Genomic DNA, 125,000 nt, shown 5'->3' with positions numbered 1-125,000 from the left:
GCTGAGCGCCCGGTGCAGCGCTCAGAGCTCACTGTGGGCAGCGCACACACACACGCATACGCACACACAGTGCACACGCACACAGCACACACACAGTGCACACACACACACACACACACACACAGTGCACATGCACACACACACACACACACACAGTGCACATGCACACACACACACACACACACACACACACACACTCACACACAGCGCACACACACACACACAGTGCACACACACACGCAGCGCACACACACACACACACAGTGCACATGCACACACACGCACACACACGCACACACAGTGCACACGCACACAGCACACACACAGTGCACACACACAGCGCACACACACACGCACACACAGTGCACAAGCACACACAGTGCACACGCACACACACACACAGTGCACACACACACACACACACAGTGCACACACACAGCGCACACACACACACACACAGCGCACACACACACACGCACACACAGTGCACACACACACACTCTGAATCAAAGCCAGTTCAAAGCACCCTAACATGTTTTTTACTCGGCCCACCTCTTTCTGAAGTGGCTGCAAATGTTTTCTTTTTTTTCCAGGAACAGGCATCTCTGGGAGAATAGTGAGCCTCCGTTCCAATCAATGCGGATTGTTTCGGTGAGGTCAGGTGGGAGAAGCATTTGTTGAGTTGTTGGCAGGGTCATCACCTGCTGCAGCTGTGAAATCCTATCAGAATTCATCAGGAGAGCCATTTCATTCCTCTTAACTCACTTTCACTCTTTGCTGTCTTTCTTCTTTAGCATGATGCCAACACCAGGGAGGTTTCCAACACGTCCATTCAGCTCAGTGGATTACCATCCAGAATATACTCTGATATATCATCTAGTTCCTCGAAGGGAAGGCAGTAAAACAGTAAAACAAGACCTGGAAGCAAGAGCTGAGATACCATTCAAATCAACAAGTCATGAATTAGATTCATATTGTAGCATTGTCTGATTGAGGTCTGCATGTGTTCCTCTCTCCCTGTCTTTTGTGGCCTCCACCAGCTTTCTGTCTCTTATGTGGGAGCGAATGCCTGGTGATGTATTGTCTGTCCAGCAGCCCAAACAGAGTGCAACACCTCATTGTAAAACAGGGCTGCTTTAGGACAAGTCTGAGAGGCTGTTTAGGACCACAGTCACTCTGGTGTGCAGCTGAGGTCAGCGATTACAAACGCAACAACCTCCGCCAGCACTGTCAGGAGAAAATGATCAAGTGGAAAGCTGTAGAGGGAAAATCAATGTTCTGCTGGGTGCAGCTGGGAGGTGGCAATGGTGCACAGGACAATAAAAGTGGGAGCTGCAAAGTGCAGCAAGGGGGGTGAGAAAAAGAGTAAAAGGATTGTGGGTGGGGGCGGGGTGAAGAGACACAGCGTTCCTGTGCCAAATGGTTGGTGGTGTTGAAACAAAAGTGTGTGTTCCAGCAGGAGATGTTACACCTAGCATCAACAAAGACTGCAGTCCCTTCTGGCTGACCGGCTGAGCGTTTGGACAGCTGGCCTCATAAGCGATAGCATGCTAGCACCCAACCATAGGAAGACTCCTACACATAGGGTTGCCATCCCGTATACGGGACGATTCCGTTTTTCAACAGACGGTTGGCAACCCTACCTCCACATCTGAGAGAGAGTGGGCACTGCTGAGTGGTGGAGGTGGTGAGCTTACTTATTCATAGGTTGCAGTGTGAACACCTGAGAAAATACCAGGTTTCCTCCAAACTTCCCAATCCCCACAAAAGGAAACTTTCTGTGGATATGGCTCAAACGGAATATCTCCAGAACACAACATGATTTGATTAGAATTCACATGATAAGCTGTGTTGTACACCTCCCCATGCTGCGGCTGACAGTAAGTGGACCCCTCATTAATAACTCGACTGAAATCAAATCCAGTTGTCCCAGTCTCCCATGTGAGCCACTCTTAAAGAAGCCTGCCGGAGTGACAGGGCTGGGCTGTGAGAGACACCTGCCAGGCTTTGTCAATCAGCAGCACAGGAAGGGGTCAGTGGCCGGGTGGGTCCCAGAACAGTTCCAGGGTTACTCTGTTGGAGAGGATCAGCAGCACAGGAATGGGTCAGTGGCTGGGTGGGTCCCAGAACAGTTCCAGGGTTACTCTGTTGGAGAGGATCAGCAGCACAGGAATGGGTCAGTGGCTGGGTGGGTCCCAGAACAGTTCCAGGGTTACTCTGTTGGAGAGGATCAGCAGCACAGGAATGGGTCAGTGGCTGGGTGGGTCCCAGAACAGTTCCAGGGTTACTCTGTTGGAGAGGATCAGCAGCACAGGAATGGGTCAGTGGCTGGGTGGGTCCCAGAACAGTTCCAGGGTTACTCCGTTGGAGGGGATCAGCAGCACAGGAATGGGTCAGTGGCTGGATGGGTCCCAGAACAGTTCCAGGGTTACTCCGTTGGAGGGGATCAGCAGCACAGGAATGGGTCAGTGGCCGGGTGGGTCCCAGAACAGTTCCAGGGTTACTCCGTTGGAGGGGATCAGCAGCACAGGAATGGGTCAGTGGCTGGATGGGTCCCAGAACAGTTCCAGGGTTACTCCGTTGGAGGGGATCAGCAGCACAGGAATGGGTCAGTGGCACACAGAGCTGGAAGAGTGCTCCTTAATGCAGGACCGTGTTGTGGATTCTGCCAGTCCTCTCATTGTGTGAACACTGTTAATTCAGACTGTTTCACTTGATCCTGGTCTGACTGATGAATCATTTCAAGAATTTAGAAATCAGTGCAGAGGAGGACTCAGACAACAGCAGATTGGTCAGTTTGTGTTTTCCTACTCTGACACATGCCAGATAGGAATGGCAATATCTCAGCCTCAGTGGGAGGAAACTATCTGTGTGCTTTGAGGCCCTCGAGGCGTGAGTGACTGGCTTAATAAGAGCGATTTAGATTTGGACACAGAGAAACATATATAGTGTGTGAATAAATACATTAGTGTCTGAAGTAGGCCTTTCCCTTGATTCATTATGTATGAGGAGATGTGTAAGAACCCCAAACCTATACCTGTTATACTCAGGCCCCTTTGCAGAAAGTGAGGGAGGCATGTCTGGAATGTCCAACTAAAACACTTCTCCAACACAGTGTTTGGCTGTCAGAGACACAGATCAAAGGCTGTGCTCTCTCCCTGCTACTAATTTCAGCCAACTGACTCGTATTGTGAGCTCCGCTGTTGTTTTGCTTGTGATTTGACACATTGACTCATCACCAGCGACAGCAATTCTTTGTTTGTCCTTTTACCTCTTCTGTCTCTATATTTAGCCATGGTACAGGCTCCCTCATTGAGGTATACCACTCGTCTCACTGAGTTCAGGGCCAGGCAGAAACTACCACAGGCATCCTCAGAGAGGGCAGGCTCTGCCGTCACAGAGTCTGCCCTTGTGGCTCTGCAATGCCACTTTCTCAGGGAAGCCATCCACTACAAAAAAAACCAACTCAAACCAAACTAAAACAAAGCTGTGCTATTCACAACCTCAAGTATGCCGTCTCAAGGTGAGGCGCCTCATTCAGTGCTGAGGTAAACGCTGCTGGTTTTGTTAAAACAACAGCCTTCCTCCCACAGAGTCAGGAAGGTCAACCCAAGTGCCGAGAACAAAACAAAGGAATTGGAGATTTTCATCGTTAGCTCGTCATAGGCTGCTGAACGGCTTGCCGAGCCTTCGGTAGTGAGACTGCTGTCTGCTTGTAGTCACTGGAGATAGAACTGTCAGCAGTTTCCTTTAACAAAAGTCCGGTAGTTTTATCGAGCACTAGAGGTCCAAAGAGATTGTTTCCTGGTCAGCTTAGCATGGTCACAGCCAGGACCACTTCTGGTCTGTTTCTTCTTAAATATATACAACATTATACACAGCAGCAGAATCTCCCCAAGCAACATCAGGGGACTCTGACTCATGTGTCTGAAGAACCAAAAAGCAGAAGCACTGGTAAAAATAGCCCCTGCAGTCCTGACAATCATTTTCTGCACTCCTCTATCACAACTTCAGGACTCTGGATATACTATATGCATGTGTGTGTGTGTGTGTGTGTGTGTGTATCTGATATAATAATACAAACTATACTGTTGATATTTTTAGATAGAAAGTTCAACTGGGCAAATATTAGTAGACAAACGAGTGGCTAAGATTATGCTGCTGAACAGCCTGTGGAGCAGAGCTTGAAGATCATGATAATATCCAGGTTTTAGCATGTGAGCTAATGAGCCCTGTGGGTCACCCATCAACCATCTGATGTGCACCTTTCATGATAGCACCAATGGAGGCGAGTGTTCCCTGAATATGCACGATGTTATTGGAAGTGCAGAGGAAGTCAGAGGGTGTCAATAAGGGAGGGGAAAAAGTGAAAAAGTAATCAACTGTTTTAGAGAAAGAAGAAAAAACTAAGCCTGCTAATCCTGGTCTGTCATGTGCTCTGCTTGTTTGGCCATGTGCTTTTAGTGCTCAGCCTCAGTACCAATGTGCTCTGGCTGTTGCTCTGGCTGTTGCTCTGGCTGTTGCTCTGACTGTTGCTCCGGCTGTTGCTCTGACTGTTGCTCTGGCTGTTGCTGCGGCTGTTGCTCTGGCTGTTGCTGCGGCTGTTGCTGCGGCTTTTGCTCTGGCTGTTGCTGCGGCTGTTGCTGTTGCTGCGGCTGTTGCTCTGGCTGTTGCTCTGGCTGTTACTGCAGCTGTTGCTCTGGCTGTTGCTCTGGCTGTTGCTGCGGCTGTTGCTCTGGCTGTTGCTGCGGCTTTTGCTCTGGCTGTTGCTCTGGCTGTTGCTCTGGCTGTTGCTGCGGCTGTTGCTGCGGCTGTTGCTCTGGCTGTTGCTCTGGCTGTTGCTGCGGCTGTTGCTCTGGCTGTTGCTGCGGCTGTTCCTGCGGCTTTTGCTGTGGCTGTTGCTGTGGCTGTTGCTCTGACTGTTGCTCAGGCTGTTGCTGTGGCTGTTGCTCTGGCTGTTGCTGCGGCTGTTCCTGCGGCTTTTGCTCTGGCTGTTGCTGCGGCTGTTGCTCTGGCTGTTGCTCTGGCTGTTGCTGCGGCTTTTGCTCTGACTGTTGCTCTGGCTGTTGCTGCGGCTTTTGCTGTTGCTCTGGCTGTTGCTGCGGCTGTTGCTGCGGCTGTTGCTCTGGCTGTTGCTCTGGCTGTTGCTGCGGCTGTTGCTGCGGCTGTTCCTGCGGCTTTTGCTCTGGCTGTTGCTGTGGCTGTTGCTGTGGCTGTTGCTCTGGCTGTTGCTGCGGCTGTTGCTCTGACTGTTGCTGCGGCTGTTGCTCTGGCTGTTGCTCTGACTGTTGCTGCGGCTGTTGCTCTGGCTGTTGCTCTGGCTGTTGCTCTGGCTGTTGCTCTGGCTGTTGCTGCGGCTGTTGCTCTGGCTGTTGCTCTGACTGTTGCTGCGGCTGTTGCTCTGGCTGTTGCTGCGGTTGTTGCTGCAGCTGTTGCTCTGGCTGTTGCTCTGGCTGTTGCTCTGGCTGCTGTGGGTGGTGGTATTTCTCTCTGGGGCTGATGAATAATGCTGATGAGCCACACACACTGGCTAGTTCCTCTTAGCTCTTCTAAATAAGGCCAGGTAGGCTGGTAGGGAGCGGAGGGTGTCTTCCCACCACACACACACTGTCCACAGCCATAACCAGCCCGAGTTTACGCTCCTCTTTGAGCCTGGTTTATGTTGGAGGTGAGACAGCCTCATCCAGGGTCGGAACACGGGTCCACCTCAGGGAGAGTGTGTGGTGTGTATGTTAAACTTTTGTCGGGAGATTGGACTGAAGACAAGTTTCGGTGCAATCTGTTGGTTCCCTTAGCTCGGAAAGTGTTTTTGAATTGGTTCAGTATGTATGAATTGGACTCATTTCTAATTTAATTAATTGGATTTGATTGGATTATGATGACAATGAATTGTACTCTCTTTGGCTTTAATTTAACAACAAATGTCATCTCAAGGTACTGCAATGATACAATTTAAGTGCCTTGAGATGACATTTGTTGTAATTTGGCGCTATATAAATAACATTTTATTGAATTGAACTATTAGTTTAAAATATGAGCCTCGAATGAGCTCAAATATGAGCATTCAGCCCTGTCGGCCCGCTGTCGGCCCGCATTCAGCCCGCTGTCGGCCCGCATTCGGCCCGCATTCAGCCCACTGTCGGCCCGCATTCGGAACACGGAGGTAGCAGGTAGCAGAAACATGGCTGCAACAAAAACCCAGAACTAAAAACAGGAATCAGTCACATTAACAGAACATAATTCTAGTTTCCACACTGTAGGACTGAGGCTGAACAGCCAAGCCGCACCACAGGGAGGGGCATGTTTAAATATATGCAATGAGCAATCACTTTGTTATCCAACCAGCTTGCATAGTGCACATCTATATTAGGTTAGTGTAGCACAGGCCTGTTGCATTTTAGGAGCAGGTGACTGGACATTCCTGCCTGTATTAGGTCTGACAATTTACTGTGGGGGAGTAGCGAGCAGGCAGAATAGTCTATGAAGGGGGAGGGAGGGGGAGGTACATGGCCAAACAATTCTCCAGTTGGAAAATCTCATTAAATCTTGCTTACCTGTACTCAAACTGTACTGTATTGATTCTCACTATCATCAGTAAGTCCACGTTTAGCTCACAGAGAGGCTGAGCATCAGTGTATAGCACTGTCACAAATTCACCATCTTCACTCTGGTCAAGAATGAGAGTGTGATTTAGTTTGATACAGAGACTGCAGTGAGATCTGTGCACACACCGACACAAAAAGAGATAAATGGTGAAGAGGTGGGAGGAGAGGAGCTGCTAATGGCTTAAAAACGACAAAGCTGGCCCGTCACGTACGATGCTCATCTGACCTGACGGCTGCCCCGGAGAGGTGCTGTCACAGAGTGTCAGGGAGACCCAGGGAAACACAGAGAGAGCATAGCTGATGAAATGAAACACTGAGGGCCAGAAAGAGGGAAATTAAAGGAACAGAGTGTGACAGGAGGGAAAAAGGGAGAAACTTAAGAGTGTGCAAACAAGGGTGAACATTCATGTTGGTGTGTGAGAGCCTCAGAAAAGGTCAGGTGTTCTGACCCTGTGGGGACAGGTATGTAGGCCAACAAACAGCACACTCACATCCATGGACAGCTGGAAGAGCAGAATTTACTTCTTTTTTTGTAAACTGGTTGCCTCTAATTTTACGCAATTGGAAGTTCCTGTTTAATAGTAATGAGCAGGACAACACACCTCAGTGAAGTCATGGTCAAGATCCACACTGACTGGCTTCACCGCTCCACTTCTCCTTCTCATTGAGAATCCTTTTCTTTCTAGCGTTTGGACGACACCAGATCCCTCTCCAGTTTCCAGACTGGGCCAGACGTCCTGCAAACACGCTGCCCGAGGCTGGGCTAGCGCTCGCTTGGTCACAGTGGCTGCTTGTTGTTTGTGTGAAACAGGCGAGAAAGGAGCGAACACAGACAACTGACATCAACAAAAGCTTCTTTGTCACCTCAGTCCTCCACCAACACTCCCCTTGGTGTCCTTTCCTTTTCCCCCTGGCTAAATGGCCTTTCCCCGTGTGATCGGGAACAGTTAGCCCCCCTTTTCCCACATCATCACCCTCCAGGACGACTCCAGCTGACGAGCAGTCAACCGGTGCTGCTCACACCATTACCCTGCTGTTAAATGAGCGTGAGGGCGGACAGCCGACAGGATGGACAGCTCTGAAAATCTGTCCTGCTAAACCAGCCGAGAAACAGTTTGTGTGTGTATCCATATAAAGATGCTACATACTGCTCCCATCACTGTGGCGGCGCTCCATCACTGTGGCTGCGCTCCATCCCTGTGGCTGCGCTCCATCCCTGTGGCTGCGCTCCATCCCTGTGGCTGCGCTCCATCACTGTGGCTGCTCCCATCACTGTGGCTGCGCTCCATCGCTGTGGCTGCGCTCCATCGCTGTGGCTGCGCTCCAGTGGCTGTGGCTGCGCTCCCATCCCTGTGGCTGCTCCCATCACTGTGGCTGCGCTCAATCACTGTGGCTGCGCTCCATCGCTGTGGCTGCTCCCATCACTGTGGCTGCGCTCCATCCCTGTGGCTGCGCTCCATCCCTGTGGCTGCGCTCCATCGCTGTGGCTGCGCTCCATCCCTGTGGCTGCGCTCCATCGCTGTGGCTGCGCTCAATCACTGTGGCTGCGCTCCATCGCTGTGGCTGCTCCCATCACTGTGGCTGCGCTCCATCCCTGTGGCTGCGCTCCATCGCTGTGGCTGCGCTCCATCCCTGTGGCTGCGCTCCATCGCTGTGGCTGCGCTCCATCGCTGTGGCTGCGCTCCATCGCTGTGGCTGCGCTCCATCCCTGTGGCTGCGCTCCATCGCTGTGGCTGCGCTCCATCGCTGTGGCTGCGCTCCCATCCCTGTGGCTGCGCTCCCATCCCTGTGGCTGCGCTCCCATCCCTGTGGCTGCGCTCCATCACTGTGGCTGCGCTCCATCACTGTGGCTGCTCCCATCACTGTGGCTGCGCTCCCATCACTGTGGCTGCGCTCCATCACTGTGGCTGCGCTCCCATCGCTGTGGCTGCGCTCCAGTGGCTGTGGCTGCGCTCCCATCCCTGTGGCTGCGCTCCCATCCCTGTGGCTGCGCTCCATTGCTGTGGCTGCGCTCCAGTGGCTCTGGCTGCGCTCCCATCCCTGTGGCTGCTCCCATCACTGTGGCTGCGCTCCATCACTGTGGCTGCACTCCATCACTGTGGCTGCACTCCATCACTGTGGCTGCGCTCCATCACTGTGGCTGCTCCCATCACTGTGGCTGCGCTCCCATCGCTGTGGCTGCGCTCCCATCACTGTGGCTGCGCTCCCATCCCTGTGGCTGCGCTCCAGTGGCTGTGGCTGCGCTCCATCGCTGTGGCTGCGCTCCAGTGGCTGTGGCTGCGCTCCCATCCCTGTGGCTGCTCCCATCACTGTGGCTGCGCTCAATCACTGTGGCTGAGCTCCATCACTGTGGCTGCGCTCCCATCACTGTGGCTGCTCCCATCACTGTGGCTGCGCTCCATCACTGTGGCTGCGCTCCATCACTGTGGCTGCTCCCATCACTGTGGCTGCGCTCCATCCCTGTGGCTGCGCTCCATCGCTGTGGCTGCGCTCCATCACTGTGGCTGCGCTCCATCACTGTGGCTGCTCCCATCACTGTGGCTACGCTCCCATCACTGTGGCTGCGCTCCATCACTGTGGCTGCGCTCCCATCCCTGTGGCTGCGCTCCCATCCCTGTGGCTGCGCTCCAGTGGCTGTGGCTGCGCTCCCATCCCTGTGGCTGCGCTCCCATCCCTGTGGCTGCGCTCCCATCCCTGTGGCTGCGCTCCATTGCTGTGGCTGCGCTCCAGTGGCTCTGGCTGCGCTCCCATCCCTGTGGCTGCTCCCATCACTGTGGCTGCGCTCCATCACTGTGGCTGCGCTCCATCACTGTGGCTGCACTCCATCACTGTGGCTGCGCTCCATCACTGTGGCTGCTCCCATCACTGTGGCTGCGCTCCCATCGCTGTGGCTGCGCTCCCATCACTGTGGCTGCGCTCCCATCCCTGTGGCTGCGCTCCAGTGGCTGTGGCTGCGCTCCATCGCTGTGGCTGCGCTCCAGTGGCTGTGGCTGCGCTCCCATCCCTGTGGCTGCTCCCATCACTGTGGCTGCGCTCAATCACTGTGGCTGAGCTCCATCACTGTGGCTGCGCTCCCATCACTGTGGCTGCTCCCATCACTGTGGCTGCTCTCCATCACTGTGGCTGCGCTCCATCACTGTGGCTGCACTCCATCGCTGTGGCTGCGCTCCATCACTGTGGCTGCTCCCATCACTGTGGCTGCGCTCCATCCCTGTGGCTGCGCTCCATCGCTGTGGCTGCGCTCCATCGCTGTGGCTGCGCTCCATCACTGTGGCTGCTCCCATCACTGTGGCTGCGCTCCAGTGGCTGTGGCTGCGCTCCCATCCCTGTGGCTGCTCCCATCACTGTGGCTGCGCTCCATCGCTGTGGCTGCGCTCCATCGCTGTGGCTGCGCTCCATCGCTGTGGCTGCTCCCATCACTGTGGCTGCTCCCATCACTGTGGCTGCGCTCCAGTGGCTGTGGCTGCGCTCCAGTGGCTGTGGCTGCGCTCCATCGCTGTGGCTGCGCTCCAGTGGCTGTGGCTGCGCTCCCATCCCTGTGGCTGCGCTCCAGTGGCTGTGGCTGCGCTCCAATCCCTGTGGCTGCGCTCCCATCCCTGTGGCTGTGCTCCAGTGGCTGTGGCTGCGCTCCATCGCTGTGGCTGCGCTCCAGTGGCTGTGGCTGCGCTCCATCGCTGTGGCTGCGCTCCAGTGGCTGTGGCTGCGCTCCATCTTCTACCTCAACACGCAAAGAGAGAAACGGCTGCTTCTGACAGCAGAAAGGAGCAGCAAGTCAGATGGACGAGATGATACTGATTGATCTCATTTGCGATGTTACTGCTACCCTTAAAATGTTGTTTCCCCTCTGCTCAGCTCAGTCCTGTTCCGTCCTGCTCCAATCAGATGCTGCATTCTGCTCCCTGAGGCCCCAGGATGGAGGCCAGAGTGAGGTCTCTGCACACAGCAGCCAACAGGGTGGGACCTCGATTACCCAAGCACACTGCAATCGTTGGACTAGACTCTCAGAACTATCCCATGTGATGTCACCCACAAGTCAAGTCACTCAGCAGAGAAACACCCAGATATTTTCTAGGATGATGGTTTGGTTCTGGGGCAAAAGATGATGATGCAATTCAGTGTGGGGAGTGTAAAACATCTTGGTAAAAACAAACTCTTGTTCCATTCTGCTAACATTTTCTGGTGAATAAAGGACTCGTAATCCAAGTTTCCCACCAGTGATCCCTGTGGCAAAATGTTCCTTTTTCAGTCTGAGCTCTTAGCTCCCCATCAGTGCTCAACAGTTCAGTAACTCTGACTGGTTCTCCACGTGTGTGCCCATCACACAGCTTTCACAGCTCCACAGCTTGTAGTGCGTGGGCTAAGATTTAGCAGGAGTTAAGGTGAGTTTTGTATAGCCAAAGATGGATGGAAGAGGAGCCCACTCTGTGCATACGGAGGCCATCCTGGGTCACACAGAGCCATGCTGTTCCAGTACGAGTTCCCTGCCGTTCACGGGGAATTCCACCAGGCCACACATGACCCTGAGCCCTGGCCTTCCTGTTCCACTGGGGCCACCCTGCAGCTGAAAGGGAAGAAAGACAGTTCTGTCCAGGGACCGACTCGTCTTATCACAGAGAGTTCCTTATTTTTTACAACCTACACACACGCATGTGTATCTATACACACACACACACATATAAATATATGAGTGTGTATATATCTAAGGTAATGGCATTGTAGTGGTGTAAGTTGTTGGGATGGTGGTATGCAGATGTTGTCAGACAGGTCAGTGATAACATCTGCCTTTTTGTGTGTGTGTGTGTGTGTGCGTGCTTGTGCGCGCATGTGTCTGCGTGCATGTGTGTGTGTGCGTGTGTGTGTGTGTGTGTGCACCTTGCACACAGATCCTGTGTGTGTGTGTGTGCGCGCGTGTGTGTGTGTGTGTGCACCTTGCACACAGATCCTGTGTGTGTGTGTGTGTGTGTGCGTGTGTGTGCGTGCTTGTGCGCGCATGTGTCTGCGCATGTGTGTGTGCGCGAATGTGTGCGCACACACACACAGATCATGTGTGTGCACCTTGCACACAGATCCTGTGTGTGTGTGTGTGTGTGTGTGTGTGTGTGTGCGCGTGTGTGCACCTTGCACACAGATCCTGTGTGTGTGTGTGTGTGTGTGTGTGTGTGTGTGTGCACTTTGCACACAGATCCTGTGTGTGATGGATGGAGGGTTTGGCACAGTAAAGCCTCTCCACAGAGGGGTGATCATATGCGGTAATGTTCAGCTAACATTATTCATCTTGTGTTGATGTGGCAGAGCTGAGGCCTCCATACTAATGAGCCAGGCCGTCACTTTACACACACACACACACATTAATGCATACATCCATGAAACACGCCGTAACACACCAGGCTTCTTTTGTCTTCGCTTATTTACACGCTGAAGTGACTGAAGGTAAAGGAGGCTGGATGAGGCCAATGAGAGAATGGAGAGGAAAGGAGATTCTTTTGGAGTCGGAACTGAAGTGCTCACAGCACTCCACCCACATCTCCTTTTCCCCCAGCTGTTGGAACTGGACCTCCACAGAGAGGGAGAATGTGGAGAGGTGAGGACACAGAGAAGCTGCCTCTGAGGAGCTATGAGAGACAGTTTGGGATTCCATCCTAGGACCATGCAGAGATGATCAGGACTCTCTGTTAGTCCAGCAGCTCCCTTACTCCATCCTAGGACCATGCAGAGATGATCTGGGCTCTCTGTTAGTCCAGCAGCTCCCTTACTCCATCCTAGGACCATGCAGAGATGATCAGGGCTCTCTGTTAATCCAGCAGCTCCCTTACTCCATCCTAGGACCATGCAGAGATGATCAGGGCTCTCTGTTAGTCCAGCAGCTCCCTTACTCCATCCTAGGACCATGCAGAGATGATCAGGGCTCTCTGTTAGTCCAGCAGCTCCCTTACTCCATCCTAGGACCATGCAGAGATGATCTGGGCTCTCTGTTAGTCCAGCAGCTCCCTTACTCCATCCTAGGACCATGCAGAGATGATCAGGGCTCTCTGTTAGTCCAGCAGCTCCCTTACTCCATCCTAGGACCATGCAGAGATGATCTGGGCTCTCTGTTAGTCCAGCAGCTCCCTTACTCCATCCTAGGACCATGCAGAGATGATCAGGGCTCTCTGTTAATCCAGCAGCTCCCTTACTCCATCCTAGGACCATGCAGAGATGATCTGGGCTCTCTGTTAGTCCAGCAGCTCCCTTACTCCATCCTAGGACCATGCAGAGATGATCTGGGCTCTCTGTTAGTCCAGCAGCTCCCTTACTCCATCCTAGGACCATGCAGAGATGATTTGGGCTCTCTGTTAGTCCAGCAGCTCCCTTACTCCATCCTAGGACCATGCAGAGATGATCTGGGCTCTCTGTTAGTCCAGCAGCTCCCTTACTCCATCCTAGGACCATGCAGAGATGATCAGGGCTCTCTGTTAGTCCAGCAGCTCCCTTACTCCATCCTAGGACCATGCAGAGATGATCAGGGCTCTCTGTTAATCCAGCAGCTCCCTTACTCCATCCTAGGACCATGCAGAGATGATCTGGGCTCTCTGTTAGTCCAGCAGCTCCCTTACTCCATCCTAGGACCATGCAGAGATGATCTGGGCTCTCTTTGGAAATGACCACCTTGTTGTCCAAGTGAAATGAGTTCAGTGAGAAGGACACAGCAAAAAGCTCAGCTCTGGTCCTCATATGATGGAGTTCAAATCATCAACTTCAGCTTGCCATAACATGAAATCTACATGTTCAGTTATTTCACTCAAAGTAATGATTAACACTGAGGAACGCTTCACTAAAGCCAACAGGGCTGGACTCACAAACACAACATGTGCAGCACATGCGCAGTCCTTCTCCCAGGATGCATGTTTCAGAGCAGCTGCACCCACCCACAGTCAGAGGGAGGCCACATCACACACAGCTTCAGAGAACCATAGCAACTCTTCCACCTTTCTGCGTCACCACACTTCAAATCAAAGCCTTCCATATGGACGGGTGTGGGTGCATCCCTTAAGTCATCCATGGCAGCCTTCCATTATTGTCCAATAAAAGCAGCTGGCGCCATGTCACCGCCAACACCTCCGCCGTCTGCTGCGTTTCCACTGTTAGCTGCACATGGTGACCCAGCAACAGATTTCAGTTAACATGGCACTTCAGTGAAAACGTTCATGTGTCCCTTAAAGCAAGCTTTTTTTCATGTGCCACACCCTGAAGTCTCCAACAAGTCAGCTGAAGGAAATACCCAGACGCTCACACTGGAATGTCTGTCCACAGATTCATAGCTGATGAAAAGCAGAAATAAAAACAGAGCAGAGCTGTGCTGAAACAAGCAAAGGTTAAGTGTACAGCATTGTCATCCTGTTAAAAACAGCCTGGCCAAACAAAAGGTGAGTGATAAGCACGGCGCTGCATCAAAGCCTTCCAGATTAGGGATTATCATCAAATCAGCCGCTGCTCCACAGCCATGGACAGACACCTGCTACTTTACTGTCCCTGATCCGTGGCATGTGTGTGTTTGGGGGGGTTTCATCAATGAGAAAGGTCTCCATGAAACAATGGATGTGATATGTGAACATGTTGGGCAGATTGGTAGTTGCTTTGACTGAAGCCCATGGCCTGTTAATGTCTGTGCAGCTCTGTAGACCATGTGACCCCAGCACATCCACAGAGCTCCACAGGGCCAGCCTCCCCCACCCAAAACCCACTGCCCCAGCAGCCTGCTGCCTCTCTGCCCTCATCACTCTCCTCTGCCAGCAGCGGTGTGAGGATTAAAGAGAAATCCTGACCTGTTCATCCACCTCACTTTAATGCCTGCACTCACTTTAAATGGATCCTCAGAAAGTATCGGGCTGCATTACTGCACAGGTGCTCACCTCACCCCCACCCAGCTCTGCAACAAACAGAACGTTCCAAGTGGGCTCAAACTGTGGGAGGGTTCAGAGAGGATGGTGTGCCCTGCACACACACACTCTCCCTGCTGGAGTCAATGGTGGAGCACTTTCTTTCTCATCTTCATCACCATCTTCATCTAAACCATTAGCAACCTCCTCTCCTGCCATTGTCTGTTCAACTGTTGTCAGAGTGCTCACAGGGAAACAGGGCTGATACTGCTGAGCTGGTGGGAGGGTGAGGCTCTAACCTTGACCTTAACCTTAAGCCTAAGCCTAAGCCTAAGCCTAAGCCTAAGCCTAACCCTAACCCTGGTGGGAGGGTGAGGCACTAACCCTAACCCTAACCCTAAACGTAACCCTGGTGAGAGGGTGAGGCTCTAACCCTAACCCTAAGCCTAACCCTAAACGTAACCCTGGTGGGAGGGTGAGACTCTAACCTTGACCCTAACCCTAAGCCTAACCCTAACCCTAAACGTAACCCTGGTGGGAGGGTGAGGCACTAATCCTAACCCTAAGCCTAACCCTAAACGTAACCCTGGTGGGAGGGTGAGACTCTAACCTTGACCCTAACCCTAAGCCTAACCCTAACCCTAAACGTAACCCTGGTGGGAGGGTGAGGCTCTAACCTTGACCCTAACCCTAAGCCTAAGCCTAACCCTAAACGTAACCCTGGTGGGAGGGTGAGGCTCTAACCTTGACCCTAACCGTAACCCTGGTGGGAGGGTGAGGCTCTAACCTTGACCCTAACCGTAACCCTGGTGGGAGGGTGAGGCTCTAACCTTGACCCTAACCCTAAGCCTAACCCTAACCGTAACCCTGGTGGGAGGGTGAGGCTCTAACCTGGACTCTAACCCTAGGCCTAAGCCTAAGCCTAACCCTAAACGTAACCCTGGTGGGAGGGTGAGGCTCTAAACTTGACCCTAACCCTAAACGTAACCCTGGTGGGAGGGTGAGGCTCTAACCTTGACCATAAGCCTAAACCTAAGCCTAACCGTAATCCCAACCATCCAGAGCAGGTTCATCTACGCTGGATACACCAGAGAGGCCAGCTTCATGGCAGTGATGAGGTTAGGGGTGCGCGATCTGACGATATAAAATCGTGACTGGCGAGGAAGAGTGGAGAATCGCAGGCGATCTACCAAATTAGAGAAACCGTATAGATCGCCTTTGCCAATCAGCGCAATGATTTTTTATTTTTTTTTTTTAATGCTGGTTCCCGCAGATGCGGCAGACGTAGGGCGTCCTTAACCTAACCGACCAATCATAGCGAACTGTGCGTCGTGACACTTTCTTACACGCCTCCATGTTGTGTTTGTAAAAACTTAGAATACACATGGACAGCCATGGCTGAAAGCCAAGCCGACGAGCTGGTGAAGAAGAGGGAATCCACCTCTGTAATTTGAAATTGGTTCGGGGTTTCTTCTACCCTAACCCACTGCTGCTGGTCCACATCAGGAATGGGAACAGCAGCAGCGGCACCATCCACAGCACATCCATAGCGGCGCACGGGAGAAACTCACGGCCAGCAGCAGCACTCTCGGGTCGGATGAGGAAACCGCTAGCTCGTAAGCTAACTACGGTGCACCGCGACCGTGACAAACATTACACAGTTGAAAAGTATTCCTTTAGGGCGCTCTGGTGATGGCAGTGCGTGACTGTGGCTGCAGTAAATGAACATGCAGCGTTGCTCATCTGTTGCTAAATGGCATCATGAGGTGGAGTCAAGTCGTCATCAGTGGTTCGTTTTTCTATTTCCGGTTGCTTCACTCACTGTGTCAGATGTCATCAATTAGATCATTATTTTTCATCTTGAATTGGGTTACAGTTGAATTACAATGTGTTGATTGCCAAATTCTTTCTTTTACTCCTTAGCTCTTCTGTGGTTCAGCATGTCGACTTAACTCTACTGTAATTGGTCTTTTTTTTTTTTTTTAGATGGAAGATCGTGATAAAAAAATCGAAATCGTGATTTTATGCAAAAAAATCGTGATACAACATTTTTTCCATATCGCCCACCCCTAGATGAGGTGTTTGTGGGCAGAAGAAACGTTTCATTAAGTCTCCTCAAATGAGATGTGATGTAATCATCAGAAGACAACTACAAATGGAGACCCATCAGCACCCAGATTCCCCCTAATTTACCATCAATTATGATCCACACTGTTAACCTTAAAAAGGCTTTTTGGCACCACTTCCACCCTGGTTTTGTATTTGCTTCTTCCAACATTATGGCCGTAAAGTCTGTCTTGTCACAAAGTGGACTCAGGTGTGAGGCGAACCTTGCATGCATATTTCATTTATGCCCACCCGCTGGTTATAGGGAGGACTGTCGAGGCGCACTCGCACAGCAGCCATTTATCTCTCTGATGGAGGAGGAAGCAGCAGAAGCTACATGCAGAGAACAACTCTCATGCTCCTTTAATGGGAATGAATAAAGGATGAGTAGAGCCTCAGACACCAGGTTAAAATGCTGTTTAGCACCTCTGGCTCAGTGCCCAGTGTTGGAGGCAGGGAGGGCCCAATTATAGAAGGGGGCAAAGGGGGGGATTAGAAGAAGACATCAGGAAGAATATCAACATCGGTGATGAGCTGCTCTTGGCTTCAGTGTAAAATTATGTCAGAAAAGACATCCAGTGACCGCTCTAACAGTACATGTATGTAGAATGTAATGGGAACAGCAAAGAAAGCAAGTTGTTGACACTGATTCTGGTTCCATACGCCTCCACAGACCTCTTCTCTTTGATCCACACGAGAAAAGAGGAAAAAAGCTAAACCATGGAGGATCAGCCAGCTGGGAAGAGGCAGCTGAAGCACAGCCTTTAGAGAGAAAGTGTTTGAGCCATCTGTCTCGGGAGAAGGTGGAGGAAAGGGTGGTTGTGGGACACTGAGTCCAGCTTCTCAGATTAGTCAGGTACTATGTGGATGGTTGTCCATCAGAAGCCATTGGGACAGACTCGTGGCAGCCGGCGAGAGCATACAGTCCATTTCCCATTTCACTGGGAATACAGACAGGTAGCAGCTGAGTGTACTCCAGAGTGAAGGCAGAGTCATGAGAGCGCAGCTACCTGCCCTCTCCAACTCTCAAAGGCTGTGGGGTATTTGAGGAGCTGCGGGTGATGGCTGGTGCCATGTGACATGGTGTGAGTGCATCTTATTTTAGAGTGAGAGCTGGAGATAAGGTGTTAAAAGGAGGGTAGGGACAGGAATGCTGAGCTGTTCTTGCAAGCCTCCATGCACAGAAGATGTCAGCTCCCCTCCCAGGTTACAGCCAGCTAATCCCCGTCGCTGCATTTGTTCTGACCCAGACCAGGCCTTTTGTTTACAGGGTGCACTCACTGGTCGTCTCTCCTGGTCTTCTCCTGAGTCGCTGTGCCCCACACAGCAGTTTATTCAGCTGCCATGTTTACATTCCTGCTCAGTCAGCCTCTCCCAGGGGAGAGCTGTGCAGCAGAGCCTTTCTCTCATGGTTCTGGTCACTTACACCAGGGTTACCACACAGCCGTGGCTGTCACGCTGTAACTGTAACACTGCACTGTAATACTGTAACTGTCACGCTGTAACTGTCACGCTGTAACTGTCACGCTGTAACTGTAACACTGCACTGTAATACTGTAACTGTCACACTGTAACTGTCACGCTGTAACAGTCACGCTGTAACTATAACACTGCACTGTAATACTGTAACTGTCACGCTGTAACAGTCACGCTGTAACTGTCACGCTGTAACTGTAACACTGCACTCTAATACTGTAACTGTCACGCTGTAACACTGCACTGTAATACTGTAACTGTCACGCTGTAACTGTAACACTGCACTGTAATACTGTAACTGTCACACTGTAACTGTCACGCTGTAACAGCCACACTGTAACTGTCACGCTGTAACTGTCACACTGTAACTGTCACGCTGTAACTGTCACGCTGTAACTGTCACACTGTAACTGTCACGCTGTAACAGTCACGCTGTAGCTGTCACGCTGTAACTGTAATACTGTAACTGTCACGCTGTAACTGTCACAGGAACCCTCTGGCTAACGGACAAACATGTGGATACAATCATTTTAGGGTTGGGTCTTAATAATCAGGACATACTCCAGCAGCAGCCGGCACAGAGCAGCTCTGGTGCAGCTTTCTCCCTCTAACAGCGAGCATGGGCGGGGTCTGGGTGGAGCCAGAAGATGTCCTAAACACTCAGGTCCCCAGCACTCCGCTGGCCTCATCATTAGACTGACTGGCTCCTGTGGCCTCCGGCAGAGTGCTGTCTGCACGCCCTAATGACCGCTGACTCACTCAGCACGCAGCACCGCCGCCACATTAGCCCGGCCCAGAATAGCCCCAAATAAAGAGAGATGAGAGCAGAGCGGACATGTTCGGCGCCCCTACAGTCTTGTAAGACATTACTCTGCACCATATACAATATGTGTACTGTTGGCTTTGTTTCATTAGAAACTCTGTGCTGTATCAACCTCAGTGAAGGCGCACCAGGTCCAGTCTCAGGGGAAATGTTGGGCCCATGACCCCCTCAGAAAGGAAAACACTGCTAACACAGACATTAGACATCACACATTTCCCTGTCACAGCTCGGCATATTACAGATTCCTTTAGGCGCTTTTTTTTTATTGTGGACAAAGACTTGACGTGAACTAACTGCTTACATGCTGCATATTCCCAATCCAACAACAGCACCGATCCCCAAACTGCTCCTTTAAGTGCCCGAATGAGAAGGGCTGCCATCACAGGACAGCGGCTGCTTCAGGGGTTAACAGGGCTGTGCAGCCCACATGATGGCAGGACACAGGCTGCTCTGTGCTCAGCTGACCATGGGAGGTAGGAGGAAGTAACAGCAGTGGGACGACACAGGGAGAGTTTTGTGCTGTCGTCCTTTAAAAAAACAAGACAACAATGATAAGGAGAGCCCATCTCAATGAGGGTTCAGGTTGTGTTGCTGCTGGAGACACCACCCTCACATGGGTTAGACAGAAGCAAAGAAAGTGAGAGCTGGACCAGCCTCCTCCAACAGGTCAATACTGAGCATTGATTACTTCTGTGCAGAGCTTATGCAACACTCCACTTCAGTGTACAGTGATAGTGTGATCACAGTGAGCAGTCCTGCAGAGGAGGAAAAGGAAATTCTTCATGTGCCATGGGGTCTTTAAATCAAACTGCACTATGGGAACCAACAGCGTGGAAACAGAGAGCTGTGCTCACACAGAGCCGTATACTCAGCACAACCAAGGCAGGCGGCTCTGAGGAGGCCTGAAACAGCAACACGTGTGGTGCAGCTGAGCTGGCAGAGTGCAGCCAAATGACTGAGGGGCTCAGTCGGTGGTCCTCATGGCCTTCCTTCCATCAGCTGCCGCTCCTTTTCCTCCGGCTCACAGTCCACCATTGACTTCTCCCATTCCTCCTCATCCTTCTTCTCTCCTGAAACCCAACGCGCTCCATTTCCACCGGGACCGTGATGCGAGCTCACAGACGGCCGTGCTTAATCGATGGTGCCAGGTTGCCAAGACAACGTTGATTTCCTGTCGCTGTTTTCGCTGAGCACTGGTGATTGCGCGGGGTGTCCGTTGCACCTGCCGCCTTCTCCCCCATCTCCTCCTCCTCCTCCTCCTCCTCCAGGCTCATCAGGCTCTCCTCACCCACTGTAGCCATCGCACACAAAAGAGGAAGGCGGACGCACAAAGGCCCCGCAGAGTGAGCACGGAGGCTGGCTCGGAACAATCCAAACCCTGGCCGAGAGGGGCCACATGTACACACACCCCCATGTGCACGCAGACACCTTTTAAAGGAATACCCCGTCACCCCGAACAAAGGCACTGAGTGACAGCTATCATATCTCCCTAAGAGGGTGAAGTCAGTTCACCCGGGGGCGTTTACTGCCCGCCCCCCCCACAGGCCAGACAGCACCACCGCTTTTTTCCATTAATGGAGAGCTCATTAATCGTGTGTGATAACGAGGACATGGGACAGAGACATGATTAAGGGGCTCGCTCTCCTTTAGCCGGGCGTCCTTGGAGATAAACACCACTGTGTGTGTGTGTGTGTGTGTGTGTGGGGGGGGGGGGGCTGCATGTTAAAACAGGTAAAGGACACACACCCACTGCTATCTCTAGGACATCTGTGGAATAGAATACTACACATGTTTTCACTTTTTAGTGATTACAGCCAAGGTCGGTTGATCCTCCGCCATCCCACTGCGCCTTTAGCCATCTCCCCTCAGAGCTGAGCGTGGTCCCCTGAGGACCACAGCTTCATGCTGGGGTAGCTGAAACATGGAGTCTCTGAGGACCTGTCCTCCTCTTGGGTGAGCTTTCCTACATATTCTCAAGGAGAGAGCATCAGTTTATAGTGTTGGCATTTTTGACATGGTCTCAGCCACTCAAAGTCTTTTAGTAGTGCAATAGATTAGCACTATTTTCTTCATGTCAGGCATGCTGTCAGATATACCGACTGACTGAATTCAAACAGAAATCTAAGGCTCTTGGTTAAGATAGCAAAGAGATGACACATCAAATGCACACTGGAACTAGGTGCTACGATACAAAATACAGAACACAATCATGTTTGGCTTTAACCAGTCCAAGCTGAGCCACACATGTAGTGGATGTAAGCGATCCACAAACACAACAGGATGTGACAGCGTCTGAACCAGCAAGCAGAGATCAGCCTGATCATACATGAGGCAATGGTTTAGTCTGACACACACACATTAAATCCAATCTGTCTGGACCACTACCCTAATCCCCTCTCCACAGCCATGTAGACAGTAATCCCCACTATTTTTGTATATTAATAAAACAGCCTCCAAGGGGATTGTCTATACGTTGGGATGTATGTTTTATTAGTTGGTTAATCTGCTCGTTGCTGACCCGAAGCTTCTCCGTTTAAACCTGGCTTTTATTAAAACACAGCCCGTCCTGCTGGGAGGATAAGCTCCCCAAGGACAGGCCAAAGAGCATGTCTCTGTTCAATACAGTCATCACCAACAATAAACAGATTTACATCAACATTATCTGTCATGGGACAATACCATTATTGGGTGGAATTCAGCCCCAAGCCTCTGCCCTTTACAAGAGGAGGCCCAGATAAGCTTAACCCAGATATCAGCCTGCTACCGTGTTATCACGCTGAAGCACAACTCTTGCGGTATTTCTGACGGCACACTTTGGAGTCATTGTGCATCCATAGCAATCCTGATTGCCTTGAGAATCTGTCCCTGTCCTCCTGAGCACTCGTGGTTCAAATGGCAGCACGGCCACGCAGCCGAGTGAAAGACAGACAGAGGAGAGATTCCTTTGGATCTGAATCACACTGGAGTCACCTGCTCACCTCTCAGCCCGTCCAGACGCTGTGTCACTGCCACACCCTGCGGGACATCTGTCCTGATTCAACAGATGCATCAGATTAGGAGGGCGCTGCTTTGAATGAGCTGCTGAGTGGGGCAGTGGTAGAGGTGGGCTGGACAGGAGGGACATGGTCTCTGCTGTTGCCCACAAACACACGACTGCAATGATCAATGTACAAGCTCTCTTTTAAACATTTTGCTCTGGAAGGGAGGCATATGGCATCAGCTTGAAGACACTGTTCTACGGTATGCATCAATCAAAGCGACCTCCATAGGAAGAGCAAACAAACAGCTCTTAAACATCTGGTCAGGGGGGGTGGAGGGGAGGGCATAAAATCAAAGAGAAAGTTCACATTCTGGTCAGAATCCAGGTGAAGATCAGGAGTGGACATTTCACACACTGAGGCACACACACCCCCAGAAAAAACAAAAAGATCTTTAAATGCAATGCAGCCAGACCATGTGACTCTCACGGGGTAATCTCATGGGAGCATCCCCCACCCCGAGCTCCCCTGATGGACTATAACAACAGGAAGTCAGCCTGCCCTGCATCATCACACCACACCCACAGATAACTGCTCCCACACACACACAGAGACCCTCAGCCTCTACAGTTAAGTTTAATCCATCTAAAAGTGCCCAGTGTGGGGCACAAGCGCTGCTGGCACAGTGCCCGCTGCTGTCGGCGTCGGGGGTGCACTGCAGCCTGGCACTGAAACAAGGAGAGGCCGAGGCAGGCAGGGGATGAATAGTCCTTGTTTATCTAGGTCTCTCTGGGACGTCAGGACACTGCAGTGAATGGGAGCCAGTTAGCAGCAAAGAGACCAGGGGGAGGACGGGGTTATTGAAATGCAACGCAGGCTACTGTCCAGACAAACCACCCTCCCAGCTGGGGCAGCAACTTCAACAAGCACAGGAGCCTTTTCTGATGCTGACACACAACATGATGGCCGCTCTCTGTTGCTCTAATTACATGCAACAGCATTATTAAACGAGGAAAGAGGCATGTTGAATTACTGGAAGCATCATATTTATCAGCCCTGTTTCCAGAGAGAACCTGTGCACAGAGCAAATAAAGAGCTGGTGGAAGCTGGGGCCTTTTCTTCGGCCCGAGCCGAGTGAAGCTGGGAGGCCTACCTTAGGAGAGGGACAAAGTCTTTTTCCAGGCTTTCATGGTTTGTGGTCTCCCTGGCTCTCCCTGATGAGGATCCTTAAATAGGCTGCCACAGGTGCTGGGGGCCAGCTGGGTGGTGGAGGGAAGGGGGGGTGGCCTGGACGGGAGCAGGGCTGCAGGAAGCCTCTTGTTTTCACAGAGATAAAGGGCTCTCAGGTTGCATCCTGGGCCGTAATCTCTCACACACTTCCGGGTTTTGTTCATGGTGAGGTAAGAGAAAATGACAAACTAACCTTCGGCCTGAGAGGCTGATCGATAGCTTGTGATGGGACAGGATGTGTGTGTCATGTTGGTGCGTTAGAGGAGCACAAAGTGACAAAGACGCAGTGCACGTTTCATTCTGAGCGCTGCTCATTAATGCTCTTTGATCAGAGTGATTTACGGCTTCATTTATTCTGAGTGCTGGGTCATTACTGATGATGGGGATTGGAAAGGTGTGCATGGGAATTCTTGTGTGACCTCTTCATCTGCTTTTAGGGCACAGTTAACATTGCTCAAAGCTCTTACATCCTAATTGTAGAAAAGATAACACTCTCTTCCTTCAAATTCAAGTTCCTACTTAAGCAGTCACTTAGAGCTGGCCTGCTCTTTAAAAACATCCATTTACTAGAAATTTGCATGAAAGGGCTTTATTGAAAAGTTGGCAGTGAGGATGGGTGTAAAATCAGGCAGGACACTGACACTTTGCAGGGGAAAGTCAGTGCTCCTCTACTCCTCTCTCATTGAACATGTCCCTCTTGGGAAGGCCAGAATTTGACCATGAGCCACACCCTGTTCTCCTGCCAGAGGAAACTTTCAATCTCTGCCTCTGCTCACTCTGGCTGCAGCACTGGCTCTCTTGTGCTTTAGTCAGATGTTATTTCTGTGTGCTGTATAGGTAAACGGCTGAATGCCTACAGCAGAGAAAAATGAGAGACAGAGAAGGAGCTAACACATGGGACACATGAGAGAAACGGAGGGTTCGGAGGACACAGTAAGAAAATGGAAATCAGTGGAAGGACACGTTTGACCTCCCTACAGTTTTGCCTGTAAACAGCAGTGAGCTTAGGACAGGTGGGCTGATACAGGTCAGAGGTCACTGGCCTCATTCCATTTCCTACGGTCAGAACCATCCTAGGTATGTAAGAAGCTGCTCTGCCATATCCTGCTGGTGCCTTTGGACAGAAAGTTCTGATTTACACGAGACATCAAAAGTCTAAAAGGTTGAATAGAGATGAAAGGGTGTGTTTCAGCAACTTTTCACAACACTTGGGATGGAAGTGAGAAAATAACTGCTGGATGCATGTATCAGTAAGCAATGTACAAATACAGATGTTGAAGAAATGAACCTGGGTGTTTCAGAGCTCCATGAAGAATAACCCTGTGATGAGTTCAGAGCAGAGCACAGGTAACATTCATCCCTGTTCTGGGTTCAATTCAATTCAATTCAATTCATTTTTATTTATATAGCGCCAAATACAACAAATGTCATCTCAAGCACTTAGATAATAAAGTCCAATTCAAGCCAATTGGAGTTCAATTAATTGTAATCATAATTATTCATAAAATTATCCAATTCGTTCATTTAGAGCCAATTCAAAAACAATTTCCTTGCTAAGAAAACCAACAGATTGCACTGAAACTTTTTTTATGGGTTAGGGTTGATGGTGACAGCTTAGCCATGCTAGCTTAATGAGTGGGGTACAGAGCAGTGGATTTGTTAGTCACTGTGGCCCTCGGGACATTACAGCATGGCTGTGCAATTGGAATCAGGATGTGAATATAAATGTGTGGCCCCTCAGGAGGGCCATTATCAGTTCTGTGTGCTACGGAGAGGAAAATCAATATGGTCATCATAAGGGGCTGGCAAAGAGCCAGCCACTTGGCTGTGTTCAAAGCACAATACATGACAGTGGATTAGTCTTCCTCTGATGTCATCTCATTTAATTCCTGTAGACAGAGACACTGGGGGTCCACAGTAAGGTCAAGCACATCTAAAGGGCACAAGACATCCATGTAAAAAGATTTGAAACAAGTGGCAGTCAGGTGGTCTGCGCTCAGCTCCAGCACACGGTTTCACTCATGAGCTTTTGTGACCAACACAAGCTGGTGTTTACCAGGCCCACCTTCTGCCTATTGTGTCAGTCCAGTTTTTTTTCATTAACCGCTCCACTGAGGACTCTGAGGAGGGGAGGGATGGATGGGCGAGGAGGAAAAGGAGGTAATGCTGATGTGGAAACACGGAGGGGTGTGCAGACCGAGCCAAAGGGGCTCAATGTGGGCCAGAGGAGGAGAACCAAACACATGATTAAAAACACACATCAACAGGCAGCCTCCGCCTGGATGGCAATTTAAACATCATCTCTCCACCAAGTGGACACACGATAGAGAATATTATCCCTCACCCCCACTCGTGTGGACAGGGTGGGGGACAGAGTTGCAGGGAACAAATAAAAGTAAAGGCAAGAGAAGAAAAAGGAGGAGGTTCAGAGAGGTGCACATACACCTGTCAGCTCAGTGAGCTCACGTCTGACACTGACCTCAGCATCAAATCCCAGCATGCGCCACTTGCTGTGTCACTACCTGTCTCCCTCTGCCACCAGAGCCGTGCCAGTGGATGCTGGTCCACATGCCTTGCAGGTCTGGCTCCTGCAGAACCAAAATGATCTTCGATGCTGGCCGGGGGCAACCAGGGGGTCTGTGTGGGGCTTGTTTTTGTTCAGTTCAGTGAGCTGAGCCGATACAACCAGCTCCCTCCACCTGCCCCACATCCCACCCCCTGTCCAAGTCAGCAAATGCAGGACAGGTCTGTGGGTTTGAGGGGCTCCTGCACTGATGATGATCCCAGTCTGTGCCATCCTCCCTGCTGTGCCACACCAAGCCTAAAGCCAGAAGTTAAACCCACTGCCGCTGTACAACACAGCATTACAACAGAAACACCACCGCCCGAAATTATTCAGCTGAGGCTGATATAGGCATAAGCTACATTTTCAAGACAAAAATGTCAGACTGCTGCTACGCAGGCCCTTGAAGCCGTAAGGGGCACATGAGAGAGGGATTTAAAAAATTCTGCAAACGTTCCACAGATTCCACCCTCACAGGGACCTTTGCAAAAAGAATGGGTCATATGCAAATGGCAAACACAGTATGGAGGAGAAGTTTCCCACAAGCAGAGTGTGAAAAGGGCTCTCCCTCCCCATGCCGGGCCGCTGAATGGCCCTTTTCTTCTGCTACTGAAAGTGTATGAGGAAGAGAGGCAAACTGCAAAGGTAACTAGGCTCTTTCTCCTCAGGCTTTCTCACCAAAGCCCCAACACACAATGCTTCATTTAGGCTTTCAGCCACACAAACCCCAATAAAGCACAGTTAAGGGGGTTACTGAAACTGACTCTGGGTTTAGAGCTCCTTCTTTATGAAGGGAGAGCACCTTTTTATAGGCTAATGCTCTCCTCCTCCATGGGACCAGCTAATCATTAAGCTGCCTTAACAGAGCTGGACATGGCTTCACTTCAGCTCTGCTGGATGGTCCCATGAGGAGAGGCTGTTCCCAGCCTAAACCTTTTGATGAATTTTTAGAGAAAATTCAATCAAAAATGGCCGTTCCTCCTAAATGAAGCATGAAATCTTTTTGTTTTTCTGGTTTATTTGGACTCTTACATTAATGGAGGTGTGGGAGATGTTATACTTTACATCTGCCAGCAGCTACACCTCCACACTTGACACCTGTTGTCCCCCCCCTTCCCCAAGTTGTTCTACAGGGAGCATGGAGCTCTCAGTTTAAGGGGGAGGACTGGAAGGAGAGAGGGAGTGGGCAGAGAAAGCCCCCCTCTCCCCCTGTCATTGAACAGACTTAAACACAAACACAATTGGACACGCTGGAAGCCACACAATGGCACAGAGGAGTAAAGTGAAGTCATACTCTGAGAGAGCATGGGTGCCTAGGTCTGGGGCAATCAACAGCACCCTGGCTACTGTGTCTTTACACCCCATCCCCATCTCCACCCACCATCTCCAAAATAAAGAGCAGGCCGGTCGGAGGAGAAGAAACTGAGCGAGAGTCTTCTAACCTGGCCCTTCCATATGAAGCTGCTGAGCGAGCTGATGATGAGCAGTGTGTCCTCCCCACACACCAGCAGTGGACCTTCTGAATGTAACGTCTGGTGTGTGGAGTCCACAGCACGCACTGCAGCCACAGCCAGAGCAATGCATGAGCAGCCTGTGGCTGTGTTCAGCCACGGTGAGCGAGTCCGGGGGGGGCTTTAGTGTGAGGGTGGCTGGATCAGGCCCCTGAACACTGCCTGTAGCGTTACGCCAGGTTCTACAAAGGGCCAACATCAAGATGGAAGAGCATGTCTAGGCCTCAGAAAGAGAGGAAGACAGATTAAAGGAAGAGACACATGAATGTGAGGTGCTGTCAACAAAAACAAAAAAAAAAAAAATCAGCTTCCTGCACTCCAACAAAGTGGTGAAAACGTGGAAAGCACCTCAGCAGCACGGGTCCCAAGCTGTCCCAGCACCACAGCCCTGTTTATTTTTGCAAAGAATGTTAACACCAGACGCATTCCTCCATTCCCAAATTGCTGTGTTAAATTACCATCGCAGCTATTCCTGAGAGGAGCTGAGTGGGGAGAAGCGACAAAGAAAGCTGCAGTATCCTGTCCATTCCCAACACCTGTCGCCCTGCTGGCTGTTAGCACCTCTCTGTTTACAGCTCACCTTCAGCTCAGCTCCTCCTGCAGGCCTCTGGGTGCTGAGCACACACTTTCATCACAGCTGCACACAAACATGGAACATGTTCCAGCCTTTCATTTCACCCGTCTAAATGCTGGGAAGCTGACCTGCATGCCACCTCACCTGCCCTGCCACAAGGGGAGCAACACCCCAAAGCAACAGGCCACACATCTGTACGGCTGCAGATCAGCAGAGCTGCACCAAGATTACCATCACGCTCAATAAAGAGAGGAGGAAGAGCAAAGAGAGGAGGAAGAGCAAAGAGAGGAGGAAGAGCAAAGAGAGGAGGAAGAGCAGGAAAAGAGAGGAGGAAGAGCAAAGAGAGGAGGAAGAGCAGGAAAGAGATGAGGAAGAGCAGGAAAGAGATGAGGAAGAGCAAAGAGAGGAGGAAGAGCAAAGAGAGGAGGAAGAGCAAAGAGAGGAGGAAGAGCAGGAAAAGAGAGGAGGAAGAGCAGGAAAGAGAGGAGGAAGAGCAAAGAGAGGAGGAAGAGCAGGAAAGAGAGGAGGAAGAGCAAAGAGAGGAGGAAGAGCAAAGAGAGGAGGAAGAGCAGGAAAGAGAGGAGGAAGAGCAAAGAGAGGAGGAAGAGCAAAGAGAGGAGGAAGAGCAAAGAGAGGAGGAAGAGCAAAGAGAGGAGGAAGAGCAGGGAAAGAGAGGAGGAAGAGCAAAGAGAGGAGGAAGAGCAGGGAAAGAGAGGAGGAAGAGCAAAGAGAGGAGGAAGAGCAGGAAAGAGAGGAGGAAGAGCAGGAAAGAGAGGAGGAAGAGCAAAGAGAGGAGGAAGAGCAAAGAGAGGAGGAAGAGCAAAGAGAGGAGGAAGAGCAGGAAAGAGAGGAGGAAGAGCAAAGAGAGGAGGAAGAGCAGGGAAAGAGAGGAGGAAGAGCAGGAAAGAGAGGAGGAAGAGCAGGAAAAGAGAGGAGGAAGAGCAAAGAGAGGAGGAAGAGCAAAGAGAGGAGGAAGAGCAAAGAGAGGAGGAAGAGCAAAGAGAGGAGGAAGAGCAAAGAGAGGAGGAAGAGCAGGGAAAGAGAGGAGGAAGAGCAAAGAGAGGAGGAAGAGCAGGAAAGAGAGGAGGAAGAGCAAAGAGAGGAGGAAGAGCAGGGAAAGAGAGGAGGAAGAGCAGGAAAGAGAGGAGGAAGAGCAGGAAAAGAGAGGAGGAAGAGCAAAGAGAGGAGGAAGAGCAAAGAGAGGAGGAAGAGCAGGGAAAGAGAGGAGGAAAAGCAGGAAAGAGAGGAGGAAGAGCAAAGAGAGGAGGAAGAGCAGGGAAAGAGAGGAGGAAGAGCAAAGAGAGGAGGAAGAGCAGGAAAGAGAGGAGGAAGAGCAGGAAAGAGAGGAGGAAGAGCAAAGAGAGGAGGAAGAGCAAAGAGAGGAGGAAGAGCAGGGAAAGAGAGGAGGAAGAGCAAAGAGAGGAGGAAGAGCAGGAAAGAGAGGAGGAAGAGCAAAGAGAGGAGGAAGAGCAGGGAAAGAGAGGAGGAAGAGCAGGAAAGAGAGGAGGAAGAGCAGGAAAAGAGAGGAGGAAGAGCAAAGAGAGGAGGAAGAGCAAAGAGAGGAGGAAGAGCAAAGAGAGGAGGAAGAGCAAAGAGAGGAGGAAGAGCAGGGAAAGAGAGGAGGAAGAGCAAAGAGAGGAGGAAGAGCAGGAAAGAGAGGAGGAAGAGCAAAGAGAGGAGGAAGAGCAGGGAAAGAGAGGAGGAAGAGCAGGAAAGAGAGGAGGAAGAGCAGGAAAAGAGAGGAGGAAGAGCAAAGAGAGGAGGAAGAGCAAAGAGAGGAGGAAGAGCAAAGAGAGGAGGAAGAGCAGGGAAAGAGAGGAGGAAAAGCAGGAAAGAGAGGAGGAAGAGCAAAGAGAGGAGGAAGAGCAGGAAAAGAGAGGAGGAAGAGCAGGAAAGAGAGGAGGAAGAGCAAAGAGAGGAGGAAGAGCAGGAAAAGAGGAGGGAAAAGAGAGATGGACATCCTGTAAAAACTAACCCAGAGACAGAATCTGAGGCTTTAAAAGCAGGGACTGGCCAACAGGAAAAGTACCACGTGCCACTCTTCAAATCATCATGAGGTGCACTGTCCACAGAGACAGCCGCGCGCCCCGTCACAGTGAAACAGAGGCGCGTGAGCTCCTTCCCGTCGGCTGCACTCTGCCCTCAGACCCTCCGCGTGGACCCGCAGCAGAACCACTGCTTTCTGTACCTAATCACAACTAATGCCGCCTGAACACCGGAAACGAGCCTGAAGTCCTCAATGTGAGCGCGTGAACATTAAATCCGGCGCGTGTCACAGGAACAGGAGAGAAGTACGGGGACAGTTTAATCTGGCCACCGCGCGAGGCTTCCACTGCCACCCACGGGGGGCCACAGGACCCTCGGTTCCGTCCAACAACAATCGGGACCCCCAGCGCGCGACTGAAGAGGATCCGCTGTCCTTATATGGAGAACGCTGCCCGGCTCACACAAACAGCGCGTGAGATATTCCTCGCTACCTCGGGTTCCCCGTGCAGCCGAGCGTGCACTGCGCTCAGTGTGACCGTTAGTTAGTCACCACAGAGCCGTTGTGAGCCGGTACTGGGACCGGCACCGGCACCGGCACTGGGACCGGGAGGATGGAAACAGGACGCGCTCCCGTTTCCTCCTAAAACACACCGTGCTGCTGTCTGCGCGCGCGCGCGTGTATGCGTGTGAAACTGACTAGCAGCGGACAACATCAGCGTTTCAATCAGGCACTAAGAGTCCACCAAAGAGACAGTATTGTTCCGGTGAAAGGCAGCTCAGTCCCCGCCGCTTCTCACAGAGATGAGAGCAGAACCGCTCCGGCTCCCCACAGAAACAGCTCACACTTTGGTGCTGAGCTCCGAAACTTAGCACAACCCAACTAAATCAGACACTTTTTAAGAGTTCGGCGGGTGTTGAGATGAATGTGAGGCGGATGAGCGGCTCCCCGGCTCGGGCTGAGCGGCGTACAGCGGCGCGGCGGACCGCTAGGCGGAGGGAGAGACGCGACCCAGGTATAACGGTCCGCCGCGCGGGGCTGGAATACAGCGCTCTCCGCTACTTCCCAGCACTTTCTGTTGCTAAAAACACACTTACAATGCTGTTCAACTTTTCTACAAACCCCCCCGCCAATACAAGAGGCTCCAGACCGCTTCCCCAACAGAAAAACTCGGCGTCGGAAGTAGTTTTACTCACCGTTGGTCCTCCTCGGGTTCGCCTGCTTTCTGCGCTTACACCTGGGGCCATCCGCCATGATCCTTTCGCTGTGTCTAAATGCTGCCGGAGAGTCACCTCCTCTCTCACCCCTCTCCCCCTCCTCCTCCTCCCCTCACCTCCCCCTCTCCGCACCTGGTTTACGACACTGAAGCTTTACGACATCACCTTCCCCACCTCCCCAGCCCCCCGCCTCGCGCAGCACGGGTGGGTGCTGGAAGTGTGCTTGGTGTACCTGCCCCTGCCCCACGGTGGTGTTTGCAGAGCGGCCATTTAAAGCTGGAGGTGGTGTTACTCAGTGCTTGTGTTGGCTTCAGCTGTTAGTAACAAAGTGCCAATGACCTTTCTGGAAGTGGACCATTTTATACAGTTTGCTGAAGTTTTAGTGTGACAGAATCCTTTTAAAGGCACTAACTACACCTGGGACTAATTACTCAGCTTAGGACAGCAGCTTATCATGATGAGTAATAACTCCCAATATGTCCATTTTCTCCATAAATCTGAACTGGCAACCTGTTGTATTTGAATGTGTGTGTGAAGCACAGCGGGTCAGTAGCACTGCAGACAGAGTGTGTGTGTGTGTGTGTGTGTGTGTTAGAGAGGAAGAGGTCATGAGACTGTCATCACTGATTCAATCCTCCACCTGAAGAAAGACCCTGCTGTTCTCCTGAGCCCAGCTCACAGCAGCAGTGATGAAGAGAGGAAGACATGCAAGCACGATCAGCAGGTTCACACTGCGTCCAATCAGAGCTGAAGCTTCACACACACACACACACACACTGCTTTTCACACAAGGCTCTGTAAATAGGAAAGAAAAATCCAAGATCACATGTTGGAGGTAAATTCCTTCGGATGCTTGTGGTGATGAGGAAGAAGGAGTTTCTATGACATGATACTTGAGGTTCCGTGCCCTGCAGTGACAGGACAGGGTGGCTCCTCTCCAAAGTTTGTGCTACCTGCCGTCTGGTGGGTGACATAAGCCGCATTCGGACAGAGCAGTTCTAAGAATTCCGTTCTGATAACTGCCCTTCCCCAGGGGAACTGTTTCAGTCTGCATTCCCACATGAGTCGGGACTGATGCGACGCAGCCGTCTGCGACAGCGACGTGTTACTTTAGCGCCACATTCAACAACAAAACAGAACAAAACAAAACCCGGTAAAAGTAAGGAGAGAAGAAAAAACACCACCAAGAAGCTAACATGGAGAGCGGGGAGGCCACCGTGTTCATGGTCTGCATGATGGTGATATTAATCATGGACGATCACATGGGGCGTCTAACATGGAGGCTGGAAGAGCTCACAGAGAGAGTCAGGAGACGAAGGATGGAGCGCAGGCCGTACTTCTTGGTTTCATGAAGGAAGGAGAGCAGAGCGCCGCAGACAAAGGAGACCACGTGGAGGTTTAACTTATTAAACACGCCAAGGTTGTGTCCGTGTCGTATCAGGAAACATTTCAGCCTGACAACATGACAAGGGGCGGGGCTACCGACCACCAAGGGGCGGAGCTACCAACCCCCAAGGGGCGGAGCTACCGACCACCAAACACCTCTGTCAGATGTGTTCCTATAGAACCCAGAACAGACCCAGCTGAGGAGAAGGAGCTGAAATGGTTCCAGGAGCTGAGGGAAGTGGTCCCGAGTTCCTGTATGTGCGAATGCGGGAAAAAACGGCCCCGTTCCTGAAAAGGTTCTAGGAACTGCCAAAGGTTCCTACAGTGGGAATGCTTTCGGTGTTAGTCTCAGTAATAGCTCCGCTCTGTCAGCCGGTTTTCCTGCATTGTAAAGGGAAACTGTGGGCTGGGAGCGTGACATCTGGGAATCTTTGGGAGGGATTTAAGAAATTAAGAGAAGCTACCGCTTTTTAAAATCTATTTGTATTACACAGTCTAGATTTCATCATAAAGAGACGCACAATATTTTCTGTCAGAAACATAAAAGCTGGATATAAATCTTACTGTGAAGATGCGGACAGTCAGCTGATCATTCAGCTTCATGGGACAGCTTGTATACAGAGGATGGCAGATCTCTGGGGTGAATCATTCAGAAGCAGCAGAGCAGTCTAGCTCTCAGGGCAGCCTGCCCAGACACAGAATAATAGCTTTAGCATAAACAACACATCCAAACTTGTTCCAGGTGGCCCCTCCCACCAGTGCAGCCTGGGAGAAATGGTCAGGGGAGGGTGCCCAGCGCTCTCTCTGATGAAAAAAGGCCACAGAAACAGTCTGCATCAGCAAAGATCAATGATGGGTGGTCGGCTAACCATGCCGTGCGGTTGTAGCGGTGTTCCCTGCACACAGCCTGGAAAAATAGGATGCCTGTTATCCAGTGGAAAGTCCGAGCTTTCCCATTTTCCTTGGATCATGACACAAGCGTTAGTATGAAGTCATTTCTCAGCATCTGTGGAAAACAAAGGATAACATTTTTTACCGCTGTACATATGAAATAGCCTGAAGACATCTTAGATGTGTCTTAGAGCTTCTGCAGTAAAACAGGGTGCTTTATCTGGTGTTCTGTATTCCAGCTAACTAACGCTCCAGCAACCGGGAACAACATGAAAGCAGCAATGTTGGACACAGGTGCCCTGTGACCCTTCTTTTATTGGAATAAATTAGGGTTGATCTGCCTGCTAGAAACAGCCACCTCACAGTAAAACGGAATGCCTGAGTTAATGAGGACACGAGCAGTTTCCATCATGAGGATGCTGCAGAGTTTCTGACGACATCAGTAATAAGAGCCAGATATTGTTTTAACTGAAGTGGGCCATGAAATTAAATGAAAGGCTGACTTTTGCTCTTACAATGGGGAGTTAAAACAGAGGACAAGAGGGGGGGTATGGGATAAGCAGCCATCCTCCACTACATTAAGGGATCATGCTGCTCCCTGAAAATGAGTATTGATCCTCTTAGGTCCACGATCGTTTAGGAGATTAATGTGAGTGGTGGTTGAGCTCCACAGGGCTCCACACGGGACCGGGGAAACGGCTCAGTGGGACAGCCAAGCCAAAGCAGCCCATCTATGCCAGAGTGGGGACAGAGGGGCTCCTGTGCAGTTAGGATGCAGGAGGAGGAGGGTGGGTGGCCATAACTCTGTGCCATCTGGGCTGTTAGTGAAGAGAATCAGCTGGATGTCCAGAAGACAGAGGGCTGAAAATGAAAAGAGGGTGCAAAATAGAAACAGTCAGGGGGAAATAGTTCAGACTGTCACAAGCGTGCAGGATGGATGAAGGGAAAACAAGCAAGCAGAGGAAACAAGAGTAAAGGAGAGGAACAGAAAGTGCAGAGGAGGACAGCTGAAAAGGTACACCCTGCCCTGCTCCAGAAAGAGAGGAACATGTAGGAGTGATGGAGAGACGCAGCAAACACTGAACTGCTTAATCTCTCCCAGGAGACAGCAGCTAAATGTGAGGTCCTCCTCCCCTTTTCACAGACCACCAACCCCCCACACATCCCCACAGCAGCCACGGCTGTTATCCAGCTCAGAGATACACACAGGCACAGTTTAAAAGAGCTCAGGTGCAGCCACCAGTGCAACGGATACTCCGCTGGTGAGAAGCGATCAATTTCAACCTTGAAGTGAAGCACCGTGCAGCACACAGAGAGCAGGAGGGATGTGCATGTTTGGAGGGAAAGTCTTTTTTTTCATTCCCCTTCTCAACCTGACTCACAGCAAACAAAAGCATTTTAATGCAAGCCTCCAGTCAATCTCCTGAGGTCGACTCAGCCCCAGAGAAAGCTCCTAAAATAGATATCAGCTGAAGAATTCCCCAAAAGCTGTCACAGTCTGAGTTACAGTTACTGAGTTACAGTTACTGAGTTACAGTTACAGCACACTACATGGATCATCACCCACAAATACAAATGAATATGCCAATAACTGTTTTAGAGCCCTGTTTCAGTGTCCGTGTTGTTGCAGCTCACATGCAAATATTGAAAAAGTGAACTGCATTACAACCTAACTTACCCCTGACATGTTTACTGTTGAGACTGAACATCAAATATGTATTTTAAATATTTCAAATATGGTTCCTGAATATATTTGCCTAATAATTCATCAAGTTTTGCAAATCAGGCAGAAAAAGGGATGAGTCACTTCATGATGGAAACATCTGAAAATAAATGTTTGTTCACCTTGTATTCTACATGGGTCAGAAAAGCAGCATGTTGAATTTGGCGCCAGCTAGTAGCAGTTAGCTTGTTTAGCTCCTGGCTTCAGAGCACCATGCATGCAACCCATGTAGGGCTAGGGTTATTTTCTGTAAACTACCTTTTTGTGTACTGCATGACAGGATGTACTGAACTAGTTAATCACAAGTTTCAGGTGAGTGCTAAAGATGGCTGACTCACTGTATAGTGATGGGGGGGACAATTCAAACTCAGTGTCAATTCAAGCACAGGGCTCCAGCGTCGCTTCGCTCTCCCAGAGACAATGTTTTCCTCCTCCTCTACCTCCCCTCTCGGATCCGCCGGCTCCGCCTCCTCTCCGTGAGCCCCATCTCCCGCCGCTGGAGCGCTACGCCGGGGACGGGGAAGGGCTCTGCTCTTCCTATCAGCGGTTCGTGGCGGAGATGAGAGGGGTCTTCAACCATCCGGTGTGCGGTAAGGAGGCGGGCAACCGACTGCTCTCACCCTGCGAAGACTCCAGGTCAGTCCCCAGCCACGCCGTTGAACTCACCGCCCTGGCGACCGAGAGCGGCCGGGAAGAATGGGAATATCCCTATGCTCCCTGAATGAAGGCCTAAAGGATGAACTAGTGGCTCAGGATGAGTCCGAGTCCCTCGCTAAGATAATTGTCCATGCACCGTGGTTGGACAACCACATGCAGGAGAGACTCTGGGAACGTGGACGGAGCCTTCACTCCGTTTCCAGGTGCAGCCTCTGTCCAGCAGGAGGCAGTCTCCACTCCAGAGGAAGGCCATCCTCCTATTGTCCAGCCCTCCCCTCAGCCCATGGAGGGTTAGGGTTAGGGGTATGGGTATTTATTATGGCCAGCCCGGTCACATTCGAGTGATTGCTCAAGTCTCCCAATAGACTAGGCTAATCTGAGGATGGAGGTACACAGGTGGGCCGAAGCCAGGCTCCTAGTTTTTCCATCCCCTTTCGCACTCATGTAACTGCTGTTTTGCCATGTAACTTTAAGGAGGTGGCAATAATACCATTTGTGGACTCTTGGGCAGATTAGAATTTTATGGCTGCAGATTTTGTTGAACTGCATAGTGTTCATGTTGTCTCTTACTGCGCCAGGTAGAGTAAATTCAATTCAATTCAATTCATTTTTATTTATATAGCGCCAAATTACAACAAATGTCATCTCAAGGAACTTAAATAATAAAGTCCAATTCAAGCCAATTGGAGTTCAATTCATTGTAATCATAATTAATTTCAATATAATCCAATTCATTCATATAGAGCCAATTCAAAAACTATTTCCTAGCTAAGGAAACCAACAGATTTGCGCCGAAACTTGTCTTCAGTCCAATCTCCCGTCCTGAGCGTACCTGAGGCGACTGTGGAGAGAAACGACTCCCTTTGAACAGGAAGAAACCTCTGGCAGAACCAGAACCAGGAAGGGTGGCCATCAGAACCAGAACCAGGAAGGGTGGCCATCCATCTCCACCAGCTGGGGTTTGAGAAGACAGAAAAGAGGGGACAACAAACACCGTAACACCAGGCCAGGGATACCTGCTATTATCAACTTAAAACTATTGTAAACTTAAAACATCCACTGACTGAGTCCATGAAACGAACACACTTGAAAATGTTAGAATGGATTTAATTGACTGAATTAACCAAAAAGGTTTTTTTATTTAGGGTTGAATCGGCACAAAAATGCATACACCCAGACACTGTAACAGTTTGTCAGCTTTCTTGGGTTTGTAACTTTAAAATCAATGCAAAGTGCATTCACAAAAACATAGTTTATAGTGTGCAGGAATCTGAGCTGGAATACAGCTCAATTCAATTCATTTTATTTATATAGCGCCAAATACAACAAATGTCATCTCAAGGCACTTAGATAATAAAGTCCAATTCAAGCCAATTGGAATTCAATTCATTGTAATCATAATTATTCATAAAATAATCCAATTCATTCATATAGAGCCAATTCAAAAACAATTTCCTAGCTAAGGAAACCAACAGATTGCACTGAAAACTTTTTTTCTTTTTTTTCTTTTTCGGTCCAATCTCCCGTCCTGAGCGTGCCTGAGGCGACTGTGGAGAGAAACGACTCCCTTTGAACAGGAAGAAACCTCTGGCAGAACCAGAACCAGGAAGGGTGGCCATCAGAACCAGAACCAGGAAGGGTGGCCATCTGCCTCCACCAGCTGGGGTTTGAGAAGACAGAAAGGGGGGGGGGCACTGTAACACCATTCAAAGGATATCTGTTGGAACAGGGAAACACGAGTTAATGACCACAATATTTTCACACATACATAAAGAGAGTAAAGTGAGGAAAGGTGTGACAGATGAGGCCCCCCAGCAGGCTGGGCCTATAGCAGCTTAACTATGGGATGTTTCAGGATTACCTGAGCCATCCCTAACTATAAGCTTTATAAAAAAGGAAAGTTTTAAGCCTGGTCTTAAAAGTGGAAAGGGTGTCTGCTTCCCGGACATTTACTGGCAGCTTATTCCACAAGAGAGGGGCCTGATAACTGAAGGCTCTGCCTCCCAAACTGGCAGCTGGTTCCACAGAGAGGGGCCTGATAACTGAAGGCTCTGCCTCCCATTCTACTTTTAGAAACTCTGGGAACCTCAAGTAAACCTGCAGTTTGGGAACGAAGTGCTCTGTTAGGAAAATATCTTACAATGAGATCTTTAAGATATGATGGAGCTCGGTCATTAAGAGCTTTATATGTGAGGAGAAGAATCTTAAATTCTATTCTGAATTTAACAGGGAGCCAATGAAGAGAAGCTAAAACTGGAGAAATATGATCTCTCCTGTTAGTTCTCATCAGAACTCTGGCTGCAGCATTTTGGATCAGCTGGAGGCTTTTCAGAGAATATGTGGGACAGCCCAATAATAAAGAATTACAGTAGTCCAATCCTGAAGTAACAAATGCATGGAGCAGTTTTTCTGCATCACTCTGAGACAAGATGTTCCTGATTTTAACAATATTACGAAGATGAAAGAAGGCAGTCCTAGAAACCTGTTTTATATGCGAGTCAAATGATAAGTTCTGGTCAAAAATAACTCCAAGGTTCCTCACTGTAGAACTAGAAGCCAAGGAAATACCATCTAGAGTAACTATATAGCTAGACAATTTCTCCCTGAAGCGCTCAGGTCCAAAGATAAAGACTTCAGTTTGTATGAATTTAGCAGCAGACAGTTCTGAGTCATCCAGGTCTTTATGTCTTTAAGACATGCTTGTAGTCTGACCAACCTATTGGGTTCATCTGGTTTTATAGATAAGTACAGCTGGGTATCATCAGCATAGCAATGGAAATTTATGCCATGCTGTCTAATAATGTTATCTAATGGAAGCATGTTTAAAGTGAAAAGAATCGGTCCAAGCACAGAACCCTGGGGAACTCCATGACTTACTCTGGTGTGTGAGGATGATTCTTCATTCTTCATCAAACACAGATTGATAAAATCCAATATCGTCACCTTCCTAAAATAACCGCCTAAGTCATTTATTAGGGACCGAGCAGTGAAACTGCAAGGACCCTATTGTATCTGTAAGGTTTATTAGGGACCGAGCAGTGAAACTGCAAGGACCCTATTGTATCTGTAAGGTTTATTATTATTCCGTCTTCTTCTTCTTATTATTATTCTTTGCAAAAGGTATGTGAAAACTCAGGAAATTTTGCGAGCACCACCTGCCAGTCGACAACATGAAAGAATCTAAACTTTATATTTTTGGGAGTCGCTCATTGACTCTGTAGCGCCCCCTACAATGCTTAAAAATGGTGCCCGCAATGGGGTTAGTTTCGCGTAGGACAATGAAATTCGGTACACTCATTCATCATGCCCAGACGCAAAAAAAAGTCTCTTGCCGCCATGGTCCCACGTACACAGGAAGTCTTATAACTTCCACACTCATTATCCAATCTGTCCCAAACTTCAAATGGTGAATGCTGGACCCGGCCTGAACGCGTACATATTATCATAGTGACATCCTCCTATAGCGCCACCTGCTGGTGGTCGGAAACGTCTTTTTTTGCCACACCTCACATTTTATAAAACTCCTCCTACAGATTTAATGCTACAAGCTTCAAACTTAGCCAGGTTACTCTTAAGACATGGGGGCAAAAATTCATGGAGAAACTTTTCCAAACTCTAAACAATGTGGGCGTGGCCAGGCGGTGAAAATCGTGTGATGGTGTTTGTGATTTGAAAGCCTTATCATCATCACAGCGTCATGAAACTTGGCACACACGTCCATCCTGACAACCTCGTACGTATGTAAAGGGTATCGTGTGTGGGCGGAGCAAAGTGGCTCAGTGGCGCCCCCTAGGGTACTTAAAAATGGTCCACACATTGGGGTTAGTTTTGCGTGGGACGACGAAATTCGGTACACTCATTCATCATACCCAGACGCACCAAAAAGTCTCATGCCATCACAGTGCCACGTCCACAGGAAGGCGGCCATTTTGGATGGAAAGTGCGTTTACCTGCCATTTTTGGCCGATTCCACGTCTTGCATAAGATCGAACTTGTCCTACAGATTTCATGCTACAGACTTCAAACTTGGCCAGGTTACTCTTAAGACATGGGGGGAAAAATTCATGGAGAAACTTTTTCAAACCTCAAAGGGCGTGGCCGTGGCAACGCCTCAAAGTTTGATGACTCGCCATCACACGCCACAAAAAATGAAGTCGCTTATAACTCCCACATACATTATTTAATCTGTCCCAAACTTCATACGGTGAATGCTGGAACCAGCCTGAATGTGTACATATTATCATAGCGACATCCACCTACAGCGCCACCTAATGGTGGTCGGAAACTTCAGTTTTTTTCCACACCTCGCATTTGATCGAACTCGTCCTACAGATTTAATGCTAGAGACTTGAAACTTGGCCAGGTTACTCTTAAGACCTGGGGGGAAAAAATCATCGACCAACTTTTTCAAACCTCAAAGGGCGTGGCCGTGGCGACGCCTCAAATTTATGACTCGCCACTAAAAATTAAGTCGCTTATAACTCCCACATACATTATCCAATCTGTCCCAAACTTCATACCGTGAATGCTGGACCCAGCCTGAATGCGCACATATAACATAGTTACATCCACCTATAGCGCCACCTGCTGGTGGTCGGAAACATCTTTTTTTCCCCCACACCTCGCATTATATCGAACTCCTCCTACAGATTTAATGGTAAAATCTTCAAACTTGGCCAGGTTACTCTTAAAGACATGGTTGGTAATCCTGTTCAGAAACACATTTTGTAATACTGGGTCAAATGGTCCATCTATCCTGAGAGAAATCTATACAAGATGTATTTAGAAAAAGGGACGAAAATAATCAGACCTCTGTGGCAGCTGCAGGACTGAGAAAAAGCTGACCAATCCGAGATCAGCGAGACGCTGATCTCGCCTACAAAAAACCAATCAGATGCCTCTGCTTTCTGCCTACGCCCCCCTCTGCCGGCTCCCTGCTCCATGTGCGCATGCGGTTCTACCGGCTTTGGATGAAGCACTGACGGAATGGGGAGGGGGGGGTGGAGCTTAGAGGAGGGGACACTTTCGAATCTTGCTAGCTCTCTTGCTAGCTCTCTAGGATTACCTACCCTAGCTTTAAGACACGGTAGGATAAATGAATTGAAAAACTTTTAAAAACTCTGAACGGTCTGGACGTGGCCAGGCGGTGAAAATCGTGTGATGGCGTTTGTGATTTGAAAGCCTTATCATCATCACAAAGTCATGAAACTTGGCACACACGTCCACCCTGACGACCTCGTACATATGTAAAGGGTATCGTGTGTGGGTGGAGCAAAATGGCTCAGTGGCGCCCCCTAGAAATTTTCAAAAACCCCTCCGCATTGGGGTTATTATGTGCTCATACGTACGCAGAGGGTATCGTGCATGTGGGCAGAGCTGCGCGACTACGGCGTCCAGCGCATGCCCCAACGTGCGCACATCCAACGTACGCACACCTCGGTCCCGCTCACAGCTGCTTGCAGCTTTCTAGTTAGGGACCGAGCAGTGAAACTGCAAGGACCCTATTGTATCAGTAAGGTTTATATTAGGGACCGAGCAGTGAAACTGCAAGGACCCTATTGTATCTGTAAGGTTTATTATTATTAGGGACCGAGCAGTGAAACTGCAAGGACCCTATTGTATCTGTAAGGTTTATTATTAGGGACCGAGCAGTGAAACTGCAAGGACCCTATTGTATCTGTAAGGTTTATTATTATTAGGGACCGAGCAGTGAAACTGCAATGTCTTTTTTTTCCACACCTCGCATTTGATTGAACTCCTCCTACAGATTTAATGCTACAAGCTTCAAACTTGGCCAGGTTACTCTTAAAACATGGGGGCAAAAATTCATGGAGAAACTTTTTCAAACCTCAAAGGGCGTGGGCGTGGCGACGCCTCAAAGTTTGATGACTCGCCATCACTCGCCACAACAAATTAAGTTGCTTATAACTCCCACATACATTGTTCAATCTGTCCCAAACGCCAAACGGTGAATGCTGGACCCAGCCTGAACGCGCACATATTATCATAGTGACATCCACCTATAGCGCCACCTGCTGGTGGTTGGAAACATCTTTTTTTTTCACACCTCGCATTTGATCAAACTCCTCCTACATATTTAATGCAGAAACCTTCAAACTTGGCCAGGTTACTCTTAAGACATGGGGGGAAAGAATCATGGAGAAACTTTTTCAAACCTCAAAGGGCGTGGCCGTGGCGACGCCTCAAAGTTATGACTCGCCATGAAGAATTAAGTCGCTTATAACTTCCACATACATTATCCAATCTGTCCCAAACTTCATACGTTGATTGCTGGACCCAGCCTGAACGCGCACATATTATCATAGTGACATCCACCTACAGCGCCACCTAATGGTGGTCGGAAACGTCTTTTTTTTTCACACCTCGCATTTGATCAAACTCCTCCTACATATTTCATGCTAAAATCTTCAAACTTGGCCAGGTTACTCTTAAGACATGGGGGGAAGAAAAATCTTGAGAAACTTTTCCAAACTCTGAACGGTGTGGGCGTGTTCAGGCGGTGAAAATCGTGTTATGGCGTTTGTGATTTGATAGCCTTATCATCATCGCAAAGTCATAAAACTTGGTACACACGTCCGCCTTGTCGACCTCGTACGTATGTAAAGAGTATTGTGTGTGGGCGGTGCTAAATGGCTCAGTGGCGCCCCCTAGAAATTTTCATAAAACCCCTCCGCATTGGGGTTTTTATGTGCTCGTACGTACGCAGAGGGTATCGTGCGTGTGGGCAGAGCTACAGCCCCAGCGTCCAGCGCATGCCCCAACGTACGCACATCCCAACGTACGCACACTCGGTCCCGCTCACAGCTGCTTGCAGCTTTCTAGTTAGGGACCGAGCAGTGAAACTGCAAGGACCCTATTGTATCTGTAAGGTTTATTATTATTATTAGGGACCGAGCAGTGAAACTGCAAGGACCCTATTGTATCTGTAAGGTTTATTATTATTAGGGACCGAGCAGTGAAACTGCAAGGACCCTATTGTATCTGTAAGGTTTATTATTATTATTCATTCTTTCTTTCTTTCTTTCTTTCTTTCTTTCTTTCTTTCTTTCTTTCTTTCTTTCTTATTCTTTGCAAAAGGTATGCGAAAACTCAGGAAATTTTGCGAGCGCCATGTGCCGGTCGACGACATGAAAGAATCTAAACTTTATATTTTTGGGAGTCGCTCATTGACTCTGTAGCGCCCCCTACGATGCTTAAAAATTGTCCCCGCAATAGGATTAGTTTAGCGTGGGACGACGAAACTCGGTACACTCATTCATCATGCCAAGACGCACAAAAAAGTCTCAGGCCGCCAATGTGCCACGTACACAGGAAGTCGGCCATTTTGGATGGAAAGTGCGTTTTCGTGCCATTTTTGACCGATTCCACACCTTGTATAAGATCGAACTTGTCCTACAGATTTAATGCTACAGACTTCAAACTTGGCCAGGTTACTCTTAAGACATGGAGGGAAAAATTCATTGGCCAACTTTTTCAAAACTTAAAGGGCGTGGCCGTGGCGACGCCTCAAAGTTTGATGACTCGCCATCACTCGCCACGAAAAATTAAGTTGCTTATAACTTCCACATACATAATCCAATCTTTCCCAAAGTTCAACCGGTGATTGCTGGACCCAGCCTGAACGTGCACATATAAAATAGTGACATCCACCTATAGCGCCACCTGCTGGTGGTTGGAAATTTCTTTTTTTTTCCACACCTCGCATTTTATCAAACTCCTCCTACAGATTTCATGCTAAACGCTTCAAACTTGGCCAGGCTACTCTTAGGACATGGGCCAAAAAAATCATTGGCCAACTTTTTCAAAACTTAAAGGGCGTGGCCGTGGCGACGCCTCAAATTTATGACGCGCCATAAAAAATTAAGTCGCTTATAACTCCCACATACATTATCCAATCTGTCCCAAACTTCATATGGTGAATGCTGGACCCAGCCTGAACATGCACATATAAAAAAGTGATATCCACCTACAGCGCCACATAATGGTGGTTGGAAACTTCATTTTTTTCCACACCTCTTATTTGATCAAACTCCTCCTACATATTTCATGCTAAAATCTTCAAACGTGGCCAGGTTACTCTTAAGACATGGGGGCAAAACTTCATGGAGAAACTTTTCCAAACTCTGAACGGTGTGGGCGTGGCCAGAGGTGAAAATCGTGTGATGCCGTTTGTAATATGAAAGCCTTATCATCATCGCAAAGTCATGAAAGTTGGTACACACGTCCACCCTGACGACCTCGTACGTATGTAAAGGGTATTGTGTGTGGGCGGAGCAAAATGGCTCAGTGGCGCCCCCTAGAAATTTTCAAAAACCCCTATGCATTGGGGTTATTGTGTGCTCGTACGTACGCAATGGGAATCGTGCGTGTGGGCAGAGCTGCGCGACTGCGGCGTCCAGCGCATGCCCAACGTGCGCACATCCCAACGTATGCACACTCGGTCCCGCTCACAGCTGCTTGCAGCTTTCTAGTTCTTTCTTATTCTTTGCAAAAGGTATGCGAAAACTCAGGAAATTTTGCGAGCGCCACCTGCCAGTCGACGACATGAAAGAATCTAAACTTTATATTTTTGGGAGTCGCTCATTGACTCTGTAGCGCCCCCTATGATGCTTAAAAATGGTCCCCTTAATAGGATTAGTTTTGCGTAGGACAACGAAATTCGGTACACTCATTCATCATGCCCAGACGCACGAAAAAGTCTCATGCCACCATGGTCCCACGTCCACAGGAAGGCGGCCATTTTGGATGGAAAGTGCGTTTTCGTGCCATTTTTGACCGATTCCATGCCTTGCATAAGATCGAACTTGTCCTACAGATTTAATGCTACAGACTTCAAACTTGGCCAGGTTACTCTTAAGACATGGAGGGAAAAATTCATTGGCCAACTTTTTCAAAACTTAAAGGGCGTGGCCGTGGCGACGCCTCAAAGTTTGATGACTCGCCATCACTCGCCACGAAAAATTAAGTCGCTTATAACTTCCACATACATAATCCAATCTTTCCCAAAGTTCAACCGGTGATTGCTGGACCCAGCCTGAACGCGCACATGTAAAATAGTGACATCCACCTATAGCGCCACCTGCTGGTGGTTGGAAATGTCTTTTTTTTTCCACACCTAGCATTTGATCAAACTCCTCCTACAGATTTCCTGCAACAAGCTTCAAACTTGGCCAGGTTACTCTTAAGACATGGGGGGAAAAAATCATTGGCCAACTTTTTCAAACCTCAAAGGGCGTGGCCGTGGCGACGCCTCAAATTTATGACTCGCCATAAAAAATTAAGTCGCCTATAACTCCCACATACATTATCCAATCTGTCCCAAACTTCATACGGTGATTGCTAGACCCAGCCTGAATGCGCACATATAAGATAGTGATATACACCTACAGCGCCACCTACTGGTGATCTCAAAACGTCTTTTTTTTTTCAACAACTCGCATTTGATCGAACTCCTCCTACAGATTTTATGGTAACAGCTCCAAACTTGGCCAGATTACTCTTTAGCTAGGGGGGAAGAAAAATCTTGAGAAACTTTTCCAAACTCTGAACGGTGTGGCCGTGTTCAGGCGGTGAAAATCGTGTGATGGCGTTTGTGATTTGAAAGCCTTATCATCATCGCAAAGTCATGAAACTTGGTACACACGTCCGCCTTGTCGACCTCGTACGTATGTAAAGAGTATTGTGTGTGGGCGGTGCTAAATGGCTCAGTGGCGCCCCCTAGAAATTTTCAAAAACCCCTCCGCATTGGGGTTATTATGTGCTCGTACGTACGCAGAGGATATCGTGCGTGTGGGCAGAGCTACAGCCCCAGCGTCCAGCGCATGCCCCAACGTACGCACATCCCAACGTACGCACACTCGGTCCCGCTCACAGCTGCTTGCAGCTTTCTAGTTAGGGACCGAGCAGTGAAACTGCAAGGACCCTATTGTATCTGTAAGGTTTATTATTAGGGACCGAGCAGTGAAACTGCAAGGACCCTATTGTATCTGTAAGGTTTATTATTATTATTATTTCCGATTCTTTGCAAAAGGTATGCGAAAACTCACGAAATTTTGCGAGCGCCACCTGCCAGTCGACGACATGAAAGAATCTAAACTTTATATTTTTAGGAGTCGCTCATTGGCTCTGTAGCGCCCCCTACGGTGCATAAAAATGGTCCCCTTAATAGGATTAGTTTCGCGTGGGACGACGAAATTCGGTACACTCATTCATCATGCCCAGACGCACCAAAAAGTCTCATGCCATCACGGTGCCACGTACACAGGAAGGCGGCCATTTTGGATGGAAAGTGCATTTTCGTGCCATTTTTGGCCGATTCCACGCCTTGCATAAGATCGAACTTGTCCTACAGATTTCATGCTACAGACTTCAAACTTGGCCAGGTTACTCTTAAGACATGGGGGGGGAAATTCATGGAGAAACTTTTTCAAAACTTAAAGGGCGTGGGCGTGGCAACTCCTCAAAGTTCGATGACTCGCCATCACTCGCCACAACAAATGAAGTCGCTTATAACTCCCACATACATTATCCAATCTGTCCCAAACTTCATACGGTGAATGCTGGACCCAGCCTGAACGCGTACATATTATCATAACGACATCCACCTATAGTGCCACCTGCTGGTGGTCGGAAACATCTCTTTTTTTCCACATCTCGCATTTGATCGAACTCGTCCTACAGATTTAATGCTACAAGCTTCAAACTTGGCCAGGTTACTCTTAAGACATGGGGGGAAAGAGTCATGGAGAAACTTTTTCAAACCTCAAAGGGCGTGGCCGTGGCGACGCCTCAAAGTTATGACTCGCCATGAAAAATTAAGTCGCTTATAACTTCCACATACATTATCCAATCTGTCCCAAACTTCATACGGTGATATCTGGACCCAGCCTGAACGCGCATAGATAAAATAGTGACATCCACCAACAGCGCCACCTGCTGGTGGTCAGAAACGTCTTTTTTTTCCATACCTCACATTTTATCAAACTCCTCCCACAGATTTAATGCTACAAACTTCAAACTTAGCCAAGTTACTCTTAAGACATGGAGGCAACAATTCATGGAGAAACTTTTCCAAACTCTGAACGGTGTGGGCGTGGCCATGCGGTGAAAATCGTGTGATGACGTTTGTGATTTGAAAGCCTTATCATCATCTCAAGGTAATGAAACTTGGTACACACGTCCACCCTGACGACCTCGTACGTATGTAAAGGGTATCGTGTGTGGGCGGAGAAAAATGGCTCAGTGGCGCCCCCTAGAAATTTTCAAAAACCCCTCCGCATTGGGGTTATGCTGTGCTCGTAAGTACACAGCGGGTATCGTGCGTGTGGGAAGAGCTGCGGCTCCAGCGTCCAGCGCATGCCCAACGTACGCACATCCCAATGTACGCACACCTCGGTCCCGCTCACAGCTGCTTGCAGCTTTGTAGTTATTAGGGACCGAGCAGTGAAACTGCAAGGACCCTATTGTATCTGTAAGGTTTATTATTATTATTCTTTCTTTCTTTCTTTCTTTCTTTCTTATTCTTTGCAAAAGGTATGCGAAAACTCAGGAAATTTTGCGAGCGCCACGTGCCGGTCGACGACATGAAAGAATCTAAACTTTATATTTTTGGTAGTCGCTCATTGGCTCTGTAGCGCCCCCTACGATGGTTAAAAATTGTCCCCGCAATAGGATTAGTTTTGCGTGGGACGACGAAATTCGGTACACTCATTCATCATGCCAAGACGCACAAAAAAGTCTCATGCCGCCATGGTCCCACGTCCACAGGAAGTCGGCCATTTTGGATGGAAAGTGCGTTTTCGTGCCATTTTTGACCGATTCCACGCCTTGCTTAAGATCGAACTTGTCCTACAGATTTAATGCTACAGACTTCAAACTTGGCCAGGTTACTCTTAAGACATGGAGGGAAAAATTCATTGGCCAACTTTTTCAAAACTTAAAGGGCGTGGCCGTGGCGACGCCTCAAAGTTTGATGACTCGCCATCACTCGCCACGAAAAATTAAGTCGCTTATAACTTCCACATACATAATCCAATCTTTCCCAAAGTTCAAACTGTGATTGCTGGACCCAGCCTGAACGCGCACCTATAAAATAGTGACATCCACCTATAGCGCCACCTGCTGGTGGTTGGAAATGTCTTTTTTTTTCCACACCTCGCATTTGATCGAACTCCTCCTACATATTTAATGCTAAACGCTTCAAACTTGGCCAGGCTACTCTTAGGACATGCGCCGAAAAAATCATTGGCCAACTTTTTCAAAACTTAAAGGGCGTGGCCGTGGCGACGCCTCAAATTTATGACGCGCCATAAAAAATTAAGTCGCTTATAATTCCCACATACATTATCCAATCTGTCCCAAACTTCATACGGTGAATGATGGACCCAGCATTAACGTGCACATATAAAAAAGTGATATCCACCTACAGCGCCACCTAATGGTGGTCGGAAACTTCATTGTTTTCCACACCTCGCATTTGATCAAACTCCTCCTACATATTTCATGCTAAACGCTTCAAACTTGGCCAGGCTACTCTTAGGACATGGGCCGAAAAAATCATTGGCCAACTTTTTCAAAACTTAAAGGGCGTGGCCGTGGCGACGCCTCAAATTTATGACGCGCCATAAAAAATTAAGTCGCTTATAACTCCCACATACATTATCCAATCTGTCCCAAACTTCATACGGTGAATGCTGGACCCAGCCTGAACGTGCACATATAAAAAAGTGATATCCACCTACAGCGCCACCTAATGGTGGTCGGAAACTTCATTGTTTTCCACACCTCTTATTTGATCAAACTCCTACTACATATTTCATGCTAAAATCTTCAAACTTGGCCAGGTTACTCTTAAGACATGAGGGCAAAACTTCCTGGAGAAACTTTTACAAACTCTGAACGGTGTGGGCGTGGCCAGAGGTGAAAATCGTGTGATGGCGTTTGTAATATGAAAGCCTTATCATCATCGCAAAGTCATGAAAGTTGGTACACACGTCCACCCTGACGACCTCGTACGTATGTAAAGGGTATTGTGTGTGGGCGGAGCAAAATGGCTCAGTGGCGCCCCCTAGAAATTTTAAAAAACCCCTCTGCAATGGGGTTATTGTGTGCTCGTACGTACGCAATGGGAATCGTGCGTGTGGGCAGAGCTGCGCGACTACGGCGTCCAGAGCATAACCAACGTGCGCACATCCCAACGTACGCACACTCGGTCCCGCTCACAGCTGCTTGCAGCTTTCTAGTTATTATTATTCTTCTTATTCTTTGCAAAAGGTATGCGAAAACTCAGGAAATTTTGCGAGCGCCACGTGCTAGTCGACGACATGAAAGAATCTAAACATTATATCTTTGGGAGTTGCTCATTGGCTCTGTAGCGCCCCCTACGATGCTTAAAAATGGTGCCCGCAATGGGGTTAGTTTCGCGTAGGACAATGAAATTCGGTACACTCATTCACCATGCCCAGACGCACAAAAAAGTCTCTTGCCGCCATGGTCCCACGTACACAAGAAGGCGGCCATTTTGGATGGAAAGTGCGTTTTCGTGCCATTTTTGACCGATTCCACGCCTTGCTTAAGATCGAACTTGTCCTACAGATGTAATGCTACAAACTTCAAACTTGGCCAGGTTACTCTTAAGACATGGGGGGGGAAATTCATGGAGAAACTTTTTCAAAACTTAAAGGGCGTGGGCGTGGCAACTCCTCAAAGTTCGATGACTCGCCATCACTCGCCACAAAAAATGAAGTCGCTTATAACTCCCACATACATTATCCAATCTGTCCCAAACTTCATACGGTGAATGCTGGACCCAGCCTGAATGCGTACATATTATCATAACGACATCCACCTATAGCGCCACCTGCTGGGGGTTGGTAACATCTCTTTTTTTCCACATCTCGCATTTGATCGAACTCGTCCTACATATTTAATGCTACAAGCTTGAAACTTGGCCAGATTACTCTTAAGACATGGGGGCAAAAATTCATGGAGAAACTTTTCCAAACTCTGGACGGTGTGGGCGTGGCTAGGCGGTGAAAATCTTGTGATGGCGTTTGTGATTTCAAAGCCTTATCATCATCTCAAAGTCATGAAACTTGGTACACACGTCCACCCTGACGACCTCGTACGTATGTAAAGGGTATCGTGTGTGGGCGGAGCAAAATGGGTCAGTGGCGCCCCCTAGAAATTTTCAAAAACCCCTATGCATTGGGGTTATTGTGTGCTCGTACGTACGCAATGGGAATCGTGCGTGTGGGCAGAGCTGCGCGACTACGGCGTCCAGCGCATTCCCCAACGTGCGCACATCCCAACGTACGCACACTCGGTCCCGCTCACAGCTGCTTGCAGCTTTCTAGTTATTCTTTCTTTCTTATTCTTTGCAAAAGGTATGCGAAAACTCAGGAAATTTTGCGAGCGCCACGTGCTAGTCGACGACATGAAAGAATCTAAACATTATATCTTTGGGAGTCGCTCATTGGCTCTGTAGCGCCCCCTACGATGCTTAAAAATGGTCCCCTTAATAGGTTTAGTTTCGCGTGGGACGACGAAATTCGGTACACTCATCCATCATGCCCAGACGCACAAAAAAGTCTCTTGCCGCCAATGTGCCACGTACACAGGAAGGCGGCCATTTTGGATGGAAAGTGCGTTTTCGTGCCATTTTTGACCGATTCCACGCCTTGCTTAAGATCGAACTTGTCCTACAGATTTAATGCTACAGACTTCAAACTTGGCCAGGTTACTCTTAAGACATGGAGGGAAAAATTCATTGGCCAACTTTTTCAAAACTTAAAGGGCGTGGCCGTGGCGACGCCTCAAATTTTGATGACTCGCCATCACTCGCCACGAAAAATTAAGTCGCTTTTAACTTCCACATACATAATCCAATCTTTCCCAAAGTTCAACCGGTGATTGCTGGACCCAGCCTGAACGCGCACATGTAAAATAGTGACATCCACCTATAGCGCCACCTGCTGGTGGTTGGAAATGTCTTTTTTTTTCCACACCTCGCTTTTGATCAAACTCCTCCTACAGATTTCATGCTACAAGCTTCAAACTTGGCCAGGTTACTCTTAAGACATGGGGGGAAAAAATCATTGGCCAACTTTTTCAAACCTCAAAGGGCGTGGCCGTGGCGACGCCTCAAATTTATGACTCGCCATAAAAAATTAAGTCGCCTACAACTCCCACACACATTGTCCAATCTGTCCCAAACGTCATACGGTGAATGCTGGACCCAACCTGAACGCGCACATATAAGATAGTGATATACACCTACAGCGCCACCTACTGGTGATCGGAAACGTCTTTTTTTTCAACAACTCGCATTTGATCGAACTCCTCCTACAGATTTTATGGTAACAGCTCCAAACTTGGCCAGATTACTCTTTAGCTGAACGGTGTGGGCGTGTTCAGGCGGTGAAAATCGTGTGATGGCGTTTGTGATTTGAAAGCCTTATCATCATCGCAAAGTCATGAAACTTGGTACACACGTCCACCCTGACGACCTCGTACGTATGTAAAGGGTATCGTGTGGGGGCGGAGAAAAATGGCTCAGTGGCGCCCCCTAGAAATTTTCAAAAACCCCTCCGCATTGGGGTTATGCTGTGCTCGTAAGTACACAGCGGGTATCGTGCGTGTGGGCAGAGCTGCGGCTCCAGCGTCCAGCGCATGCCCAACGTACGCACATCCCAACGTACGCACACCTCGGTCCCGCTCACAGCTGCTTGCAGCTTTCTAGTTATTATTCTTTCTTCTTATTCTTTGCAAAAGGTATGCGAAAACTCAGGAAATTTTGCGAGCGCCACGTGCTAGTCGACGACATGAAAGAATCTAAACATGATATCTTTGTGAGTCGCTCATTGGCTCTGTAGCGCCCCCTACGATGCATAAAAATGATCCACTTAATAGGATTAGTTTCGCGTGGGACAATGAAATTCGGTACACTCATTCATCATGCCCAGACGCACAAAAAAGTCTCAGGCCGCCAATGTGCCAGGTCTACAGGAAGGCGGCCATTTTGGATGGAAACTGCGTTTACGTGCCATTTTTGACCGATTCCACGCCTTGCATAAGATCGAACTTGTCCTACAGATTTCATGCTACAGACTTCAAACTTGGCCAGGTTACTCTTAAGACATGGGGGGGAAAATTCATGGGTAAACTTTTTCATAACTTAAAGGGCGTGGGCGTGGCGACGCCTCAAAGTTTGATGACTCGCCATCACTCGCCACAAAAAATTAAGTCACTTATAACTCCCACATACATCATCCAATCTGTCCCAAACTTCATACGGTGAATGCTGGACCCAGCCTGAACGCGCACGTACAAAATAGTGACATCCACCTATAGCGCCACCTGCTGGTGCTTGGAAACATCTTTTTTTTTCCACTCCTTGCATTTGATCAAACTCCTCCTACAGATTTAATGGTAACAGCTCCAAACTTGGCCAGGTTACTCTTAAGACATGGGGGGAAAGAATCATGGAGAGACTTTGTCAAAACTCAAAGGGCGTGGCCGTAGCGACGCCTCAAATTTATGACTCGCCATGAAAAATTAAGTCGCTTATAACTTCCACATACATTATCCAATCTGTCCCAAACTTCAGAGAGTGATTGCTGGACCCAGCCTGAACGTGCACATATAACATAGTGACATCAACCTACAGCGCCACCTGCTGGTGGTCGGAAACGTCTTTTTTTCCCCACACCTCGCATCTGATCGAACTTGTCCTACAGATTTGATGCTACAGACTTCAAACTTGGCCAGGTTACTCTTAAGACATGGGGGGAAGAATCATGGAGAAACTTTTTCAAAACTCAAAGGGCGTGGCCGTGGCCACGCCTCAAATTCATGACTCGCCATGAAAAATTAAGTCGCTTATAACTTCCACACACATTATCCAATCTGTCCCAAACTTCATACGGTGATAGCTGGACCCAAACTGAACGCGCACATATATAATAGTAATAAACACCTACAGCGCCACCTGCTGGTGGTTGGAAACGTCTTTTTTTACCACACCTCAAACTCCTCCCACAGATTTAATGCTACAAGCTTCAAACTTGGCCTGGTTACTCTTAAGACATGGGGGCAACAATTCATGGAGAAACTTTTCCAAACTCAGAATGGTGTGGGCGTGGCCAGTCGGTGAAAATCGTGTGATGGCGTTTGTGATTTGAAAGCCTTATCATAATCGTAAGGTCATGAAACTTGGCACACACGTCCACCCTCACCACCTCGTACATATATAAAGGGTATCATGTGTGGGCGGAGCAAAATGGCTCAGTGGCGCCCCCTAGAAATTTTCAAAAACCCCTCCGCATTGGGGTTATTATGTGCTCGTACGTACACAGAGGGTATCATGCGTGTGGGCAGAGCTGCACGACTACGACATCCAGCGCATGCCCAACGCGCGCACATCCAACGTACGCACACCTCGGTCCCGCTCACAGCTGCTTGCAGCTTTCTAGTTATTATTATTCTTCCGATTCTTTGCAAAAGGTATGCGAAAACTCAGGAAATTTTGCGAGCGCCACCTGCCAGTCGACGACATGAAAGAATCTATACTTTATATTTTTAGGAGTTGCTCATTGGCTCTGTAGCGCCCCCTACGGTGCTTAAAAATGGTCCCCGCAATAGGATTAGTTTGGCGTGGGACAATGAAATTCGGTACACTTATTCATCATGCTCAGACGCACAAAAAAGTCTAATGCCGCCATGGTCCCACGTCCACAGGAAGGCGGCCATTTTGGATGGAAAGTGCGTTTTCGTGCAGTTTTTAGACGATTTCACACCTTGCATAAGATCGAACTTGTCCTACAGATTTCATGCTACAGACTTCAAACTTGGCCAGGTTACTCTTAAGACATGGGGGGGGAAATTCATGGGGAAACTTTTTCAAAACTTAAAGGGCGTGGCCGTGGCGACGCTTCAAAGTTTGATGACTCGCCATCACTCGCCACAAAAAATTACGTCGCTTATAACTCCCACATACATTATCCAATCTGTCCCAAACTCCATACGGTGATTACTGGACCCAGCCTGAAAGCCCACATATTATCATAGTGACATCAACCTACAGCGCCACCTGCTGGTGGTCGGAAACGTCTTTTTTTCCCCACACCTCGCATTTGATCGAACTTGTCCTACAGATTTGATGCTACAGACTTCCAACTTGGCCAGGTTACTCTTAAGACATGGGGGGGAAAATTCATGGAGAAACTTTTTCAAACCTCAAAGGGCGTGGCCGTGGCGACGCCTCAAATTTATGACTCGCCATGAAAAATTAAGTCGCTTATAACTCCCACATACACTATCCAATCTGTCCCAAACTTCATACGGTCATTGCTGGACCCAGCCTGAACGCGTACATATTATCATAACGACATCCACCTATAGCGCCACCTGCTGGGGGTTGGAAACATCTTTTTTTTTCACACCTCGCATTTGATCAAACTCCTCCTACATATTTAATGCTACAAGCTTCAAACTTGGCCAGATTACTCTTAAGACATGGGGGGAAAGAGTCATGGAGAAACTTTTTCAAACCTCAAAGGGCGTGGCCGTGGCGACGCCTCAAATTTATGACTCGCCATGAAAAATTAAGTTGCTTATAATTCCCACATACATTATCCAATCTGTCCCAAACTTCATACGGTGATTGCTTGACCCAGCCTGAACGCGCATAGATAACATAGTGACATCCACCTACAGCGCCACCTGCTGGTGGTCGGAAAAGTCTTTTTTTTCCACACCTCAAACTCCTCCTACAGATTTAATGCTACAAGCTTCAAACTTGGCCATGTTAAGCCTGGTTTATAGTCGGTAACGCAAGACGCAACGCAAGACTTAAGACGCAATACAAGCCCTTGCGCGGTTGCAAGCCCCCCCTTGCGTGCTTGCGTGTGTCACCTCAATTTTCTAAACTTCACGCAAGACGCAAGCGCAAGCCACTGGCTGTGGTCGAAAACGCCTACTACTTGATCGATCTGACAGTATGCAGAGCGTTTACACACAGTGCACTTCACTCCTGCCCGAGCCGAAATCAGCCGGCCTGAAAAGCTGATTTCCCTTAAGCTATAGGCTAAACTCTGTAAATATATAACTTTAGCAACATTTGAAACATTTTCAGGCGAGAAAGTAGTCGTTTAGACCCCCAAGGTGTTGAAAATCTGACAAAATACCGGCTATTTACAAGAAGAAGAAGCATGAATCTATGGAAGAGAGACTTGCCAAAGAGCTCCTGGCGGTGAATTTCCTTTCATCGTAGTAGGCTTGTCATTGAAAAAACCCGCTACTCCACCTACTGTCCTGGCGGTGAATCGCCACGCAGCACACGCAACCGCCGACAAAGCAAAATGAAGTATAAATGTCTCGAGCCATTAACATACGCGCAAGACGCAAGCGCAAGGGCAGTTAAAAGAAGTATAACTCAGCCTTTACTCCTATGACATGGGGGCAAAACTTCATGGAGAAACTTTTCCAAACTCTGAACGGTGTGGACGTGGCCAGAGGTGAAAATCGTGTGATGGTGTTTGTAATATGAAAGCCTTATCATCATCGCAAAGTCATGAAACTTGGTACACACGTCCACCCTGACGACCTCGTACGTATGTAAAGGGTATTGTGTGTGGGCGGAGCAAAATGGCTCAGTGGCGCCCCCTAGAAATTTTCAAAAACCCCTATGCATTGGGGTTATTGTGTGCTCGTACGTACGCAGAGGGAATCGTGCGTGTGGGCAGAGCTGCGCGTCTACGGCGTCCAGCGCATGCCCAACGTGCGCACATCCCAACGTACGCACACTCGGTCCCGCTCACAGCTGCTTGCAGCTTTCTAGTTATTATTATTATTCTTTCTTTCTTTCTTTCTTTCTTTCTTTCTTTCTTTCTTTCTTTCTTCTTATTCTTTGCAAAAGGTATGCGAAAACTCAGGAAATTTTGTGAGCGCCATTTGCTAGTCGACGACATGAAAGAATCTAAACATTATATTTTTGGGAGTCGCTCATTGGCTCTGTAGCGCCCCCTACGATGCATAAAAATGGTCCCCTTAATAGGATTAGTTTCGCGTGGGACGACGAAATTCGGTACACTCATTCATCATGCCCAGACGCAAAAAAAAGTCTCTTGCCGCCATGGTCCCACGTCCACAGGAAGGCGGCCATTTTGGATGGAAAGTGCGTTTTCGTGCCATTTTTGACCGATTCCACTTCTTGCTTAAGATCGAACTTGTCCTACAGATTTAATGCTACAGACTTCAAACTTGGCCAGGTTACTCTTAAGACATGGGGGGGGAAATTCATGGAGAAACTTTTTCAAAATTTAAAGGGCGTGGGCGTGGCAACTCCTCAAAGTTCGATGACTCGCCATCACTCGCCACAAAAAATTAAGTTGCTTATAACTCCCACATACATTATCCAATCTGTCCCAAACTTCATACAGTGAATGCTGGACCCAGCCTGAACGCGCCCATATAAAATATTGACATCCACCTGCAGCGCCACCTAATGGTGGTCGGAAACGTCTTATTTTTTCCACACCTCGCATTTGATCGAACTCCTCCCACAAATTTAATGGTAACAGCTCCAAACTTGTCCAGATTACTGTTAAGACATGGGGGGAAGGAATCATGGAGACACTTTTTCAAACCTCAAAGGGCGTGGCCATGGCGACGCCTCAAATTTATGACTCGCCATAAAAAATATAGTCGTTTATAATTCCCACATACATTATCCAATCTGTCCCAAACTTCATACGGTGATTGCTGGACCCAGCCTGAATGCGCACATATAAAACAGTGATATCCACCTACAGCGCCACCTGCTGGTGATCGGAAACGTCTTTTTTTTCCACACCTCACATTTTATCAGCATCAGACAAGTACAAAAAGTACAAAAAAAAGTACAAAAAGTGGCTCAGGACAGTATACAACAGAGGTGATCAGATCAGTCCCTGAGCGTTGAGGAGTCGTATGGTCTGGGGGAAGAAGCTGTTTTGTAGTCTGGTGGTGACAGACCGTATGCTGCGGTACCTTCTGCCAGATGGGAGGGGTGAGAAAAGTCTATGTGAGGGGTGGGTGGGGTCTTTAACAATCCTGGTTGACTTGCGGCTGCAGCGTGTGGTGTAGATGTCTGAGACGGAGGGGAGAGTGGCTCCAATGATCTTTTCAGCTGTCCTCACCACACGCTGAAGGTTTTTGCGGTCCAGTTGGGTGCAGTTACCGAACCAGGCGGTGATGCAGCTACCCAGGAGGCTCTCTATGGTCCCTCTGTAGAAGGTGGTGAGAATGGTGGGAGGGAGGTGGGCTCTCTTCAGCCTTCTCAGGAAGTGGAGACGCTGCTGAGCCTTCTTCACGGTGGAGCCGGTGTTGAGGGACCAGGTGAAGTTCTCCGCCAGATGGACACCAAGGAATTTGGTGTTCTCCACAATCTCCACCGGGGAGCCTTCGATGTGCAGAGGCTTGTGGTCCTTCTGTGCTCTGCGGAAGTCAACAACCATCTCTTTAGTTTTGTCCACATTCAGAGACAGGTTGTTGGCTTTGCACCAGGTGATCAGCTTTTCCACCTCCTCCCTGTATGATGACTCGTCGTTCTTTTCGTTGAGACCCACCACGATCGTATCGTCAGCGAACTTGATTATGTGGTTCGAGTCGTGTAGTGCTGTGCAGTCGTGGGTTAGGAGTGTGAACAGCAGTGGACTGAGCACACAGCCTTGAGGTGCCCCTGTGCTCAGTGTGGTGGTGCTGGAGGTGTTGTTTCCGATCCGGACTGACTGGGGTCTCCCCGTAAAGTCTATGAACAGCATTCTGACGTAAATGTCCTTTTTGTCCAGGTGGGTGAGTGCTAGGTGGAGGGTGGTGTTGATGGCGTCGTCGGTGGAGCGGTTGGCTCGGTACGCGAACTGCAGGGGGTCTAGGAAGGGAGGCAGATGGTTCTTGATGTGCTTCAGGATCAGCCTCTCAAAGCACTTCATCAGAATCAGAATCAGAATCAGAATTCGTTTTATTGCCATTGTTAGTGAACAGTGCTCACTAACTAGGAATTTGCTGCGGCGTAAGGTCCAAACATGTAACATAGGATATAATGATAAAAAATAAATAATAAAAATATATGTATATAAAATGTACAAGGTGTGTACAACAATACACAGTAACCAATATACAGAGCAACAACAGTGCAGCTTCATTAGTGCAATTTTAATGATGGTAAAGTGACTGGGGCAGGTTATGAGGTGATTATGAAGTGTTCATAAGTCCAACTGCAAGGGGGAAAAAACTGTTTTTGTGACGGGAGGTTCTGGTCCGAATGGACCGAAGCCTCCTGCCCGAGGGGAGTGGTGCAAATAGAGAAGGGTCAGATGTGATCCGACCTGCTCGCCCCATAGTCCTGGAGACGTGCAGGTCATGGATAGATGGGAGGCTGCAGCCGATCACCTTCTCAGCGGAGCGCACAGCTCGCTGCAGTCTGTGTCTGTCCCTGGCAGAGGGATGGGGTAGGGGTGAGTGCGATGGGCCGGTGGTCATTGAGGCATGACACAGGCGACTTCTTGGGCACAGGGACGATGGTGGTGGTTTTGAAGCACGATGGGACGATGGCACTGCTCAGGGAGATGTTGAAGATGTCCGTGAAGACATCTGCCAGTTGGTCTGCACATCCCCTGAGCACACTCCCGGGAATGTTGTCTGGGCCAGCAGCCTTACGTGGGTTGACTCTTTGCAGAGTCTTTCTCACTTCAGCTGTGGTCAGGCATAGCACTTGTTCGCCAGGAGGGGGGGTGTTCTTCCTTGCCACCACATCATTCTCTGCATCAAAACGACTGTAGAACACGTTCAGCGCATCGGGCAGGGAGGCATCACTGTCACAGGCCGGTGTTGTTGTCCTGAAGTTAGTGATGGCTTGGATTCCCTGCCACAGCTGCCGTGTGTCTCCACTGAAGCACGAGGTGTGGCAATCGGAACTAAAGACCAGGCGCGCATAGGATATCCCTCCCAGGCTGCCGGGCTGAGTGAACGCTGGCGTGTTTTGTTGCCGCTGCTCACCCGCAACTCTTCTTTTAAAAATCGTGTTTTTACGGCACTCCAGCCACAAATTGACCGTTTTTGGGTTTTTTGTTTTTTAACTCAAAATGGTATTTTAATCCTCTCTTTTGTTTGATGATCCTCATTTGTGCTGTCATCACTCCGTGCTTCTGCTTTAGCTGGCAAACGCTGCCTATCTCCTCAGCACACCACCCGGCTACTCACCGTTGCCTCTGCGCTCTATAATGTGGGCCATCAATGTCTTTGTGTGGTCTTTGCTGGTCTGGACTGTCCTATCGTTCTTCCATCTAACCGTGGGAGGACTCCTCCAGTATTCGGTCGCTGAGCTTCTCAGGCTCCGCTCACAATGGTCCGGATTTCCACCGGCATCACTGCACCTCCACCCGGACATCGCCCGTCTGCCTCGCCGGAGGTACATCCACCGTGGATCTCGGCGGGGCTTCCACTTTGACAGCTCCAAAGGGATTACCTCCTTTTGGTCCTCCACTCGCCAGGCACCGAGAAACACCGACCGGACTGTTAATCACAACGTGTTAGCCAGCCTGGCTAGGTCGGCAAACGCTCCTCTCAGCCATGACAACTCCGGTGTTAACTTCGGTCTCTTGAACATTCGCTCCCTCACGGGCAAAGGACGTCTCATCCAGGATATCCTAACGGACCATAAGTTTGACTTTCTCTGCTTAAATGAGACTTGGCAAGTTCCTGGTGACTTTTCCCAGCTCAATGACTCTATTCCTCCGGGGTTTGTTTACTCCTGTAAACCTCGTGGATCGGGTCGCGGAGGCGGTCTCGCGATTCTTTACCGCGAGAAGTGGAAGGTCCTCCCGGTGGCTGTGCCACCTCTTTCCTCATTGGAATGCCTTGTCTGTCAAATTTCTGGACCCACCCCCATTATCGTTGCCACAGTCTATCGTCCCCCTAAGCCTCACAAAGACTTTTTAAATGAATTCTCTGCCCTCCTCACTCACCTCTCCACTCTCTCACCTTATATAATTCTGCTGGGGGATTTCAACATACATATGGACAATACTGCTCTTCCCCTCACCATAGACTTTTCTTCATCACTTGATAGTTTTGGCCTCAAACAGTTCTCTGACTTCCCCACACACATAAAAGGTCACACCCTGGACTTAATTTGCTGCTCTGGTCTCACCCCCTCCAACTGTACTGCTGATGAACTCCATATTACGGACCACTTCCTCCTCTCATTTAATGTCACTCTTCGCCTCACCATTTCCAAACCACGCCGTGTCATCTCTTTCCGCAACATCAAGGACATTAACCTGGACTCCCTCTCTTCCCATATTGCTACCCTGACTCTGGATTCTTCTTCCACCCCTGATGCTCTTGTCACCCAGTACAACAATGGTCTTACTAACATTCTCAACTCACTTGCTCCCGTCAAATCCCGTTCTGTTTTCTTTACTCGGTCTGCTCCCTGGTTCACTCCTGATCTTCGCTCCATGAAATCTAAAAATCGACAGCTTGAACGACTATACAGGAAATCTGGTCTCTCCATCCATAAAGACATTTACACAGCTCAGCTCACTCTTTACAAGGACTCCATCTCTCATGCTAAAACACAATATTACTCCGGACTTATCTGCTCTAATGCAGGCAACACCAAGACTCTTTTTTCCGTATTCAACAGCATCTTTAAACCCCCTGACTCCCTACCCCCCCACCTCTACTCCTCCGAAACCTGCAATTCTCTCCTCCTGTTTTTCAATGAGAAGGTTAAAAATATCCACCAGCACCTAGGCTCCTCTACCTCTCCCCTCCCCTCCTCTGATCTTCTACCACCCTGTCAACCATTTTACAGCTTTGATCTCCCACATCCTTCGGTAATATCAGACCTCATCATTAAGTCCAAACCCTCTTCTTGTCTTCTTGACCCCCTCCCTACAGTCCTGGTCAAATCCTGCCTTCCCTCTCTGCTCCCCCTCATATCAGCCATCATCCATTCCTCACTGTCCACTGGAATTGTTCCCGCTCTCTTCAAGTCTGCAGCTGTTAGTCCCTTCTTGAAAAAACCTGGTTCAGACCCCAACGATTTTAATAACCTCCGCCCCATTTCTCACCTTCCTTTCATCTCTAAAATCCTGGAAAAAAATGTTGCTTCCCAACTTCACTCCCATCTCACCAAGTACAGCCTTTATGAACAATTCCAGTCTGGTTTCCGTCCATGCCACAGCACAGAAACAGCCCTTATCAAGATCACCAACGACCTCCTCATGGCAGCTGACTCCGGTCTCATCTCCATTCTCATCCTCCTCGATCTAAGTGCAGCTTTTGACACCATTTCTCACCCCATCCTCCTCAATAGACTCTCCTCCTTAGGCATCACCAGCACCCCCCTGCACTGGTTTCACTCCTACCTCACAGGCCGCACTCAGTTCATACAGCTCAAGTCCTTCTCCTCTCAGCCCTCCCCTGTCACTTCAGGTGTTCCCCAGGGCTCCGTCCTGGGGCCCCTCCTCTTCATCATCTACCTCCTCCCACTTGGCAATATTTTTCGAAAATTTGGTATACATTTCCACTGCTTCGCGGATGACACCCAGCTCTATCTGTCCAGTAAACCTGACGCCAGTCTCCCTCCCTCCTCCCTCACCCACTGCCTCTCTGAGATTAAATCCTGGTTCACTGCAAACTTCCTTAAACTCAACAGTGATAAAACGGAACTCCTCCTTGTTGGCACCAAATCCACCCTTTCCAAAGTTGACAGTTTTTCCCTCACCATAGACAGCTCCGCCGTGTCCCCCTCCCCTCAGGTTAAGAGTCTGGGTGTCATCCTCGACAGCACACTTTCTTTCCACTCCCACATCAATAACATTACCCGGTCTGCATATTTTCATCTACGTAACATTAATCGTCTCCGCCCCTCTCTCACTCCTCACACCACTGCTATCCTGGTCCACAGCCTCGTCACCTCCCGCATAGATTATTGCAACTCACTCCTTTTCGGTGTCCCTCACAAATCCCTTCATAAGCTTCAACTGGTTCAAAACTCTGCAGCCCGCATCATCACCAGTACCCCCTCCTTTCACCATATCACCCCCGTCCTCCAGCAGCTTCACTGGCTCCCGGTCAAATTCAGAATTACTTTCAAAACCCTACTGTACACATTCAAGGCCATCCACAACCTCGCCCCCCCGTATCTGTCTGATCTCCTCGCCATTGTCATCCCATCTCGCTCCCTCAGGTCATCCTCCTCCCTCCACCTCTCTGTGCCCTCTGCCCATCTCAGCACCATGGGGAGCAGAGCTTTCAGTCGCTCTGCTCCCCAACTCTGGAACTCACTCCCACCAGATATCCGCAACATTGACTCTTTACCCCTCTTCAAATCAAAACTCAAAACCCATCTGTTTCAAGCTGCATTCTCCCTCTAGCCTCTTTTTTAACTTGTGTTATTTTATTTATTGTGTTTTTTTAATGTGTTGTAAAGTGTCCTTGAGCGTTGAGAAAGGCGCTTTTTTAAAATTAAATGTATTATTATTATTACTGTCTCTGAAGTGGCCGTGGATTTTCTGGGCATGCGCTCGCTTTGCATCCCTGATAGCCTGGGCCAGTGTTGCCCGCGCTCTGCTCAGGGTCTCCTTTTCTCCTGTTCTGAATGCTGCGTCTCTGGCTCTCAGCAGTGCACGCACCTCAGCAGTCATCCATGGCTTCTGGTTAGAGCGCGTGGTGATGGATTTGATGACCGTGACGTCATCAGTGCACTTACTGATGAAACCAGTGACTGAAGCCGTGTACTCCTCTAGGTAAGTGGAGCCGTTGGTGGTTGCTGCTTCCCTAAACATTTGCCAGTCAGTGCACTCAAAACAGTCCTGGAGGGTAGAGATGGCTCCTTCCGGCCAGGTCTTTACCTGTTTGTTGACTGGTCTGGAGCGTCTGACCAGCGGTCTGTATGCTGGGATCAGCTTGACGGAGATGTGGTCAGAATATCCAAGGTGGGGGCGGGGCTCGGCACGATATGCACCGGGTATGGTGGTGTAAACAAGATCCAGCGTGTTCGCTCCTCTCGTTGCAAAATCCCCATGTTGGTGGAATTTTGGAAGCACTGTTTTTAGATTTGCATGATTGAAGTCTCCAGCGACAATAAGCAGTCCTTCTGGATGTTTGTTTTGGAGATCACTGATGGCCCCGTACAATGCGGTTAGCGCTTCCTTGGCGTTAGCGCTGGGAGGAATGTACACAGCTACAATGTGCAGGGAGGAGATCTCTCTCGGTAAGTAGAATGGTCTATATCTCACGACCGCGTATTCCACCAGCGATGAAAAGGACTTGGAGACTAGGACAGAGTTGTTGCACCAGTCCGTGTTGATGTAAACACACAGTCCCCCGCCTCGTGTCTTACCGCACAGTGTTGGGTCTCTGTCAGCTCGATGCGAGGCTAGTCCGTCTAGCTGAATGGCCGCCTCCAGGACTCGGTCGCTGAGCCATGTTTCTGTGAAAACATACACATAGCAGTCCCTAGTGTCCCGTTGAGTAGTCCGTTGTAGTTTGATGTAGTCCAGTTTATTTTCCAGTGAGCGGACGTTCGAGAGCAGGATGGACGGGAGAGCCGGCTGGGAGAGCCGGCCGGGTAGCATTAGCCATTCGCCTAGCACGGACACCGGCTCTCTTGCCCCTCTTCCGTCTTCTCTCGCACCGCGTTCGGCGCCTCCTCACCCGGCCTTTGTCTTCAGGCGAGCTCGGGGATTTGCAAAGCAGGCCGAGAGACTGTAGCGCGTCCTTTGTCTCCGTTGGTAACGCAGTCGGGCAGTGTTTAAGTCCCATAAGTAGACTCAGTTTGTAGACTTGTGGTCCTGCATCTGAGTGTTGCAGTTTAGCGGCCTCTTGAGTGCAGTTTGTAGATTTCAGACACATAACTTAACAATACAAATACAATAAATACACAAAAAATACACTGTTTTTTCCTTTTTGGATTTGAACTAATTTGATTTTATTGCTTTATTTCATTGGACTGTATCACTAAAGTGCCTTCAGATCACTTTGGTTGTTGTTTGTTTGATGTTGTCTGTTATAAGTTTGCTCCATTTTGACATGCTGGTGTGTAACATGACCACAAGGCCACACACGCTGGAATGTGATGTGTGATGTCACGAGAGGCTGCATCGTGGATGGGTGCTATATCCCAGCGAGGTGGCTCCAACCACAACTCGCCATGGCCCCATCTGGTGGGGGAGTAAAGAACTGCACCCCTCTCCACAAGGCATCTGATCACAGCTGAGGCCACTAAGGGCTGATGATTGCTTGAGCTTAAGAACTCAGTGTTGCAGTCTCTCAGATGGGGAGCTGCTGTCGGGAGAGATTGGCTCACGGATGGATCTTTTCACTGGAAACTCGTATGGACTGTCTCTTCCACGGTGGAATGCCTGGGAACTACTTACCTGGACCCTCAGCTGGAAGGATGTGTGAGTGGCTTGGATGAACACTGCCAGAGACTGAGCAAGTGAGGATTTCTGTTACAAAGACTTTGGTTTGAAGAAGATTTATTTAAGTTCCCCTTTAAAGAGCCACGGGCCAAGATTTGTGTTGAACGTTTGCAAAGAAGACCTTTTGTTTTAAGTTATGAACTTTGATACCCTTTGTTAAACTTTCCCAAGTGTGCAATTAAAACTTGGAAACAATTTCAAAACTGGTGTCCTCGCACTATTTGAACTGCCCTGCTGTTGATGTGCCTCTCGTGATATCACATATGGTGGAGAATGCGGGCGCTTCAACCTGAAAGTGCATGTACGACGAGGACACAGATAATTTAATTACCCTTTTCTCAAAATTGACAGTAGCTCCCGTAGGCAAAATGGAGGAAATACTTAAAGCCCTTGTAGAAGGTCAGCAAGCCCAATTGCAAACCAGCGCCGCTCTTTTGGAAGAGCAAAAGAGGGCCAACCAGCTGAAGGCCGAAGAACTGCAGTTGCAGAAGCACATAGCCGTCCGCAATGTTCGACCAATAAGGACTAGTGACTTTTTATCGACGGTCGGGGCCACGGATGACATTGAGGCATATCTGCATGCCTTTGAAGCCACAGCCACTAGAGAGGCATGGCCCAAGACACAATGGGTCGGACTGTTGGCTCCCTTCCTGACGGGGGAAGCGTTAAATGCTGTCCAGGACCTACCCCCGACAAAGTAACGGACTACAATGTCCTAAAGAAGGAGATCCTTAGCAGACATGGAATCACAAAATTCGGCATGGCCCAGTGCTTCCACAGCTGGACATTCCAGCAACACAAAGCTCCCCGGGCCCAAATGCATGAACTTGCCCGAATCGCCAGGAAGTGGCTGGAACCAGAGAAAAATACGGCTGCAGCAGTAGTGGAGGCAGTTGTGGTGGACCATTACCTACGGGCTCTGCCGCAAAACGCCAAGCGGTTCATCAGTCAGCAGGCTTTGACCACAGCTGACCTCATTGTGGAAGTGGTGGAGAAATACCAGGCCACAGCGGAGATGCTCCGTGTCGACAAGAAGGATACCAGGAGTATAACTCCACTAGTAAGTGTGGGAGGACCCCCAAAGAACCCAAAGGCCCCCAACCCAGCCATTGCAGGGAGTAGCTATGCTCCAGCTGGGACCAGAAGTCAGACTGGCCTGGGAAGAGCATCCCAAGAGAGCAGTATAAGACAGTGTTACCGGTGCGGAGAAAGGGGACACATTTCCTGGCAGTGTGGGAAACTAAGTGATGAGCCCATGCCCACTGCAGGGTTCTCCAGCTCAACAACAACCCACCTGTATGCGGCACTGGTGGGGGTCACACACGGTACCCCAGATCTGAAGCCCATCTGCCCGGTGACGGTGAATAATCAGGACGTGGAAGCGTTGCTGGATTCGGGCAGCCAGATCACTCTGGTGCGAAAGGACCTGGTGTCTCTATCAGGCTTTACTACTGGTGAAACCCTTCCCGTCTCCTGTGTGCACGGCGACACCAAAAACTACCCCACCACAGAGCTCACCCTGACCATTACTCGGGGAACCATTCACACAGTGGCGGGAGTGGTTGATTCACTTCCTGTTGCGGTCCTGATTGGAAGGGACTGCCCTGCCTTCCAGTCGCTGTGGAAAGAGACGCAGGAGAAACGGACCCGAGCACCCAGGAAATTGAGGGGTAAAACTCATTCGGTGCAACCCGCGGAGCCACCCATCCCTGCCTCGGTTCTCGCAGGAGTGGCAGGCACCCTGAATGACTCAGAGACCGGCCCCGACAGCGCAGAGGAGAATGTCAGTCCCAGACAAGCTCCAAGCTCCAGTGAGGAGGATATCCCAGCCACTAGTGAGCTGCCCCCTCTTACAGGCGAGTATGGCGCTGCACAATTACAGGACCCCACCCTTGCAAATGCCTTAAAAAATGTGCAGGTGTTAGAGGGAGTGGTGCTAGGGGGTAGAGCAGGCCCTACTTACCCCCATTTTGCCATAAGCCGAGGCTTAGTGTATCAGATAGTAAAAAAGAATGATACAGTACAGGAACAGCTTCTTGTACCACAGCCCCATTGAGCCACTGTGCTGAACCTAGCACACACCCACCCCCTAGGGGCCCACCTAGGAGTAGAAAAGACAAAGGAAAGGATATTACAGCGCTTCTATTGGCCAGGAGTGCACAAGGAGGTAGAAAACTACTGTAGAAGTTGCCCAGAGTGCCAGCAGGTGGCGCCTAAGCCCACATACAGGAACCCACTCATCCCCTTGCCCATCATCGAGACTCCTTTTGAGAGGATAGGACTGGACATAGTTGGCCCTTTACCCAAAAGCTCCAGGGGACACCAGTACATCCTGGTCATTGTGGATTATGCAACCCGGTACCCTGAGGCTATCCCGTTGAGGAAGGCTACATCAAAACAGATTGCCAAGGAGCTGTTCCTCCTCTCCGCCACTCTGGGCATTCCGAAGGAGATACTGACGGACCAAGGAAGTCCGTTCATGTCAAGAGTAATGAAAGACCTCTGCACACTGCTGAGGATCAAACAGTTGAGAATGTCTATCTACTATCCACAGACAGACAGACGGGCTGGTAGAACGTTTCAACAAGACCTTGAAATCAATGCTACGGAAGGCCATAGAAGAGGATGGGCGCAACTGGGACCAACTGCTGCCATATCTGCTGTTTGCGGGAAAGGAGGTTCCTCAATCTTCGACAGGCTTTTCACCATTTGAGCTCTTGTTGTCTTACAGACCGAGGGGGCTGCTGGACATCGCCAAGGAAGCGTGGGAGGAGCAGCCGTGCAAACAACGCACCCTGATCGAACATGTGGGGGCCATGAGAGACAGAATGAAGGCCATCTACCCCATAATTCGGGAGCACATGGAGACCGCTCAGCGGCAGCAACAGGCCACATACAATCGACCGGCCCAGACCAGGGAGTTCAAGCCAGGGGACAGAGTACTTGTACTGGTGCCCACTGTTGAATGCAAATTCCTGGCAACCTGGCAGGGTCCGTATGAAGTGATAGAGCGGGTGGGGGAGGTAAACTACAAGGTGCGGCAACCAGATAAAAGAAAAACTGTACAGATCTATCATGTTAACCTCCTAAAGAAATGGCACGCCAGGGAGGCGCTACTCTCTTGTTTACCTCCCACAGAGTCCAAGGAACCTGCAAGAGATGAGGTCCAGGTGGGACCAGCGCTATCCCCCCATCAACGGCAGATGGTCCTGGAGCTGGTTGACCGGAACCGAGAGGTCTTCTCCTCCCTTCCCGGACACACTGAGTTGGTCCAGCACGAGATCTGCACCATCCCGGGCCAAACGGTAAATCAGCGTCCTTATCGGGTCCCAGAAGCTCGTAAAAAGGCTATCCAGGAGGAGGTAAGGAAGATGTTACAGCTTGGAGTGATAGAAGAGTCGAAAAGTGCCTGGGCTAGTCCCATTGTACTGGTCCCAAAACCAGATGGTTCAGCGCGATTTTGTAATGACTACAGGAAGTTGAATGAGATATCAGAGTTTGATGCATACCCAATGCCTCGTGTGGATGATCTGGTGGACTCCTTAGGACATGCTCGCTTCCTGACCACTCTCGATCTCACAAAAGGTCCAGGAAGAAGACAGCCTTTGCCACATCGGAGGGCCTCTACCAGTACACACGGCTCCCGTTTGGACTCCACGGTGCACCTGCCACCTTCCAGCGTTTGATGAATCAAATCCTGGCTCCCCATAAAAGGTACGCAGCTGCATTTATAGATGATGTGGTCATTCAAAGTCCAGATTGGGACAATCACTTACCACGGGTACAAGCTGTAATCGATTCCCTAAGGGAGGCAGGTCTCACAGCAAACCCGAAGAAGTGCAGGCTGGCGTTCAGCGAGACAAACTACCTGGGATACACAGTCGGACGGGGACTGGTCAAGCCGCAGGAAGCCAAAATTCTGGCCATACAGGACTGGCCACAGCCAATCACCAAAAAGCAGGTGAGATCCTTTTTGGGTCTAGCGGGATACTATAGACGTTTCATTGCAAACTTTGCGACCATTGCAGCACCCCTGACAGAGCTGACGACCAAACGCCACTCACGGATGGTGAAGTGGAATCCGGCAGCAGAGGCGGCCTTCGAGAACCTGAAATGGGCCCTGTGCTCCAGCCCAGTCTTGATGGCACCGGACATTGAGAAAGAGTTCATCGTTCAGACCGATGCTTCGGAGGTGGGTCTGGGGGCTGTGCTCGCCCAAGTGCATGAAGGTGCGGAGCATCCTATTCTCTACTTGAGCAGGACACTACTTCCAAGAGAGAAGAACTACTCCACAGTGGAGAAGGAATGCCTCGCCATCACCTGGGCCCTAGAATCCCTGCGCTACTACCTCCTGGGCCGGCGCTTCACAGTAGTGTCTGACCATGCACCCCTGCAGTGGATGGCTAGGAACAAAGAAACCAATGGTAGGGTCACAAGATGGTTCTTGAGTTTGCAAGCTTTTAATTTTTCAGTTGTTCACAGGACAGGCAAACGTCACGGCAACGCGGATGCCCTGTCTCGGCGAGATGCCCTCTTCACCTCCTTCAGCCCGATGAGGACATCGGTCCAGAGGGGGAGGATGTGTGATGTCAGGAGAGGCTGCATCGTGGATGGGTGCTATATCCCAGCGAGGTGGCTCCAACCACAACTCGCCATGGCCCCATCTAGTGGGGGAGTCAAGAACTGCACCCCTCTCCACAAGGCATCCGATCACAGCTGAGGCCACTAAGGGCTGATGATTGCTTGAGCTTAAGAACTCAGTGTTGCAGTCTCTCAGATGGGGAGCTGCTGTCGGGAGAGATTGGCTCACGGACGGATCTTTTCACTGGAAACTCGTATGGACTGTCTCTTCCACGGTGGAATGTTCAGGAAGGTTTCCTGAACTCCACAGTGAACGCTAATCCTTCGCATGGGAATCCAGAGCGAGGAAAACCACAATGGGACCGGTTACTGAGGAACACAAAGTAAGCGTTAGAAAGACCACTTAGGTTACATGCAGAAATTGGCCTAAGTACCACTGGTGAAGCGAGACAATGTGGTGAAGGCTGGTTAGCCCTGCAGCTCGGACAGACGAGGAACAGGTGTGAGGGCAGGAGCAATCCAGCCCCGGACTGCCTGGATACCTGCTCAGCCCCACCTGAGGTCCAGAAACTACAGCACAACAGCACAGCCAAGCATGGCCGTGACACACTTTTGTTTGAATTAAAAGAAGTATTAGATATAAAGACAAAAAGAGTGCATGACACAATGCATGAGTCAAAACGACAATCAGCCAGAGTTCACATCATGAGTCATGGTTATTCAGTGTGTCCCCTGGGGTGTGTAGACTCCACATTTAGTATTTCCATAAGGTTGCATATGTGTGTACACCAGGCACTCTTTATAATAAGAGGAAGATGTATTCTGCGCCAATAGCAAAAAGGTACGTTTGATACATCCCTCACTGTAGCTGCACTTTTCAACTTGACAGTGGACACATAAATAATTAAGCCAAGTAAAAAAATTAATATTTCATCTCCAAACATCAAAACACCTCAATGTCTCCCATAATGAGCAAGGTAAATTACTTTAATTCACAGAGGGAATATCCAGAAAGGAATGTTCTCAGAGTACTTTGCTTAAAAAATAGAACAGCTTGAGAAGAAGGGGGAGAACTTTTAGATCTCATTTTGTAGTTACCAGAATTCTTTCTGTCTTTGGGAGACATATTTGCTTTCATTTGGACAAAGATCTCTTTCTTTTAAAATTTATTTTATTTTGCCTTGGCCTTTTTTATTTCATTTGATCATTTTTCATGAGCTGTGATTGTGTTTTGTGTTATACTGCAGTATGGGGCTTGGTGCTTTTTGGATGATGGGGCTGTAACTCATGACATGTCATCCATGAGCTTCCTCAGGACTTCTGGGAAGGCACATGCCAACAGAGAGGATGAATTATTCCACCGTGTTGTAGTAGTTGTGGTCTATTTTTGTGCAGCTTTAGCTAAAATACCCTCACTCTTTGATGGCACAGAGGCTAAAAATGCTAAATCCTCCTGTGGTGGCTTCAGATGTGTTGTAAGAGAAGTAAAGGAGTTGCTGTGCATAGAGCTAAAGCAGCAGCACCCTGCTGGAGAGAATTACGTTGACCATCAAACCTGACTCAGGCTGGCTCCCTGTGCACCTTCATAGAAGGGAATTAACCTGCCACAGCTTGAAACGCTCTACTGAGTACTGGTCGATACTGTCATTATCCGAAAGCAATTCTTAATTCTATTTAGCCCTGAGCTAAAGATCCTAATATTGATCACAAAGCAGGGATGCCACGACTTCTCTCTGTAATAAAAACCAGCATGTGCTGTTAAAAGAGTTCTGGGCTCATATACAGAGTTCATGTTTAATCATATGTTTCAGAGTGAGAATCTAATCAAGACTTACAGTCAGGAGACACAGATGCTAACGAGTGGGAGCTCAGTGTTACATTGAGGGTTGCAGAAACAGACAACTCTATTTCATTTCCTGTTTTGGGAGATGAGAAACATTGATATTAGTCTTGGAGCCCTATCAGCATGAAGCAGAAGCTTTCGGAAAAGCTCCAGTGACAACACCTGTACTCGTTTCCCCATCTGTGCTGCCGTGTGTGTGAGAGGCTAACAGAGACAGCAGAAACCCTAAGGAGGGTCAGCCACACACACCTGCCACAGTGTGTACGCCGCGGCCTGAGACACTGCTTAACAAAGCAGGACATGTGCAGCCTCAGGTGACTCAAACTGCAAAACTAACAGCAGCATGCTTCAATGCACCAAGAATGCAGCGGGAAACACTTTTTCAATCGTGTGTCAATTCACATGAACGTCTAAATGTTAATGGCTATGCATTTGTGTCACAACTGATTCATGCTGTAATGTAATGCAGCAATGCTATGGACCTGGTCAGGATTCTTACAGCAGCCCGAGACATAAACAAGCACCAACAACAAGGATTATCATCAGGACTCTGAACCAACTTTCCTGTTACTGTAGTAAGAATAGAGTAAGTGATGAAACTACACCAGGACCCAGCGTTAGTGTGAAGTGTTGGCTGCATGTACGGTCGCTGCGGGAGAGCTGACTGCAACTAATCCAGCTATATCTGGTAGATGAGGAGCATTTCTGCTCACTATGCAGCATTATTTTGTGCATTAGAAAGATACATCAACTACCATTTCTATATGGGTGTTTATTAACTCGGTTATCCCTGGAAATGAACCTCAAGTAAAAATGTACAAGTCCACTTTGACCACATCCTGATCTGGGGACAGTAACACACCTCAGTGGGCTCTCAGTGGGTGTGGGGCTTTGGTGGGGCACTAATGAATTCAACAATTCCCACAACACAATTTTTCATGATGTTCTACCAGTCGGTGGTAGCCAGTGCCATCTTCTTTGGTTTGGTGTGCTGGGGCAGCGTGGCCGAGGGCAGCGTGGCCGAGGGCAGCGGGGCCGAGGGCAGCGGGGCCGGGGCAGCGGGGCGGGGGCAGCGGCGCTGGGGCAGCGGGGCGAGGGCAGCGGGGCCGAGGGCAGCGGGGCCGGGGCAGCGGGCCGGGGCAGCGGGGCCGGGGCAGTGGGGCCGGGGCAGCGGGCTGGGGCAGCGGGGCGAGGGCAGCGGGGCCGAGGGCAGCGGGGCGGGGGCAGCGGGGCTGGGGCAGCGGGGCGAGGGCAGCGGGGCCGGGGCAGCGGGCTGAGGGCAGCGGGGCCGGGGCAGCGGGCTGAGGGCAGCGGGGCTGAGGGCAGCGGGGCGGGGGCAGCGGGGCTGGGGCAGCGGGCTGGGGCAGCGGGGCCGAGGGCAGCGGGGCCGGGGCAGCGGGGCCGGGGCAGCGGGCTGGGGCAGCGGGGCCGAGGGCAGCGGGGCGGGGGCAGCGGGGCCGGGGGCAGCGGGGCCGAGGGCAGCGGGGCCGAGGGCAGCGGGGCCGGGGCAGCGGGCCGGGGCAGCGGGGCCGGGGCAGCGGGCTGGGGCAGCGGGCCGGGGCAGCGGGGCCGAGGGCAGCGGGGCGGGGGCAGCGGGGCCGGGGGCAGCGGGGCCGAGGGCAGCGGGGCCGGGGCATTGGGGCCGGGGCAGTGGGGCCGGGGCAGCGGGCTGGGGCAGCGGGGCGAGGGCAGCGGGGCCGAGGGCAGCGGGGCCGAGGGCAGCGGGGCGGGGGCAGCGGGGCTGGGGCAGCGGGGCGAGGGCAGCGGGGCCGGGGCAGCGGGCTGAGGGCAGCGGGGCTGAGGGCAGCGGGGCGGGGGCAGCGGGGCTGGGGCAGCGGGCTGGGGCAGCGGGGCCGAGGGCAGCGGGGCCGGGGCAGCGGGGCCGGGGGCAGCGGGGCCGAGGGCAGCGGGGCCGAGGGCAGCGGGGCCGGGGCATTGGGGCCGGGGCAGTGGGGCCGGGGCAGCGGGCTGGGGCAGCGGGGCGAGGGCAGCGGGGCCGAGGGCAGCGGGGCCGAGGGCAGCGGGGCGGGGGCAGCGGGGCTGGGGCAGCGGGCTGGGGCAGCGGGGCGAGGGCAGCGGGGCTGAGGGCAGCGGGGCTGGGGCAGCGGGGCGGGGGCAGCGGGCTGGGGCAGCGGGGCCGAGGGCAGCGGGGCCGGGGCAGCGGGGCCGGGGCAGCGGGATGGGGCAGCGGGCGAGGGCAGCGGGGCCGGGGCAGCGGGCTGAGGGCAGCGGGGCGAGGGCAGCGGGGCCGGGGCAGGGGGGCCGGGGCAGCGGGCTGAGGGCAGCGGGGCGAGGGCAGCGGGCTGAGGGCAGCGGGGCTGGGGCAGCGGGGCGAGGGCAGCGGGGCTGAGGGCAGCGGACGCCAACAAGATCATCAGGAAGGCTGGCTACGTGCTGGGTGTCCAGCTGGACTCTTTGTTGGAGGTGTCTGAGAGGAGGAGCCGTGTAAACTGCATAGTATCCTGGACAACAACACTCACCCTCTCCACCAGGTGCTAACCTTCCACAGAAGCACCTTCAGCAGCAGAGTCACGCCAGAGGAAGTCCTCTCTGCCTGTGGCCATCAGACCCCCCTCAGATCCAGAGAGGGTAGGTGGAAACACTGCGTCTTGAGGCCAAATGTCACTTTCTCAGGATCACTTTGTATATTGTTGTTGTTTTTATTGGGGCTGCTAATTTGTACATTTTGTATTCAGTTATTTTATGTTAGCTTTATTTTATTTTATTTTACTTTAGTACTTTCCCTCTTGTACCTTAACTGTTGCACAGCAATTTCCCTCGGGGTAAATAAAGCTTTTTGAATGACCTATCAGACTAACATCACCTTCCAACTGAACCTCAGGGTAACTGTGAAACTGGAAAGCTTCTTCCAGTTTTAAGGCCCAGCAGAGCACCCTGATGTGAAAACCTGGCTTTTCTCCGGTAACAGTATTCTGCTCTCCTCCTGGCACTGTTTCCTGGCAGTGTCACAGCAGCCCTGGAGGTATCCTGCCGCGCTGTCAGCTCCGCGCTGTGCTGCTGCTACAGGTTTCTTCACAACACTGGAATCTCACGGACCGTACCATTTATATCTCAACGAGGGTGTGACGAAAAAGTAGCGACTGCGTCATTTCGTTCTTCACTCACGCAAAACTTAAACTTTTTTTTTTTGTGAAATTAAAACTTAAATGTGTGTTCAATGTATTAAATATTAACTGGGTGTGAAACAGCGACAGATGTAATAACGTAAAAACTCTGCTTTGTTTAACACCCGCCGGTTCCAGTCAACGGTTTGGCTCAAAATGGCTGGAGAGAAACAGCTATGAGGGTAGATGATTTCTCCTCATTTTTAGGAACTATGAGACGCTATTTAGTTTGAAGACGCTCCCTCCTGATCACTGGGGATCCAGGTGAGATAAGTTTCAAGTTGATTCAGCATTTCGACCTTCCCCGCTGCTTTTGGATGGAGAAAAGGAGACCAAACGCGGCTTGTTTGCACTGTTTTGACGATGGTCTTTACGAGCTTAAGGAAGAATCCGTGACTTCGGTCCGGATTTTTAAACACGTACCACGTTTTTAAATTCCGAACAGTGTTCTTAAATAATGTATTTTGGGGTTGACAGCTATATACAGTACACGGTGGGTGGAACTGTGAAACGGCTAATGCAGATCTGGCCTGCAGCTAACCCTGCAGCTAACCCTGCAGCTAACAGCTAGCCCTACAGCTAACTTGCAGCTAACCCTGCAGCTAATGCAGCTAACCCTGCAGCTAATGCAGCTAACCCTGCAGCTGTGTCACCAGAGCAGGCAGAAACGCCTGTTCACGGACACAAACCAGAGCTGCGCACGTTGAAGACGTTTAGCTGATTCCTTCATTCAGTTCGGGATGTTTACCTGAACAGATGTGTGGAGATTGAACCTCACTGCAGGAAGGTAATGAAGCTGATTGGGTGTTGTAGATGTGCAGGCTCACTAACAGATGTCCAGTGCATCAATGTGTCTGTGCAGCTGTGGTATATCAAGCAGGTGGGCTCAGCTGGGCACTAACCTGACAGAAAATGATGCTGTTTCTACATGTATGCATATAAGAGTCCATGTGTCTGATGTTTCAGCTTCTGTTGGGCCATTGCACCAGGTGGACACACAGGGTGGTCCTCAGTGTTCTGAATGGGCTGTGTGTTCCAGTCCTACAGGTTGTAATGCTGGTGCATATGCCGCTGTGTGTGTGTGTGTTAAAGTATGGTTCTCAGATATTATTGGCCTGCATTTCACGAGCAGCATGTTGAAGATCTATGCCCAGATATACTGCAAACAGCACAAAGATTGAGTGCAGTGTTGTAGGAATAAAGTGAAAGGTCCAGTCAGCTGTAGCACCGTCATGTTTGCCTGCAGCAGCTGCTTATTGCTGCTTTAACACGAGGAGGACACGCTGACACTGAGAGCTGAAGCTTCCTTTAACACGAGGAGGACACGCTGAGAGCTGAAGCTTCCTTTAACACGAGGAGGACACGCTGAGAGCTGAAGCTTCCTTTAACACGAGGAGGACACGCTGACGCTGAGAGCTGAAGCTTCCTTTAACACGAGGAGGACACGCTGAGAGCTGAGAGCTGAAGCTTCCTTTAACACGAGGAGGACACGCTGAGAGCTGAAGCTTCCTTTAACACGAGGAGGACACGCTGAGAGCTGAAGCTTCCTTTAACACGAGGAGGACACGCTGAGAGCTGAAGCTTCCTTTAACACGAGGAGGACACGCTGAGAGCTGAAGCTTCCTTTAACACGAGGAGGACACGCTGACGCTGAGAGCTGAAGCTTCCTTTAACACGAGGAGGACACGCTGAGAGCAGAAGCTTCCTTTAACACGAGGAGGACACGCTGAGAGCTGAAGCTTCCTTTAACACGAGGAGGACACGCTGAGAGCTGAAGCTTCCTTTAACACGAGGAGGACACGCTGAGAGCTGAAGCTTCCTTTAACACGAGGAGGACACGCTGAGAGCAGAAGCTTCCTTTAACACGAGGAGGACACGCTGAGAGCAGAAGCTTCCTTTAACACGAGGAGGACACGCTGAGAGCTGAAGCTTCCTTTAACACGAGGAGGACACGCTGAGAGCTGAAGCTTCCTTTAACACGAGGAGGACACGCTGAGAGCTGAAGCTTCCTTTAACACGAGGAGGACACGCTGAGAGCTGAAGCTTCCTTTAACACGAGGAGGACACGCTGAGAGCTGAAGCTTCCTTTAACACGAGGAGGACACGCTGACGCTGAGAGCTGAAGCTTCCTTTAACACGAGGAGGACACGCTGACGCTGAGAGCTGAAGCTTCCTTTAACACGAGGAGGACACGCTGAGAGCTGAAGCTTCCTTTAACACGAGGAGGACACGCTGAGAGCTGAAGCTTCCTTTAACACGAGGAGGACACGCTGAGAGCTGAAGCTTCCTTTAACACGAGGAGGACACGCTGAGAGCAGAAGCTTCCTTTAACACGAGGAGGACACGCTGAGAGCAGAAGCTTCCTTTAACACGAGGAGGACACGCTGAGAGCTGAAGCTTCCTTTAACACGAGGAGGACACGCTGAGAGCTGAAGCTTCCTTTAACACGAGGAGGACACGCTGAGAGCTGAAGCTTCCTTTAACACGAGGAGGACACGCTGAGAGCTGAAGCTTCCTTTAACACGAGGAGGACACGCTGAGAGCTGAAGCTTCCTTTAACACGAGGAGGACACGCTGAGAGCTGAAGCTTCCTTTAACACGAGGAGGACACGCGTTAACTGCGACACACGCAGACGACCTGGTTTCCGACCATAAACAGGCCTTTTAGCAGCATGGATGTGTTGACCTCTGAGGAGTTTAGCAGCATGAAGGGAGTTGACACTCTGAAAGTGAAAGGAATGCATGGTGGCTGGGTACTGGGTTCGCTGGCTTGTATATTTAGAATTCTTCTGATTCCCCACAGCTCATGACCATAGCTGAGAGTTTGAACGTCAATCAACAAATAAATGACGAGCTCCACCTTTCAGGTTTCTCGTCACCACGTTGGAGCGGTACAGAATCTCCAATACTGTGGAGGGTGCTGGACTCCCTCTTCTTCTTACCTCCCTAAGGAACAACATACTTAAACTCCTGCACTTGGTCTTAATTTAAAAAGGCCTCCTTGGAGTTGTCAGGGCTGCATGGTGGTGTGCTGGTTAGCACCGTCGCCTCACACCAAGAGGCTTCCAGGTCCAGTCCCCAGCTGATTCTTGCTGTGTGGAGTCTGCACGTTCTCCCCGTAAGAGTGGGTTCTCTGCGGGTACTCCGGCTTCCTCCCACTGTCCAAAGACATGGATGTGAGCTTCACTGGTGACTCCAAACTGGTTGTGTGTCTCTGTGTGGCCCTGGGATGGACTGGTGACCTGTCCAGGTGGACCCTGCCTCTCACCCAATGACAGCTGGCATGGGCGGACCTGAGTTGGATTAAGCGGTATGGAAAATGGAGTGGGCAGAATGAGTGGGATGCCGTCCAAACTGTTGGGATAGAGAAGAGTTTTTAGATGGAGTTAAAAGAAAATAATCCATATTAGCTTTTTATTGTTCTCAAAAATGATGCGCTCATTTTGAACTGATGTCAGAAGCAGATTGACATCACCTCTTCTTCTGAAACACAGGACCTCTGGAGACAGTGCACATGGCCGGCTGCTGTGGGTCATGTGATCTCTGTCCAATCAGAGTGAGAGCTTAGCTTGCCTTGGCTCCTTCTTGGTGAGTGTTGGATGGACAGTCAGTATCCCAACAAGATAACTGGCGCAATCCTTTTTTCCTTTCATTTGGATGAATTGACCCTGTAAGCATCATGTGGAAAATGACCTCACATTACTTTCATTATTCATTTCAGAGCCGCTCTCTGCCACTTGGAAAATTGGTTAGCCTACACATTTCTCTTTCAAAGATTTATTTGCTGACTCGGAGCAGCTCTCAAGCTTATAGACGGGTCGGTGTGAGGAACACAGAGAATCAGAGCAGAGCACCTTTATCACACAGCTCTCTGTGGGAAATATCTGCTCCTCAAAGGTCCATTGCATACAGGGACTGTAAGCTGAGCTCTGTGGCTGACGTGTGAGCCAGAATCCACACATCGGCGTGTCCAGAGCTGAGGCGCTCTGCTGTTGTGGCTAGAAGTGGAGGCTGGGAGCAGGCATAGGAAACTGAGATGCTTGTCTAACATTTCTGTTCAGTCATAACCAAGATCACGTTGTTACCATAACACACACACACACACACACACACACACACACAGACTCAGGAGCCAAAGCTTTAGAGCAGTCAGAGTCTAAGAGGAACAAGAGATGCTGAGAGCCTTGTTGAAGTTTGACAGGAGGGATGATACGCTCAGCCAGTCACTCTGCATGAAGCAGCCTCCAGCTGCTGGTGAGGATCGTTTTGCTGGGTTAAATGTTGCTCTGAGTCTCGGTGTTGCTTCTTGTTTAGCTCTGCAGGACTCACTCAACATGCAGTTCTCCTGTGAAGAACCCTAATATGAATGAGTGGTGCATTAAGAGGCACAAGCCTCCTTTTTGGGAAGAAACTTCTGCAGAATGAGAAAGCTGTTCTGTTTTCTGAGCTCCAGCTGAATTCTAAGCATCTGATTCGTACCACATCTGTGAAGTGCTGCCTAAAGAAGTCAAGGATAGTGGACTGAAGAACAAGGAAAGTGCATCTCTAGCTTGAATAATAAATGGGGAACATATTGTGGATGGAAAGGCGGGATGTGGTTCAGTAATAGTTGGGTTAAAATTTCTTCCTCTGCTAAATTGTTGGTCTGGCTTGTCTCTTTTTTTCCAAGGAAAGTTAATGAAAATGACATGTGAAGTCTAATGACTGACTTTTAAACGATCTGCAGGCAGAGAAGGCATATTATTATATTAGGCTGCTCCTGTGAGCATTAGCATGTTTCCTGGCAAAGTTCCACCCCTAGAAAAGCCTTCTGTTCACCGTGTGCGTGGTTAAAACATGTTAGCAACATCATAAGTGGGCTTTTTTGCGTTTAAAGGGTGGGTCAGAGAGGGAGAGACGGGCAGGAAGACCAGCACTGGATTTGAACCAGTGATGGCTGCAAATGGGCATTACCAACATGGGACGTGCTCCATACTGTTGTTTTTATTAGAGGTGAACTTACTGAGTAGTTCATTGAGAGAACAGTCCTTTACTTGAATTAAAAAGAGGATTCTCAATGTTCCTCCCACACTCATTTAAAGGGGACATCTTATTTTCCCGATCTTAAGAGCATATATTTCACCCGTCAAAGTCCTTTCCAGCTTTAAAAAGATCTCCGACACAATGCTACCCTCACAGTCTGACACCTCCAACCAGATCCTGGTTGGACTTGTGATTCCAGCGCAGCCCTTTCAGATCCTCTCTGCTCTGTCAGAGTTGTTTGACTGGTCTGCAGAGGAAGCCAAAGCTTAAAAGAAAGAACAGGAGAGTAAAAACAAAATGAGACCTTTGCCAACATGTTTTAACACACTACAAACTTCCACACTGGGTCTTCCAGCTCTCCATAGCTCCAGTGTTCCCACCAACTGTTGGTTGTTTGGGATCTTGGTGGAGATCTATCTGTGCAGAGCCAGACACAGCAGTGCAGTTTTTCAATTGTTATCATAAGCACTCATTGTCCATGAAGAAAGTTGGAGAAATATCAACTGAATGTGTCATTCCCACTGAACCTTTGGCAGTTCCTAGAACCTTTTCAGGAACGGGGCCGTTTTTTCCCGCATTCGCACATACAGGAACTCGGGACCACTTCCCTTGGTGGTCGGTAGCTCCGCCCCTTGGGGGTTGGTAGCTCCGCCCCTTGTCATGTTGTCAGGCTGAAATGTTTCCTGATACGACACGGACACAACCTTGGCGTGTTTAATAAGTTAAACCTCCACGTGGTCTCCTTTGTCTGCGGCGCTCTGCTCTCCTTCCTTCATGAAACCAAGAAGTATGGCCTGCGCTCCATCCTTCGTCTCCTGACTCTCTCTGTGAGCTCTTCCAGCCTCCATGTTAGACGCCCGATGTGATCGTCCATGATTAATATCACCATCATGCAGACCATGAACACGGTGGCCTCCCCGCTCTCCATGTTAGCTTCTTTGTGGTGTTTTTTCTTCTCTTCTCACTTTTACCGGGTTTTGTTTTGTTCTGTTTTGTTGTTGAATGTGGCGCTAAAGTAACACGTCGCTGTCACAGACGGCTGTGTCGCATCAGTCCCGACTCATGTGGGAATGCAGACTGAAACAGTTCCCCTGGGGAAGGGTAGTTATCAGAACGGAATTCGAGGAGGACCGTTCTTGTCCGAATGCGGCTAATGAATATTGAAAAGTGTGTATTCAAATATTTGGTTGGATCTATCCACCTGAATAGATGACATATCATTTTAATTATATTTTGGAAACCTCACTCACTTACACCCCCATGTGACCACCAGAAGTTGACTTAAAGGAGAAGTTCACTATTTAAGACCTCGAGTCCCAGTTGCAGCTTGTTTATCAAGAATAAGAAATGAGGAGACCATTTTCACAACAATAGCTCATTTCTATCCATTTTGGCTGTTTTCGCTGGTCCATCCTGCTGCTACAGACAGGGTTCCATTGGGCACTCTGTTCAATGTCCTTAAAACAATACTAATGTTAATCTTGAAGAAAAGGTCAACTCACCGGGTGGTTCGTGGATGTTCCTGTGTGTCCCAAAAAAAATTGCGTTGTGAAATAAAAGTTATTTCTTGCTTTATTTAGCATTTTGTAATCCAATTGTATTCCATTTGGAAGACTTTTCACTTTAACTTTCACTGTCAGATCTCTGCGCCAGGGTGCGTTCTGGAGCTTCCAGCGGCCACTCGCGCATCCAATCCGCTCTCCAGCACCCTCCTCGGAGGCTAGAGCCTCAGACTCAAATATAGAGTGGATGTTTACGTGCGTCGTGATTTAGCATGAAAAATAGTTCCTGAACAGCAAAGAACACGGATTACACGGATGGAAAACCATAAAATGCGCCGACATTTTTTTTTTTTAATACCACGAACCACCCGGTGAGTTGACCTTTTCTTTAAAATTAACATTAGTATTGTTTTAAGGACATTGAACAGAGTGCCCAATGGAACCCTGTCTGTAGCAGCAGGATGGACCAGCGAAAACAGCCAAAATGGATAGAAATGAGCTATTGTTGTGAAAATGGTCTCCTCATTTCTTATTCTTGATAAACAAGCTGCAACTGGGACTCAAGGTCTTAAATAGTGAACTTCTCCTTTAATGAGTTCTGCCATGCATTAAGATTTGATCATTTTCACTAAAAACATCAAAAACAGAGTATTTGACTGGGCAGGTTTCAAGGATTCATTCATTCATTTCAGGATTCTTTTGTTGGCCTGGAAAAAAAGCTAAAGACCAATTAAACCAATGAATGCATCCAATGAAGAAAGAGCTTCTGTATTTCCTGCTGAGTTCCTGATCAAAGGGTTGTCCTTCATGTCTCCATCAGCTCCAGGAAATCTACTCTGTTTGTGAATTTGAAACCCAGTTCACCTGTATCATTCCTCCGACGCCCCTCCCACCCGTATCATTCCTCCAAGGCCCCTCCCACTCCACTTGTGGACGCTGCTCGTGCATAAAGAGCAGCAGAGAGCAGTGGACATTGGTCCCCTGTCATTAGGCTGCACACACACACATGTAGTGCCTCCCCAGCCTCTGGGCTCCCGGCGTATCTTTGCTCCACACACACATCTGTGTGTCTTCCACAGCTATGATTAAGGCGTCAGTGCAGCTCTCACTGTGCCCTGCCCTGGATCAAGTTACCCTGCCATTACTCAGTCGTTCCCCGTGCGAGGGTGCTCCATGTGAGGCGTGCTGGAGCCCGCTCGCTGCTGGCCTCTCCGGACCTGCAGACGAGCTCGGTTCAACCACAGACGCCCCTGGTCGGTGGAGTCGCTCCAGCTGTGGCACAGGCTCTGGAAAATGATTCACAGCGGCAGGCAGAGGGGTTAGTAGAGTTTCAGATCCGTGTTTTCATGTTGGATTCAGGCTGCTTTCATCTGGCTGCAGGACAAGCAGGACAAGCAGGACAAAGTGCATCTGAAATGGTTCTTGCTGTTGCACCCACAACACAAGACAGTTAGTTGGCAGTGAGACACAGGACAGCGAGACACATGGCGGTGAGACACAGGGCAGTGTGAGACACAGGACAGCGAGACGCAGGGCAGTGAGACACGGGACAGCGAGACACAGGGCAGTGAGACACAGGGCAGTGAGACACAGGACAGCGAGACACAGGGCAGTGAGACACAGGGCAGTGTGAGACACAGGGCAGTGAGACACAGGGCAGTGTGAGACACAGGACAGCGAGACACAGGGCAGTGAGACACGGGACAGCGAGACACAGGGCAGTGAGACACAGGGCAGTGTGAGACACAGGACAGCGAGACACGGGACAGCGAGACACGGGGCAGCGAGACACAGGGCAGTGCGAGACACAGGGCAGGGTGAGACACAGGGCAGTGTGAGACACAGGACAGCGAGACACGGGACAGCGAGACACAGGGCAGTGAGACACGGGGCAGCGAGACACGGGGCAGTGAGACACGGGACAGCGAGACACGGGACAGCGAGACACAGGGCGGTGAGACACAGGGCAGTGAGACACGGGACAGCGAGACACAGGGCAGTGCGACACACGACAGTGAGACACAGGTTTGTGGGCCTGATGGTTTTATCACACATAGACTAATTCGTGGCAGTGCGCCACAGATTAAACACCGGCCGCCACATATTGCGTTTCATTATTATTTTTTTTTTTAACACTATTTAAAAAAATACTCGTATTCATTAAGCTGCATTTCCTTGCTGCTCTCCCTCCGTCTCTCTGTCCCTCGCGTCTCTCTCGCATAGCCTACTCACACACACAGCCCCTCCCCTCCGTGCTTCCCTGGAAGCGTGGAAGCTTGCTATCTCAGCGTCGCAACGAAAGGTTGGTATCACGTGCACCTTTATAAAATCACACATTAAAAAGTCCTATAAAAATATTTTATATTTTGAATACAATGTTGTCCCGTCCCGTCCCGACCCATGGCAAACACGCGATTACGCCTTCTTTATAAAGTTAACTAGTCGCAAGTTTGTCGTAAAAATAAATAAATAAATAATGTAGTTGGGTTGTCGAGGTCTAAACACTAGCAGCTGTGAATCAAATAAAGTAGTGTTTTTAAACTCTTACTCTGAATGTTTGCTGCTTCAATCCAGATGAGTATTGAAAAATATTTTCCGCGATTGAAAGAGAGACGTGCGTGTTGAGGATGAGGAGCAGCCTGAACCGGAGGTATCAGTCTGAAACAGCTGAACAGTCCCACCAGTGTAATTAGCTATGTTATTCATTTGTTTACAATGAAGATGTGAAAATCTGCAGATAAGCCGCACCTGTGTCACCCACCGTGACACAGGTGTCACACATCCTTACGTCCCCCATAATTTTCCTTGATGGAGAAATTATCCAGGTTCTTAACTCCCAATGTGACATATAGCCTATGTCACATTACAGATCTCTGACAGTGGGGGGTGGTATTCTGGAAAAAAATTCTGAAATGGGTTCTATGTGGTCTATTTAGTCTGTGTTATAACCCCCTTAATTTTCATTCAAGTAGAAATGGGTCTGGGTTCTTATGGGTTAATACAGTAAAGTTTTGTGTGACCAATTATTAACGAAGGAATTATTTTGGAGAATTTTAATTTTTTACACCCCCCACCACCACCACCACCACCACCACCACCACACATTGGCTTCACATCTGTGGGAAACACTGTTTATGGATGTAATGTCGGTTCTTTGAGGAGTGAAACGTCTTGTTAAACCTCCCTCTGGCCTGTTCTCATAAAAGCTAGTGATGCAGGGCAGTAGGATGAAGGCCATGCAGTCCTGTTACCCTCCCAGGGCAGTAGGATGAAGGCCATGCAGTCCTGTTACCCTGCCAGGGCAGTAGGATGAAGGCCATGCTGTTACCCTGCACAATGGGATGGGACCTGCTCCACCAAAGCAAGACGCTGCACAGACTTTCTCACCTGATTAATACCTGCTGATAAAAGCTCTCATTTCTGGTGATCAGTGAGAGTGTGGGAGAAGAATGTCATGACATCCTAATTACATCGTGTGCCTTGTTGACTGGTTCATATGAATAATGTTTATAGTTAGAATGAGCTTGTTTATGATTACGGCGAAAGCTAGGCGCCTCCAGAGAGGGCCACGTACGCTTGTTATGACCCAAGACAGTATAAAAGGGTGTCGCAAAATGAACTCGGTGGACATTTTGTGAACATTCTGTATGCATATTTGCTGTGACGGTTTGTTCAATAAATCCCCAATGGACGGCTGACTGACGCGTATTCGACTCCTTTTCTCCACAACATAATGGTGACCCCGAATTCGTGAGATTTTGCATCTGGATCCCGGAGGAGCATGTCCTCTGTGCCCCGACAGCCGACATCAGCTGTGATCCGATCCTCCCGAGCAGGTCATCAAACTGGGTCCTGGTGAGCCTGAAATACCGCTGGAAGCGGCCGTCATCCAGACGCAAATCCTGGAGAAGGCGGTGATGTCACTGACCCAGACACGACTCCATTTCAGCTGCGGAGCGCCTGTCCATCTGTCTCCATGTCACTGTCGTCCAGAATCTCAACGCTGATAGGCTGTCTGACGCGAATATTTCGCCAAAGTTGGATTTTTTTAACTCGCGCGGATTCGCATCTTTTCACTCGCGCGGCGGCATTCGCCTCATTGCGCCGCCGGCTCGTATCCGCGTCTATTCGCGTCATTGCATTGCCTTTGTATGTAATCACGTCGCGCGAACGATTCCGGTGTGAACGCACCGTAAGAGGAGATCATTGGTAACTTTCGGCAGTGCAGTTTCTGTGCTATGATGCACTCCATCCGGTTCGTCGTTCTCGGCACACAGACACACGCACGCACACACATGCATGCACACACGCACACAGACACACACGCATACGCACACACATGCACACGCACATGACAGTACCTTTTCTTCTTCCTTCTGTGATTAGCTGAATGTTGCATCGATCCTCTGAGCTGAGGCAGCCATATTTATCACACGGTGAGTGGAGCGTGCAGGGAGCTGCAGCGGCCGTCTCCCCTTCATTGGAAAACCATAAACACAAGTCTGTGGAATGTGTCAATGTAATATAAGTTGGCAAAGAGAGGAGTGCAGGAAAAGGCAAAGGGGTTAGTAAGCCAGAGCTTTATGGGGAAAAAAGAGCCCACCTTCAGCAAAAGCTGATGTATATCAATGTCACAAGTGCAGGATGGGGGGCTTTAAAATTGGAGCAAGAGCCTGTGAGCAGGGAATCTGCCCCTGAATCGCAGCTAATGAACTAAGTAATTAAGATCTTTGATCAGAGAGGAGACAGAATTCTGTGTTCATTCAAAAGGAAAATTCCTTCTACTCATGAAAGTTTCCCACCTTTTCCATCACTGGGGACATCTGTTGAAGAGAGTAAGGCAACGTTACGGCCCGTTCCATGCATTGGTTAAACATGTGTTAACACGAGTGAATTTCTTTCAGGAAATCTTGTCACTCCGAGGGCATGTTTCAATGTTTCTATAGTGGCCACACTGACTGTTATCTTATTTTAATGTGGCAACTGACAAATTTAGGAGCTTGTAGGCTGTATCATCTGTGTGTGCTGCCGAAATGACTCCCTCTCTTTATGATGGATGCTAGTATTCTACCTCCACAAGCTGCATGGATCTCTGTGGGTACCACATTGATATCAGGACATTTCATATAGTGGCCAATGGATGCACTTGATGAGCGAGAACAAGGCCAGTGGGCTCGGTCTGGTTTATGTGCTGCTGACTTCTCCAATGCTCCCTCATTTTCATTCCCAGCTGCTTCTGGAGGTGGAATGGTCAGTGAAGGGTTGCCTCACTGTCTCGTGTCATGTGATCAGTCACTAGCCCCTTTCACACTGAGGAATAACCTGCGTTTAATCCGCGAATTTAGCGTGTCCGCTGTTCCTTTCACACTGCCGACCCGGGCTGGCGTGTCAACTCGACTCGCCTTTCGACCCGCGTCGGACCCTAGTCTTTTTGCCGAGTTTGGTGTGAAAGCAATTGACGCGGTTCGGACGTGGGCGTGGCGTGACGTGAGGAGTTTAAAAGACAGAATGGACAGCTGATTCAGAACAACAGCGACAGGTGAGGACAAGTTTTACTCTGTTTTAGCCTACATCAAGTTCGAGACATTTTTGAAGATGGCCAACTGGGAGACAAGGAGGTCTGCGAGCTCCTCAGCCTCCGAGCAGAGGACGTTATTTACCACCACATTTCGGGGACTATAGTGCTCTTGTATTCTCCGCATATGTTCTTCGGCGGCATCCCACGTTGTAACCATCCACACCCCGTAAAATAACATCTCCATGAACTGCATATACAATTGCAAAAACGAGTCCTCAAGGTGTATTTAACCCTACCTCCGACGCATGGCTTGTGCCTACGTCATTGTACACGCCCAGCATTTTATGTGTTTCGTGTGACGCTCTGCCACTAGGCAACGCCCCCTGAACTCGGCTTCAGGCGACACGGGTCACCACCAACACGCCAAGCGTTCACATTGCTCTACGCGGGTCGAAGGTGCAATTTGGACCCGCTAAGGTAGCGGGTCGCAGTGTGAAAGGGGCTATTGATTAGATGGTGGAACAGTCATGAGTTTAGATCATACTTTATGATCTAAAGAATGAGCGTATTTCCGTATTTTTGGCCAGCAGTGTGGTCCTGAGGATAGAGATGATGCCTTGCATGTTGACAGCTGTTGGATGAATTCCATTTTCACATCTTCCAAAGAGATTGTGTGCTTGTTTGTCTGTTTGTTCTCCATCTTGGAGGTGGTTAAAGGATAAGACCGGTTTTTTGACATTGGGCCCTTGATTTCACATTATAACATGATGTTCTACTCACCCCTGCTTGTTGTTGGTCATTTGGAGCTGTTCCGAAGATATTCGCGAGGCGTCTGGCTGCTCTCTTGAGATATTCGGCCATGAAACGGTTTCCTATGGGCAAGCTTATACAGGCACAAACTATGCTGTTTATAATTTATTAATTACTCTACACTAGCACTGATAACGTGGAGGTGCGTCGTTTACTTAAAAAAATCCGGGTTACTAATTTTGAATTTTAGCCGAATGAATAAATAGGCAGCAGGTCTGTGGGCTGTCTGTGGCAGTAGCACGACAAGGACGTCAGTAACACCCACTTTAGGACAAAAAAAAATCAAAATTACAATAACCCGGATATTTTTAAGTAAGCGACGCACCTCCACGTTATCAGTGCTAATGTACAGTAATTAATAAATTATAAACAGCATAGTTTGTGCCTGTATAAGCTTGCCCATAGGAAACCGTTTCATGGCCGAATATCTCGAGAGCAGCAAGACGCCTCGCGAATATCTTCGGAACAGCTCCAAATGACCAACAACAAGCAGGGGTGAGTAGAACATCATGTTATAATGTGAAATCAAGGGCCCAATGTCAAAAAACCGGTCTTATCCTTTAACTTAAGATGTTAAGGCAGATCTTGATCCATCATGGTGGAACAGTGTGACTTGTAAGAAGCTTTTTGGAAACCTGGTTACATATAACGCATTGCTCAGGAGAAACCCAACTCTTCCCATCCCTGATGAGAGATGGATGGAAAAATAGATATACTTTATTAATCCCAAGGGGAAATTGTGGGATGTCCTTAATGATGAGGACACCATCATATGACTCCAGGTGTTTGTATTGACTCTCAGGCCACTTTCTCCCAATCTATCAGCAGTTTGTGTGGAATGGGACTTGGACGTGACGGATGCCCGTCCCATATGAGATGAGCTCTGTGAGGAGCAGTGCCTGGATACAGCTCAGAGGAGACGGGACGGATGCTGCATGTTTTACTTCCCTACCTATCTGTTTGAACTGCTGATAGCTATCATGCATGCATTCACCAGAAAACTGTTCAGTTCAGTTTTATTGATATTGTGCCAAATCCCAACAAACGTCATCTCAAGGCACTTGAATGGACTGCATAATTGAGGTTGTGGTGAGCCAGCTGTGCAGTCTGAGGGGCTGAATAAGTAGCTGAAGGTGAATGGCTTTCAGAAACCCAGGCTTTTCTGAACAGAGTGCATGTTGCAACAACACAAATGTATTAACAAACACTCCATAACTTCCAGTTAACTTGTCAAACTCAAACAAACCATAGATAAGCTACATGGTCATGGCCCTCACCCCATTAGTCAGAGGAGTAACGGGACAAAAAGTCCACAATGACATTCTTGTGTCCTGGTCTATATTGGACCTGAAAACAAAAGTACCGTCTGGTAATTCTGACATTTGTGTCTTTCATACTATGGATCCACTGCAAAGCACGATGATCAGTTTGGAAAACAAACTCCCTACCTACCAGTCAGATAGACTTTCAAAGGGTCCACAGGCCATTTAGTAGCTGCTGCTTCCTGTTCAGTGGTTGAATCCCTTTTTATCTCTTGGGAACGGTTTTCGACTGCTGTACTGCACTTCCTGTCCTTGCAGGGACGCAGCTCGTAGACCTCCTTCTGAAGCATCAGTTTGCACTGTAAAAGGAAGAGTGGCATCTGGACACTGCATCTGTGGACGGTCCTGTTGAAAGCAGAACCTCAACAGCACCCAAACTCCCCTGTCATGAATGTTTCCCATCAGCATTAAGTCTGGAGCAGATTCTGTGAAGGCTGTTCTCTCACGCAGCCCCTCTGGAAAGTGTCCGTGTTGTGCTCAGCTCCGTGTAGTGCCACAACATTTCCACTCATGTTTCATCTCAGTCTTTGCAGTATTCTATGCCTAAAGACAAACCAGGTCAAGTCAGTGATGGAGAATTGGAAGCTGAGTCTGTGTTGGCCTCAGTGGTATCATATTCGAGCTTTGGGTCTTCAGAGATCGACCCTGTGAACGCTGATGTGGGCAGACAACACAGTCCCAAAGGGAAGTGTAGCGGGTCTCTCCAGGTTCTTGAAAAGTATTCATGTGAAATTCTTCATCACTCCTAAATACTCACAAATGCTCCCTTTACAGTAACCTATACTGTTTAAATTCATCACATTGACAAGATGACTTCCTCTTCTTTTTCCTCCCAGCCTACAAGGGGTTACTCTCCATGTTTCCTGTCCAATTCCCAGAGCGCCAGCTTGGTTCAGATTGCGTTCTTGATGTCAGACATTCCCAGGCTCCTATAACCTTCTAGTTTGCCTCAGTCCAAGAAATGTCCCAGGTGAACAAGTGGGCGAACCTCCTGTTTTTAGGGATAAAATCTGTAAAAAATAGTTTCTCACAGAGGGTGGGAGATGGATGGAGGGACTGGGGAAGCAGGGAGCTGTGTGATGGGAAAGCATTCCTTCTTTGCATTCCATTCAGCTGGTGTAAGGCTGTGGGAAAGCACATTTTCCCCACCACGCTTCATTTAAGATGGTGTTTCTTGTGAATAAGGCTGAATTGAAGCTGAAGGTTTGATGGTGGCAAACAGCAGTCAGTCAGGAACATACTTCTTTAACTCGTTAACATGTTTCTTTCCACCCACGGCTCCTTCCCAGTTCTTCCCTCTTTAGGCATCTGATGGATGGCTGCGTGGTGTTATCTCATGGCAGTCGGCACAGCCTGCACACCAGGCAGAAAACCAGTTGGATCCAGGCTGTGCATATCTGTGTGGAGGCTGCAGCGTGGATGTGACCCAGGAGCAGAGCCGGGCCAGGGTGGGCTATATTTAGCCCAGCCATGATCAGGCTAATTGCCCTCCCAGGCCTAATCATTTCCAGGCTCTGCGGCTCACACACGACCAGAGGGGAGGCCAAACACCCACTAACCTCATGTTAAAGGGATGCTGGTATCAATGGGGCTGTCAGAGTGCTCCACAGACGAGACAAATTAGCACAATGAGCTTCCTCCTCACATGCTTTCAGATGCTCTCTAAGAGGATTGGATTGAAGGGTCCAGTATTTCTGTCTGCTGCAGTGTATTAATTGAATATGTTTCCTTCTACTGTATCCCTAATGGGAAGAGTCTTGGCAGCATCCTGTACAGGCGACACTGTGATGTTGCCTTCAGTTCATCCCCTCCATTGAACAGTGCTGTGAATGATGATTCCCTCCACTGCAGCCGGCTCGGCTCCGCAGCAGGGCCTCCACGCTGCTGGAGGGGCCTCAGCTTTACGTGGTGGTGATGGAAAAGTTTACTTTCTGGTGCTTTGTTCTCACCACCCACTGCCTGAATTCCTGTTTGTGTCAAACTATGCTGCTTCCTGTCCATGAGTTGGGCGTGTGTCAGAGGATGAGGGGTTGGAGGGGTCAACAGGTTGGTTCACCTCTCTGCCTGCTCAACAGCCCAAAGCTTCATTACCCATCTAGTTGCCACATCCATGCTGGGTGATGGGGATTTCCTGGAACTTTTCCACTATGCACACCTGGAGTCATAGACCAGGCGGTCTTCCACTGATGGAGACTTGTTAATGGGCTGTTGGTGAGAGGGTGGCTCAGCCTGCACAGCGCCCACTCATTTCTTAGATGAGCTTGAAAAAAAGGCTGTGACACAACTGAGCACCTGTGGGACTTTGGGGTGACATCTCAGAGAATTTAATGTGGGTGGCCGTCTCTCCAGTGAAGCTCCAGATGGTGAAATGATCATGGAAACCTCATATTAACGCCACATTCTAATTAGGGTAATACCTTTGCATCACAAAATTGTTCTCCAGGAAAAGTCAGACCTCACAATCGCTTGGTATGATTTTCTCTCCCTTCGTATCACTGCGTGCTGCCGACAGCCGCGCCTGTTACAATGTTTGCTGCTTGGAAGCAGGGGACTGCTCGGTCTGCACTTCGGTCTGTACGGTCTGCGCTTCGGTCTGTGCGGTCTACACTTCGGTCTGCGCTTCGGTCTGCGCTTCGGTCTGTACGGTCTGCGCTTCGGTCTGCGCTTCGGTCTGCGCTTCGGTCTGTACGGTCTGCGCTTCGGTCTGCACTTCGGTCTGTACTTCGGTCTGCACTTCGGTCTGTACTTCGGTCTGTACGGTCTGCGCTTCGGTCTGCGCTTCGGTCTGCACTTCGGTCTGCGCTTCGGTCTGCGCTTCGGTCTGTACGGTCTGCGCTTCGGTCTGCACTTCGGTCTGTACGGTCTGCGCTTCGGTCTGTACGGTCTGCGCTTCGGTCTGCGCTTCGGTCTGCGCTTCGGTCTGTACGGTCTGCGCTTCGGTCTGCGCTTCGGTCTGCGCTTCGGTCTGCGCTTCGGTCTGTACTTCGGTCTGTACTTCGGTCTGTACGGTCTGCACTTCGGTCTGTACTTCAGTCTGTACGGTCTGCGCTTCGGTCTGCGCTTCAGTCTGCGCTTCGGTCTGTACGGTCTGCGCTTCGGTCTGCGCTTCGGTCTGCGCTTCGGTCTGCGCTTCGGTCTGCGCTTCAGTCTGCGCTTCGGTCTGCGCTTCAGTCTGCGCTTCGGTCTGTACGGTCTGCGCTTCGGTCTGCACTTCGATCTGTACGGTCTGCGCTTCGGTCTGCACTTCGATCTGTACGGTCTGCGCTTCGGTCTGCACTTCGGTCTGTACGGTCTGCGCTTCGGTCTGTGCGGTCTGCACTTCGGTCTGTACGGTCTGCGCTTCGGTCTGCGCTTCGGTCTGCGCTTCGGTCTGTACGGTCTGCGCTTCGGTCTGCGCTTCGGTCTGTACGGTCTGCGCTTCGGTCTGCGCTTCGGTCTGCACAGTCTACCCAGCACGCAGTGATACGAAGGGAGAAAAAAGTGCCAAGCGATGTAGTTCAACCATTTCAGGTGTTGTCTCCTCTTCATTAATGCATATTGACGGTGCGGGTTGAGACGCTGTTCTGAGATTAATTCTCATCTCATATCAGTCTCAAAGGGGTTTGATGTGGTGATAAATAGGGATGCTCCGATCGATCGGCCGCCTATCGTGATCGGCCGATAAGGACCCTAAACAGGATGATCGGTGGGCTCTGGAAGTTGCCGATCAGAAAAGCCGATCGCATATTTAAAAAAAAAAAAAAAAAAAATGTTTTGTTTTGTTTTTTTTTCTTTTTACCCGAGACTGTTTTTCTCCGCGTGACTTTGTATGAAATTATCAATGAGATATGATATATGAATTAAACGGTTTTCTTTCCCGCGTGTGACGTAACTTACCGGCGACTGTTTTATGAAAAACAAGCGCGAGGAAAACAAACCCCCCCAACCGTCACTCAGCTCACCGTCAGTGAAACGTTTGAACGCCTGGAGCCGTAGGGACAGTAAAAGGTGGAGGGATATAACAAAAACGCTTATGGAATTCATTGGACTTGACGAGCAGCCTCTGTCTGTGGTGGAGGGACACGGGGTTCCGACGGTTGTTATCGTGCCTGGAGGAGCCACGCTATGCCCCCCCTCCCGGACGTAAATACCTAACGGATGTATGTCTCCCTCAGCTGTACGAGACATTATACACACTTTTGAGAGACAATGTCACATCAATCAGTTTTACAACTGATATTTGGAGTTCGAGTGCATGTCACATGTCGATGTTAAGTTTAACAGCGCATTTCATCGACCCGAACTCCCAGCGACACAACCTCGTACTGCACTGCCAAGAATTCACACACAGCCGACGCTTTAGCAGGAGCCTTTGGACGTATGTAATACATTTCAGTTGCTTATTCTTACTTGCTTATTCCCTCATAGTTAAGGTCTAGTTGTTGGTTTGTGCCAATGTTTTTTAAAAATGTTAAGGTTATTTAAAAACTGTGCTTTTTCTTATATATCGTTGTGAGGGAATAAGCAAGTAAGAATGAGCAACCGAATACATTTTGGTTGCTTATTCCCTCAGTTAAGGTTTAGTTGTTGGTTATCTATTGCTCTTGAAAGGGCATGTAATGTTTACATAAATAAAAAGCTGATGGTGGTACATAAATGTCTTTATTATTTATTTTAGTACAAATATGTTTTTTTTAACACTTTAAGTGGTGCACATGGCTAGATTGTAAATACACAACATTGAGGATTTTTATTATTCGCCCATCGATTTTGTGATCGGTATCGGCAGATTTAGGATTCCTGTGATCGGTGATCGGATCGGCGCCCAAAAATGCTGATCGGAGCATCCCTAGTGATAAAGAAAGGCTTCACATGATTTTCAAATTCTTGAATCTATTTTGACAAAGTGTATGTTTGCATTTAGAAAAACCAGCTGCTTCTTCCTCAGGTACTCTAACCCATCCAAGTGAAGGGATGCTTTTTCCTTAAATCAGGAGGGTTCTGTTTTGAGAGTCAGGCCAACCTATAGAATAAGGACAGCTTACTATCTTAATCAAACTGTCGGTGTGTGGTTTAGTAGATACTAAGTGTCCTGGATTAAAAGGTGGAGTTGACTCAAAGGTTTCAGATGGAGCTTGCCTCCTCAGAACACTCGGCGTGCTGAAAGCTGCGGGCAGGTGTATAAGGTGTGCTCTGAGCCAGCAGCTGGAGAGGGAAGTGTCTGTCAGCTTTTTAAACCCTGAAATTGATTCTTCTTCTGCGCTCTTTATTCTAATGACAAGCTAATCCCCCGCTGCCGTTTCCCTCTGTTATAAGTAGAAGGGGCTTCTTCGCTCCGCTCCACTGTATGCTGCTTCAGAAAATTAGCGCTCGTGATGAGTGTGCGCTCTCAGCAATCAATTTGCTCCACTAAGTCCCTTCAAAAAGGTTACCTGTGGCAACTGAGCCCCGCTCACGTAACTTTGTATCAGCTTCTCCTGCCAATTTTTATTCAGCTAATTAAATGAATAGCTGTGCCTATAGAGTGGTAGCCTACTCCTAGGATCTGCTTATTTATGAGCCTTTAAGTTGTTCACACTCTGCCCAGGCTATCCATCACAGCTGGGTACAGCTGGGCTTACTGTGGTCTGCTACAGTCCCACAGTGGTGCAGTAATTATGGGCAGGTTTTTCATTTGATCAGTCCTTCAGATGGTACTGCTGGAGCAAAATTCTGCTGATTCACCAAGCTTCTGCCCATGTGCTGCTGTGAAAAAGAATTTCACTCGGGTTTAGAGGAATGTCAGCTGTTTGTGCTGCAGCACTTTGCTCTGATTTCACTTCCCACTAACAGGTTCAGCATGCTTGACAGGACCAGGTTCACATGTGTGGGAGCGAGTCTAAAGGTTCAAGTGATGTCCAGAGGTGCCAAGAGTCCCCCCCACCTCCTGTGTGAAGGTGAAACTGTGCATATTAGTCCAGTAGACTAAAGCCGGAGTTACAGTTGCCGCGTCGCTCACGGCGGTGGCGGGCCGTGACGTCAAAATGACGTTTCAGGCCTTGGCGCGTGCGTTGAAAAGACGGCGCAGCACGTTGTCGTGCACCAATCGATTTTTGTAACTTGGCTGCGCCGAGAACAACGAACCGGATGGACCGATGTGAGACCAGGCTCAGTCAGGAGGTGCGTTTGTACAGGCAGCTGTACGAAACTGCAGGGAAACAGCACAGGGAGCACGTAAACTCCCAAAACTGGTGGAGCAGAACTTTGGAAAGAAAAGAAATGACTGCATTTTTAATGAGCTTGTTAGTTAATCAGCTTGATGGATCAGTGTGATAGTGACGTCTGATGACTAAAGAGCATCTTCCACTGAGAAGGACTCCCACTTTGCCTTCACGCAGCAGCTGCCTGGCCCGCCGCTGGGTCTCTGCGTGGCTCTGATAGCGTGGCTCTGATAGCGTGGCTCTGATAGCGTGGCTCTGATAGCGTGGCTCTGATAGCGTGTGCTCTGATAGCGTGTGCTCCTTGGTGTGGATAATGACAGCAGCCTGATCCACAGTCTGATCTCTGGCCAGCTCGAATGACCCAAGCTCCCAGCCTCCAGGAGCCGGGCACCATACAGACCCAAGCTCCCAGCCTCCAGGAGCCGGGCACCATACAGATCCAGCGGGTTTGATGGTTTGAGCACATTGTCAGATGTGTAGCGCAGGTCTGATAGCAGCTCTGCCTCTGCTAGCACTCAGTGATGCCTGAATGCCCCCTCAGAGAATGAGCCCACCCTTCACATCTCCCCCACTGTTCCTTTCTGTCTCTCCCCCACAGAAACGTCTTTCTTCTTTGCCCCCCCCCCCCTCGTTCCTCCTCACATCCACAGCGTTAGATTTTTATCGCATGTCTGTGACTCCTGCGAGGGGAACCTTGAGGGTCTCAGTGGGATCAATTTAAAAGGGAAGTGCTTGTCTCTCCTGCTCTCCTTGGCCCTCTCGGCTGATTGGGTCCGCTTGCCAGGAACTTGCAGGCGTTTGATCTCAGCCCCCACCCCACCCCTGCTCAAAAACTTTGAACAAGTTGGGATTTTCTCAGGTTTTCTCAGAGCTTGGCTCTAAAAAAAACTATGTGTTCCATTATCTGAGAAGTGTGGGCCGCATCCCTTCTTCTCTGCACCCCTAAGAGATGAGGAACAGTTCTGTGGACCCACTGGGTGGGACTAACAATCCATGCTGGGACTGACCGGTCTTTGAAGATGTGAGAGCCATCCATCTCTCCAGGTGGAGCGAGGCTGAGGAGGACCTGCGGTCCTCAGGCGGCTGTCTTTGACAGCTGGAGCTGGAATGCATTATTAGCCGCTTTCGGACTGTAGGAACCTTTGGCAGTTCTAATAAGCTTTTAATCCGCGGGGCCGTTTTCTCCCGTGTTCGGACATACAGGAACTCGGGGCTTTCTCCCTCAGTTCCTATAACTATTTAGCTCCTTCTCCGAGGTCGGGTCTTTTCATGGTTCTATAGAACGATCTGAGGGAGGTGTGTGGTGGTCGGTAGCTCCGCCCCATGTCATGCTGCCACGGCTGAAATGTTTCCTCATAGACACAGACACAACCTGCGGGTGTTTAATAAGTTAAACTTACACTGGTCTCATTAGTCTGCAGCGCTCTGCTCTCCTTTCTTCCTTCATGAAATGAAAAAGTATCTCCTGACTCTCTCTGTGAGCTTTTCCAGCCTCGATATTAGACGCCTGATGTGATCGTCCATGATTAATATCACCATCATGCAGACCATGAACACGGTGGCCTCCCCGCTCTCCATATTAGCTTCATTGTGGTGTTTTTTCTACTCTAATTACTTTTAACGGGTTCTGTTTTGTTGTTGAATGTGGCGCTAAACGGCTAACGTAACACGTCACTGAAGCAGACGGCTGCGCGCGGCGCATCAGTCCCTATCAGGTACCGACTCATGTGCGAATGCAGACTGAAACAGAAGGACAGTTAGCAGAACGAAATTCGAGTAGGACAGTTCTGATAACTGCGTTCCTATAACTACTCTGTCCGAAAGCGGCTATTGATGCATTATTCAGCCGCTGTGTGTGAGGGGAGGACAGTACAAGGGGTAACGGTTATTCAAAGGGGGGTAACTGTTATTAACAGGGGGGTAACGGTTATTAACAGGGGGGTAACGGTTATTAACAGGGGGGGTAACGGTTATTAACAGGGGGGTAATGGTTATTAACGGGGGGGGTAGCTGTTATTAACGGGGGTAACGGTTATTAACGGGGGGGTAACTGTTATTAATGGGGTAACTGTTATTAAAAGGGGGGTAACTGTTATTAACAGGGGGGTAATGGTTATTAACAGGGGGGGGTAGCTGTTATTAACGGGGGTAACGGTTATTAACGGGGGGGTAACTGTTATTAACGGGGGTAACTGTTATTAAAAGGGGGGTAACTGTTATTAACAGGGGGGGTAACTGTTATTAATGGGGTAACTGTTATTAAAAGGGGGGTAACTGTTATTAAAAGGGGGGTAACGGTTATTAACGGGGGGGGGTAGCTGTTATTAACGGGGGTAACGGTTATTAACGGGGGGGTAACTGTTATTAATGGGGTAACTGTTATTAAAAGGGGGGTAACTGTTATTAACAGGGGGGTAATGGTTATTAACAGGGGGGGTAACGGTTATTAACAGGGGGGTAATGGTTATTAACAGGGGGGGGTAGCTGTTATTAACAGGGGGGTAACGGTTATTAACGGGGGGGGGGTAGCTGTTATTAACGGGGGTAACTGTTATTAACAGGGGGGGTAACTGTTATTAACAGGGGGGGTAACTGTTATTAACGGGGGGGTAGCTGTTATTAACAGGGGGGTAACGGTTATTAACGGGGGGTAGCTGTTATTAACGGGGGTAACGGTTATTAACGGGGGGTAACTGTTATTAACAGGGGGGTAACTGTTATTAACGGGGGGGTAACTGTTATTAACAGGGGGGTAACTGTTATTAACGGGGGTAACTGTTATTAACGGGGGGTAGCTGTTATTAACAGGGGGGTAACGTTATTAACAGGGGGGTAACGGTTATTAACGGGGGGGGGTAGCTGTTATTAACGGGGGTAACTGTTATTAACAGGGGGGTAACTGTTATTAACGGGGGTAACGGTTATTAACAGGGGGGTAACTGTTATTAACAGGGGGGGTAACTGTTATTAACGGGGGTAACGGTTATTAACAGGGGGGTAACTGTTATTAACGGGGGGGGTAACTGTTATTAATGGGGTAACAGTTATTAACAGGGGGGTAACTGTTATTAACAGGGGGGTAACGTTATTAACAGGGGGGTAACGGTTATTAACGGGGGGGGTAGCTGTTATTAACGGGGGTAACTGTTATTAACAGGGGGGTAACTGTTATTAACGGGGGTAACGGTTATTAACAGGGGGGGTAACTGTTATTAACGGGGGTAACGGTTATTAACGGGGGGGTAACTGTTATTAACGGGGGGGTAACTGTTATTAATGGGGTAACAGTTATTAACAGGGGGGTAACTGTTATTAACGGGGGGTAGCTGTTATTAACGGGGTAACTGTTATTAACGGGGGTAACGGTTATTAACAGGGGGGGTAACTGTTATTAACAGGGGGGGGTAACTGTTATTAACAGGGGGGTAACGGTTATTAACGGGGGGGGGAACTGTTATTAACAGGGGGGGGGAACTGTTATTAACAGGGGGGGGAACTGTTATTAACAGGGGGGAACTGTTATTAACAGGGGGGTAACGGTTATTAACGGGGGGGGGGAACTGTTATTAACAGGGGGGTAACGGTTATTAACGGGGGGGGGTAGCTGTTATTAACGGGGGTAACGGTTATTAACAGGGGGGGTAACTGTTATTAACGGGGTAACTGTTATTAAAAGGGGGGTAACTGTTATTAACAGGGGGGTAATGGTTATTAACAGGGGGGGTAACGGTTATTAACAGGGGGGTAATGGTTATTAACAGGGGGGGGTAGCTGTTATTAACGGGGGGTAACGGTTATTAACAGGGGGGTAACTGTTATTAACGGTGGTAACTGTTATTAAAAGGGGGGTAACTGTTATTAACGGGGGGTAGCTGTTATTAACAGGGGGGTAACGGTTATTAACAGGGGGGTAACTGTTATTAACGGGGGGGTAACTGTTATTAACAGGGGGGTAACGTTATTAACAGGGGGGTAACGGTTATTAACGGGGGGGGGTAGCTGTTATTAACGGGGGTAACGGTTATTAACAGGGGGGTAACTGTTATTAACGGGGGGGTAACTGTTATTAACGGGGGTAACTGTTATTAACAGGGGGGTAACGGTTATTAACGGGGGGGGGTAGCTGTTATTAACGGGGGTAACTGTTATTAACGGGGGTAACGGTTATTAACAGGGGGGTAACTGTTATTAACGGGGGGGTAACTGTTATTAATGGGGTAACAGTTATTAACAGGGGGGTAACTGTTATTAACGGGGGTAACTGTTATTAACAGGGGTTAACTGTTATTAACAGGGGGGTAACTGTTATTAACGGGGGTAACGGTTATTAACGGGGGGGAACTGTTATTAACGGGGGTAACGGTTATTAACATGGGGGGAACTGTTATTAACAGGGGGGGGGAACTGTTATTAACAGGGGGGGGAACTTTTATTAACAGGGGGGGGGGAACTGTTATTAACAGGGGGGTAACGGTTATTAACGGGGGGGGGGTAGCTGTTATTAACGGGGGTAACGGTTATTAACAGGGGGGGTAACTGTTATTAACAGGGGGGGGTAACTGTTATTAACGGGGGTAACGGTTATTAACAGGGGGGTAACTGTTATTAACGGGGGGGGTAACTGTTATTAATGGGTTAACAGTTATTAACAGGGGGGTAACTGTCATTAACGGGGTAACGGTTATTAACGGGGGGGGGGTAACTGTTATTAACAGGGGGGTAACTGTTATTAACGGGGGTAACGGTTATTAACAGGGGGGGGGAACTGTTATTAACGGGGGGTAACTGTTATTAACAGGGGGGGTAACTGTTATTAACGGGGGTAACGGTTATTAACGGGGGGGGTAACTGTTATTAACGGGGGTAACTGTTATTAACGGGGGTAACGGTTATTAACGGGGGGGTAGCTGTTATTAACGGGGGTAACTGTTATTAACGGGGGGTAGCTGTTATTAACGGGGGTAACAGTTATTAACAGGGGTAACAGTTATTAACAGGGGGGGTAACTGTTATTAACGGGGGTAACTGTTATTAACAGGGGGGTAACTGTTATTAACAGGGGGGTAACGGTTATTAACGGGGGTAACGGTTATTAACGGGGGTAACTGTTATTAACGGGGGGTAACTGTTATTAATGGGGTAACAGTTATTAACAGGGGGGTAACTGTTATTAATGGGGTAACAGTTATTGACAGGGGGGTAACTGTTATTAACAGGGGGGTAACGGTTATTAACACGGGGGTAACGGTTATTAACACGGGGGTAACGGTTATTAACGGGGTAACTGTTATTAGCGGGGGTAACGGTTATTAACGGGGGGTAACGGTTATTAACGGGGGGTAACTGTTATTAACGGGGGGGTAACGGTTATTAACGGGGGGTAACTGTTATTAACAGGGGGGTAACTGTTATTAACGGGGGGTAACTGTTATTAACAGGGGGATAACTGTTATTAACGGGGGTAACGGTTATTAACAGGGGGTAACTGTTATTAACTGTTATTAACGGGGGTAACGGTTATTAACGGGGGGGTAACTGTTATTAACGGGGGTAACTGTTATTAACGGGGGTAACTGTTATTAACGGGGTAACGGTTATTAACGGGGGTAACGGTTATTAACGGGGGGGTAGCTGTTATTAACGGGGGTAACTGTTATTAACGGGGGTAACTGTTATTAACGGGGCTAACAGTTATTAACAGGGGTAACAGTTATTAACAGGGGGGGTAACTGTTATTAACAGGGGGGGTAACTGTTATTAACAGGGGGGGTAACTGTTATTAACGGGGGTAACGGTTATTAACGGGGGTAACGGTTATTAACAGGGGGGTAACTGTTATTAACGGGGGGTAACTGTTATTAATTGGGTAACAGTTATTAACGGGGGGATAACTGTTATTAACGGGGTAACAGTTATTGACAGGGGGGTAACTGTTATTAACAGGGGGGTAACTGTTATTAACACGGGGGTAACGGTTATTAACGGGGTAACTGTTATTAGCGGGGGTAACGGTTATTAACGGGGGTAACTGTTATTAACGGGGGGGTAACGGTTATTAACGGGGGTGTAACTGTTATTAACGGGGGGTTAACTGTTATTAACGGGGGATAACTGTTATTAACGGGGGTAACTGTTATTAACGGGGGTAACTGTTATTAAAAGGGGGGTAACTGTTATTAACGGGGTAACTGTTATTAACGGGGGTAACTGTTATTAACGGGGGGGTAACTGTTATTAACGGGGGTAACTGTTATTAACGGGGGTAACTGTTATTAACGGGGGTAACGGTTATTAACGGGGGTAGCTGTTATTAACGGGGTAACGGTTATTAACGAGGGTAACGGTTATTAACGGGGGTAACTGTTATTAACGGGGGTATCGGTTATTAACGGGGGTAACGGTTATTAACGGGGGTAACGGTTATTAACAGGGGGGTAACTGTTATTAACGGGGGTAACTGTTATTAAAAGGGGTAACTGTTATTAACGGGGGTAACGGTTATTAACAGGGGGGTAACTGTTATTAACGGGGGTAACAGTTATTAACGGGGGGGTAACTGTTATTAACGGGCGGTATTTAAGTTTGAAAACATTTAATCAAACTTCCAGTGTAGCTCAGTTCCATACCCTAAAGCAGTGGGATATCATTGGTTACTTGATGTTTGGGTAAGATCCAGGTCTGCCCCCCCCCCCACTGTCAGGTCACTGGGCGTCACACTGGGGAGTTTTTCTTGTCCTACCTCACTGACCTCCCATCTCTTGGGAAACCTCCCGTCATCTCTCAGGATTAAACTTCCTGGTATATTTAGCCGAAGCGGATCCCAAGCTGTGGTGCTTTAGTTTTTCTGGGCTGTGTCACCTGAGCGCCTCCTCACCTCCTCACCAAGGAGATGGAGTCTCTCAGCTGCTGGAAGAAAGGACCTGGAAGGAGCGTCTCCTTATTTTCAGGGCCCTCAGTGATGACATCATTGGTGTACTTGTACACTAATTGAGGTTTAATGTTAGAGTAGAGTGAACAGGGCTGTAATTTTCCCGCCCCAGCCCAGAATAGAGACGACAGCTTTTCATGTGGTCTGGCTTAATTTAGGCTGCAGCGCTGCAGCTGTGGGACACCTCACACTCTGTCCTTCACATTCTGCTCACAGATGAAAGAAGTGTGGAAAGGCTGCTTGTTTCTAAGCTAATGTTAAGGACTTGGCTTCGCCCTGTTTAACAGGAGTATGGAGATGCTTGATGAGACTTGAGAGGAGTTGAATTGTTCAACAAAGCACTGACCTGGAAACCGGAAGTTCAGAAAGTTTGACATAGTTCCAGTGATAGCTTTTGCAGTGGAAGTACTGGAGTCCAGCTTGAAGGTGTTGTTACTGACTCCTCTGAGCCTGAAGTGGTAGAAGTGGGACAAACAAGCAGCTGCAGTATGCACAGTGACATTCAGGCCTCTGAAACACTCAAATCCACATGCACACAAACACAGAGCTCCACCTGCTCATCACACCGCGGTCCACATCAGTTGCTGTATAAACAGCGGGCCCGTTTGAAGTGGACAGCCTTAATCAAGTCTAATCACTGACATCGCTCAGTAGGGACTGAGTGGGCCCCGAGAGGGCCCCGAGAGGGCAGGAGTGGATGAGGCTGGGGAGGCCAGCGTGCATGTAGAGGCATCAGAGTGGATGCAAACTTTATTTTTCTGTTGACAAGCTACAAACTTGCATCAGGATGTTCTGAGGCAGGTTGTGATCTAAATGCTCAGCTCTTCCCTGCTGCAACTTTCCTTCCCTAGAACCAGTCTGCGTGGGTCTGCGTTGGTCTGCGTTGGTCTGCATGTGTACTGGAGAACCGGTTGATAATGTTCCATCTATTGAAGGAAGCACTCTGAAACAGATGTTTCATTCCAGAAGCTTTAGCTCAACAGCAATAGTCTCTTCTAAACCATCAACTTGTGTTTTAGACCCAATCCCAACCAGACTGTTCAAGGAGGTTTTCCCATTAATTGACACTTCCATATTGGATTTGATCAATCTCTCTTTGTTGACAGGATATGTACCTCAGCCTTTTAAGGTTGCTGTAATTAAACCTTTACTTAAAAAACCTACTCTTGATTCAGAAGTGTTGGCTCATTATAGACCTATATCCAATCTCCCTTTTATGTCTAAAGTTCTTGAAAAAATAGTTGCAGCTCAGCTTTGTGATCACTTACACAGAAATAATCTGTTTGAAGAGTTTCAGTCAGGATTCAGAGTGCATCATAGCACAGAAACTGCACTGCTGAAAGTTACCAATGATCTCCTCTTAGCCTCTGATAGCGGACTTGTGTCTGTGCTTGTCCTGTTGGATCTCAGTGCTGCATTTGATACGGTCGATCACAGTATCTTATTACAGAGACTTGAACATGTTATTGGGATTAAAGGAACTGCATTAGGCTGGTTTAAGTCATATTTATCTGATAGATTTCAGTTTGTTCTTGTAAATGAAGAATCTTCCTGACACACCAGAGTAAGTCATGGAGTTCCCCAGGGTTCTGTGCTTGGACCGATTCTTTTCACTTTATACATGCTTCCATTAGGTAACATTATTAGACAGCATGGCATAAATTTCCATTGCTATGCTGATGATACCCAGTTGTACTTATCTATAAAACCAGATGAACCCAATAGGTTGGTCAGACTACAAGCATGTCTTAAAGACAGAAAGACCTGGATGACTCAGAACTGTCTGCTTCTAAATTCAGACAAAACTGAAGTCGTTATCTTTGGACCCGAGCGCTTCAGGGAGAAATTGTCTAGCTATATAGTTACTCTGGATGGTATTTCCTTGGCTTCTAGTTCTACAGTGAGGAACCTTGGAGTTATTTTTGACCAGAACTTATCATTTGACTCGCATATAAAACAGGTTTCTAGGACTGCCTTCTTTCACCTTCGTAATATTGTTAAAATCAGGAACATCCTGTCTCAGAGTGATGCAGAAAAACTGCTCCATGCATTTGTTACTTCAGGATTGGACTACTGTAATTCTTTATTATTGGGCTGTCCCACATATTCTCTGAAAAGCCTTCAGTTGATCCAAAATGCTGCAGCCAGAGTTCTGATGAGAACTAACAGGAGAGATCATATTTCTCCAGTTTTAGCTTCTCTTCATTGGCTCCCTGTTAAATTCAGAATAGAATTTAAGATTCTTCTCCTCACATATAAAGCTCTTAATGACCGAGCTCCATCATATCTTAAAGATCTCATTGTAAGATATTTTCCTAACAGAGCACTTCGTTCCCAAACTGCAGGTTTACTTGAGGTTCCCAGAGTTTCTAAAAGTAGAATGGGAGGCAGAGCCTTCAGTTATCAGGCCCCTCTCTGTGGAACCAGCTGCCAGTTTGGGAGGCAGAGCCTTCAGTTATCAGGCCCCTCTCTGTGGAACCAGCTGCCAGTTTGGGAGGCAGAGCCTTCAGTTATCAGGCCCCTCTCTTGTGGAATAAGCTGCCAGTAAATGTCCGGGAAGCAGACACCCTTTCCACTTTTAAGACCAGGCTTAAAATTTTCCTTTTTGATAAAGCTTATAGTTAGGGATGGCTCAGGTGACCCTGAAACATCCCATAAGCCGCTTTCGGACTGTAGGAACCTTTGGCAGTTCTAATAAGCTTTTAATCCGCGGGGCCGTTTTCTCCCGTGTTCGGACATACAGGAACTCGGGGCTTTCTCCCTCAGTTCCTATAACTATTTAGCTCCTTCTCCGAGGTCGGGTCTTTTCATAGTTCTATAGAACGATCTGAGGGAGGTGTGTGGTGGTCGGTAGCTCCGCCCCATGTCATGCTGCCACGGCTGAAATGTTTCCTCATAGACACAGACACAACCTGCGGGTGTTTAATAAGTTAAACTTACACATTGTCTCATTTGTCTGCAGCGCTCTGCTCTCCTTTCTTCCTTCATGAAATGAAAAAGTATCTCCTGACTCTCTCTGTGAGCTTTTCCAGCCTCGATATTAGACGCCTGATGTGATCGTCCATGATTAATATCACCATCATGCAGACCATGAACACGGTGGCCTCCCCGCTCTCCATATTAGCTTCATTGTGGTGTTTTTTCTTCTCTAATTACTTTTAACGGGTTCTATTTTGTGTTTGAATGTGGCGCTAAACGGCTAACGTAACACGTCACTGAAGCAGACGGCTGCGCGCGGCGCATCAGTCCCTATAAGGTACCGACTCATGTGCGAATGCAGACTGAAACAGAAGGACAGTTAGCAGAACGAAATTCGAGTAGGACAGTTCTGATAACTGCGTTCCTATAACTACTCTGTCCGAAAGCGGCTATAGTTAAGCTGCTATAGGCCCAGACTGCTGGGGGGCCTCATCTGTCACACCTTTCCTCACTTTACTCTCTTTATGTATATGTGATATTATTGTGGTCATTAACTCGTATTTCCCTGTTCCAACAGATATCCGTTGAATGGTGTTACAGTGCCGCCACCCCCCCCACCCCCCCCCCCCCCCCCCCCCCTCCCCTCTTTCTGTCTTCTCAAACCCCAGCTGGTCGAGGCGGATGGCCACCCTTCCTGAGTCTGGTTCTGCCAGAGGTTTCTTCCTGTTCAAAGGGAGTCGTTTCTCTCCACAGTCGCCTCAGGCACGCTCAGGCCGGGAGATTGGACCGAAAAACAAAAAGTTTTCAGTGCAATCTGTTGGTTTCCTTAGCTAGGAAATTGTTTTTGAATTGGCTCTGTATGAACGAATTGGATTATTTTATGAATAATTATGATTACAATGAATTCCAATTGGCTTGAATTGGACTTTATTGTCTAAGTGCCTTGAGATGACATTTGTTGTATTTGGCGCTATATAAATAAAAATGAATTGAATTGAATTGAAATGGAGATAATGGAAAAGCCATTTATTAAGAGGTCCGATGTTCAAACTTTGGCTGAGGGTCTCAGAACAGAGATGCTGTGTGAGGGCCTCCCACGGACCTCTGTAATGTACTTGAGGGTGGGCACAACAACCCCCTGCCCAGCGGCCCACTGATCCTGGGACTATCTGCAGACTCACAGCTGTGGTTTGGGCTGCTTTTTGGAAAAAAGTTGGGCCTGTCTGGCAGTCGGAGCGCAACATCAGTAATGTGTGCTCACAGAGAAACAGCAGCTGGTTCAAACTGAAACTTCCTGCAGTGATGATGGAGTACCTGGGGTGTCAGCTCAAACTTTCACTTTTAATTCCTCTTTACCCAATTCTTAAACATGACTGGAGTATTAAGTATTAAGAGTTTTTCTTTCTTTGCCACTCTGAGCCATGCTCAGGCAAAGAGTGCTCCCCGTGCATTTCACTGGAGGTTAATATCCACAAAGGAAGATGATTGGTTCCCATCATGGCTCAGTAATATCCGCTCATTCCGAGCGGATGACTTGCTGCGTTGTCTGATTTTGGTTCAGGAAGCACAACAAACCCTCCCATCCCAGCATGGCATGGCCTGGACTCTCATTTTTCAATAATTCATCCAGACAACTAGAATGATTGTTCTATGAAGATGCAGTAAAAATCCCTTCCCTTTGCTCTTTCTCTCAAAGTTTGTGCATATCACAGTGTGCCAAAGAGTGTGTGCATCTGAGCAAATATGCAGCAGTGTATGCAGCTCTTTTCCGCCTCAAACAAAGGAGGTGTCAGGGTGAATTAGCCCCCCTCCCGCTGAACGCCCAGAGAGCTTAGGGATGCACCACAGGTTCTGCTGAGTCGCACATGAGCCACGGTGTCTGCCTCAGCCCCTCTTCACTCCTGCGCTGCTTTAACAAGGTTGTTGGAAGAGGATAAGGCGTGTTAAATGAATAATTTACACACAAGAGCGCTCCTTATTTATTTAATACAGCTGGATGTGACTGAGTGGGCAGCCTGTGTCCCCAACTGCCGAGACACTGTTGGCTAAACGAGTGCTCGCTCCGCTTAATGGAGGAGCAAAGTGACAGGCGTTTAGAGAGAGCAAAGAGCTGCAGAAGAGTTTATTCAACGTGCACGTGTGTGTGGAACAGGCCCAGCAGTTGGTGCTGCTGTGGAATCATTCAATTGAACTCCTTTAAATAAAATGTATTAAAGCCAAAGAAGTAAATTCTTCTGCAGCATGATGAATCCATAGCACTTATTGGTGAATGGTCGTTGCACAGAAAGCCCGTTGGAGGGTTATTGCTGCTGGCAGGAATGACCTGTAATGCCCGTTATTGTTGTGCAGTCTAAAAACAAATTATTTTGTCATTCTTTCAAAGTGCATGCAAACATTCCCAATAAAGCTGCTCTCCTTCCCAACCTTTTGGTGTGTCAGACTGTTATGTCCCAGAAACTCTGATTAAAAATCAGCCTGTTCAGACTTAGTTTTAGCTCACGTGTACTGGGAAAGGGACGGTGGTCCAGGGAAGGGTGTCAGGTGAGCCGTGAACATGGCTCACTCCACTTTGCAGGGAAATGGATTAAATGTGGGAAAAGCCACAGCAGTGTTTCTTCTTGTTCTCTCCTCGTCGTGTTTTCTCTTTGATAAAGTCCATCCATCCATCCATTATCTTCCGCTTGTCCGGGGATCGGGTCGCGGGGGCAGCAGCTTAAGCAGAGAAGTCAAGTCACATTATTTTCTCTGTTCTTTCATGACATAAGTATGATCCTTCATTACCTCAAACATCATCCACAACCAGCTGTCAGTAGTTTGGCTGATCACTGTAGCCTCATTCAGCTGAATAGAGACGAAGGCGAAGTATCATTCTTAACTTTGGATTCAGCTACCAGAAGCTCACAGCTAGCAGAAGCTCACAGCTAGCAGAAGCTCACAGCTAGCCAAAGCTAAGAGCTAGCAGAAGCTCACTGGCTGAACTCTGCTAAAAGGCTTCAAATAGTTGCAAAGATGTGCAACTTTTTCTCACTTTGCAGGTTTCAGTTGTTTTTCATCTATTTTCATGTCTCTGAGGGTTTTTTGAGTTTTAATTTCACATCAGATCTTATATTTTGCTTTGAATTGAAATGATAATCCTAATAATAAAATGTTTTTTGTCTTCACAGGGGGAGTGTGGCGAGGGGGGCCTGCAGTACCCAGAAAGAGGGGGAGTGAGGGAGCAGCTGAGGAGGAAGGAATCATCCAGCTGGTAAAGTCTTTAAGATAAGATCAACTTTATTCTAATCCCACGCAGAGAAAGTGAGATGTCACAGCAGCACACATCCTTTCCTGCTCCAGCCAGTATGCTCAGGTGAACCTCGCACAAGCCTAAATGTACTAACACTCCACTCCACAGTCACATGGAACTCTACCAATAGTTGCTCTCTGTGTGATGGCAGGATAAGAAACTGTGGGAAACGAGAGGGGAAAGGAAAAAGGTCTCTCATGTTCCATAATTAATCATCAACCCTCATTTCAAAGGCAGATATTAAGGATGCTGTGAGCACATTGTGTGTCTCAGTCATCTTCCTCTTCTCCCTCCTGTGGACAGAGGCTGTGTGTGTGTGTGTGTGTGTGTGTGTGTGTGTGTGTGTGTAATAAAGTCCCACAGCTCACATTGACCTCATTATAAAAATAGCTCATCTATCCAGCAATCCCATTTCCCTGTGTTTTCCCTCTCCTGCTCAGTCTTAGATATATTGTGATCCTGCCCACCTCCTGCTCTCTGTCTCTCCATCAGTGCTGCTGCTGGACTCAGCAGAAGATTAAAAGCTTATGTAAGTGCTTGTAACAGCAGAGCTTCCTCCACCCCTGTCATGACCAATCTGGCCCGAATCTGGGATGTCTTTTAATCATAAAACATTTCTGTGTAACATTAAAAATTGTGTTTACACGATCTGTAGAGATTTTCACCATGGGAGTCCCTGTTCCCTGTTAGAGGGAATACAGCAGCAGCATCAGCGATCATCATGGTCCACGGCCGGCTTTGATCCTCCAGACGGCCTTTGCTGCTGTTTTAATGACCCAGCAGACGCCTGAGTAGATGTATGGACTCCAGACGGAGACTGACACTCAGCGACCTTCTCTTAACACTGTAGACAGGCTGGATGGGACTGAATATTCATAGTATTTCCTTTTACTGCAGTTCTGCTTTATGTTCAAAGTTAACAACGTTGTCACCACCGGGAGCACAGCACAGACACTCACCGAGTCAGTGCACCAGGGCACCTTAAGCAGAAAACCCCTCTGAGCATCCTCCTTAATCTGGAGCAGGGGCTTCCAACCTGGCATCCCAACCCCCCGCTGGAGCAGCAAAGTTTCACAGAAGTTTTAATGCTAGATTTGCACAGGTACAGAATCCTACCACAGTTACTGTAAAAGGTTTTTAAAGTCTTTTTTTTAAGGTTGGGAACAGCTAAGCTGAATATTTCTGTTGCTGTGAACACAGCGATTAGCATTATCATCACAACATTCACATGAATTCATCTCCAGCAAAGAGTGGAGAAGTTACTCAGTTTAGATTTCCAAATCTGGAGCAAAAACCCCCTTTTTGGGCTTTTATGCCTTTAATGGACAGGACAGTAGAAGAGAGACAGGAAGCAGGGGGCAGAGAGAGGGGCAACGACATGTAGCAAAGGGCCATCCGATGCGGGAGGACTGTAGCCTCTGTACATGGGGCGCGTGCACAAGCCACCACGCCACCGACCACCCCGAAAACCTTTTTGAGACTGGGTCAGATGGTCTGTGTCATAGGTAGGCAGCATTGGAAGTGTGTGGCTTTAAGCTGAACCCTGTCCCTGTCCCTGTCCCTGTGGGAGTCCAGCAGCTCTCCACCTCTGCAGGAAGCTCAGATGGGATACCTTTTCCTCCGGCTGTCTGCAGCTTTAGAGCTGAGTTCCTCACAGCTGATGCAGGCTGTGGCTGAGGGGAGGGCTTCAGGGACGGTGGCGGTGCTGAAGACTGCTGGGGCAAACCGGCTTTTACATTTTTACACAGTCAAACAAGTCTAATATTCTAAAATATATTACTGTAGAATGGGAACATTAAGAGTGTTGCTTTGCTGAAATTTGGGATTGGTTCTTTCTGATTGTCATGGAAGTACCTTTCTCCTTGGAGGAGCCTTTTCTTCTGGGTTCTGCTTTTTTGAGTGCATTAACAGTACATGAATATCCTGTCTATTCTGTTGACTTGTGAATAAAAGACGTCCAACATGTGGAAAAGACGCAGCTTCAGGTTTCAAGTGCATATTCAGTCTTTTGTTTCAGCAGCACGTGTATGCTCATATCTTTAAAGATATGTGTGGGGAAAACCCTAATGTCCTTTTTACAGCTTTGGCACAATAGCTGATTAAGTGCAGTTAAGGTTACCTCTGAGTGTGATCGTCGCTCACACACTTCAGTCTCCTTTGTAGTCTGACCCCGTCCCCTGGTTCTACTGCAGCTAATTCCACCAAGAGAGGTGCAGGAACAAGACACTTCCACCGAACCAAGGCTTCATCCCAACAGGAAGAGAACTGTCGCACCATCTGCACATTCTCTTGATCTCACTCCATGTTAGGGCGAAGCTAAAACCACCCTGCTATGCCCCTCACTGCTGAAACGATGTGTGTGTGTTGCCCCTCCACGCTCTCCATCACACCGCTCCCCCTCCCTACCTCTCTGTTTTTCTGTCTTGGGGCTCATCACAGCCCTGAACCTGTTCCAATTAACATCCCACACAACAGTGTTTATTTACTCAGGTTCTGTCAGCTGGGGAGGGAGGTGAGAATGAAGGAGGGTTGGAATGAGGGAGACAGTGAGAGCTGGCAGAATCAAAGAGCTGGGAGACTGTAGTCTTGCTGCAGATGAAGGATGTAATGATGGTTAGAAAGACACCATGTAAAAAGGAGAGGAGGAGAAGTTTCCCTCCTCCCCTCTGCTTCCTCCAGCTTTTCATCTGAGAGGCAAGCTGGTAGCTTCCTTCCCTCCTGCTTTCAGGACCCCATCGATGTTCTTCCACTGCACTGAGGGATAAATGAAGCTCGGGCTGGGAGCTTCCAGTCAGAGTTCCCTGCAGTCTTAATCTGCGGGAGTGTTGGTGTGTCTGAGCAGGCCTTCTCTTTGGCTGTGTTCGAAACCGCATACTGCATACTTCCATTCTGCATACTCATGGATCAGACAGTATGCAGAGAGTTTACCCACAATGCATTTCGCTCCTGCCCGAGTCGAAATCTGCCGGCCTGAAGCTGATTTCTCTTAAGCTCTAAACTCTGTAAACTTTAGCAACATTTGAAACATTTTCAGGAGAGAAAGTAGTCGTTTAGATCCCCAACGTGTTGAAAACCTGACAAAATACCAGCTGTTTACAATTTTGTTCCCATGAATTCGGCGCTACTAAAGCTAGCCGCAGTGAGCAACGCACTTCCGGTTATTTTCACAAAATAAAATACCCGTTGCCTTTTATCATAGGGAAAGCCATTACGATACAATTGGTGCTTTTGTTTTGAAAACAGGAAGTGAACCTACCCTCGTTGTAGCTAGCTTGAAACTGCCGTTTTGACAGGAAATGACGATCGGCGACGTCACGTTACGTTGCATCTTGGGTAGTTTGAGTATGAGTAGTAACCTCATGATGCATACCCAACATTTAGGAGAATCTAGTATGCATCCGGGAACTTCTGCTTACTCAAACTCGCATACTAACTCAAAAAGTCAGTAGGAGAAGTATGCGGTTTGGAACGCAGCCTGTGTGATTTTACTGTGGTGCACATCTGTCAGTATGGATGGAGGACAGGGAGCCCACAGCTGGACAGAAAGGGGCAGGTGCTGCTGTTTAATATGTGATTGGATAGCCTGCATGTATGGTTGTGGTCATTTTACTTGACAGAGCGATATCTTTTGTCCTCGAGCACAAATCCCATATATGCTGATGAGCATGGCTTTAAACCAAGCAGACTGTGAGACGTTTTGTCCAGTCAATGTCTGCAGACGGAAGCTTTTCCAGCAGTTTCTCCACAGACCCTTCATGTTATACCACAGAACTGATGGAAAGAATGGGAAGGCCAGCTGCGTGCTGCTTCGAGTTGTTGGGAGGATACTAAAGACTCTTTGCCCATCAGAAGCTCCTCTTGCTTTTGGGTGCTAAATGTGGAGAAAAGTCTGAAGCCATGTGGCCCACAGTTGAACCAGCCGTACGTGGCTGAAACTGGTCTTTTGTGCACAGGGTATTAGAATATGATCTTTACATCGACTGTAAGTAATTGTGCTGGTCAGTTGTTCTATCTGTCAAACAGCATCTTCTGTAACTCCCATTTCAAATGAGACACCATCAGATGAACAGGTTAGAATTTGCTGGCCTGACGGAGGGTGGAGCTTTTTCCCTTCTTGTTTGGTTCCGTCCTTCAGTCCTTGTTTTTAAGCTAAACTCATTTTTATCTGCTTCCGCACTTTCAGAATTGGCATCCTTTGTCGTACATCCAGCAGAATCTTTGTCTTGTGTGTTATCAGACCAGCCTGTCGTCATATCCTGTTTGGCTCCTGCCTGTCACCAAATAAACTGAGCCTGCAGGAAAAAGTCTTGTCATCAGTGAGTCTGTCACCACCATGGCTTGTTCGCTGGCATGCTGAATGATGTGCCGTTGGTTTTTATGACCAATGAGTCATGTAAAGCAGTGTGGGAGGCTGAAATGAAGCTTCCCTTTCAGTTTCAGTGGTCCCTGAGCCACCCCCAGACCTCCTTCTGCCTGATCTGACTTCTGACGCCTCTCACTCCTCCTCTCTTTTCTTTCTCTCCTCCTGCTCCCCTCCACATTTTCCACCCCTCTCCAGCACTGTTTGACCTATTCAAGAGTCCAAATGTCACTGTGGAGGGAAAGGTCAGCTAAAGGTTTAGAGTTGAGCTGAGCCTGAAGCGCTCACACACTGCTGGCTGCCTGAGGGCGTGATGGTAAAACTTCCAGCCCTGAACACACCTCTACGCCTACATGCACTTGGACACACTACTGTCACGTCAGCTCCACTTTAACAGCACCCTGAGCCTGCAGGCACGTCAGCTGTGTGCGCATGTGCTCTTACACTCATCTGTGAACCCGCCACACGCCCGTCCACTCACAGCCCTGTTGGACACCAGGTCAGAGGTCAGTGGTTGTCAGGGTTTACAGCATCCGAACTCTTCTTTTATATTCCCAGTCCAACTCCTCAGTTTGAAAGCCTCCTCTTCATTTCTACATGGAAGCCGGTGAAAGCAGAACATGCAGTCTCAGATTCCCGTGTTGTCTGATGAATGGCAGGTTAGCTGTGGGATTTCTCTATTGATTCATCTGGACCCACATGCAGGCCAGAGCAGCCCATCCTAATTGGAATGGATTTCTCCCTGCCATTGATTTGCTCAGGTGACAGCAGATGACATGCAAGAGTGAGTGAGTGTGTGTGTGTGTGTGTGTGTGTGTGTGTGTGTATGTGTGCACGTGCACGCGCATGCATGCTGAGAATACCATATGGTGCTCTAATGTTCTTTCTTGCAACAACTTTCTTTGTTGTTCTCTGGTGAAAAGGTGAAATGGAGCAGCTGGATGCTACTGAGTGTGTGTGTGTGTGTGTGTGTGTGTGTGTGTGTGTGTACTCCTTGGGTCTCTCATTCAGCAGGCTCAGGGATGAAACGAGGACCTCTGCAAACACTGATTTAATTTTCCTCATGGCTGCTCTCACTCCAGCCTCCCTGAGCGCACACACCTGTACACGGAAGCCAGAGAGCGAGGATGAGCAGTTAGGACGGATTTATGGTCGCCTACGCAGAGCCCTCTGCGTCTCCGGAGACCCTCCCAGAGACGCTCTCCGTCGCTTGCGTGCGTCGGCCAACATTCCTATCTATCCGTCGAGGAGGCGGAGACTCACGGGTTGTGATTGGTCGGCTAACAGCATCATTTCTAGAATCACTTTTCCGGTTTAGCTCCTTCCTCTCAGAACAACAACACCGCCATTTCTGAAAGAGTTTACTGTGTGCCGGGCAACATTTGGTCAAAATGATTTGCATTTTTGGGGCGGTCGGTGGCGTAGTGGGTTAAGCAGCCGCCCCATGTACAGAGGCTACGGTCCTCGCTGCAGCTGGCCCCAGTTCCAGTCCCGCTCCGAGCGGCCCTGTGCTGCATGTCTTTCCCCTCTCTGCCCCCTGCTTCCTGTCTCTCTTGAACTGTCCTATCATTAAAGGCATAAAAAGCCCAAAAAAATACTTAAAAAAAAAAAATTTGCATTTCAACATCAACCAGCTCCAACTCCAACAACAGTCTTTCTCTGTCGGTCGCCATCGTTCACTGTGAGGAGTGGAACGGAGCCGGAAGGTGAACAATCAGTCAATCACTTTCACCATAGACGTCGCGAGATTGGGTCGCTAACGTAGCGCCGCCTGCTGATCGGGAGGTGAACTGCCTCGCGTATCCGACAGCCCGACGGAGAACTTCGATAGGACGGAGAGGCTCTCCGTGACTACGGAGAAGCATACTGAGGCCTTTAGCATGTATACAGAAAGAAGCAGTCGAGCACAGATTCAATCCGGAAGACGGAAAGCAGTGCTGACATCATTTCCTCTTAAGCCTGATTTATACTCGGAAACCAGGTCGTCTGCGTGTGTCGCAGTTAACGCAGACACTACGCAGACACTCTGGTGCACCTCTTCAAAATTGTAACTCACCGCAGACAGTGCCGCAGACATCGCCGCAGGGAGGAGAGAAAGGAGGCCTCTGATCGGTCAACTCTACATCCGCTCTACACTATGCGTATTTCCGGTTTGCTAACCGGCTGACGCTAACCGTGCTAACCGTGACGATTCTTTCGCCTCTCTGCCAGCTCCAGTAGTAGCAATATTTCTTCTATTTCTAGATCGATCAGCTGCATCTCAATCAAAGTGCGCATTCGTCCAGTCGCCATTGCTGTTGAATGACCTCCGTAACCGTAACACCCACAATCCTAGCTTGTTCGTGATTGTCCCTCTTGCGTTGTGGCGTGGGATTAACATAGCGCAGACAGCGCTTCAAAAGTAGGCATAAATCAAAAATAACTGCGTCATGTCTGCGACAAGCTCACTGCGACACACTGCTGCGAAGTATATACGAGCCTTTAGATCCACGGAATGTTTCTTTACTGTGTTTTAAAATGAAAAAGGCAAGACAGTCTCTCTCTGTAATGTACTAATCCCTCATTTGTGTTTGTGCGAGTGAAGGAAGAGTCTGGTGAGAGATGGCTGCTGGACATGGCTTCTCGCAGCCCTCCCCATCACCTGCCCTCTTATCAAGCCCAGATCCTGGCCTTTCATCTGGATTAAAACCTGGGGGGTTGGCCTCCACTGGGTTTTTAGCTTTTTATCCAGCACGCACACACTTCATTCCAGACCTACTCCATGGACAGGCTCTATCTGTGAGCCCCAGATGAGCATTGCTCTCACCTCCAAGGAAGATAACAAGCCTGCACCACTCTGCTTTCCTCACAACAGTTTGGATCAGATTTTTGAAAAAACTCCCCACAAGACAACAAAAGAGAAGCAGCCTCCTTGCTTCTCATGAGGGAATGTGTTTTTAATAATAATCAATTACATTTGTAAAGCACTTTTCATTTCATACGGAATCTCAAAGTGCTATGCTGATGGTGGCAGACTACTGGATTGTAGCCACAGCTGCCCAGGGGCACACTGACGGAGGCGAGGCTGCCATGCACCGGCGCCATCGGCCCCTCTGACCACCACCAGCAGGTGGTCAACCTAACATGCATGATTTTTTGGACAGTGGGAGGAAGCCGGAGTACCCGGAGAGAACCCACGCATACACGGGGAGAACATGCAAACTCCACACAGAAAGGCCCCAGCTGGGTGTTGAACCTGGAACCTTCTTGCTGTGAGGCAACAGTGCTAACCACCACACCACCGTTTGACCAGAACCCTGGTCGTCTTGTGTTCGGGTCCTGGCTGCTGTCAGCACACTGGGAGCAAAGTGCTGAACTGTGCGCTTTAAAGGCTGATTTATGGTCGCTTATGCAGAGCCCTCTCCGTCGACGGAGACCCTCCCGGAGACGCTCTCCTTCGCTTGCGTGCGTCAGCCAAACTTCCTATTTATCCATCGAGGAAGCGGAGACTCACGGAGACCACAAGGGTTGTGATTGGTCGGCTAACAACATCATTTCCGTCAACTTGTAAAAGCTTTGCTGTAGGTTGTTTGTACATGAAATGTGCTATATAAATAAATTTGATTTGATTTGATTAATGGAGGAGGTGCTTTGCTGTGGAAGATTTTGTAAATCCAGATAGCATCGGTGTGTTTAACAATGTTGTCCCAGTTTAAGCGCTCATGTTTTTTTAGTATCTGACAATGATGGCACGTTTTTGGTTTTTTTATCTAGTACTTTCAGAGCTCGTTTATAAACTATTTCAATCGGTTTTAGTCTCGTTTTACAGGCCGATGCCCAACTTGTTGCACAATAGGACATGTTTGACAGATCATAGTGTCAAAGTACAATTTTGCTGACTCAAGAGTTAGATTGTTTCTAATAAACATAAAGTTGGACAAGTTGAACTTTCACTTTCACTTTCACTTGAACTTTCAGTTGAATTTTATTCACAATGTTTTTTATCTGTCGTTTGAAAAGAAGTTGTGAGTCAAGAGTGATTCCTAAGTATTTGAACTCTTGTACCACCTCAGTTGCTTTTCCTTGCACTAAGACGTTAGGATCACCGTTGGTATTTGCTCTTTATGATAAGTACATACAAACAGTCTTGGATATGTTCAAGTATAGTTGGGATTTCACAAGAGAGTTATACACATTTGTCATAACATCTGTCAATTCTTTCGCAACATGTTTTTTATCCTTTGCATGGACATACAGAACAGCATCATCAGCATTTTGTCAGGACTCTCTTTGTTTCAGGCAATGTCTGAATCATACATTAGATTACAGTCTTCCTAGCTGCTTCTTCAGCTGTTGATTTACCCAACTCTATACTTGTAACAGTGAGGAATCTATGGACGAGCATTGCTCGAGCCAATGCCCTTCTTTCTATACTTGGATAAAATGCTTAAAGGAACACACATCCTGTGGTTTCATTCCACTCCATGTTGAGCCAAAGTCACAGTTAAACTGAAATCAACTGTCCACACAGAGGAGGAATATCTCCAGTTTTCTGTAGTCGTAATGCGGTAGGAGTATTATATAAATAATCTCTCTGCACAGAAACACTTCCAGCTGTTAAACAAAGTGCCTGAGCGGTGTTTCTTTTCTTCTCAGTCGTTTGAATGTATAAAACTGCATGCTTGGTACAGAGAACTGGTGAATATTTGGTAAGGCCTCCAGATTGTTAATGAGTGTGGCAGTTTGAACTTTGCCTGTATCAGATCAGGGTCATAATGTGAAAGGCAGACCTCAGAGTCTGTTTACAATTAGGCCCTTTGAAGTTTTCCACTGTAATCTCTGGATCCTTTTCATACAAAGATACAGTATTGATATAAATGAGAGGAATTTAGTCCTTGTTTATGCAACCATACCTGTGGCTTTTGGTTGATAGAAGGAAACTGTATGGTGGATTGAAATAAAGACTTGTTTAAAACCTCACTTTGAGGTTACAGTTTCCCCTTGGAGTTCAACAGTATTTTATACCGGCACAGTCAGAAAGTGTGGAATAGCCTCATCCCCACCGTGAAACCATGAAATGTTTTTGGTAAGGTATAATTTTCCGTTTTTTTTCCCGGGGGCACCCTCATTGCCCTTGGCCAGGTTGCATTACTGCTCAGTAGAAGGGAAGATGACAGGGTAGCCCCTTATCCTCTAATGAAAATCCTGCGATTGGACAGCTTTCGCACTCCATGCCCCTGGAAGTGAGGGGGGCATGAGGAGCCCCTGCAGATGCTCAGCATGCAGCCTACCACAGCCACATGCTGAGCACGTATCAAAGGGTCAGTCTATCCTTGGCCTGGGGGACACTGCTTTGGACCAGACACATGGGTAATGGAACAGTGCATGTTTGCCTCTGTCCTGCCTGACCTGTAGATTATTGAGACTATTAAAAAGAACTGACCTGCGGTGCCATATAGCTCAACTGGTTAAGCTGGCACCCAATGTGTGGAGGCAGAAGTCCTCGACACAGCCGGCCCAGGTTCAAGTCCATGCCTGAGGCCCAGGTTCAAGTTCTGGCCTGAGGCCCAGGTTCAAGTCCATGCCTGAGGCCCAGGTTCAAGTTCTGGCCTGAGGCCCAGGTTCAAGTTCTGGCCTGAGGCCCAGGTTCAAGTTCTGGCCTGAGGCCAAGGTTCAAGTCCTGGCCTGAGGCCCAGGTTCAAGTCCTGGCCTGAGGCCCAGGTTCAAGTCCATGCCTGAGGCCCAGGTTCAAGTCCATGCCTGAGGCCCAGGTTCAAGTCCATGCCTGAGGCCCAGGTTCAAGTTCTGGCCTGAGGCCCAGGTTCAAGTTCTGGCCTGAGGCCCAGGTTCAAGTTCTGGCCTGAGGCCCAGGTTCAAGTCCATGCCTGAGGCCCTGAACCTGCCTTGAACCTGGGCCGGCTGTGTCGAGGACTTCTGCCTCCACACATTGGGTGCCAGCTTAACCAGTTGAGCTATATGGCACCGCAGGTCAGTTCTTTTTAATAGTCTCAATAATCTACAGGTCAGGCAGGACAGAGGCAAACATGCACTGTTCCATTACCCATGTGTCTGGTCCAAAGCAGTGTCCCCCAGGCCAAGGATAGACTGACCCTTTGATACGTGCTCAGCATGTGGCTGTGGTAGGCTGCATGCTGAGCATCTGCAGGGGCTCCTCATGCCCCCCTCACTTCCAGGGGCATGGAGTGCGAAAGCTGTCCAATCGCAGGATTTTCATTAGAGGATAAGGGGCTACCCCGTCATCTTCCCTTCTACTGAGCAGTAATGCAACCTGGCCAAGGGCAATGAGGGTGCCCCCGGGAAAAAAAACGGAAAATTATACCTTCCCAGGTTCAAGTCCATGCCTGAGGCCCAGGTTCAAGTCCTGGCCTGTGGCCCAGGTTCAAGTCCTGGCCTGAGGCCCAGGTTCAAGTTCTGGCCTGAGGCCCAGGTTCAAGTCCATGCCTGAGGCCCAGGTTCAAGTCCATGCCTGAGGCCCAGGTTCAAGTCCTGGCCTGTGGCCCAGGTTCAAGTTCTGGCCTGAGGCCCAGGTTCAAGTCCATGCCTGAGGCTCAGGTTCAAGTCCTGGCCTGAGGCCCAGGTTCAAGTCCATGCCTGAGGCCCAGGTTCAAGTCCATGCCTGAGGCCCAGGTTCAAGTCCATGCCTGAGGCCCAGGTTCAAGTCCATGCCTGAGGCCCAGGTTCAAGTCCATGCCTGAGGCCCAGGTTCAAGTCCTGGCCTGAGGCCCAGGTTCAAGTCCTGGCCTGAGGCCCAGGTTCAAGTCCTGGTCTGAGGCCCAGGTTCAAGTCCTGGTCTGAGGCCCAGGTTCAAGTCCTGGTCTGAGGCCCAGGTTCAAGTCCTAGTCTGAGGCCCAGGTTCAAGTCCTGGTCTGAGGCCCAGGTTCAAGTCCTGGTCTGAGGCCCAGGTTCAAGTCCTGGTCTGAGGCCCAGGTTCAAGTCCTGGTCTGAGGCCCAGGTTCAAGTCCTGGTCTGAGGCCCAGGTTCAAGTCCTGGTCTGGCTCTTCCTGCCCACTATCCTGTCCACTTGTTTTTAAGTAATGGCTGCTGGAGGCTAAAAAACTAACCCTGTGCAGAGGTTGAATTTACATCCCAGGAACTTCAGGACGGGTTCGGGGTGTGGTGAGCTGTTGACATGAAAAGTTTAATACATGGCTGGACAGGCTGTTTAGACTCACTATATCTAACAGAACTGTTTTTGTGCTTGTGTTTCAGTTGTTGGTGAGAGAGCCCAGCCCATCAGATGAAGAGCCTTCAGTTCCGGAGCATTGCCCCTAAGGCCCCAACTGTGGTGCCCTCCCCCTCCCCTGCAGCCCTGTCCTGCAAGCCTCCCTCTGCCCTTCCTGAGGCTTCCACTGCCTCCAGCCCCAAATCCATCCTCCTACCCTCCCAAAACTATGCACTGATGCAAATAGCTGGTCAGGATGGGACATACTCCTTGGTGGCGCTCCCCCCCTCGGTCCCCTCTCAGACACCCCAGCAAGCAACTCAGTCAATCCAGAAGAACCTCAAGTTACCCATTCCCAGATACCAGTCAGTGAGGAGCAAGGGGACCTCTGATAAGGTCAAATCTCCTTCACTGACTGCCAACGTGAAAGCAGTCTCCAGTGTGTCGGTATTTGCACAGACTAAGTCAGGGATGGATCGAGCTTCAGCAGCGATGAAGAAGAAGTTACAAGAAACCAAGCACACAAATGAAATATTAGTGCCGAAAGATGAGCCCTCAGAGCAGGTGATTGTCATCGACCCAGCCTCCTCGGACATCTCTGTCACTGCTTTACTACCAGACAATGCTGTCCTCTATCAAGGTTCTCAGTTAGAACCAACACCAGATGGTTCTGAACAACCTGCTACAACCGGCCTTATTCAGAACCTCCAGTACCCACCTGCAGTTGCCACAAGCTCCACGGGCAAGTCCCCAGAGGAAAGTAGGACCACAGTTCAGCTGTGCCAGACTAAAGTGGCTGCAGCTCAGACCCAGAGTAGTATCACTGTCCTGTCTCCAGCCATTTTCAGTAAAGCAGTCCAAATCATGCCCCCTCCACCTAAGGGTAAATTGCCCATTCTGCCCTACTCCAAAATAAAGAGCACCCTTGTCCCAGCTACCAAAATCGGCCATTTGTCCCAAGAAAGGACAGGTTTCTCTGGAAAGACGGGACTCTCCTGCCCCTTAGATACAACCAAGAAGACGGAGACAGCTGAAGCCTCGTCTCACAACCAGGTGCCAAACTCCATACAACAGCCCCAGGCCAAGACCACACTTCTGCCCGTTACCCTCCAGAAACCCCCTGGGAAGAAGAGAGGACGGAAGAGAAAGACGGTGGAAGATATCTTAGCTTTTGAGGCCCGAAAGAAGAAGTCATTGTCGTTCTTCCGTAGAAGGGTCCCTGAGAAACCGTCAGCCGTTATTCCAGGCTCCAAACAAAAGGAAGTCGATATTTCCAAGAAATACCGCAGCATTCGACCCAAGCCTCTGTTGGTGATGGAGACCGTTCCCCAGCTGGTTAGTTTGCCTGCCATAACACCAGATGGCCGGGAACAGGATCTCATACTTGGTCAAGGGCTGCCCACAACCACTGCAACCAAGAGCCTGGACTGTCCTCCCCACCCAGCCCCGGTAACTCTCCACCTGAGAGGGGGCTCTCACCCCAAAGTGTTCATAGGGAGCCGGCCGCTCTACCGCTGCTCCATCTGCAGCCGCTGTTTCCAGTTCAAGCATCATCTTCAGAGCCACATGAACACTCACACCAACAGCCGGCCCTACATCTGCCCCCTGTGTCGCAAAGCGTACGCTCACAGAGGCAGCCTGAGCACTCACATGAAGCTTCACCACTCTGAGGTACGGCCACGCCGCTCTCTGTGCTGCCAGTTCTGCGAGAAGGCCTTCGGATATGTGGGGGTGTACTTCCGTCATCTCAGAGAGGTCCACAAGGTGGTGCTCACTGTGGAGCCCTCAGTCTGCCATCAGAAGCATGACGCGCCTACAGAGAGGTGAGATCATTATTGATTTAGACCCATAAGGAACATGTTCAACCACCTCATTGTGACCTTTAACTTGTAAAAGCTTTGCTGTAGGTATCAACAGATAGATTACATGGCTGAAGATATTGAATGATTGATTGCCTGACTAAGCAGCTCTCTGAACAATCTTCTCAGCAGGGCCACCTCGCTGGAGCCATCGGATGAGCGGGGTCATGAAGTGGAGTTGCAGATTAAATGCGGCCGCTGTCAGGCCATCACTCCTACCTTTGCTGACATGAAGATGCATTTGTTGTTCGTGCATGGGGAGGATGTCCACATCGGCCCTCATGATGGCCAAACCCCACGGGGTGGTGGCGAGACGGAGAACGAGCTGATTAAACACGCTGCTCACTACTGGCGACAGCTGAATGAGAAGCGCAACCTCGTCAAGTGCGGCAGCTGCAACGAGGAATTCTTTTCTTTTTCCAAGCTTAAGAAGCACATCCTGTCCCAGCACTGTGGCAGAGAGGGGGAGGGCAGCGGAACCAGAGCGCGCTCAGCAGAAAGCAGCGCAGGCCTTGGTTTGCTAGCAGCAGGTGCAGCATTTAACTGTGTGCTCTGCAGCATGGTGCTGGACTCTAAAGAGCTGGTTGTGGAGCACTGGAGGAGTCACCACCACTGTGAGCAGCCCGGCCTGCTGTGGGACGCCTTCAGATCCTACCCCTGTCAGGATGAGGGCGAGGCGGACGGGGATCTGGATACTCCTGCTCCAAGCCCACAGCAGGCTGGGCTAGCCCTGGAAGAGCTGGGCGGAGCCCTGGAAGAGCTGGGCGGAGCCCTGCGCTGTAGCTCATCCTCATCATTCACCGGCTGAGACGGAAGAGAAAGGAGAGTGCTGAAAAGAGAGATTTCAGTTTCAGAAAGACTCATTTTCATGTTGGTTTGATTGCACTGTTCTGTTTTAGGAATATTCTGTAGGAAATGAATTTCGATGTTTTTTCTCCTTCTTATTTAAGCGTTATTATGCTAATATATAACCTAGCTGACAGTAAAACTGTTGAAGGCTCAGTCCCTGTTTCTGTCCAGCCATGCAGATAATGTGGTTGGAATCGTTTGTGTGTCATTTCTTAGTCAATACTGTGTGTTAAGGTGGAGCAGTTCAGAACCGGCACGCTGAGTGGTTAAGGCGGAGCAGTTCAGAACCGGCACACTGGGTGGTGAACAGCTGCGCCCTGCAGCCTCTCTGTGCAGTTGTTCACTTCTCCAAACACAGAAGCCCCCCAGAAGCGAGCTCTGTTAGATGGGCTCCACCACTGAGCCGGGTTGGCACCGCTGAAGGTTCTATGGACCATCCTGAGGAGGGAAACGTGTCATTGGATTCATTGACTGGATAGTGAGTGATGAGGTGCTACAGAGCTGCTACAGTACCTGGTCTTTGTTGGCATTTAAAGCCTTCAACAGTTTTCCTATTTTAGATTTTAAAATGTTCTTTGAAATGCTGTCAGCACAACAAACGGACTCTATTCAGAACCCTGTGTGGCTCCATAGGCCCGTGGAGCAGTGGGAGAATAAAAACCACAGCACAGCAGTTCATCGTCTGCATACTGGCTGACCGTTAGTCCCATGGCCTTCCATCATTGGTGGAAGAAATCCCAACCTGTGCATTGGAAAGAGCGATGACCTGAGCCCAGCTCAGTCTGATTAACAACTTCTTTTTCTAATGTGGACCCCTGAAGGAACATTTTTCCAACCAGCACCCCGGGGACATCCTTGTGGCCTTCTTAAAAAAATGAATTGGTGTTAATGCGTGCTGTGGCTTATCATCAGTGTGGCTCTCTGTAGGCCCAGTCCAGTCTTCTTCATGTGTGTTCAGAGCCGAGGCCCCGAGGCCCCGAGGCCCCGAGGCCCCGAGGCCCCGAGGCTCCGAGGCCCCGAGGCCCCGAGCACCCCAGTGATGGTAGAAGTGCGTCCTGTGTGCTGATGTAGTAAAGACGCAGTGGGAACCACGTGTTGTTCCAGCTCATGAATGCGCCTGTGGACATTTGTGCACCAGACTGAATAGATTTAATATAAACTGTTGTCAAGTCCAGAAAAATATGCTATTTTTTACTGTAGATGAATCCAGAGGTCTTTCAGAATATTTCTGTGTGTGTGGGGGGGGGGGGTTGTTAATGCATTACAGTGCATGTAGCTCTGTTAACGTTTGTCTGTGTTTCTCTTTCATATGAAGAAAAAAGTCACAGGGTCCAGTGAATGTACCTGAATGTTTAAAAAAACTACCAAAACTCTCTCTCTACATATATACATACATACATATATATAAATATGTGTGTGTGTGTGTGTGTGTGTGCGACATAGACCTATTCTGTAGATAGAATATACAGATGTATTGAGAAGAAAAGCTATATAAATCTATATTTGCATAGAGTGAGTAGTGAATCAGCTGCTTTCTTGTGATGTATGTTTGATTGTGACAGAAGCCATGTGGAGCTGAGCTCACAGCACTGATGTCGACCTGTGCTGTCCACGGCTCAACTCCAGAACACTTTCCTGTCCTCTGAATGCCACGTCTCAGTGTTCGCCCTTTTTTCTCAGGTCCTCAGCACATACCAGGCAGCGACAGAGTTACGGCTCGGTCTCTCGTCTCCTCACTACATGACAAACATACAGGACTGTCAGCACAAGTTTGAAAGTTTAAGCTCGTGTCATTTGTTTAACTCATGTAATATGTTGACTGCGTCCCAAAACCAGGCTGAAAGTGTCTGTGCTCGTCTTTCTGTGTACCGGAGAACCTGATGTGAGAATAAAGTAATGCTTTGTGGAGCTCATGGGGTATCTCTGTTTAAAGCAAACATCCTGAAGTCCTGAAGGTCCAGTAACCACGTTTACACGTTGTCCTGGTTCCACAATGGTTGAAGCTCGAGTTCAGAGGATTAATAAAAAATAATTGGTGTTCTGATCTCTCTAATAAGAAATACAGTTGAATGAATCTGGCAAAGATTCTTAAAGCTGGAGAAAGGCCTCCACAAGGAGCGTTTAGACCCGGAAGGTTTCAGTAGAGTACACGTCCATATTCATGCCTGCTACGAGACGAAGCAAAGTCCAGATGAGGAGAGAATAGGGTTGATTCAAAATCAAACTAAATCTACATCCACATGTCACAAGGAACCTGGTCAACAGGAAGACATCCCTGTTATCATTGTGTTTCAAAAAGTATCTCCATCTAAAGAAGACTTTACAGGATGATCTCTCTGAAATATCAAAATAAAAGCTCATCAGCTGCAGCTGAGGTGACTGATGGATCCCAGCAGCATCCTGAGCAGATACTGCTGCGTTTACCACCAAATAATCCGCTTCAGTAGGAAGCAAACCGTGATAAAGCCTGAATCAGTGCATACTGAAAGCCAGGACTTTGGTGTGTGAATGTGTTCAGACTGAGGGTCAGAGGAAAGTGGGTTAGCCAAAGGGCTTGAAAGAGCCCACATATGCCGTGGCTCTGTGCCCCCCCCCCTCCTAACAGACCTTCCATCTGCTCTCATGTCGCAGACCTGCGAGGGCAGAAGGAGCTTTTACTAAACCGACTGCAACACTCCACATTAAAAAGAGGGCACATGGAAGGAAAAGGTTCCTGAGACTGTTGGTCCACACAAACAGTAGCTGTGTCATCACATGGCCTCAGAGTTAATCCCACAGCTTCTGATCCCAGCTGCTCCTCAGCCCTCTGAAACACAAAAGAAAGCCTCTCCAGATCCAGAATGACACCCAGCAGAGACATTTCCAGAGTCCACTCTGGTTTCCATGCTGTCACACGCCAGCTCTCTGTGCTGCCCGGCAGGCCCGGCTCTGACGCTCCCTGCCACGCCGGTGTGGAATGCACATCATCAGCTCTAATTGATTTGGAGGCCCTGACCCTGTATCAAAGGTCAAAGAGCAGCTGATTCCTGCTGCTGCTCAAACAAACAGCCCCTTAACACAGAACCTTCGCAGTCAGGTTTCAACTTCCTCCAACTTGTTCAGTCAAAGGCTGAAACTTGAGGTGAACACGGATAAAGCTGCAACATCAGAACACATCAGAACACATCAGGCTCCGGTCTAATGTCGCATGTCACCCCACATCCAAGGCTCAGATAAAAAGGGAAGCGCTGTGTGCTGATGCATATTTCCTTTTAATCACAGCTAACGTGTAGCACAGCCTTCAGAGTGCACTCCCACCTCACTGGGGCTCTCAGGGGGACAGGAGAGATCAAAGCCACCCCCCAACACACACGCCTCACTGCTACATGATCAGTCGGAAGAAGAAGATCTGGGGCTTTTCCTCAGCTGCATTCCTTAAACTCTCCACAGCCCACAAGTGTTGAGACAACAGGGACACGGTTAAAGGCTGGTACCTGCTCACTTTGTGCACGTACTGTCTCTTTAGCCTGATGTGCAGACCTGGCGGGCGGGGGGGTGCACTTGGAATAACAAAGCTGGCGTCACTGGTGGAGATTTATTGGACGGTAGAAAGGTGAGCCACACTTGGGTGGGGTGTAATCTGAGTGATGGAAGCCCCACTCCTGCTCTCTGTCTGCCTCGGC

At 49.1% G+C, this 125,000-nt stretch overlaps 2 protein-coding genes across 7 annotated transcripts in view; one reads left to right on the top strand and one right to left on the bottom strand.

The window, feature by feature from the left end:
- The window catches only part of zeb1b (zinc finger E-box binding homeobox 1b), a 48,272-nt gene extending 17,279 nt beyond the window's left edge, over window positions 1–30,993 (bottom strand). The window contains exon 1 of the mRNA XM_075453058.1: window positions 30,903–30,993. Within this exon, the coding sequence (XP_075309173.1) occupies window positions 30,903–30,960 (58 nt within the window). The 5' untranslated portion in view covers window positions 30,961–30,993. The remainder of the gene's footprint in view (window positions 1–30,902) is intronic.
- Window positions 30,994–73,764: 42,771 nt separating this feature from the next.
- znf438 (zinc finger protein 438) lies at window positions 73,765–123,246 on the top strand. 6 transcript variants are annotated; one of them, XR_012767862.1, is made up of 5 exons: window positions 73,765–73,886; window positions 106,987–107,069; window positions 118,678–120,453; window positions 120,619–122,335; window positions 122,368–123,246. XR_012767862.1 is itself a non-coding variant. In XM_075453063.1 (4 exons), exons 3-4 carry the CDS (start codon window positions 118,706–118,708, stop codon window positions 121,295–121,297), a joined length of 2,424 nt encoding a protein of 807 aa, XP_075309178.1. In that variant the 5' UTR covers window positions 73,765–73,886; window positions 106,987–107,069; window positions 118,678–118,705; the 3' UTR covers window positions 121,298–123,246. The 6 variants fall into 6 exon arrangements, 5 of the variants coding, with proteins under 5 accessions (XP_075309178.1, XP_075309174.1, XP_075309176.1 ...); XM_075453063.1 differs by having other exon boundaries at window positions 120,622–123,246; XM_075453059.1 differs by having other exon boundaries at window positions 120,619–123,246.
- The last annotated feature ends 1,754 nt before the right edge of the window (window positions 123,247–125,000 follow it).

Source organism: Odontesthes bonariensis, chromosome 20, assembly GCF_027942865.1.
Source record: "Odontesthes bonariensis isolate fOdoBon6 chromosome 20, fOdoBon6.hap1, whole genome shotgun sequence".
In the NCBI taxonomy this organism is placed as follows: Eukaryota; Metazoa; Chordata; class Actinopteri; order Atheriniformes; family Atherinopsidae; genus Odontesthes; species Odontesthes bonariensis.
The sequence above is the reverse complement of the archived record's forward strand: the minus strand, read 5'-3'. Positions and strand labels throughout refer to the sequence as shown.

Bases quoted from the DNA above. Each gene is read 5' to 3' on its own strand.
- znf438 (XM_075453059.1), top strand. From the start codon at position 118,706: ATGAAGAGCCTTCAGTTCCGGAGCATTGCCCCTAAGGCCCCAACTGTG. The intron at 120,454-120,618 runs GTGAGATCATTA...CAATCTTCTCAG, and splicing joins CATGACGCGCCTACAGAGAG to CAGGGCCACCTCGCTGGAGC.